The 117,920-nt window shown below is 43.2% G+C and overlaps 1 protein-coding gene and 1 pseudogene across 2 annotated transcripts; one reads left to right on the forward strand and one right to left on the reverse strand.

Annotated features, from left to right (window-relative positions):
* Positions 1-34,428: 34,428 nt before the first annotated feature.
* Positions 34,429-39,302, forward strand: LOC136315031 (transcription initiation factor TFIID subunit 9-like; annotated as a pseudogene).
* Positions 39,303-39,407: 105 nt separating this feature from the next.
* On the reverse strand, positions 39,408-104,439 carry MALT1 (MALT1 paracaspase). Of its 2 annotated transcripts, XM_066246515.1 has the most exons (17): positions 104,013-104,439; positions 96,353-96,519; positions 88,860-88,981; positions 80,405-80,564; positions 78,543-78,721; positions 77,888-77,984; positions 77,207-77,239; positions 74,086-74,112; positions 73,398-73,430; positions 61,520-61,723; positions 59,846-60,023; positions 58,336-58,410; positions 57,873-58,000; positions 55,242-55,391; positions 52,966-53,123; positions 51,677-51,802; positions 39,408-42,619 (listed from the first exon to the last, which is right to left on the reverse strand). In XM_066246515.1, the coding sequence occupies exons 1-17, from the start codon at positions 104,285-104,287 to the stop codon at positions 42,179-42,181; spliced, it is 2,553 nt and encodes an 850-aa protein (XP_066102612.1). In that variant the 5' UTR covers positions 104,288-104,439; the 3' UTR covers positions 39,408-42,178. The 2 variants fall into 2 exon arrangements, with proteins under 2 accessions (XP_066102612.1, XP_066102613.1); XM_066246516.1 differs by lacking the exon at positions 77,207-77,239.
* Positions 104,440-117,920: the final 13,481 nt, after the last annotated feature.

Here is a 117,920-nt window from a genome sequence, read left to right on the forward strand (position 1 = left end):
TGTCCCTGACCACAGGAGGTGGGCAGATGATGAGGCCAACCCAATCAGATTATTTTTCCTGGGAATTTGAGAAAAATCACCAGATGGCAAGATCTCCAGTAAAGCTCATTATAAGCCTCTGCTACAGTGGTCCCAGATCTGTCCTGCTTTCAGTTCTGGCATCACTCAAATAACGTCTCCCTTTTTTGCCTTAAATTCGCGAGTTAATTTCTGTTGCTTTTTATTTTTTATTTTTTAAAAGTTTTCTGGCCTGACCTGTGGTGGTGCAGTGGATAAAGCGTCGACCTGGAATTCTGAGGTCGCTGGTTCAGGGCCCTGGTTTCCCTGGTCAGGGCACATATGGGAGTTGATGCTTCCTGCTCCTCCCCCCTTTCTCTCTCTCTCTCTCTCTCTCTCTCTCTCTCTCTCTCTCTCTTTCCTCTCTAAAATGAATAAATGAAATCTAAAATAAAATAAAAAAGTTTTCTGAAGTGAGAAGTGGGGAGGCAGAGAGACAGACTCCTACATGCATCCGACCGGGATCCACCTGGCAAGCCCACTAGGGGGTGATGATCTGCCCATCTGGGGTGTTGCTCTGTTGCAATGGGAGACATTCTAGCGCCTGAGGTGGAGGCTATGGAGCCATCCTCAGTGCCCAGGCCAACTTTGCTCCAATGGAGCCTTGGCTGCAGGAGGGGAAGAGAGAGATAGAGAGAAAGGAGAGGGGGGAGGGGGGAGAAGCAGATGGGTGCTTCTCCTGTGTGCCCTGACCAGGAATCGAACCTGGGATTTCCACACACCGGGCTGATACTCTACCACTGAGCCAACTGGCCAGGGCCTGCTTCTTCTTCTTCTTTTTTTTAATCAAAGAACCTTGACTGACAAATTAGTCAAAGACTGATGCCTGAATTTCTTTGATGCAGACTCTTCGATGGTATAAAAAATGTGGAAACTTCTAGAAAGGCATCTATTCTTTGCTCCAAGGAGCGCAAGCCTTCATACAAGGGTGTGTTTCTAATTCCGTGCTTGATTTACTGCAGCTTCTGGTCTACCCTCACGGTAAAGATTTACTGGGGTTGAAAAGTTATTCCCATCAGAGTGGGAATAATTGTGTTTGCATCTTTCAGAGTTGCTGTTGTGCTTTCTTAAATGAGAGGATTCCTCCGGAGTCAGAAATTCTCCAACTGCGCTGAAAACCTCTCGCGTCTGGGTCGTGGCTCTCTCTGTGAGCTGTTTCTTCTAAAGAGCCGCTTCTGGAAGCTTTTCCACACAGCACTTTAAAATGTGGTGCTGGTGTCTTTTTTTCTGAACCACATCAAAGAGCACATATTGTTTCCTTTCTGAGAACAAAACTCTCTAATGACAAGAAAGAACAAGAAACTGAACGGCCAGCCAGCCCAATCAGGAAAGACACCCATAACCCTGACTGTGACAAAGGACCCGCTTCTGCAAATCTAGCACTTTTTGAAATTTAAGCCCAGATCCAGTAATTAGGTCCTAGCATATACATCTCCAAAATGCAATCACACTTTTCCACTTTAAAAACTTTTTGTGGACTCTGATGAATAATACACCCTCACAGGGCAGTTCGGTCATACGTAGCAAAATCACAACCAGTTAGCAAATTGCAAATGTTCTTTTTTTTTATTTTATTTTTTTATTATTATTATTTTATTTATTCATTTTAGAGAGGAGAGAGAGAGGGACAGAGAGAGAGAGAGAGAGAGAGAGAGAGAGAGAGAGAAGGGGGGAGGAGCTGGAAGCATCAACTCCCATATGTGCCTTGACCAGGCAAGCCCAGGGTTTTGAACCGGCGACCTCAGCATTTCCAGGTCGACGCTTTATCCACTGCGCCACCACAGGTCAGGCTGCAAATGTTCTTTTTTTTTTTTTTTTTCTTTTTTTTTTTTTTTTTTCATTTTTCTGAAGCTGGAAACAGGGAGAGACAGTCAGACAGACTCCCGCATGCGCCCGACCGGGATCCACCCGGCCCGCCCACCAGGGGCGGTGCTCTGCCCCCCAGGGGGCGATGCTCTGCCCATCCTGGGCGTCGCCATATTGCGACCAGAGCCACTCTAGCGCCTGAGGCAGAGGCCACAGAGCCATGCCCAGCGCCCGGGCCATCTCTGCTCCAATGGAGCCTTGGCTGCGGGAGGGGAAGAGAGAGACAGAGAGGAAAGCGCGGCGGAGGGGTGGAGAAGCAAATGGGCGCTTCTCCTGTGTGCCCTGGCCGGGAATCGAACCCGGGTCCTCCGCACGCTAGGCCGACGCTCTACCGCTGAGCCAACCGGCCAGGGCCTGCAAATGTTCTTGTTCTTTGTTTCAGCAATGTCACTGTAGGACTTGATCCTACATTTGTACACATATATAATTTGCATTTTATATATGTATATGCGCATATATGCAAAATGACATATGTAAAATGTTATTTGTTGCCGCACTCTTTGTAAAAGCAGAGTATTAGAAGTGACCTAAATGCCCTTCAGATTCCATTTGGCCAGCGGAACACTATGCAGGTATTCTGTTCTTTTTTTTAAAAGTCTATTCTCATATAATGATATGGAAGGATCTTGCAGATATGTTAGGGGGAAAAAGCAGTCTGCAGACACATATGTCCATAGCGTTCTTTATTCAGGATGTATGTTAAAAATCTCCTGGGAAATTAAAAAACACTGGTGCCTGGTTCTCTCCCTTGAAGATTCTGATTGAAGTTTTCTGGAAAGCGGCCCTGGTGATTGCAGTGTGCAGCCAGGGCGGAGGAAAGCTGATAAAGGGGATGCTTCCATTTGCTTAAAAAAGAAAAAAGAAATAGGGTTTAGCTTTTGTAAGTATGATGATCTCTAGAAGGCTACTCAAGAAGTGTTGAGGGTTACCCTGAGGATGAGAACTGGGTATAACTCTATTTGCGTGCCTTTCAACTGTTTGAGTTTTGGGAGGAAATCACCTCTTTAAAAATACAGTGTGTTTGTAAAGTCATGGTGCACTTTTGACCGGTCATAGGAAAGCAACAAAAGATGATAGAAATGTGAAATTTGCACCAAATAAAAGGAAAACCCTCCCAGTTTCTGCAGGGTGATGTGGCAGCATGTGCGCATGCACAGATAATGACGTAACAAACACCGTGTATACAGCGGAGCAGCGCACGGCCATGCCAGTCGAGATGTGGACAGTACAGAAGAAAGTTCAGTGTGTTCTGTGGCTTGCTAAATTCGAATCGTGACCAAAGTGCAATGTGAATATCGGCACATTTAGAGATCTAAGTTTATTTTTATTTTATTTATTCATTTTAGAAAGGAGAGAGAGAGAGAGAGAGAGAGAGAGGGAGAGACGGAGAGAGAGTGGCAACTAAGGTGCCACAATGAAGAACTGATGCTTCTCATCTCCCTTTCGGTCTATCCCTCTCTCTGTCACAAAAACAAAACAAAACAAAAAACATATAAATGACATGAAACTTTAGAAATCTTCTGCCTAAGTGCTAGTTTAGAAAGAACAGGTTTGAAAACTAGTGAGCAAAATGGTCTCTCCTTTATCTTCTGTCCTCAAAGGCTAATGCTAGTTTAAGAGAAAGATGCATAAGGAAAGTAAGCATGAAGAAGAAGAGAAACATCTGTTTCCAGGCTGGCCCATCCTTCTGTTTAGCCTGGAAATGGAGCTGTGTCATTCTGGCTGTGGGGGGAAGTAAGCATATCAACTGCTAAAAGTAAAATATTCTACCCACACACGCAGTACATCACTAAAATATATATCAAGCACTTAATATGTGGTAGACATGGTGTGCCTGCTCCCAGGGAGCTCAGTCAAGCTGGGGGGGAAGAAATTTTAACCAATAACAATAATAATCCAAAGATATGAAGGCTACCATACAGATGGGCACAGAATACTATGGTTTTAAAGAGAGAGAGAGAGAGAGAGAGAGAGAGAGAGAGAGAGAAATGGAGGGAGGGAGAGAAAGAAAGAGTGAAATGTCTATTTATTTTTCAACTTATTTACATTCATTGGTTAATTCTTGTTTGTGCCCTGGCTGCAGATGAAACTGACAACCTGGGTGTGATGCTCTAAGCAACTGAGCTACCCTACCAGGGCTCAATAATTCATTTCAACTTAACAAACAGTTACTGTCTCCCTGTTCAAGGCACTGTGCTAGGCACTGGAATCAAAACTAATTAAGACATCGTTTCATAGCAGGAAAGAGAGTCAGACAATTAACCAGAATTCAGTGTGCTGAACACGACCTTCTGTTCTCAGTGCCCATTCTTTCAAGCCCACTTCTAAGCAAGCAGCCAGCTCCTAATGCAAAGCTTGTCCAAGGTGTGAACAACCATGTCGGATGTCCTAAGGAGGGAGGGAGTGATTTAGGGAAGGGAGAGACTTTGAGTAGAGGTGAGTATGGGGTCCACCAAGGTGATATTTGAATTTGGACTCGAGAAATGTGCAATCATAAAAACATACTACAAAGAAATATTTGTGAGGATTTGAAGATATGCTGGTCATGAAAATGCCTGTGACTCTCACATAAAGATTTGGGGGAAAGGGGTTGGAGATGAAGTAAACTGGGAAAATAGCTGGGGGTCAGATTATGAAGTTAATTTGGGCTTATTCCATCGCAATATGGAGTCATCAATGCTTTGCAGGCATGGGGCTGATACGACAGATACATTTTTCAAAGAAAAGTCTAGCCTGACCTGTGGTGGCGCAATGGATAAAGCGTCGACCTGGAAATGCGGAGGTTGCCGGTTCGAAACCCTGGGCTTGCCTGGTCAAGGCACATATGGGAGTTGGTGCTTCCAGCTCCTCCCCCCCCTTCTCTCTCTCTGTCTCTCCTCTCTCTCTCTCTCTATCTCTCCCTCTCCTCTCTAAAAAAAAAAAAGTCTACTGTCTGCAGCTATGAGGTGCAAGAAAGCAAGATTCAAATCTGGAGAAGCAATTGAGCTATCGCAACAGTTTTGAAAAGCAGGTAAGGGCCTGACCAGAGTTGTGGAAATGAGAAGACCATAACTGGACACAGCAGAACTGTGAGAGGGAAGCGTTCACTTCAGCATGTGGAGTTGTGCTGACCACACAGACAATGGAGCCAGGGAACACTAGACAAGGAGCAAGCTTGAGGGGAAATGTAATTATTTTGTTTTTGATTGTGTTGAGTCTCAAATGTTCATGAAAGCCCCCAAAAGAGAGGACAACAAGAAACTACATATTTGATACACAGCCTGTGTGGAAGACCACCTCACCCCCCAGGCATCTTGGTAATTCTTACACTGCACCTGATTTGAACATATTTGCTTCTCTGCTTTCTCTGCTCACAGTAGTTTTTTTTTCCCTTTCTTTTCCAAGTGAGAGGAGAGGAGATAGAGAGATAGACTCCTGCTTGCATCCTGACCAGAATCTACCCAGCAATCCCGTCTAGGGCCGATGCTCTTCCCATCTGGGGCCATTCTCACAACTGAGCTATTTTTATGCCTGAGGCGGAGGGTCCACCGGAGCCATCCTTAGTGCCCAGGGCCAATGTGCTTAAACTAATCAAGCCATGGCTGGGGGAAGAGACGAGAGAGAAAGAGAGAAATAGAGAGAAGGGGGAGGGGGAGGGGTGGAGAAGCAGATGGCCACTTCTCTTGTGTGCCCTGGCCACAAATCAAACCCAGGGTATCCACATGCCAGGCCAATGCTCTACCACTGAGCCAACCAGCCAAAGCTAGATTTCAAAAATAAAGCAGCCATTTGAACACACATGCTGACCCATTGGATGCAGGAAAGTAGGGGAAAACTGGAAAACAGACCAAAGCAGCAGAGTACCAAGCAGTATGAGAATGTTTGGTAACTTACTGAACCAATATGTGCCAGGAACCTCAGAGCTCTGGAGGCATTGCTTTCTCACTGACGACGCTGACCCTCAGGAGATGTTCAGGTGGGTATGCTCTACTTAAGAAGGCAGGGGCATGCTTCATAGATTTTAGAACATTTCCATTAAAAACAAGTAGTGTCAAGGTTTGGCACTTAAAGAGATAAAGCAAATATATCTATTTTAATTAATTATTTTATTGTGATAAAATACATATAACATAAAATTTATCATTTTTCCCATTTTAAGGGTACAATTCACTGGTATTAAGACATTTACAATGTGGTATGAGCATCACCACTATTTACAGAATTTTTCTTCATCCCAAACGAAAAGCACAGTACCTATTAAACAACAATTTTCATTTTGTTTTGTTTTTTATTTTTCAAAGTTAGAAGCCAGGAGGCAGTCAGACAGACCCCCACATGCGCCTACAGGGATCCACCCAGCAAGCCCACCAGGGGGCGATGCTCGGCCCCTCTGGGGCGTTGCCCCATTGCAATCAGAGCCATTCTAGTGCCTGAGGCAGAGGCCATGGAGCTGTCCTCAGCGCCTGAGCCAACTTTGCTCAACAAGAGCCTTGGCTATGGGAGGAGAAGAGATAGATCGAGAAAAAGGAGAGGGGGTAGGGTGGAGAAGCAGATGGGTGCTTCTCCTGTGTGCCCTGGCCAGGAATTGAACCCAGGACTTCCATACGCTGGGCCAATGCTCTACCACTGAGCCAAATGGCCAGGCTAAACAACAATTTTCTATTCTCCTCTCTTCTTAGCTCCTATCAACCACCAACCACTATCTGTTACTATGAATTAGACTACTCTAGGCAGTTCATATAAATGGAGTCATACAATATAGCCTTTTTGTGACTGGCTATTTTACTTAGCATAATGCCTTCAAGGTTCATCCATATTGTGGAATGTGTGAGATATATTAGAATTTCCTTCCTGAATAATCAATATATATACTTATATATCACCTTCATCCATCAGTGGACACTGGGCTGCTTTTACCTTTTGGCTATTGTGAATAATGTTATGAGCATGATTGTACAGATATCTCTAAGTATCTGCTTTCATTGGGGAGGGCAGAAGTGGAATTGCTAGATATATAATAATTCTATTTTTACTTTTTTGAGGAATTGCCAACTGTTTAAAATGAATCATTTAATCTTTATCTTTTTTCGTGTGTGTGACAGAGACAGAGAGAGTCAGAGAGAGAGACAGACAGAAAGGGAGAGAGATGAGAAACATCAATTCTTTGTTGCGGTTTCTTAGTTGTTCATTGTTGCTTTCTCATATGTGCTTTGACCGTGGGCCTTCAGCAGACCGAGTAACCCCTTGCTCGAGCCAGCGACCTTGTATCCAAGCTGGTGAACTTTGCTCAAACCAGATGAGCCCATGCTCAAGCTGGCGACCTCGGGGTCTCAAACCTGGGTCCTCCGCATCCCAGTCCGACACTCTATCCACTGTGCCACTGCCTGGTCAGGCTATCTTTTTCTTTATTCAAATGGCCCCCATCCTTCATGGTTCTAATCAAGTTCTATCTGTTCCAGGAAGTCCGTAATGGTGTATTCTGTACTATACAATCTGGCCCCTGAGTACATAGTGCCCTGTGTTATCTAGTCTTGCTCCCCCTGTGTTAGTTGTATATCCCAGATAAGATTGTAAATTCCCCAGGTGGAGGCCATGTCATGCTCAGCACTGTCCTTTTTACTGCATGTAGCCCGGAGAAGAGATTATGGCAGGTGCTTAGGAATGACCATTGATTGACTCTTTGAAGTACCTTTAGAAGGAAGTGCAATGCCCTCTTCTTTTTAAAAGATTTTATTTATTCATTTTAGAGAGGAGAGAGAGAGAGAGAAAAAGAGAAGAGGGGAGGAGCAGGAAGCATCAACTCCCATATGTTAACTTAACTAGGCAAGGCCAGGGTCTCAAACCGGCGACCTCAGCATTGCAGGCCGCTGCTTTGTCTGCTGCTCCACCACAGGTGAGGCTGCCCTAAACCTTTGTGTTTGGTATTGTAGGGGATTGTATGGGCAGCAAAGCTATTTTGGAATAGAACCCAGGAGAAGCTTGCACATGAGGTGGGAGATGTACATTGTACGGGTTGAGACAAAAGGATTGGGATTGGGTTGACATTGGCAGTGAGTAGTACTGAAAGAAAACTGAGTGTTATAGTTTTGGTCTTATTGCCTCCTACTGTGGCTTTGTGGCCTTGGACAAATTATTTAACTACTTGGAGCCTTAGTTGCCCATCAGCAAAATGAGGTCGACATACTATCACTTCCCAAGGTCTTGATGAAGCTGAGTTGGATAATGTCAGGAGATGTTGGTCACCTACTCTTCTCCGTCACGGATTCTCCTGTGTGTTGGTCTCTGGATTTAAGTGGTAGACACAGGTTTTAGTATTCTTTCTCTTTCTTTCTTACTTCCTGGGAAGTGTGTCTGCGAGCAGTGTTGGTGTTTCAAAATGTAGATTTTGTTATTATTTAGGGATGATGAGGCCAAAAGATGAGGAGAGGCCTGCCATCAAAGAGACAGTTTGTTACTCAAAGTTCCCGGAGGCGGGAGGCGCACCATGCCGTGCAGGGCCACACGGCAGCATTGGGCTGGTCAGGAGGCAGGAAGGTCCAGGGGAAAGGTGGAACGAGAGCCTTTATTGTGGTTTTTCCATATCTATGAATCAAAAGTATGTTTAAAAAATATCCCAGGAAGTTCCCATAATCAAAACTTGAACTTACCACACGTTGAGTACTATATACTAAATCCATATGAACACAGTGATATATAGGCATACCCTATACGAAATATATAGCCTATATGAAAACATAGGTTATGTGCATATACTATATCATTTTACCTGAGATTTGAGCATTGGCAGATTTTGGTATTTCCCAGGGTTGTGGAACCAATCCTCTGTGGAAACCGAGGGACAATGACATAACACAGTACAGTTGATGAGTAGGGGAACACAGACTGGCTCTCAAATACAAAGGTCGTGATACCTATGCTCCCAGGACCATTGGCCCAAACCTGCCCCTATGGCTAAGGAACCACACAGTTTACCACCTAAGAATAATAATCATTAGAAAAACAGCCTCTCTTTCCTCCAATTCCCCAAGGATTCTGGCTTTCTTAGCTCCTATCAGCTGTCTTCTCAATGCTTTCTATACAGAAAAGCCTCAAACTCCTAAAGATAAACATCTCCAAGAGGTTAAGGAAATGACCTCAGTGGGAAGAAAGTGAAATCTTTGCTGGAAAATTTCAGGGCAGGATGGCTCTCTTTCAAAGAGGAAACTTAAAATAAATAAATAACAGGAATACTAATAACCATCGTAATAAAACATGTTCAAATAAGGATTGTGACTTAGCTGTAAAACTGCACTGAAGTCTAAATCCTGAAAAAAGACTTTGAAATAATAAACCAAGGTCCAAATTAGGAACGCCTGCAAATGTAGTAATTTCTACCTAAGAGGCTTTGTGTCCAAACATGTCATTTGAGAGCCCAGCAGACAAAGGACAATGCCCTTGGAAACAAGGCCCCATTCAGCCCACAGCCCAGGGCATTGGGTTTCCTTGCTGGGCTCAATAACATTTTCAGCCACATTAGGCACCAGCTTCAAACCTGGTGGGAAGCAAATTTAAGTGTCTCTTTTAGGGAAAAACAATGAGAATGCTGTATTTCACAGAAGAAAGGAATCCTATCACTCTTGGGTTGGCAGACCTGGAGTCTTACTGATTAAATTTGACAGTAGCTTGTCCTCCTAGATGTTGAATTTTATAGACCCCTCTGGGCTGGCAAAGCTTATCCCAAGGGGGAAATGTCCCAGATCCTCAACTAAGTGCAAGTTCTTGCATAGTATAGGAGAAAATGTTTATTTATACTTATCTTTGCATTCCTAGAAATAAGTGAATAAATGAATGAATGATCCTATCACCAGAAAGGCACCCCATGGTACTGATACTAGAGCATAATACATTTTTAGGATGGCATGGATAACTCAAATCCCCCGATTCATTCATTCAATCACTCACTCAATCATTCAACTAACAGACATGTACTGATTGCCACCGTGGTCTAGGCACCTGAGATACAGGGTTGGAGAGACCTGTGGTGAGAAATAGAAATCGTGGCTTCTAGGGTTGGGAGTGGGAGACTCAGGAACTGCAGAAGAGAGGAGAGATGAAGCCCTTGCAAGGGATGAAGTAACAGTGGGTTAAAGGATATCAGATCAGGGAGCAGGAATACCTGGGGTGGGGGGCAACTAAGAAACTAAAGGTTGAGAAATGAATGGAAAAAGTTTTTGAGAAATGAATGGAAAAATAAGGACCCCAATCCAGTGCAAGTCTAAGCTAGAGGATGAAGCTGAGGGAGAAGTGGACATGTTTTAAAGCTGAAAGACCATGGACCATCTCTGTTCCAATGTAGCAAAGTTGCAGAGTGTGGCTGATGGGCTTGTTGAGTAGGTTAAGTCCTGGACTTGCTAGAAGTGACCAGCTGTGTGTGTTGGAGATATTTAGCCCCTTCTATTATGTACGTGAGGTGCCCATGTGGGATCATTATGGTGCTCACTTAGGTTGTCAGCATTTGCCATGCCCAGGACAGTGGACAGAAACTACAATTAGAGATCCTTTGATCTTCAACAGTTCTTGCTTTTGCATCTAGTCTGAGACCCTTGTGCTAAGAAGGGTCATAAAATGCCCCCCACAACCTGCAACTTTCTGTCCTAATCTCAGGGTCTGTGACTATATCACACCATGCCCTAATTGTATTACATTACGTGGCAAAAAGGGATTTTGTAAATGTCATTAGGTCACTAACAGTTTACTTTGAGACATGATCTGAATGGGCTTAATCGAATCACACGAGTCCATTAGAAACAGAGAATTTTATCCAGCGGATAGCAAAGGGAAAGCCAGAGAGACTTCCAGGAAGCATAATAAAGATTTAATGTACCCTTGATTGGAGATAGAAGGGGTCATGTCCACACACCAAAGAGCAACCTCTAGGAGCTGAGAGTGACTACCAGCTGACGGCCAGCAAGGTCATGGGCACTTGAGTCTTACTGCTGAGTGGGCTGAGCCCAGCCCAGTCCAGCCGACATCTCCCTTTCAACCCTGGGATGTCCAGCTCAGAGAACCCAGCTGAACCCAACCTTTGGAACAGTAAGTTAATAAGTGGGTGCTACTTTAAGTGGTGAAGTTTGTGGCATTTTTATGCAGCAATGGAAACTAATGCAACCTTCTGGATCGGGCTGGATAACATAGAAACATAGTTGCTGCCTTCAAAATCCTTTAATTTGTGGGGACAACAAAGTGCAGGCTGGTGCAGAGAAATGCAGGATTAATTGCCACGTGACCAGGGCATGGGAAATCTCCGAAAAATGGCCATTGAAATGTTCTGAGAAGGCAGGGAGCTATTGGCAGTGGTGATGAGACTTGATGTCAGGAATGAGGTGGGGGTTCTAAGTATAACACAAACCCCCAAATCTAGGGGATCCTGGGGCCCCAAAGATGCTCTATGAAGGAATGAGTATGCACACGACAGCGATTCTCTCCTTTTTGGACATCAAAATCAACGGGGAAAAGAAATCTAGAAGTGAGAATTTAGTCAAGGAGAGGACTCTTGGGCTAAAATGCCCCTTGTTGCTAAAAATTAACGGTTGCCCCCTATGGCGTTTATGGCAGATGCGTTTGATGACTTTCTGCTGTAAAAAATGCTGCCGCCGCCCAATTATTCCAAATTCTGTTTCTTTTCAACAATACTTAATAAAAAGACAGCACATTAAAATAAAAGGAATGTTCAGGACCCCAGGGGAGATTAAGCTGTCAGCCAGCTGAGGCAGGCCCTCTGTTGGGAACAGATTAATTCCTTCTCTTTTTATCTCTGCCAACTCTTCCCCAAGACCCCCCTGGATGAGGATGTCCACGCAGAAAACACACCTACTGCAGACTTGTCTCTTCTCTGAGGGTGAGAGATGGTGAGGGGGGGTGGGGGAGGGGGGGCAGGAGCAGATGGGGAGAGGAAGGGAACTAGTGCTTACTGCAATATGGCCTGAGAGGTCCCCAGACCTCTGTCCAAGGGGGTCATTCGTCTCCTGCCAGTTAGCATCTCCAAAGACCCTGATAAATGGAAGAGAGAAACATCCATGGGCTTTTGCCGTGTAATGTTGCCATAGTAATAGTTTGCTTTGCCAGGACAGAGTATATCTCCTTCCAATTCAATGAACATTTGCCCTCTTGCTTCCCAACCTAAACTATCGCAGCAAAGGACCTCAGACCATGAAGAAATAACCCAGTGCAAAATATTGAAGACTACACAAATCAGTTTCTCAGCTTCCATTCACTTGGTCTCTATCTTGAGTATCATTGCGGTCTGAATGTTTGTGTCCCCCCCCCAAATTCATATGTTCAAATCCTAATCCCCAAAATGATAGTAATAGGAGGAGCAACCTTTGGGAGGTGGTTAGATCATGAAGGTGGAGCCCTATGAATGGGATTAGTGCCCTTCTACAGGAGCTCTGAAGAGCTCCCGTGTCCCTTCTACCATGAGAGGACAGAGAGGAAAGATGGCTGTCTATGAGCAAGCAGGCCCTCACCAGACACTGGCTCTGCCGGTGGCTGGATCTTGGACTTCCCAGCCTCCAGAACTGTGAGAAATAAATGTCTAATGTTTAGAAGCTACTCAGTATGTGGTGTTTTGTTTCAGTAGCTTGAACACACTGATACAAACACCATGGAAGCTATTTTGGGGTTTGGATATAGGTGGAAGGCTGTGGGGGACCTGGTGTTGATTCGACCATCAATCATCAGTCATGACTACCTCCTTGAAGGGACCCTTGCTTTCCTTTTAAGGTGTCCTGTGGGTCCTTCTGGGTAGGACGTATTCTCAGCCCTTGCTGCAGTGACTCTCCATTGTTGCCCATGGGAAGTTTCCACGTGATTGCCTGTCATGAATTGTGCCTGACCACCCCTCTGGTTTTGTATTTTAAATTCTTCCCGAAATACTGACTGCTGCAGCCACTCAGGGCTGCTTTCTGCCTCCTGGAGACCTGGTACTCTCTCTTCCCCTGTTACAGCACTGTGCTCTGTCTAGAACAGGGGCAGTCAACCTTTTTATACCTACTGCCCACTTCTGTATTTCTGTTAGTAGTAAAATTTTCTAACCACCCACCGGTTCCACAGTAATGGTGATTTATAAAGTAGGGAAGTAACTTTACTTTATAAAATTTATAAAGCAGAGTTACAGCAAGTTAAAGCATATAATAATAATTACTTGCCAAGAACTTTATGTCGAATTTTTGCTAAGTTTGGCAGAATAAATCTTTATAAAACAACTTACTATGGTTAAATCTATCTTTTTATTTATACTTTGGTTGCTCCGCTAGTGCCCACCATGAAAGCTGGAATGCCCACTAGTGGGCGGTAGGGACCAGGTTGACTACCACTGGTCTAGAAGCTTCTGGGAACCTCCTCCTCTCTCTTTTAGGCCAACCCCTACTTGTTCTTCATGTCTCCACAGGACCTCTATCTCCGCTAAGCTTTCCATGATTCTCGCAAACACTCAGCCACTGGTTTCTCTGTGTTCCCGGCCACCTTTGATTGGCACGCTGTGTTGTAATCGTCTGTTTGCTAGTAAGGATCTTCCTTTGACTCAACTACTTGAAGCAGAGATCCTGATGTTTCACTTAGTTTCTTTTCTTATTTGTGCCACTAACGCTATTATTCTTCCATAATAAATATTTGTTGATTACAGGACGAGAGAGATACTGACTGTTGCCCCGGTGATGTTGGTAATGTGCCCTGAACCATACTTGGTTCATCTACTACAGGTGTTCATTCAACGCTGGGCCTTCTTTTTGTGGAAAAGGCAGAGCCCTTTAGAGTGGAGCCACCTGCAATGCTCACATTCCTGAGGTGGCGGGGGGAGGGTCTATTTGTGAGAGAAGCCAAACAAGACTGAAAAGTACAGCAGGTCCTCAAAAATAACTAACAGGCTTTGTCCAGTGTTCTTTCTTTATAACGTCGATGAGACACTGTAGGAGCTTAGCTGTTGTTTGGATCAGTTGGCCTATGGTAAGATTGCTTTTGTTACATGTCACTTAAAATCGCAGAACCTATCTGTGGCGCTAAGCAATGATTCAATGCACTTGTGAGACATTCAGCTGTTAAGAATTTTGGCTTGAGGGTCTATTAGAGAAGAAAAAATTAAGTGGACACCCATTTCCCATTGGCCTTGGCATTCATCCTCAATCATTTTGAGTCCAAGTGCTGTCTGCTCTCAGCAAGGCAAGCAGTTATGTCCTAGCAGTTCCCCTCTCAGCCCCTGCACGTGGGCCATCACATATCCAGGAATATTAGGCCCATTTGCTTACTAGGTCATGGCTCTTATGCTCATGAATGACAAAGGATGTGACGGGTGTCCCTTTTCCTTTTAACTCAGCAGGAGAAAGAACAGGAGATTTGGAGACAGAAGACTCCCAAAGTCCCAGCCTGGACTCTGCCCCTCTCTGCTAGAGTGACCTTCAGCTCTTGTCCCTCATCGCCCCTCGATGATGTCATCCTCAAAATGAGGGCCTGTCAATGACAGCAAGTCCTGGCCTCACGGGGCTGTAGCGACTACCAAATGAGATCCCTTAGATGCTGTTAAAAGATAATATTTAAAAAGTAGCAAAATTAGCACTTTTATACAACTATGAAATAAACACATGTCCAGGATTTTATTTAACTCATTAATTAACGAAGGAACCAGTAGAGCGTCCAAAACTGGTTCTAAGGAGAACGTGAAGAGCGAACACGTACAGTCAGTCCACGACGCCGAGTGAACGCACTCGGAAATGCGCCACTGGTGTCCACACGGGAGGCGCTTGTGGGGGATGGGCTGTACCTCAACCAGACAACGTTCATGCATCTCTCCAGACGAGAATCACTGCATTCCTATTAGTTTTCTAAACTTACAAAGTTGTAAAAATGGCTCTTAGAGCTGGTGACACAGTGTGCAGATAGAAGTTTCCTCTCCTCAGTGCCCTAACGATGCGCAGTGAGCACTGTGCGAAGGATGTCAGGCTTTACACCTTAACATTTATTTATTTGTTATTGATTGATTTTAGCAAGAGGGAAGAGGAAGAGAGAGAGAGAGAGAGAGAGAGAGAGAGAGAGAGGAACATCGATCTATTCCTCTATGGGCCCTGATTGGGGGTCAAACCAGCAACCTCTGCGCTTTGGGACAAGGCCCTGACCAACTGAGCTATCCAGCCAGGGTTTAAAACTCATTTTAATTTTCATGTTTTCTTGTTAATCTTCAAGGCTATTTTTTATTATATTTATTTATTTATTTTAAACTGGGTTAAATTCTGATTTTCAAAAAGGTGAAATCATGATACCCGGGTGAAGATAACACGAACACAAGTGTCGCAGGTTTTCTTTAGCACGTTGGTTAATGCAGAATCAGTAAGATACGGCACTGGTTGAAATGAGAACCGCATCCCCCGGCATTGCCATGAACAGGAACCTGTGAATTCCTATGGGCAGGGCACATTCGTGTGTTCAATTTCCTACTTCATTTCCATCCCCACAGAGTTGTTCAGTAGCTTAGTCAATCAAAAACAATTCAAGAGGCACACCCCTAGAGGCTCAGATAACTCCAGAAGGTCTGTCCACTAGAGAACCCCCAGCATTCTACGCAAGGACACCAGAATTCTCTTTTGTCCATTTCCAAGTCGGACAGTTTCTCCTGACACCCAATAGCTGGGTGTTTCTGCCCACAGGCCATTGTATTATATCCTGTCCTCTTTCTCCTTGGCAATCACGCCACACCTCGATCCGCTCCACCCTCTTCTCTGCTGGTCCAGATCCCCACCTATTTCCACCAACGGAAGTGGAGAAAGCTGCCCCTTCCTCTTCAAGGACCCTTCTCTTCCAGATCATTCTCCTTTAATTAACTTCCTTCTCTTATTTCTTCAATGATTCCCCTCTGCCTCCACAGCTGCACAGCTTAGAAACATCTTCAATCCCTCTTAACTTAAAAACAAACAAACAAACAGGCAAACAAAAAACATGAAATCGCTCACCTCTCCTTGTGCAATAATGCTGAGTAACATAAAAACCTTGGCATTTTGATGGCTTATGGCAGGGAGCAACAGACCTTTTCCTTAAAGGGCCAGATAGAGAATATTTTAGGCTTTGTGGGCTACATGTGGTTCTGTTTTTATGCACTTTGTTTCTTCTTTACAGCTCCTAAAAATATAAAAGCAGTTCTTAACTTGTGCGCAGTCCAAAAAGAGGCAGTAGGCGGATTTGGTTTAGAGAAACAGCATTTATTTGTTTTTCACTTCTGTCTCTGAGGCAGAGTATAATATTCACCCCTCCCCACGGATATTGGGTGTGGCCATGGGATTGCTTAGTTGATGGAATATTAGCAAATGTGGCATGAGACGAATTTACCTTGGGTACCTGCTGGCTCAACAAAAATGAAAGACAAGAAGGAGCAAACTGGACCCAGAGCCAGCGTGGTAACATGGTCCAGATCAGCCGGACCTCAGCCGACCTGTGACGCATCGCAGTGTGGATGATTGACCACTTAAGTGGAAATTGCCTGCGTAGTAGGGGAATTTGGTAATTGTAGTTACTTCTGTTTTCTGGCGAAAGTCTTACTGGTGTTCCTGAAAGTGTGACAGGGGCCACCTGCAAAGTCTGATCTGTATCACCTGGGGTACTTGTAAATATCAGTTTCCTGGGGCCTTGACTGGAGGTGTCGGGAAGGAACAGACTTTTCTCTGCCTTCAAGGTTCTTCTGGTTGGCTTAATGATGAAATAGACACAAGACAGGTTAGCAAGAGAAAATAACCAAATTTAATATGACATAGGTATGGAAATGCCACATACACAAGAGGTTCAGAGACAGAAAGGGAACATGGGTGTCTAAGACATCCTGAGCCAGGGATGAGGCCAGGTGCCTTGGGGCTTCAGAGGGTCATTGCAGGATAATAATAAGAGCAGGCACTTGGTCAATAGAAGTTTGTCCTGCCCAAAAATAGGTCAAAAGAGGTTATCTCTGAAAATCTGTTATTGTGGGCAAGGCCCCATTTTCAAGGTCATCTAGGTACTTAAGTTAGGAGCAGAAGTTTCTCTTAAGCCTTAGACTATAGTTGCCTTTGGCTCAAGACAATCCTTATATCACAGAGACACATCGTGGGGTGATGAGCTCTGAACCCCCACAGAGGGACTAATTTGGAATATCTGGGGGAAGACAATACTGGGCATGATCACTAAACCCCCTGGGGAGTTTGAGAACCACTGTCTCAGACTTCTCACGGGTCTTCATTTTGGGTTGGTGATCGCAGCTTTGTGGGGCACGTACCGTGCACTAGAGGCTTTGCGCAGGAACATGGTCTTACTTTTGAACCTTGTAACAACAGCCACTCAGGTAGGAATGGCTATCCTCATTTTACAGTTGAGGAAACCGAGGCTTGGAGAGGTTAAATAGCTAACCTAGGATCACAAGTCTATCAAGGAGCAGGGCAGACTTACCCTGTGATTCTTCCACTAGACTTGTTGCCTGCTGGCCTAGTTAATTTGGTTTTCAGCTTCGGTTTTCCTTAACATATCATTATGCAAATCAACCTGTGTAGTCAGTCCTTCTAGCCAAAAAAAGGGGGAAAAAAGTGTGAAGCAAAAGAGAAGAACAGAGCAAGGGGAAGGGAGAAGAGGACAGTACCGGTACTGGGAAACTCTGCCTCTGGGCTGTCAGTCAAGGCAAGGGGTGGGGCCAGGATGGACAGGTTCCTGCAGTCAAGGGGGTAGGGAAGGGAGAAGGGTCAGCCAGGGTAGCAGGCCCTGGGATGAGGGTTTGTGTGGCCACTGAAATGTCTCACAATGGAGTGGAAGAAAACCAATATCCGCAGGTGGATTCTATTCCCTTCAAATTGCCCGGGGAGGGGTTTGACATGCTGGTTTTTAGCACCCCCCATGCTGACCCAGTAGGTCTCAGCTGCACCAGGGTGCTTCCTTTTCAGCAAGCTTTCTAGTCTGATGTTGGTGTTTTTAAATCACGTTCTGAAAAACACTGAACTGAAAAACTGATTCACAAATGTCAAGATGATCTCTTTGGAAAAAAGAATTGCATGAGGAATATGTGTAGTTAAAGTAAATTCTAAAATGCAGAAGAGTGAAAGGAAAAACAATCACTGGAAACCCTAGCAGTCAGGGATGCTATGACTACCCTTTTGATGATACTCTTCCACATTTGTCCTGTGTGTTGTGTGCATCCTGTATATAGATGGGGACATGTACCATATATTACTCTGTAACTTGCTTTTTGCATTTAACAATATGTCTTAACACACCCTTCCATGTCAATAAATATAAGTTTACATCATATTTATGGCAGATTTCAGGTATCAGTGGATATACTACTTGCTTTGGGCAATGGTCTGGGACCTTTTACCTCTTCTTCAACCTGCTCTGTCTTGCAGACACCCACTCTCCCCTTGGGTAAGGCCAGAACTTGGGGCTCCTTTCAGAACCCCGATGTCTTGCATTCAGCTTCACGCTACAGAATCCTCACTGGGTAGGGGCGTGAGGAGCTCTCGGCTGGTTCTGGCAGGGAGCATCCTCCCCGATCATCTGAAAGCAGGCAAGGGAACTTCCAGCCACTGACGCCAGTACTGAAGGTTTCTGGCTGCCAAGGCCACTGAATCTGCAAGTTGCAGCTTTTCATTACACTGAGTGTCCACCCTGAGTTGTTCTCCCCCCCCCCCCCCCCCGTGGGGACTGGGCTCCCAGCTGTCTCAAGGATTGAAACCACAAGACAAGTGACATCGCAGCAGCAGCCTGTGAACAGCATGGCCTCCCTCAGGCTCTCCCAGCCCTGCAGGCTCCAGGCCTCTAGACAACTGCAAAGTTCAAATCTTGGCTACTTGGAAGTGCATTTGGGAACAATCAGGGGCCTCTGACCTCTGACCTGTGACCCCCAAGGCCTCCCTCTCTGCCCCAGAACCTGGGCTTGAGTCCTTGGAGCCAAAGAGGGGGAAACAAAAATGTTGTTGTAAGGCCTGTTTCTGAGAAGAAATAAATTTAAAATACAATCACAAGTAAACTTTCCAAAAAGAAGTAATTGGGATAATTGGTTTCAGTCTGAGAAATAAACAAACAACAAAGCGAGCCCTTTAACCTCCCATTTGGGGCTGTAGAGGGGGCCTGCGTTTGTATTTTCCTGATGCTTTTTATGACCCGCAGGCTGGCCTCTCTCTGTGTCAGGACCCGGGCGGCACAAAGCGTCGGTAATAACAGAGCAGTTTCGGAAATGAGGGTCTAGAATGGAATTTCCTCAGCACGCCCTTCTCGCTGCCCCCATCCCCACCCCCAGGGAAGGCCCCGGGCCCAGCGCTGGCCTGGCAGGAGCTTCAGAACAAAGGGGCCGTTTTTCCTGAGCTTTCCCCGGAGCCCAGCCAGTCTCCCTGGTACAAAAAACTCAATAAAAGCGACTCTCCTGTTCCCTGGCCCACTTGAAGGCTGTCAGAGAAAGTAAATCAAAGGCTGCCTATTTCTGGCGTTTACTGTGCACACATGTCCATGTGTGTCTGAGTGTGTCTGTGCGTGTCTGCGTGTGTCTGTGTGTGTCTGTGGGGGGAAGGAGCAGGAATGAGGAGGGTAGCAGGCCTGGCCCTCAGAGCACTCCTGTCCCTCAGCAATGTCAAAGCTCATCCCCGCACAGTGGTGGCATTGACTTAATTCAAGATAGCTATCCAGTCATTTTGCAAATGAGGATGACAGGCCTTCAGAGCTCGGAAGATGTGAACTGTTCAGTGTCTCCTTCCCTTGACAAGATAGGAGACCGCCACCCCCCTATGGTGGTCACTTGTCTCAGAAGATGGCTGCCGTGGACTCTTCCCTCCTCCTTTGCATGCTCCCCTCCCTCAGTGGAGAGGCCGAATGTGCTTCTTTCTTTTCTCGAGCCCAGCTAGCATCCAAGAAGACAGGCAGGCCCTGGCTGGTTGGCTCAGTGGTAGAGCGTCAGCCTGGCGTGCAGAAGTCCTGGGTTCGATTACCGGCCAGGGCACACAGGAGAAGCACCCATCTGCTTCTCCATCCCTCCCCGTCCCCTTCCTCTCTGTCTCTCTCTTCTCCTCCCGCAGCCGAGGCTCCATTGGAGCAAAGATGGCCTGGGCGCTGGGGATGGCTCCTCGGTCTCTGCCCCAGGCGCTAGAGTGGCTCTGGTAGCGGCAGAGCGACGCCCCGGAGGGGCAAAGCATCGCCCCCTGGTGGGCAGAGCATCGCCCCTGGTGGGCGTGCCGGGTGGATCCTGGTCGGGCGCATGCGGGAGTCTGTCTGACTGTCTCTCCCCGTTTCCGGCTTCAGAAAAATACAGAAGAAAAAAAAAGACAGGCAGTTTCTCTTTCTTCTCCCTTTTGTCCCAGCGGGCGAGCTGCAAGGAAGTCCAAGAAGCCACATGCAAAGTCCAAACGGAAGACAACCGAGGCCCCAGGACCGCCGCCGCAGCTGAGCACCAGCCGCCAGCGCCGCCAGCTGCTTGCGGAGGCCTCTCTGTTATAGAGCCTGGGATCATTGGTCCGCGGCAGCGGCTGCTTGGAGCAGATAAGAGCTGCTGGTCCCGCGCTTAGCTGTTGCGTTCCTGCAGCTTTTTTGTTGTTGTTGTTGCATTTTTCTGAAGTGAAAAGCGGGTGACAGCGAGACAGACTCCCACATGCACCGGACAGGGATCCGCCCGACAAGGATCCACCCGGCATGCCCACCAGGAGATGATGCTCTGTCTCTGCCATTGCAACCGGAGCCATTCTAGCACCTGAGGCAGAGGCCATGGAGCCATCCTCAGCACCCAGGCCAACTTTGCTCCAATGGAGCCTTGGCTGTGGGAGGGGAAGAGAGAGATAGAGAGAGGAGAGAGAGGGAGAGAGAGAGAAAAAGAGAGAGAGAGAGAGGAGAAGGGGAAGGGTGGAGAAACAGATGGGAGCTTCTCTTGTGTGCCCTGGCTGGGAATCAAACCTGGGATAACTACACGCTGGGCTGAAACCCTACCACTGAGCCAACTGGCCAGGGCCTCATGCAGCTTCTTTCTTCTTGCACAGTCCTATAAAGAAGATACAATTAGTACTATGCCCACTGTGTAGACAAGGGGAAGAGATGGAAGAGGTTAACCAAATCATGCAGGACCACACAGCTAGGGAGTGGAGAGGTCATGAGACCACAGGGTATGTCCTGGCATTGGTGTAGATCCCAATTTGGCAGGAATCAGGGACATTAATTAGGAAGTTGTGTAATATTAAAATAGGAAGACAGATGGGTTGGGATCGAAATAAGGAGGGACCTGCATGCCAAGATATGAAGTTGGCACTTCATTTAATAATGGCCATTTAATGGCTGGATAGCTTGGTTGGTTAGAGCGTCATCCCGATGTGCAAAGGTTGTAGGTTCAATCCCCAGTGAAATACCATGGGGTCATTGAAAACTGACCCCATGGGAGTCAGTTCTGTCTCTCTCTCTCTCTCTCTCCCTTCTTCTCTCTCTAAAGTAAGAACTAAATACATTAAAAAAATAATAGTGACCATTGAAAAGTTTTGCATAGAAGTGACAAGATAAAAATAACAGATGGTTGATTGTAGGATAGTTTGAAGGGGCAAGAGGCTGTAAGCAGATGGTCCAGCCAAGAGATCGAGTTGTTCTGGAGGAGGTGACAGGGGGTGGCTGCCGAAGGTGCCTGTGATGGGAACAGAGAGAGACGTGTCCGGACCTTTAAAAACCCCATTGTAGCCAGTGGTTCCAAAACATTCTAATCTGGGTGTCCTAAAGAAGAATGCTTTAGGGTTACCCCTGAAGAGATTGGTGAGGCAGAAAGACAGTTCCCTTGGGGAGAGAAGTATATTTTTTACACTCGTATAGTGACTTGTGGAAATGGAACAGAATTGAGGAAGATGATTTTAGTTTTAGATATGCTGAAACTGAAGAGCTGACAAAGAACGAAGATGTGGAAATCATGGCCCTGACCTTGAGCCATTCATCATCCCGCATTCTCTCTCTCTCTCTCTCTCTCACACACACACACACACACTTATATATACAATGACATGTACATACACATGTGTACCCATGAGACATACTCAACCATACATATATGCTAGTGAGCAAGTAAAAGTAGTACATAGTAAATCACAATAAAATAATAAATCATAACAAAATAACAAGGAGAATTAACTGACAAAGCATCTGGTTCTGAGAACAAATGCTACATGGCCCCAGAGCACCCAAAGGAGAACCAGAGGAAGGACCCTCAGTAAGACACACTTGAGGACAAATGTCCCAAGGCGTGGAGAGACTGTGGGAAAAAAACAAAGATTATCATAGCCAGTACACATTCTTTGTGAAAATTCAGTTTTCAATGACCCCATGGTAGTTCATCTCATAAATAGCCACAATTTATTCAACAGCCCCTGTAAGCTTTGTACGTTTATGAGGTTGACAGTCTTGGCTATACTAAAGAACACTCAAAGGAAAGCCTCTGTACATAAATTCTTCTGCATGCATGTGATTGTTCTTTGAAGATAGATTCCTAGAAATGGAATTAGTGGGCCGAAGGGTGATGATTTAAAAATATTCCTGATACTCGTGGCCAAAGAGCCTATTAAAAAAACTGCCAATTCATGCTTCGTCCAGCAGTAAAGGGGCCCATCCCACTTGTTACAACGGGTGAAAAGTGGACAAAAAGCTGCATATGCTGTAGAACTTCTTTGTAAATTATGTGAAAATAGATGAGAACATAACCCAATATGTTAACATAGTGCCCTAACTATGGGTGTTGAGGGTTATGGGTGATTTCATTGTCTTCTTTATACTTTTGTATATTTTATACATTTCCTAAATAGTATGTGTATTACTTTTCAAATAAAAAAAAAGATTTATTGATTTTAGAGAGAGGAGACAGAGAGAGAGAGAAGGCGGGAGGGGGGAGGAGCAGGAAGCATCAACTCAAGAGTTGTTTCTTGTGTACACCTTGACTGGGCCAGCCTGGGGTTTCGAACCAGTGACCTCAGCGTTCCACGTCGAAGCTTTATCCACTGCGCCACCACAGGCCAGGCTATGTGTACTACTTAAAAAAAATTCTTTTGAGCAGGAAAATATGGCAGGAGAAGTGCTTTGCTCAAGTCAAACTGTTGTCCCAGGTCTGTGATGGACACTCATCCCGGACTCGCCCCACACCCTGCTGGGCCTCAGCTCGCTTACCTGGGAACTGCAGCTGCTTCTCAGTGCCCGAGCTCACTACAATTACCAGGGACTTTAAAACATATCCGCCCCCTCCCCCCAGCCACCACCACCACCACTACCACCACCGAGTTCCACTCTGCACTAAATTGAATTCGCATTGGGAGGCATGGGCGGAGCCTGGAAACGAGTATTTTAAAAAGTGACCCGTGTGCCCTAAGGTGCAGTTTGGATGAGCCCCCTGAACCGACGAAGGACCTAAGGGAGGCTGTGAGGCCAGTAGTCAGGACCACCATCTCAGCCGCCTGGCCTGTGCAGGTTCGCATTGGATTCAGACAGTTGGTAAGAAATCAACGGAACCAAGAACTGGTGGGCCATTTTCCTTTAATCCTAGCTTGCATCCGGGGGGCGAGAAAATACACACAGCAGGAAAACACTTCCCTTTCCATTCAAGGCTCCCAAAGCCACTGGTCATTCGAGTTTCCTAGAATCAAAGGCTTCCACCTCACCAGTCTTACTCACTTCTGTTCCCCATCTCCTTCTCCTCCAGGAACTGGCTTCTCCTTCCCCCATTCCGCCATTTTGGCTGCCTCCTCCCCTCCACGTGGCCTCTCTCTCTCCTGCTGCCCCATGGGCCCTCCTCTCTACAAGAACGTGGCCACTCTCCCTAAAATGGCCTCCTAGCTCCTCCTTTTAAACCCTTTTGGTGTGAAAACCCTCCCTCAACACACATTAGTATAACCAAGCCCCTTCCCAAGCAAGAAGGGCATTTAGCTATGTCACGGGACAGCATCACCACGTGAGAGCAGTGTTCATCTTTAACAGAGTGAGCAAAATATAATTTATCTGCCCGCCAGAGGCACTGAATGCCACGCTGCAGACTTGATCCCAGGGTGGAGGGGAGCTGCGGTGCTCTGGGGCGGGAGGGAGAAGGAGGAACACCTATCCGTGTAGGTGTGCGGCCCCCTAGCCGCAGGTAGAAGGTGATCTGATTCACGTCCCCCAACGTCTACGGTGAGTCAGAGCCAAACAGGATCCTGCCTCTCACTGGGGCAGCCACTTCCTCCTCGATTCCACGCTGGGACAGCAGGATGGTGACCCCCGCAGCAGTGGCTGGCTCTGGCCCGCCCTTCCCGTGTTGGGGCAGCAAAACCGGTGGTCCCCTTTCTGGGAGTCTGTGGTTGAGGAGAGGGGCGTGGATGTGGCGCAGGAGAGAGAGGGCGGCGGAGGCCTGCCTCTGGGCCAGCGGGAAGCTGCCACCTCACCCTGGCGGGCTCCCAGCCTCCACAGAAGCCTGGAGATTAGGGCGATTTAATCCTTTGCTCCTCTCCTCTGGCTGTTTCTGTGGGAGGGGGGTTGGGCCGCGGCTGGTTCCCTCAGCAACGGGCCTGGCCAGGCTCCGCCGGAGGAAGGCCCCAGCGGGGAGCAGCAGTGGGGGAGGGAGGGGCCTCCTCTCCAGGGCCTGCCCTCCTCAGAGGCGGTGGGCACCGGGCACCCCAGAGCCCCGGGTTCCAGAGGGAGGAGGAGCTTTGAAGGTCCTCAGCCCCTCCCCGAAAGGAGGACCAGGCCAGAGAGGGGCCTGTGGACACAAGGGAGCTCATTGTTCACGGGCTTCAAGGGGAGGAGGTGTTAGAAAGAGGACGGTGACTGTCCCTTTGACGGCGAGCAGGAGATCAGCCCCGGACACTCCTGCTTGGCTGCCCGGCCTGGCTCTCTGCCCAGGTCCTCACGCTTGGCACTTTCTGACCGGCCTGCCAAAACAACGAGGGGCTCTTGTTAGCATTTCTGTTTCCCGGGATTCTCAAAGTCTTCTCCCTCCGAAGTCCCCTCCTCTGCAGGACTGTCATCCGCGACCGCTCTGTCTTATGTCCCTATTTGGCCTTGGTGTGTGCTCCTGCTTCATTCAGGCCTTGTACTTCATCTGTCCCCAGAGCCTTTCTTCTTCCCACTTAGCTTTCCCCTCTCCTCTCTCTCTCTCTCTCTCTCTCTCTCTCTCTCTCTCTCTCTCTCTCTCTCTCTCCTCTCTCTCTCTCTCTCTCTCACACACACACACACACACACACACATACACAGCAAAAACACAGGGAAGTTTCTGATCCTCTTTTCTACCAGGATAATGGGAGTTCAGATGGCCTTGCAGGGGCCCGTAAAAGTACCCAGGTTAAAGATATCAGCGAATTTTGTGAAGGAGACACAGGAACTAGAAAGGTTCCATCACCAGTCACTCTTAGATCTCCTGGTCCTACTCAGGGTGGTGAACACACAACACAAGATACAGATGATGTATATATTATAAAATGGTATACCAGACATCTGTGTAATTTTATCACTCCAATAAAAATTAAAAAAAAAAAATCCCTTGGCCTGACCCATGGTGGCGCAGTGGATAAAGCATTGACTGGAACGCTGAGGTCGCCGGTTCAAAGCCCTGCACTTGTCTGGTCAAGGCACATAAGGGAGTTGATGCTTCCTGCTTCTCCCCCCTTTCTCTCTCTCTCACTCTCACTCTCTCTCCTTTCTAAAATGAATAATAATAAAAAAATAGAACCCTTGGTATTTAAAGTTGTGAGAGCTTCCAGATCTAAATTTTATAGTGACCACTTTTCCCAACCCTACCCCCCCCCCAAATAAAATAAATATCTTCTGGAGGGATAACTTGCTGTTTTCAGTAATTTTCATAATGCCATTTTTGTAGGCATCATTGATCCAGCCTGGTAAACGTCATGGCACTGAGTGTCACACTGAAGAGACTCGTCACCCATTTCAGGTGGTGCCTCATTCTTGTGGCCTGCATCACCAAACAGGGAGGAACATTCACAGGGTCCTGTAGAACAGAGCATGGACACCCATGTGTCACCACTCCTCAGACCTGCTCCCTTCCCCCCGCATAAATAATAACTCTCCAGTTCACTCGTTGCAGGGAGGAATGGGACCCTGGAGCTGTCCTCAGACCATCCAGATGCCCACGAAGCACCAGCTTCCCTAGGCTTCACTTTCGAATTCTGAAAAGTAGCGTTGTGTGGATTAAGATGATTCATCCGTGTTCAGTGTTTAGCACACGCCAGGTGCACAGTAATAAAAATAATACTTTGACCTAGTTGTCTTGGGAATGTGCCTGTGTAATTACCATGGCTTACAATAAATTAGTGCACAAGGATTATTAACCTTGATTTACAGATATAGACATGGGAGCTCAGGCAGTTTCCATAGTTTGCCCAGGGTCACTTAGCCAGTTGGATGGCACCATCCGGATTTGAACTCAAGCGCTCAACAACACACACGCCCTTTCCAAAGCATGGACTGCCTCTGCTGCCTCCTGACAGTATTATAATTGCTTTGCCTAACCTGGGTCCCTGGAGGTTTGTACTATGGAGACAAGTCCATTATGTGAGTGCATTTCAAAACTGCTGGAGGCGTCCTTCAGTGGATGGCTTTTAATGCCTATTAAGCAGGTGGGGAAAGAAGAAGATCAATAAATAGTGATGCTGTTGTTCTTGTGTAGGTCTTGCCGTCTGACCATACGGCTCAGGTTCCGGACGAGGCTGGAGTTGAAAGGCCTTTGAAGACAACTTCACACAAAGACGGAGGAGGTGGGTCTGCGTGCTAGTGTGATTTTAGGGGGAGGGGTTCCTTCCTGTGTGTATCCTCCAGATCCAGAAGGTCTAATATAAAATATGCCTGAAGAGCCTGAAACCAGGCGGTGGCACAGTGGATAGAACATTGGACTGGGACGCGGGGACCCAGGTTCAAAACCCCAAGGTTGCCAGCTTGAGCGTGGGCTCATCGGGTTTGAGCAAGGCTCGTCAGCTTGAGCCCAAGGTTGCTGGCTCGATCAAGGGGTTACTTGGTCTGCTGGAGCCCCATGGTCAAGGCACATATGAGAAAGCAATCAATGAACTAAGGTGCCGCAACGAAGAACTGATGCTTCTCATCTCTCTCCCTTCCTGTCTGTCCCCATCTGTCCCTCTCTCTGTCTCTATCACTAAAATAAAATAAAATGTGCCTGAAGAGCCAACATTAACCCTTTAAGCAGTGAGTTTTTTTCATGCTTGTTGACCCCAGGAGTGAATTTTTCAAAAAATGAAATTAGTTCCATTCTATTAACTTAAAATCATGTTTGTTTGATAATCAATTTACAGAAACAAGAAGAATGTACATTTGCCTTTTTTTAATGTTGCCTTACACATTTTTAAAACAAATCAGTTGTACTCTGGGTGGGCAGGAGGTACAAGGACATACATGAACATTCGTACTACTCAAAGGGTTAAAGAATCATTCTCTGAAGTCTTTACTCATCTAGAACTGTCTTTTCAAACGAATGTGCTTACCAGAATGATGGGGCCATTTTCCTGGAAAGCAATTAAAGCATTGTCTAAAGCAGTGGTCCCCAACCCCCGGGGCCGCGGACCAGTATTGGTCTGTGGGCCATTTGGTACTGGTCTGCAGAGAAAGAATAAATAACTTACATTATTTCAATTTTATTTATATTTAAGTCTGAACGATGTTTTATTTTTAAAAAATGACCAGATTCCCTCTGTTCCATCCATCTGACTCACTCTTGACGCTTGTCTCGGTCACGTGATACATTTATCCGTCCCACTCTAAAGGCCGGTCCGTGAAAATATTTTCTGACATTAAACCGGTCCGTGGCCCAAAAAAGGTTGGGGACCACTGGTCTAAAGTTTAGGGCTGGAGAGGAATTGGTGGTGGTGGTTGTGGGGACTGCTAGAAAACACAGTGAGGGAGAGAATGAGGTAACAAAGGAAAGAGGACCTCATGTCTTCCCAAGGCATCTTGGGAAATAGCTTTGATTTGGTATTTGTTTTATGATCTCTGCTGGGTTTCCTGCTCCTCTCGGTTAATTTTTGACAAAGAATGGAAAACAAGGACGATGGAGAAGGGGGGTAGTGGGTAGATAAGAGGAAAATTGTATTTACCTCCAACCCGTGTGCACATCTATGCCTCATCACACACACACCCCCAACACATACACTGCACCACAATGCGCACACCCCACACGTCACCACACACTTCCCCCCACCCTCCATACCCCCAAAGCACTTTTAGAGTAACAATGCCACCTTGTGGCTACTTTGTGCAAAGACAACCCCTCAATCTTAAAATGAACACAAGTTGTACTATTCTGCACTTACTCAGTCCCTCTTCTCCCTCCGGTTCTTTTCCGAGAAATTGAGCAAAACCATAAATGTACTTTCTGAGAAGAGCCCGACGGCATTCCCGGTGGCACTTGGGAGAGAAACTACTCAGAACACAGCTTCCAGACAAGTCCCTGCTGTCTTCCTACCTACCCTGGACCGTGTTTATTTGGGAAAGAACCAGTAAGCGGAGGACAATGAAGAAACATCTTGGTTTTAGGAACAGATTCCAGCCCCTGTGCCTTTTTTTCCTTTTTTTTCCCCTGCAAATTCCCAGAATAGCAGAGAACCGCTTAGCATCGTTAATCATCGGGTTCTGCTCCTCTGACCCAAGCTTGGTCTCCCCAGTGACAGCCCATCTCACTTTGCTGCCATGCAAAGAAATGCCATCCATTCCCATCATGGAGTCCCCAGGCCTGTACAAGGAGCTCTTTCCATTGTTGGTGACGTTGGGGTCAAAGAAAACACATGCATGGGGCTTTTTGTGCCTCCCGGGAATCCACGGAGCCCAGGCCACAGGTGATCATTATCTCCCTAAATCAACGAGATCCGGTCTGTAACTGACATAACTCTACATGCCTGATGCATCATACGTGTTTTGTGATAGCAGCTGGGTAACTTAACATGTATGGAACGACATGTATGTAAACATCTAGAAGCTATGATTGGGGGGTGACACATTTTTAGGTGCTTTTGGGATTTAAAAAACACTCATTACAAGACATCAGTTTCCAGCTGTGAGATTTTTTTTTTAATTTATGGATAAGTTCAAGGAGTTCTTTCCAAACGCTAACTCGTGAAGCATCACAAAATCACCGGGAAATGACTGGCTGGCCATTAATCTGAGTAATGTGGCATTAGAGCCAGGACAAGGAACAAGCAGTTCTTTGAAGCGCCCCCTCTCCGAGTCTGCAGTAAAACTCCCCCGTAAACAACCTGGCTTTGCACCGTACATTCTAGGTCAGGGAGACTGCTTATTTGCCCCAAGACGGAGAAGGAATAAAGTTCTGAGAAATAGTTCTGGATTAGTCAGTGAGCAGGACAACAGGGGAAAGAGTTGGGAGGCTCGCATCACCCCCTCTCCTCCTCCCCAGCGTTTGAGGAAGGCTGGATTCAGGTTGGACCTAAGCCTCAAGAGAGTCTTCAGAGAAAGGAGGCAGATAGGAGAGCTGAAAGGAACACCAGGTGGGCTGGCGGGAGATCTACTTCCTGCCTTTCCAGCTTGATTGGCTGCCCATGTTTCTTGGCCCCTCCCTCCATCTCCAAGGAGCTTCCCTGCAAGCTCAGAGAACCAGATTTGGGGAAAAGAGTTCTCAGTAGCTATAGCTGGTTCTGAACACCTTCAAGCAATACAAAACCCCCGAATCAGCACCACTCCAAAGGAGGGTGCCTCACCTCCCTCAGAAAGGTAAGACAAGCAGATGGCACCCAGAACCTCCCAGATGGTCCTAGTCCCAAATCTGTCCTGTTGTCAGATCTGGTAGTGGGTTTCCAGGACTGGACCTGGCCCGTCACTGTCTCTGTGTCACAGCATGAACTGTTGCCCACACAGCCCCCGAGCACACCAGATTTCTCACTGTCCAACCGGTATTGTGGCTTTGAGGTCCTCAGTGGAAGAGTCCACAGAAACCGTGGTCCCTTGGGTCAGCACTGAGGTTACAATGACCATCACACCTGCCGACACCAGCTCAGCCGTGGGCATGCACAAAAAGAAGGCGCTGCAGGACTTAAGAAAAATCACACGCAAGACACAACATACAGAAAAGATGGGTATGGGGATTCCCAGCCTCTGGGACTGAGATCCCAGATCTCTGCAGCCTCATTGTATTTATTCGAGTCTTTGCTCATCAAGCAAATTAGCAGAGCCTGGGTGAAATTAGTCTACAGTGGATTCAGGTGCAGAGAAAGATGACCAACCAATGCCCCCCAGGCATGTAAGAAAATGGCTGTAGGGATCAGCTGCTTCCTATAAACAATCTTAGTAGGGCTTGCCCGCGTTCTGCCCCCACAGGACTTGGTGTTCCCAATTCCACACCCAAGACTTGTCTCAAGGCTGTAATTTAATCTCTCAGCCATTTTCCTACAACACTCTCAACATCCTGTCACTCACTGTCCCTGGAACCCTGATTCCCCGCTCTCTTTTCCCTTTGAAGGGTGACTGGCTCCGTCTAGGCAATGTTTGGGACAGCCCCAAGTTTAGGACAAGCATGCTTTCCCTCTACAAAGCTTGTATTTTGCAACTTTAGACTCTTTCAATCCTTTGATTGTACGGGGAGAAAACGGTAGCCAGGGGTGTATCAGACAAGTCTGTTAGGCTGCCCGTAACATACGAGATGTGACTAATGCTAGGCTAAACTGTCTGGGGAGTCTCCCTCTCTGCACTGTTGACATCTGGGGCCAGATAATGCTTTGTGGTGGGGCCGTCCTGTGCATTGCAGGATGTTTTACGACACCCCTGGCTTCTAACTCCCACATCAGCAATTCTCAACGCGGGGCAATACTCCTCGGAAGACGTTTGGCCATGTCTGGAGACGTTTTTGGACGTCACAATTTAGGGTGATGCTACTGGCATGGAGTAGGCGGAGGCCAGGGGTACCTGGTGCTAAAATACCCCTCAGTTCCCAGGACAGCTTCCCACTACCAAGAATGACCCGCTCCCTGGCCTGACCTGTGGTGGTGCAGTGGATAAAACCTCGGCCTGGAAATGCTGAGGTCGCCGGTTCGAAACCCTGGTCAAGGCACATATGGGAGTTGATGCTTCCAGCTCCTCCCCCTTCTCTCTTCTCTGTCTCTCTCCTCTCTAAAAATTAAAAAAAAAAGAAAAAAAAAAAAAAAAAGAATGACCCGCTCCCCAATTTCAATAGCGGGGAGGTTGAGAAACCGTGGTTGAAAGAAATCCAACTGGACGTTGAAGTTGATCCAACAGGATGGGAGGAGAGTGACATCCCCCAAGTACAGAATTCATATGCTATTGTCTCTGCAAACCCTGGCTCCATGCCGATAAAGCCAGAAATAGTTTTAACTGATAAGTCATAGATGAGCCAGCTCATTGGGGGTACTTCCTGGCAAGGGACCCAGAGGGGGCATGGGGCTGGAGAGCGGGCACACGCATGGTTCTAAGGATGGCCAGGAAGCACGGGAGGCAGATAACACATGCGGAAACCACCGACTGGGCAAAGGATCTGCAAATACCCACAGCCACGCAATGCGGTTGCATCTGGCAACGTGAACGCTGGTGTCAAGGCCGGAAACAAACAAAACAGACGCTGAAAAGGGGTGCGGACTTGGCCCACCCACCCGGGGCAGTGGGCGGGGTGTCTCCACACGCGGCATCACTTGCTGTTTGAGATTCTATGTTCTTTTTATTTTTTAGTGCTCAACATCTGTGAAACACTCCTATCTGAAAGGACAAAGTATCATCCACTCATACATTTGAGTAAAAGCAGGCCTCAATTATGAAAAACAAAGAACAAAGAGAGGGAATAAAAGAGAGTGTCTGCGTTTAAGCACGAATCCGCTGCCAGCGGGCGGCCGCTGGGCACTAACGGCTGCACATTTTGTTTGGTAAGTACAGTTAGCTGGTGAGAAACAAGCAGATGTGGGCTGTCACCAATTAGAGGAGCTCGGGGCCCCTCCCCCCATTCTCTGCCCACAACAATGGGTGGGTACTGGTTGGGGGGGAAGGTCAGATATATCAAAAGCTAAAGACTGGAGAGGTTCATCAAATCACTCAGTGCTCAGCTGCATGGTACACCGGGAATAATGTTGTTTTCAAACTTTTTTCACCATCCACTATGTTTTTAAAAAATAATTATTGATTGATTTTAGAGAGACAGAAAGGAAGGGAGAGAAAAAGAGAGGGAGTGAAAGGGGAGGGATCGTTTGTTGTTCCACTTAGCTGTCCATTTGTTGGCTGTTTTCCACATGTACCCTGACTAGGGATCGAACCCACAACCTTGGCGTATGGGGACGACGCTCTTACCAACTGAGCTACCTGGCTGGGGCCTCACTGTCCACTATCTTGCTTTTTTTTTTTTCAAATTGCATTTTAAAGAACTAAGTGTAGCCCTGGCAGGGTAGCTCAGTTGGTTAGAGTTGATGCTTCCTGCTCCTCCTCCTCTTCTCTCTCTCCTCTCTAAAAATGAATAAAATCTAAAATAAAAAAAACATTCTGGATTTTCTTAGCTCCTTGGGTGACATCCCCCCCCCAAAGCATGCAGTAGAGGTGGGATGGTTGGTGAGCACATGTGATGTGAGTACCCCTGTGGTTGCGCCGACACCCCTCGTGAAAGTTGTCCTGTGGAAATCAATTTACCCATCACAATGGGCAGATCAGGGGCAATTCTAGCCCATCAGGACCGGTGACTGTGACAGTGTCCCAGACGGGAAGCTAACCTTTCTACCACTCCTGACCCCACCCCCACCGCCACCCCCAGTACAGGAACGCCTGGTTTCTCTCATCACTGCACACGCCAGCGCAGGGCCGGCCAAGGTGAGGTCATGAAAGCCACAGCGCTGGAGCCAGTCTGCCGGGTCCAATACAGGCTTCACCGACAGCTTCCTCTGTGGCCTCAGGCCAGCCGACCAGCTTAGCTTCCTCCTGTGACAGGCACAAGAACAGCGCTTCCCTCTCAAAGGCCCGATGAGCAAAGCGGTTAGTATGACGCCAGGCTCACCACAGGTGTACCCACTGTTAGTATTGGGGTTCAGGGTCTTGCTTGCATGTAGCTTCTGTCTGGCCAGTGCATGGGGAAGGTGTGGGGGCAGATAGGGTTGAAATGTGTAGGATATAACGTCTCCCACCGCTCCCCTGCCCCTAGCTCCCAGGGCAGAGTTGTTCCGGATATTCACAGGTGCCCAGTGGCTTAAAGAACCTCTCAAACCCACCACGTTCTTTTCAGGGAAATTATTCTCGGGGCCTCTGCCTTTTCTTGGAGGTTCACTTGAGGCATCGCCCTCTGCCGCAGGTGCTGTACAGGAGAAATGACGATAAAAATGTAGTGTGGGAACAATGTGAATACACTTAACATTATTGAACTGTACACTTCAAATGGAAAAGATGGTACAGTCTTATGTATATTTTACCACAATTAAAAAAAATCATAAAAAATAAAAGTAGAGTGGGCAGGACCTAAGACCTTCAACCATGATTGACACTCAATTTTTAATTTTATTTTTTTAAATTTTTTTATTTTATTTATTCATTTTTAGAGAAGAGAGAGAGACAGAGAGAGAGAAGGGGGGAGGAGCTGGAAGCATCAACTCCCATATGTGCCTTGACCAGGCAAGCCCAGGGTTTCGAACCGGAGACCTCAGCATTTCCAGGTTGATGCTTTATCCACTGCGCCACCACAGGTCAGGCGACACTCAATTTTAAGAGGAGTAAATCCTGGGTCACATCTCCTTCCCCTTCTTAATTAATTTTTATTTAGGGTCCCATCTTCTGGGAAGCCTTCTGCATTCCTTCTGTATTTCTGGCTGGATGTGGAAGTTTCAAAGTTGAGCTGGAACTGTAGGTTCTTTTGCTCCTGTGCTCTAACCCCTCCCAAGAGGGACCCCAGGTGGGCAGGAGGCAGGAGCCTCCCTCAGATGGTTCAGTGACACGTGGCCAAGCCCATGCCCAGGACTGTGGGTGCTTCTCATGGTGTCTCTACGCTGTCTGGACCAGGGTCGCGGGGAAGAGAGGACAGGAGGCGAGACAGGAGCAGCCACCTCAGGGACTGGCTCACAGCTTGGCTGCGCCTGACTGCCAACCAAAGGCCCCGGCCGCCTTTCCTTACGCGTTCCTCAGGTCCCCTGGCCCTCCTGCGGCTCCCCGTGCCTCCCTTGTCATGGCAGTAAATCACAGGCTGGATGAGTGGGCCCTGAGTGTGTGTAAGCTCCAGGTTGTAAAAACACAAAATTGCTCCGTGGTGCATTCTACCCACACAGACTTGGCAATGTGCAAATTGGCTCCCCAGACCTGAGAGCCAAAGACAAACTCTAGCCTGTGCTGCCCTCTGCTGGTAGTCTCAGCTCATAGCCCCCCCAGGCCTCAGCCAGAGGGAAAATCCAAGGTCCGCCAGGCCTGGCAGGAAGGAGCAGGAGCAGGAGCAGGAGCAGGAGCAGGAGCAGGCCTAGGAGGCCTGCAGGAGAGTCAGCAGTCCTGAAAGGGGTACCTTGAATCTCCGCAGGTCCCCACACAGGTGCTCTGCTGGCCCCTCCCTGCTGGGGCCCGAGCATTTCTCACTGGTTTGCCCCCTCCTCTGGGATGGTGCAGGCTGGCACTGTTAACAGCAAGCCATTTTCAGATGACCTGGACTGTGCTCTCTCCCCTTTTGGGCAAGGTGAGCTTGAACTGTCCCCGAGGTGGGCTCTGGCCCCTAGCCTTCCTGGGGGTGTGGCCTTCCCCTGCTTGTTCCTCCGGGGTGCACCCTGTCATCGGCCTGCCTTTCCGCCATTGCCACACGCCCCAAATTCCTTTCTAACATGGAGTTCTAGGTGTCCTGGCCACTTTCAGTCCCCATCTCTGCAAGGGTCTCTCTCAAGAGCTCCCTGTCTCCTGGCCACTCCCAGCTGACCCGACTCCCGGAACATGAACGCGATGTATCGTGCCCGTCTGACCTCCATCAAAGCCTGCCAATTGCCAAGAGGGCGATTACAAAACTTAGCATGCAATGCAGAGCCCGGCATGGTCTGGCTCTTAACCACTGTATTCAGCTGGTGCCTTCCCTCGTTCCTACCGTGCTCACTAAACTGCCTTTGGTGTGAGTTGGCTGTCTACACAGCTGGGCTTCTGCGGAGGGCAAGGGCGGGCCAGCTGACCCAGCGTGCTGCCCACCTGGCCTTTCCTGACAAACATGCTTTGCTTGCCCGCTGGTGGCCATGCCACCACGTGCCTTGAAACCATATCCCTCCCAGGGCCACAACCAGGACAGGTGACACCAAAGTGTAAAATCTGGGTTTAAGAAACTTAATACCAGCCTGACCTGTGGTGGCGCAGTGGATAAAGCATTGAGCTGGAATGCTGAGGTCGCCAGTTCAAAACCCTGGGCTTGCCTGGTCAAGGCACATATGGGAGTTGATGCTTCCTGCTCCTCCCTCCCCCTTCTCTCTCTCTCTTTCTCACTCTCCTCTAAAAATTAATAAAAGTAAAAAAAAAAAAAAAAGAAACAATACCTAGAATACCTAGTTAACAATAACGCATTCAAACAGGGGGTATCGAATGGCGCCTGGCCTTGTTATCAGTGCCTACCAGCAAGCCACATCCTGAGTGACACAGTCAATTTGAGGGCAAGGTTTTGGGCCATTGACCAACACTGCTGGTCAGTACTCGCTCAGATGGCCTTTGTCATTGGCAGCTCAGGGTTGTAGGCTGCTCAGTCACCCAGCTGGTATGCAGAATGGCTGTGTGAGTGAGGGCAGACCCTCCAAGCAACGGTGGCATCTGGTGAGTGGAGACCTGTGGTTTCTGGCTGGGAAACATTTTACGCGCAAACCAAAGCCAACCTGGGAGGGGTGTCTACAAACAGACAAAAGCACAGTCATTCCAGGTGAAATAGAGGTGAGGAGCCCTACTTTCAGCCTTTCAGAGAGAAGCTGCTCTGAATAGTTTAAAAACCACCAACTCCAGCCTGACCAAGCGGTGGTGCAATGGATAGAGCATTGAACTGGGATGCGGAGGACCCAGGTTCGAGACTCTAAGGTTGCCAGCTTGAGTGCAGGGTCATCTGGTTTGAGCAAAGCTCACCAGCTTGGACTCAAGGTCGCTGGCTCAAGCAAGGGTTACTCAGTCTGCTGAAGGCCTGAGGTCAAGACACATATGAGAAAGCAATCAATGAACAACTAAGGTCTCACAACGAGAAAACTGATGATTGATGCTTCTCATCTCTCCCTGTTCCTGTCTATCTGTTCCTATCTATCCCTCTCTCTGACTCTGTAAAAAATAAATAAATAAAATAAAATAAAAAAAACACACCAGACTCCGGTAGGTCAACTGTTAGAACAGGAAATTGGGAAGGGAGACAAAGCCAGTTACCCAAACTGGGTATAGAGTAGGGGACAGTGAGGTCAGATGACAGCATCAGCACCTGAGTCTGCCAGCAGGGGGAGACAGAGACACATGGAAGATAGTGTATAATAAAAATGACCACAGTCCTTAGGGAAGATGTAAATCTTTGCCATACAGTAATGAATCCACTCTATCCAAAGATGAAAGTGGTAAAACTAAAACTTATAAAAATATTTTAAAAAGGCCCTGGCTGGTTGGCTCAGTGGTAGAGCGTTGGCCTGGCATGCAGGAGTCCTGGGTTCAATTCCCAGCCAGGGCACACAGGAGAAGTGCCCATCTGCTTCTCCACCCCTCCCCCTCTCCTTCCTCTCTGTCTCTCTCTTCCCCTCCCGCAGCCGAGGCTCCACTGGAGCAAGGATGGCCCGGGAGCTGAGGATGGCTCTGTGGCCTCTGCCTCAGGCGCTAGAATGGCTCTGGATGTAACAGAGTGACACCCCAGAGGGGCAGAGCATCACCCCCTGGTGGGCATGCTAAGTGGATCCCTGTCGGGCGCATGCGGGAGTCTGTCTGACTGCCTCCCCATTTCCAGCTTTGGAAAAATGCAAAAAAAAAAAAAAAATTAAAAATATTTAGACAGCTTTCCCTGTCAGAGCTCTTGAGCATAATACAATATTACTAATTTCAGGCTACTTTGAAAATTCTTGGAATACAACCTGTGTCTTTCATAGAGGTGGTAAATTACTTTCTCTTTTAAAAATAATGTTTAAATATTTTAAAATATTTTTCATATACTTAGAATGAAATATTAAGCCACACTGTTCACATTCATATGCCATCACCACTGTTGGCTCTTTTTCTGCTTGGTGGAAAAACACCAAGATCAAGTTATTCAATTCAAGATGCCATTCCTTCTGTTTTCAGTGGAAGATAGTTGTTTGCAAACTTCAAATATTTTTATCTCTTAGACATGATTTTTTTTCTTTTTCTAAATGAGAGGAGGGAAAATAGGCAGACTTCCATATGTGCCCCAACTAGGATCCACTTGGCAAAACCCCTCTAGGGCTGATGCTTGAATCAATTGAGCTATTTTTAGTGACTAAGCCTGATGCTCTCAGACCAGTCGAACTATCCTCAGTGCCTGGGGCCAATGTTCAAACAAATTGGCCACTGGTAGGAGGGGAAGAAAGAGAAAAGGGGGAAAGGGAGGGGAAGAGAAGCAGATGGTAGCTTCTCTTGTGTGCCCTGACTGGGAATCGAACCATACACCCGGGATGTCCATACACCAGGCTGATGCTCTATCCACTGAGCTACCAGCCAGGTCCTTAGACACGATATTTAAAACCCCACAACATATGAGCATTTAATGTCATCACTTTTGCATCTACTCAGCATTTATTACTCAACAATGACTGTGTATCTCTTCATTATTGGATACGAAGCAGCAGCATGGTGGAAAACATAACGGGGTTCTGTTCTGGGTTTGAGCCTTCCTGCCACTTGCCATTTGGGCTACCAGGGTCAGTTGACACCTTGGATTAGCCTAACAATTAGTTTATTCATCTCTGAACTGCAAGACAGAGTTAAATGAGACCCTGTGTATAAAACATTAGTTTTTAGCTTATAGAAAGTGACACGCCCTACCTCAAAGGCCTATTTGCCTCCCTTCTTTTGCACAAACATTTATGCCTTAAGCTTCCATAATATTGGTGAACCACTCATTTTACTAAAATAGTAGACACAGCTGTCTTTCACCAAGTAAGTTTGGGTGGAATAGTGACCAGGACTCAGACTCCTCTTTAGGGAAGCCAAGTTTTGTGTCTGTTGCTGGAATATTTTTAATGTTGTGAAATTGGAAACTAAAATAATGTACATTTAAACAAATATCCTCATGTTCTGGGCATATTTTCTTTACTAATTTTATATATTATTCTGAGAACTCTGTCACATAATTCAAGAGAAAATATATAAAAATATATGTTAGTTAGACCTGGATAAGATTCACTAAGTCAAACAAGGTCAACATGGAAAAACGCACAAAAGTAATGTGTAATTTCTAGGTATTTGGCATCTGTTGACAATTAAAAGCAATGATAGTATATAAATACCAGGGGAACATTCAAATAACAGGAAACCACAAAATTAACAGGCCTTTTGTTAAAAAAAAAAAACCCTTAAAAGTAAAAAAAAAAAAAAAATCAGATGTCATAGTGATATATATATATATTTTCACAGAGAAAGAGACAGAGGGAGGGACAGATAGAGAGAGACAGACAGGGAGAGAGATGAGAAGCATCAGTTCTTCAGTGGGGTTCCTGAAACGCACTAATGTGGGTGATTTAGCTCGAGAAGTTTGATATTGTGGAGTCTGGCAGGATGGCTTCTCCCCAGAACATACTGAAAGATGCAGAGATGATGGCACGAATCCTGAAGGCTATGAGGATTACAGAATTAGCCAAGATTTAGAAATCAGATACTGGACTTAGCCTTCTGATATGTGAGCACAATTCTAGATAATGCAGAAATTCAGTCAAGCATTGCGGGGAAAGCTATGGACGCCGATGACATGTGACGACAGTCCAGCATCGTGCTGACCAGTCTTCTACCTCTCCTCCCCCATTGGGTGTTTATTAAATGTTGCAAGGCAAAGAAATCAAATGCCCTTGCCATTGACCAAGCCACATCCAAGCCCTAGACTGCCACCTGATCGATACTTCTGAACTGTTCCAAAATATAGACTTAAGTCTTTATAAAGAAAAATATCTACTTCTGTGGAAATGGCAACAGCTCCACAGTCAGTGTCAATTCAGCTGCAGGGAGACCAAAGACTCCCACATGTGGCACACCAACCCCACAAACTATGTCAGTTTCAACTGAAGTAGGGACTCAATGTCCCTCACAAGGCAAAGGTTTACAGTCCAGATGCTCACTTCGCAGACCCCAGCTGTACAAACATCAATTTCTGCAACATCAGCAGTTCAGAATGTTCTGAATGATCATTAACTAGGTCTAAAAACATTCTTATTGTCATTAATATGGTGTCAACATAAAAGACTGCCAATGCACCATCACATGCATTGAGAAGAAAATGGGCAGATGATGACTATGATCATCTGTAATCTAGCCCTGATATATGTAACACACACACACACACATATATATATGTATATATGTGTGTGTGTGTGTGTGTGTGTGTGTGTGTGTGTGTATATATATATATATATATATATATATATATATATATATATAAAACACGTATTCAAAGGTCTTGAATCCTTTGTACCGAGAATGAAATGTTCATGCTGGAAGTTTTCAAGTTGTGATTTAGAAAACCTTAATAGTATTTAATGAATAAATATAATTACCAGAGTTTGTAACTGAGATGCATTTCCTTTAACAGAATTCATTATAGTTTTTCATTAGCCTTTAAGTGTAAAAAGTAAAGCTGTCATTCATCCAACCCCCCTCCCCCAAAAAACAAAAAAACCCTCCCTGATTTTTGTATCTATCTTGTAATCTGCTGAACTCATTTGATTTTATATGAATTACCTAGGACTTTCTGTGTAATGAGATGTCACCTGTAAATACATCTAGTTTTACTTCTTTCTTTCTCTTGCCCAATTGCCACGGTTGGAAGCTCGGGTACGATGTGGAATAGAAGTGGTGAGAAAGAACACCCTAGTTTTCTTCCTGATCTTAGGAGGAAAGCATTCAGCCTCCAGTCTGCTGCCGTGAACTGTGATGTTAGGTGTGGGCTTTTCATAGAAGCCCTTTCCCATGTTGAGGATGTGACTATTCTTATCATGAAAGGGTGCTGAGTTTTCTCAAGTGCTTTTTTTGTATCGATCAAGACAATTGTGTGGTAATTTTATCCTTTATGAACATGATCCACAGTAGTCAGGATTCCCAATTTGTGACTTTACTACTGTATCTGTTATCCCCAAATCAATCCGTGCAGCACGTGTACGATCACACGTAGACCTGTGAGGATCTGGAGTCCCGGATGTGCATGCTCTCAGCTGAGTTTGAACACGGGCAGTAACGTCTTCTGGTTCCCGCTCTCCTGCAGAGACCAGCAGAGGATGGAGAAGGTAGGGGCAGGCAGTAGAGCGCAAGAAGCTCGGGCCCTGGGGCCAGCTGAGCAGGTCTGAATTCCAACTTGGCTCCTGCTCGTGGGGCAGCCTTAGGCATGCCACTTAAAACCTCTGAACATCACTCTTTTGTACAATAAAGAAATATACGAGGAAAAATTGTTTTTAGGACTTAAGATCATGATCTATTTGACATGCACGTGTGTAAATAGACACACACTTCCCCCAGGAGCTATGGCTCTGTGTCCACTAAATCAGTATTGTTGGTGACTTTATAGGCTGTAACTACTGTGAATGAGATTTGCATATGACATTGATTTTTTGAATGTTAAACTAACGTTGCATTCCTGAGACAAATCTCATTTGGTCATGGTGTATAATCTTTTTTATATATTGCTGGATTCAGTTTGTTTTTATTTCATAACGGATATTGGTATGTAGTTTTCTTGTGATGTCTCTGTCTAGTTTTATATCAGGGTAACACTGGCCTCAAAAGATGAGTTGGGAAGTGTTCTCTTGTCTTCTGCTTTTGGGGAGAGTTTGTAAAGATTGGTGTTAATCTGTAAATGTCTGGTGGAATACAGCAGTGAAGCAACCTGGGCCTGGGATTTTAAAATTACTAACTCAATTTTTTCTTCCTTACCGACAGCTGCCTCTTTACCTTGCTCTTGGGCAGAACCAAAGGTGATAAGATACCTCCTAAGGGGAGTAAAATTCAATAAGAAAACACACGCACCTGACCTGTGGTGGCTTAGTGGACAAAGTGTCGACCTGGAATGCCAAGGTCACCGGTTCAAGGCACATACAAGAAGCAACCAATGAACAACTAAAGTGAAGCAACCATGAGTCGATGCTTCTTGCTCCCCACCCCCTCCTTTCTCTGAAAAAAGAAAATACATGTTGAGGAAGACACGTCCAATGCTTGTAAGATTCAGACGGGCAGCTACCAAGGTGATCCAGCAGCCAGCCCGTCCTGCTGCCCAGCTTCAACACAGACAGACATTTTGTCACCTCTCATGTGCTTTCATGACCTCAGACCAGAAAATTTCAGCTTGTTTTACATAAAAATCATACAAAACTCTTAACTGACATTTGTAGCAAAGTCCTATAATCACAAACGAAAGTTTGTACATTTCTAGGTTGTGTATAGATGTATAAATTTACATATCTATCTTTAAATCTATCTACACAAACAACACCCATCTCGGAGCCTGTGAGGAAGGCCGCGTATCAGAATCAAAGCGGGCCAGGAACCAGGAGGCCCAGGGCCGACTCTGCCTTACACAATGTGCCTCCAGCTGTTTCTCCTGCTGATAAAACCAGGTTAAGCCTGATGAGCACCAAGGTTCTTTTTCTGGTTCTAAAAATACAAGGACTGGCCTGACCTGTGATGGCGCAGTAGATAAATGTCAACCTGGAACGCTGAGGTTGCCGGTTCAAAACCTCGGGCTTGCCTGGTCAAGGCACATATGGGAGTTGAAGCTTCCTGCTCCTCCCCTTAACCTCTTTTCTCTCTTTCCTTGTCCTCTCTAAAATGAATAAATAAATTAAAAAAATACGATGACTTATTCTACAATAATGCCATTCCCACTGTTCTTAATCCAGAGTGGTCAAAATGAAAATATTTTCAGTATTTACAAATAAACAGATACATCCATACCTTGCTCTTACAGAAAAAATCAGCCAATTCAAAAACCTCAAAAGAGCAAAGAGGATGAGGAAGGCTGTGGTTAAATAATTCCAGTATTTCACAGTCCCTAGCTTGCCGTGAAACAGCTGCTATTAATTCTCTCTCTCTCTACACACACACACACACACACACACACACACACACGTGTGCCTTTTCACAGCACCTCACTTCACATAAGGACCGTTGCACAGGAGGCATCTAGTAATTACGATGACTTTCAAACACAAGATGGTCACTTTTCAGAAATCCTGAGCCTGTCAGAAAAGCTGAATGGCATTTCGTCAGTTGTCTCCACTGGCACGTTGCTTCTGCCCAACTGACACGAGTAACGGTGCGTATGAGGACTGGAAATGAATGCACCTGCCATCCGGCTGCACCGACAACTATCGGGTGGCATGACGCTCCCCGAACTACCGAGGTGTGAGTGGTAAACACCAAGGAAGGAGTCTTGAGAAGAAGGATAATGCCCGGCTCCTGCTGAGGTGGAGGGTGAGCCCTGGGAAGGGCCATTGCACATGACACAGGTTTGAAGGCAAGTCTTTCTTCCCAACCCTCGATGGATGTCCAGTTTAGCAATGAGAGGTTTCCCCACATTCACTTCCTGCTTTTCCTCGATGGTGTCTTCCAGTCCTGAGTATTGATACGATAAACATACTGTGAAGATTAGATGTTCCTGAAAAGGAAGAAGTAAGGGTCTGTTATTTTTATCACCGTGAAAAGTATATCAATCTTAAAATATCATTCACATGGCCCTGGCCAGTTGGCTCAGTGGTAGAGTGTCAGCCCAGTGTGTGGAAGTCTTGGGTTCAGTTCCCGCTCAGGGCACACAGCAGAAACAATTATCTGCTTCTCCACACTCCCCTCTTCTCCTCCCACAGCCATGGCTCAAATGCTTTGAGCAAACTTGACCTCCAGAGCTGAGGATAGCTCCATGGCCTCGCGATAAGCACTAAAATAGCTTGGTTGCTGAGCAATGGAGCAGCAGCTCAGACAGGCAGAGCATTGCTTGGTAGGGAACTTGCTGGGTGGATCCCAGTTGGGGTGCATGCAGGAGCCTGTCCCTGCCTCTCTGCCTCTCACTTAAATAAAAAACAAAACAGAAGATGGCGATGGAGTAGGCTGATGTACCAACTTCCACCTCCCAGAACCAAAGTGGATTACAACTTAATTTTAAGAACCATCATCTGGAAAAACCAACTTTAGACTAAATTAAGAGGACTCTTCAACCAAGGAACACTGAAGAAGGCACACTAAGACTGGTAGGAAAAGCGGAAACGTGGAGAGGGCTGCCCAGCTCCCTGGAGCAGAGCAAATGGCAGCCGGGAGAGACACGCGTGTCGGGAAGTGAGTTTAGCAGAGAGGGGAGGGTCCTGAATCCCAGGAACAAAGCCCCAGCCTGCAGCCCCAGAGCCCAGAAGAGGCGTAAGGACAGTATTTAGCTGGAAACAAGTCAAGATACTGTTTGTGAGAAAGAGACTGGTTTCTCAGACCCAGGATTCTTCTTAAAGGGACGGCACAGAACACCTCTCTCACAACCACTCACCCAGGGCTCCAGGGGACGGGGAGAGAGGAGAGGACCAGAGCAGCGAAAAGAGAGTGTAATCTAGGAGGCACAGGGAGAAACACTTTGAGAGACAGCCACTCTAAACCCTGGGACGAGTCACTCCCCAAATCTGAAGTGAATATTTCCTCTAGAAACAGCAATACCAGCAAAGGAAGCAGGACACCAGCCAAACAAGCTTTCCCATGGCACTCAGAGTAGAGTCGCTTAGAAGGAGGGAGATTTCAGGACTACAGTAGTGAGTCTTAGGGTCTGAGCTGCAGCACCCCCACTCACACGGCTGAAGGCTTGCCCAAGGGCGGGTGGCAGTGGGACGCAGAAGCGCGGTTCTGTCAGCAGGGGCGGAGGCCTGCTGGCCACAACTGAGGCCCAGGTGTGAGCTCAGTCTTACCAGGCTGAGGAGGAGGGGACACGTGAAAGTGGTCAAACCCAGCTGCGGGCCGCCTGCAATCCAGCCTGTGGGGGAAGGGCAGGAGCCCTGGAAGGAGTGGAGACCCGCCCTTGAGCAAGGGCGCAGGAGCGCAGCCTCGACCCGCCCGCAGAACCAAGGCTTGCGGCCTGAGGCAGGAGGAGCCAGCTCGAAAGTCCAGAACAGGTGGAGTCCCGAGACTGAGCGTGGGCATGCAGCCCCGCACCACTGGTGGAGCCAAGGCTTGCAGCCATCCCGTGAGCAGGCTCCTCCTGCAGGGGTGGGGCGAAAGCCTGAAATCAGGCAGACACCCGCAGTGGAGCAAAGGTGCTCACTGTTGCCTTCAGGGCTGAAGCTTGAGGCCGGGTGTGGTGCATAACTCCACCCGCGGGGGTTGGGCGAAGGCCGAGGCCACCCAGACTTGTACACCTGAGCATGTGATCACAGCCACTTCCGTGGAGAGGTGGAAACCACAGCAACAGCCCCAGTGGGCTGACACTGGCAACACCCATACCCGAACGCCCTAGGCAGCAGCAGCAGAGGGGTGGCGGGCCTGCAGACAGACCACACCTAGGGAACACAGAGGCCACACCCAGTGGACTCCAGTGGCTAAAACCTTCTTTTACACAGATAAAATGAGAAGGCAGAGAAATGCAACACAAATGAATCAAGAGAAATCCCGAGAAAAGGACCTGAATGAGTCAGATATAACCAAATTACCTGATGTAGAGTTTAAAATAATAATTGTTAGGATGCTCAAAGATCTTAGAACAATAGATGGTCATTATGAACACCTAAATAAAGAGATAGCAAATATAAAAAAGGACATTGAAATAATAAAAAAGAATCAGTCAGAAATGACAAATACAATATCAGAAATGGAGAACACAATGGAAGGAATTAAAAGCAGGATGGATGAAGCTGAGAACTGAATCAGTGAGTTAGAGGACAAGATAAATGAAGGCACGGAAGCAGAGCAGAAAAAAGAAAAGAGACTCAAAAAGTCTGAGGAAACTCTAAGAGAGCTCTGTGACAACATGAAAAGAAATAACATCCGCCTGACCTGTGGTGGCGCAGTGGATAAAGCGTCAACCTGGAAATGCTGAGGTCGCTGGTTCGAAACCCTGGGCTTGCCTGGTCAAGGCACATATGGGAGTTGATGCTTCCAGCTCCTCCCCCTTCTCTCTTTCTGTCTCTCCTCTCTCTCTCTCTCCCTCTGTCTCTCCCTCTCTAAAAATGAATAAATTTAAAAAAAAAAAAAAAAAAAAAAAAAAAAAAAGAAATAACATCCGCATCATAGGGTTTCCTGAAGAAGAAGAAAAAAAACAAGGGATAGAGACTTTTTCAAACATATCATAGCTGAAAACTTCCCTAAATTAAGGGAGGAAAACGTCTCACAAGTTCAAGAAGCACAGAAAACTCCATTAAAGAGAAACCCAAAGAAATCTACACCAAGACACATCATAATTAAAATACCAAAGCTAAGTGATAAAGAGAAAATATTAAAAGCTGCTAGAGAAAAAAAGGCTATCACCCACAAAGGAGCCCCCATAAGGATGACTTCCGACTTCTCAACAGAAACACTTGAGGCCATAAGGGAATGGCAAGAAATATTCAAAGTACTGCAGAACAAGAGCCTACAACCAAAACTATCATCCAGCAATTTAAAATTGAAGGAGAAATGGCCCTGGCTGGTTGGCTCAGTGATAGAGCGTCGGCCTGGCATGCAGGGGACCCGGGTTCGATTCCCGGCCAGGGCACATAGGAGAAGCACCCATTTGCTTCTCCACCCCCCCTCCTTCCTCTCTGTCTCTCTCTTCCCCTCCTGCAGCCAAGGCTCCATTGGAGCAAAGATGGCCCGGGTGCTGGGGATGGCTCCTTGGCCTCTGCCCCAGGTGCTAGAGTGGCTCTGGTCGCGGCAGAGCGACGCCCCAGAGGAGCAGAGCATCGCCCCCTGGTGGGCAGAGCATCGCCCCTGGTGGGCGTGCCAGGTGGGTCCCGGTCGGGCGCATGCGGGAGTCTGTCTGACTGTCTCTCCCCGTTTCCAGCTTCAGAAAAATACAAAAAAATAAATAAATAAAGTTGCAAGAAATGCTAAGGGGCTTGTTGTAAACAGATCAAAGAGAAATACATTTTTAAAGAATAAAATGACAATAAACAATTACATATCAATAATCTTAAATGTAAACGGATTAAATGATCTGATCAAAAGACATAGGGTAGCTGCGTGGACAAGAAAACAGGACCCATACATATGCTGTATACAAGAGACATACCTTAAAACAAAAGATGCACATAGACTGAAGATAAAAGGATGGAAAAAATATTTCACGCAAATGGAAATAAAAAAAAAGCTGGGGTAGCAATACTTATATCAGACAAAATGGACTTTAAAACAAAGGCTATAGTAAGAGATAAAGAAGGTCACTACATAATGATAAAGGGAGCAATCCAACAGGAAGATATAACTGTTATAAATATCTACGCACCTAATATAGGAGCACCTAAATACATAAAGCAGACTCTGATGGATTTAGAGGGCGAGATCAACAGCAATACTATAATAGTAGGGGATTTCAATACCCCACTAACATCACTAGATAGATCCTCAAGAAAGAAAATTAACAAAGAAACAGCAGACTTAAAGGACATATTAGATCAACATGATTTAATAGATATCTTCAGAACCTTTCACCCTAAAGCAGCAGAATATATATTCTTTTCAAGTGCTCATGGTACATTCTCTAGGACAGACCACACGTTAGGGCACAAAAGCAGTCTCAACAAATTTAAGAAGATTGAAATCATATCAAGCACTTTCTCTGATAGCAATAGAATGAAACTAGAAATCAATCACAACAGAAAAACTGAAAAATACTCAAACACTTGGAAACTAAATAGCATGTTATTAAATAATGAATGGGTTAACAATGAGATCAAAGAAGAAATAAAAAAATTCCTAGAAGCGAACAATAATGAGCATACATCAACTCAAAATTTATGGGACACAGCAAAAGCAGTCTTGAAAGGGAAGTTCATAGCATTACAGGCATACCTTAAGAAGCTAGGAAAAGCTCAAATAAACAACTTGACCCTTCATCTAAAAGAACTAGAAAAAGAAAAGCAAGTAAAGCCCAGAGCTAGTAGAAGGAAGGAAATAATAAAGATCAGAGTGGAAATAAATGACATAGAGGCTAAAGAAACAATACAGAGGATCAATTAAACCAGGAGCTGGTTCTTTGAAAAGGTAAACAAGATCAATGAACCTTTAACCAGACTCACCAAGAAAAAAAGAGAGAGGACTCAAATAAAATCAGAAATGAGAGTGGAGAAATAACAACTGACACAACAGAAATACAAAATATTGTAAAATACTATGAAGAACTGTATGCCAAAAAACTAGACAACCTAGATGAAATGGACAAATTCCTTGAAACATATAATCTTCCAAAAATTAATCTGGAAGAATCAGATAACCTAAACAGACCGATTACAACAAATGAGATTGAAACAGTTATCAAAAAACTCCCAAAAAAGAAAAGTCCTGGGCCTGATGGCTTCACAAGTAAATTCTATCAAATATTCAAAGAAGAACTAACTCCTATCCTTCTCAAGCTATTTCAAAAAATTCAAGAGGAAGGAAGACTTCCAAGCTCCTTTTATGAGGCGAGCATAATTCTGATTCCAAAACCAGGCAAAGACAACACAAAGAAAGAAAATTATAGGCCAATACCCCTGATGAATTTAGATGCTAAAATCCTTAACAAGATATTAGCAAACCGGATCCAGCAATATATGAAAAAAATCATACACCATGATCAAATGGAATTTATTCTGGGGAGGCAAGGCTGGTACAATATTTGCAAATCAATCAATGAGATTCATCACATAAACAAAAGGAAAAAGAAAAACCACATGATAATTTCAATAGATGCAGAAAAAGCATTTGATAAAATCCAGCACCCATTCATGATCAAAACTCTCAGCAAAGTGGGAATACAGGGAACATACCTCAACATGATAAATGCCATCTATGACAAACTCACAGCCAACATCATACTTAATGGACTAAAATTAAAAGCAATCCCCTTAAGATCAGGAACAAGGCAGGGATGCCCACTTTTACCACTCTTATTCAACATAGTTCTGGAAGTCTTAGCCACAGCAATCAGACAAGGAAAAGAAATAAAAGGCATCCAAATTGGAAAAGAAGAAGTAAAACTATCATTATTTGCAGATGATATGATATTGTATATAGAAAATTCTAAAGTCTCAGTCAAAAAACTACTGGACCTGATAAATGAATTCAGCAAGGTGGCAGGATATAAAATTAATACTCAGAAATCAGAGGCATTTTTTAAATTTATTTTTTCAGAGGCATTTTTATGCACTAACAATGAAATGTCAGAAAGAGAAATTAAGGAAGCAATCCCCTTCATCACTGCAACCATAAAAATAAAGTATCTAAAAATAAATTTAACCAGGGAGATTAAAGACTTGTACTCGGAAAATTATAAAACATTGATAAAAGAAATCAGGGAAGATACAAATAAGTGGAAGCATATACTGTGCTCATGGTTAGGAAGAATAAACATCATTAAAATGTCTATATTACCCAAAGCAATTTTTTTTTTGTATTTTTCTGAAGTTGGAAATGGGGAGGCAGTCCGACAGACTCCCTCATGCACCCGACCGGGATCCACCTGGCATGCCCACCAGGGGACGATGCTCTGACCATCTAGGGCGTTGACTCTGTCGCAACCAGAGCCATTCTAGTGCCTGAGGCAGAGGCCACAGAGCCATCCTCAGCGCCCGGGCCAACTTTGCTCCAAAGGAGCCTTGGCTGTGGGAGGGGAAAAGAGAGACAGAGAGGAAGGAGAGGGGGAGGGGTGGAAAAGCAGATGGGCGCCTCTCCTGTGTGCCCTGGCTGGGAATCGAACCTGGGACTCCTGCATGCCAGGCCGACGCTCTACTACTGAGCCAACCAGCCAGGGCCTACCCAAAGCAATTTATAAATTCAATGCAATACTGATTAAAATACCAATGACTTACTTCAAAGATATAGAACACATATTCTAAAAATTTATATGGAACCAAAAGAGAACACGAATAGCCTCAGCAATCTTGAAAAGGAAGAATAAAGTGGGAGGTATCACACTTCCAGATATCAAGTTATACTACAGGGCCATTGTACTCAAAACAGCCTGGTACTGGCATAAGAACAGGCATATAGATCAATGGAACAGAACAGAGAACCCAGAAATAAACCCACATCTTTATGGACAACTGATATTTGACAAAGGAGGTAAGAGCATACAATGGAGTAAAGACAGCCTCTTCAACAAATGGTGTTGGGAAAATTGGACAGCTACCTGCAAAAAAATGAAACTAGACCACCAACTTACACCATTCACAAAAATAAACTCAAAATGGATAAAAGACTTAAATGTAAGCTGTAAAACCATAAGCATTTTAGAGGAAAACATAGATAGGCACTAAGCTCTCTGACATCTCTTGCAGCAATATATCTGCTGATTTATCTCCATGGGCAAGTGAAATAAAAGACAGGATAAACAAATGGGACTATATCAAACTAAAAACGTTTTGTGCAGCTAAAGACATTAAGAATAGAATAAAAAGACAAACTACACAATGGGAGAACATATTTGACAATACGTCTGATAAGGGGTTAATAACCAAAATTTATAAAGAACTTGTAAAACTCAATACCAGGAAGACAAACAATCCAATCAAAAAATGGGCAAAAGAAATGAATAGACACTTCTCCAAAGAGGACATACAGATGGCCAATAGGCATATGAAAAAATGCTCATCACCACTAATCATTAGAGAAATGCAAATTAAAACCACAATGAGATATCACCTCACACCAGTCAGAATGGTGCTCATCAACAAAACAACACAGAATAAGTGCTGGCGAGGATGTGGAGAAAAGGGAACCCTCCCGCACTGCTGGTGGGAATGCAGACTGGTGCAGCCACTGTGGAAAATGGTATGGAGATTCCTCAAAAAATTAAAAATCAAACTGCCTTTTGACCCAGCTATCCCACTTTTAGGAATATACCCCAAGACTACCATAGCACTGTTTGAAAAGAAGAAATGCACCCCCATGTTTATGGTAGCATTGTTCAAAATAGCGAATATCTGAAAACAGCCCAAGTGTCTGTCAGTGGACAAGTGGATTAAAAAGCTTTGGTATATATATACTATGGAATACTACTCAACCATAAGAAATGATGACATCGGATCATTTACAACAACATGGATGGACGTTGATAACATTATACTGAGTGAAATAAGTAAATCAGAAAAAACTAAGAACTATTTGATTCCATACATAGGTGGGACAAAAAAATGAGACTCAGAGACATGGACAAGAGTGTGGTGGTTACAGGGTGTGGGGGGAGGACAGGGACGGGGCTGGGGGAAGGGAGGGGCACAAAGAAAACCAGTTAGAAGGTGACGGAAGACAATTGGACTTTGGGTGATGGGAATGCAGCATATCAAATGTCAAAATAATGTGGAGATGTTTTCTCTGAACATATGTACCCTGAATTATCAATGTCACCCCATTAAAATTAATTTTTAAAAAAAGGAAAAAAAATCGGACAGAAAAATTACCCTACAGAAAAAAACCTCCCAAAAACTATATATATATATAATATGTATATTATATATATATAATATATATAAAACTATATATATAATATTCACACAATTATAGAAGAACCAAACAATTATTATATATATATAATTCACACAAGTATAGAAGAACCAAACAATGAAAATCCACCAGCATTCCTCTTCTTCATGTTCCAAATCCTCAAGGCATTCTTCACATTGCCCTTCCACTAACAAAGGCTCTCTCACATTCCTTTTCCCTCAATCGATACTCTGAATTAGTATAATTCTAGTTTTTTCTACCGAAAGTAGTCAGAAACAGAGACCTCATATCATATCCTTGATGAGGAGTAAAGGTACTTCCCAAGGAGCGCAGCTTCGGAAACCTTCCCTCTCGACTATGGGAGACGGGGAATGACTCTTTGATGAACCAAGTATCTGACTTCATACCCAAGTCAAAAGACTGGCTGTTTAAAAAATATTGTGCAATAATAATCCAGTCAAAGGGGATATAGCTGAATCAGACATTAGGCCGCTTTCCAAAGATAAAAGGGAATGTATTAGCTATGAACAGGGTGACAATAGGTTTATGTCTATTGTCCTTCTGCAACTGTCAATAGTGCCCCTTCCACTCCCCAAGTTCTGGCTAATACATTTTATGGTTATGCAGCTATAAATAAATTAAAAACATAGGTTTGCAAGGGTATGCTTTTATGAGAAGAAGGCTCAACCATATAGAGCTAGTTTCTGACTAACAAGATAACAAGAAATGAAAAGAATTATCAAAATAAATCCCAATTCTAATTTGCTATTTGTTTTGTAGAAAGTCACAGAGCTAAGAAACGAAACTTTCAAAGCACACTAGGCTTTCCGTCTCTAGCATTTTGGCCAGAGGGTGATCACACACACTCTCTCACAAAGACCCTCCGGCCGTCCTCCCGTCCTCGGGTACAGGACAGAATGGGAAAACGGTCGCTAAGACTCACGGTAGCTCAAGGATCTACTTCCATTTCATACCCAACGCAGCAGCGCATCCTAATACAGGCTTCACATGCCCAAATACATTATTATTGCTTTCATCAAGTGTTCCATTAGTTACGAACAGGAAAAGCAGTAACCTTTAATTTTTGCAGTGAACTGAGTCTGGTATAGAGGCAGTGCTTGGGAAGGTCCTTTGATACTAAGTAGCTGCCCGTCTCTTCAGGCGTCCCTTTATTTGCATCTTTTGGATCAATATCTAGGTCCTGTGAAAATCAATGAACAGTATTTATGAAAACAATGGCAGTCACAACATTCTCTATGATGATAAAACATCTTAACCGGTCATGCTTGCTCATGAATATTGGCCTAAGCAGGTAGGTGATCATTTATCTAGGACTAAAGAAATAATAAAAACAATCATCTAGCAATAATAGGAATTTTAGATTCTGTGCTGGTACATTTACAAAGGATACTTTCAAACGATCCCTAGAAACACCTCTTAGCTTACTCAAAATTCCTTTTCTGTTCAAGCCGTTCAAGTCACATCGTGACTCCTGGATTCTCCCCTTCCTCATTCATGACTTTGGGAAGGTGAAGAAGGATTTATATGATTTGTATATTTAAGAAGAATAAATGGACATGCCCAAGGAAGCCCCTTCCTTTTCCTTCTTTTAGAGCCAATCACTGGCCAAGAGCAGATCTGCTCTGCTCTTTCAGAGAGAAGCCCTTAGGCTCTGCCCTGTCTGTGTCCAGGGAGCTCCGTCCTGGTCCAGTGGGGCCATGCCTGGTGGGCCGACCTGCCTAGCTCTGGGCTCAGGGCTGCACCACTGGCTCTCACACTGTCATGTCCTCTGGGAAGCCTTTATCAGTAGCAAAGATGATGTTTCAGATTTGTTTGTCTTACTCCTTGCTTGCTTCTATTATTATACCTACATAGGAAAGAGGAGTACTGTTTATTGACTTCTTTTGGCCAACACAAAATAAATATCATATCTAAATGTTTGGAAAGAACACAACTAGATTTCTATTCTTCCAATATACTACCCTATCTTGACTTACACTGTTGTAGTAACTTATATTGGAACAGTTTTTAAATGGAAATTATTCTTGACACATGACGAGTATATTTTATTCCTTCACATTTGGTATCTTATTTATGGTATGGGAAGTTAAAGTACTTTTTAATAAAGGCTTCCTTCCTTGGCGAACTTGAGACATGTCTAAATTTGACAAATTTAAGGTATATGTTGGCAGTTAGTTTTCAAATAATATGACCACTGTTAATAAAATACAAATATTTATATGTTATACATATGTATACATATTTCTTTCATATTTACCATTAACTTTAAGTTTTCCAAAATTTAGTCTTTAATAAGTGATGACATGTCATTAGATTTTAAATTAAAAACCAGGAGAGACTTACAAGCGGAAAATCAGTAACATAGGCATCGCACATTATTATATCGGGTGGTTTGTGGACTATGCTTGTGTAGATTATCATGACGTTGGAAAACTCAGCTGCAAATCCTAACTGAATCTGAACACCACATTGAAATTTAAGGCACATACTTTCTGGAAGTTCTGGAAAAGAAAAATTAAGAATAACTTGAAATAAATAATTATTTAAAGAGTGCTTGGTAAGTTTTCTGATGGTAAACAGCAAACAAATATTTTTTATAGGGCCAAATACAGCTAGAACACTGTCTTTTGCTTAAACAGTTATATAACTAACATTGTTTAAAGACACACCCACATCCCTCAAAAATAAAAACAAAAGCCCAATATTTTGTTGGTCTAACAAAAATCTTTAATTTACTGTTTTCTTACAGTTCTTGTCTTTTACCATATATAATTTTTATAGTGGCAATCAAAAGTATACATATAATTACAAATATATTTTTCCTGTTGCTGCCATTTTCATGGAAATAGTTTTTAATAAAGCATAATGTCACTCAATGGTTTGTTACCTTTAACAATTCTGCTACTGCTGAATATAATATTTCAGGGTTTTACTTTTTTATCATAGTCAATATTTCTTATATATACTTAATGCTTTAAGATTGTTAGATATAGGTATTTGATGATTCCTCACAATTGAGAGTTTCCATTCACATCGATATTACTATACTATTTTCTCCATAACATTTCTACAAGGTAATATTAATTTTCAAAAAGTTGGCCTATTTGAAAATTTAAAAGGAAAAAAAAAAAAAAAAAGGCCTGATCTGTGGTGGCACAGTGGATAAAGCGTCGACTTGGAATTGCTGAGGTCGCCGGTTCAAAACCCTGGGCTTGCCTGGTCAAGGCACATATGGGAGTTGATGCTTCTAGCTCCTCCCCCCTGTCTCTCTCTCTCTCTCTCTCTGTCTCTCTCTCTCCTCTCCAAAATAAATAAATAAATAAAATAAAATAAAAGTTGGCCTATTTGATGGGGTTAAAAAAAAAGAACTATGCCATCATAGATTTAATTTTCTTTTCTATAATGACTTTATTAGTTTTCTATTTTCTGTATTTGTTTCTTAATTATTAATATGTATATTCTCTGTGCAGTTGAATTTGCATCCTTAAGTATTAATTAAGGGGGGTCTTAATGTTTTTGTTTCACTATTTTGCATGAACTCTTTATTATAAAAAATTATCAATTTATCAAATTTGTTACAAATACTTTCTGACTTTTCAGTTTTATTTTATAAAACGGTTTGGCTTACTCTTGATCCCTGTAATTTTTGTTATAGCTGATTAGAGACTCTTTAAAAAAATTGTTTTTTAATTGACTTCAGCGAGAGAGAAAGGGGGAGCTGGAGAGAGACAGGAACATCAAGCTGTTCCTGCATGTGCCCCGATACAGGAGCGAGCCGGCAACCTCTGCGCTTCAGGAAGATGCTTTAACCAACCCAGCTACTCAGCCAGGGCTGTTGATCAGAGGTTTTCTAAAGGAAAAGAATCCATTTCAATTACTTATACACTTACTATATAATAATATACAATTATTTTCAATTATCCATAATGAGGGAGCCAACAGCATTGGTATTTGGGACTCAGAATCCAAAATTTTACCTGTAGTCAATAATTTAAACACACTTTTTCACAAAATCATGTAGAATTACCAAAGGTAAGTAAGTTACAAATAGAAATCCCACCTCACCTCTTCTCTTCGTTATCAACCCACGGATTCAAGTGTCAAAGACAAAAAAGCCAGTAATGTCTATAGGCAGACAGTATTTGCTGACCACCATGCTTGTCTCTTTACATGTGTGATCTTATTCATTATTGACAACCCTATTCAGTGAGTAGTATTTCTCCCCCCCCATTTTATAGATAACACGTTTATCAAGTGGTCAAGACAGGATCAGAATCCAGGCCTGTGCAATTTTTGAAACAGAACACTTCGAGAGCCCACAGGACAATTTAATATAAGAGACTGCATATTAGATACACTGAAAATTCTTTGTTCAAATGATCATATTTTAATTTTACCAATGGTGAAAATAATGAGTTAAATAACAGTATTTCCAACACCAAATAAATCAGTGTAACACCTGTAATTGAAACATTTGTTTAGTCTTGTGTTTGCCCACTGAGCTAAAATATTTTCACTGCAGAACGGGAGGAAAACTGTACCCTCAGGAGGAAAAACACTTCCCGATTTAATATAAGCAAATAATAGAAAGAGCTCCCAACCAAGAGAGGCGACCGTACCGTGTGCCTTGGCCCACTGCAGGTTCCGCACCAGAGACTCTGCTGAGTGGGCGGTCCTCTGGATCGGGTCAGTAAGTGCTCTCTTCTCAGACAAACTACTTCGGATCTCTAGTGCCTGTTTGCCTTTTGTAAGATGACATTTACCCATATCTAAAAGGTAAGAAGTAAATATTATTTAAAGACCATAACCCTTTCATTACATTTTAAAAAGGGCGAGAACTCTCCTACAAGCCAGGCTATAGTCTCACTATTGCTTATTCACTCATCAAATATTTACTAAGCACCTGACCGTGCTGGTCATGGCTCACAGTGCCCGGTGCATGGCAGGGAGCGAACGGTAAACATATCGCACCAGCTCACTTCTAAAGGCAACCTCTCCGACCTTCTCCTCTGTTGTTCTAATAATGGACCCTTAATAGTCTAATCCTGGACATTCACAGAGAGTGAAAAGTATATTTCTTCACAGAAAGGGTAGGCATGACAACCTTATTTCTACTGTTGAGAGATAGATTCGGTTAGTAATCATATGATCACATTTTTGAGAGAGTTAATATATCCTGTATTTACCACAGATTTTTTTTTTAAATTTTTTCTTTTAGCGAGAGAGAGACAGACAGAGAGATGAGAAGCATCAATTCTTCATTGCGGCACTTTAATTGTTCATTGATTGCTTTCTCATATGTGCCTTGACTGGGGGCTCCAGCCAAGCCAGTAACCCCTTGCTCAAGCCAGCAACCTTGGGCTCAAGCTGGTGAACCCACTCTCAAACCAGATGAGCCCGCACTCAAGCCAGCGACCTCGGGGTTTCAAACCTGGTCCTTTGTGTCCCAGTCAAGCACTCTATCCACTGTGCCACCACCTGGTCAGGCTTTAAAATTTTTTTTTTAATTAAAAAAGTTGTTTCCATTGATATGAGAGAGAGAGGAAAAGGGAGGTAGAAAGAAGGAGACAGAGCAAGAGAGCTAGAGAAGCATCAACTCGTTCTACTTAATGGTTCCATTTAGTTGTGCACACAATGGTTGCTCCTCATATGTGCCCTGACCAGGGACTGAACCCACGACCGTGGTGCGCGGGTAAAACGCTCTATTTCCTGAGCAACCTGGGCCCAGATTTCTTTATTTTTTTTAAAAAAGGAAATTATGTGCTAAAACCACCAGCACAGTTAAAGCAGCACACTGCTCTACCCTGACCATTACCCGATATACTGTGTACAGTCCCATGCACAGTCTAATTTCTACTCATATATAGGCACTGGGAAATTATGAGTGCCCAAGTTTTAGGTTTTGAACTTGACACAAATGTTATGCTATATGCATGCTTGGTATATATATATATATCCTATATATATAGATGAACTGGTGCTTTTTATTAAGTTTTTTAACATAGTTGAATATTTAAAATATAAAATTAGAATAAAACATTTTAGTCTCTGGAGCACCTTTACAGATCATAGCTTGGAAATAACTGATATACTCCAAAGGCATTCATTAGTTTTTTAAGCAGAAGAAACTTTTCTTCAAATAAGAGCTCAAACAGAAGCCTAATATGTAAAACAGGTAAAAGCAGAAGTTCTCTGGTTGAAGGAGGCCCACAGCCCCAGCTGTCCACGTTAAATGGGAAAGTGGTTAAGTCATGTGATCCAGCTAAAAGATCTATACTGAAAAAAACTTGAAAATAAACAAATGTGACTGACAGCTGTTGGTGAAACATTCAGATACTCTATACACAAACTGCCGTCTTTGGAACATTCATGAAACTCCAGTAACTCATCTGCAAAAGAGCTGCCTTCTGTTTGACATGGCTGATACAATGGCATTTCAGAAAGGACATGTCAATCCGCAGCTGTAATACTATTAATGCAGTAGTACCTGCCACAGCTGTGTACCAGGCCGGCAGAGATGGAAGGGAGTGGAAGACACGTGTATCTAGTATCGTGTCCTTATAGAAAAAATTTAAAACCAATAAGTTTATCAAGAAAAAAAAACCCAGCCTGACCAGGTGGTGGCACAGTGGATAGAGCGTTGGACTGGGATGCAGAGGATCCAGGTTTGAAACCCCGAGGTTGCTGGCTTGAGCCCAAGGTCGCTGGTTTGAGCAAGGGGTCACTTACTCTGCTGTAGCCGCCTGGTCATGGCACATATGAGAAAGCAATCAATGAACAACTGAGGTGCCGCAATGAAGAACTGATGCTTCTCATCTCTCTCCCTTTCTGTCTGTCTGTCCCTATCTGCCCCTCTCTCTGTCTCTCTCTTTGTCACAAAACCCCCCACAAAACAAAAACCCAGTGTTTTACACCACAGCCTCAAAAGTTCTGTCAAGTTTCATCTGTCCGATCCTGAGAGAGAAGGCTAGGTGAATAATGTTTTTGCACACAAGGAGACTGGACACGAGGCACAGGAACGTGGGAAGGAGCTCGGAGCACCAAACTTGACTGATTCCTCATCAAGTCTGGGGTCAGCCCTGCAGTTCCCGCAACGCTGCACAGGAATTACATGGGAGTGTTGCTGGACATTATATTAATAGTTATTCTATAAAGCAAATATTAATTCCAAACCTGCACGATGGTAGTAGGAATAAAATAGTTACCACACAGAGAACCCTGCATAGCTTTCTCTTTATTTTTTATTTTACCTTCTGCAACTTCGTCCAATAACACAGTAATTTTCTTGTCTTCTAATAACCTATCTTTTAAAAACTTCATGAAGATTCCATTTGCTAATCCAGAATGCTGGATTTCAAAAGCTTCTGCTCCTTGACACCTTCAAAACAGTGAAAAGAAACAAACTCAAAAAGGCAAACACTTGCCCCGTGGGGCTTTCCTAAACACTGACGAGCCTCTGTTGCTTCCCCGCCTCTTGCAGGACATCCTAATTAAAGAGCTAATCTTTACGTAGGAACTATACACATTGGTGCTCGTTAAAAAGATGAAAAGATGTGAAATGCCAAAGTCAATGATTTAAAATTTGCTATCAAGAATATCAAAGAGGCAAATTAACAGCTACTTATCTATAGATATTCTAGGCCTCTAGCCTACAATAAAAAGAAATGAATGCAGCATAAAGGAATCTTGAACATAAACATAAAAGTTTCTTACGTGGCGTATCCAAACACAATGTTGGCAGTGACTTTCAGTGCATCCAAGATCGGAATGGTGTCATCGTAATCGTTTCTATTGAAAAGGGAGGAGGGGAGAAAGACAGATACAAATACAAACAGCATTTTTAAAAAAGAGCACAAGTAGGCCCTGGCCAGTTGGTTCAGTGGTAGAATGTCGGCCTGGCGTGCAGGAGTCCTGGGTTTGATTCCTGGCCAGGGCCCACAGGAGAAGCGCCCATCTGCTTCTCCACCCCTCCCCCTCTTCTTCTTCTCTGTCTCTCTCTTCCCCTCCCACAGCCAAGACTCCATTGGAGCAAAGGCCCGGGCGCTGAGGATGGCTCTGTGGCCTCTGCCTCAGGCGCTAGAATGGCTCTGGTTGCGGCAAAGCGATGCCCCAGATGGGCAGAGCATCGCCCCCTGGAGGGCATGCTGGATGGATCCCAGTCAGGCACATGCGGGAGTCTGACTGCCTCCCCATTTCCAACTTCAGAAAAATACATACACACACACACAAAAAGCACACAAGTAATAATGTCACAAAAATATGATCTAATACTATTCTATGATACAATTTAAAATTAGAGAGTCAAAAATTCCTTTAACAAATCACCTACATATTTACCAAAAATAATCTAGGCACCTATGACTGTTGAGCAGTTGACAGTCACACCTCGTCTTTTGTTAATGTTGAAAGTGGAGTGACATTTGAATTCCGGTGCTGGGTTCTGGTTGGTAAATGCTGAGCAAGCAAAAAGTTGTGCATCTGAGATGACTCATCAGCGGTTGCATTCCTTAGTAACACAGGGATGGACAACGGGATCTGGTTCCACTAAATCTCCTGTATCTGCAGGTCGGGACTGACTGGAGCAGGGGTCCCCAAACTATGGCCTGTGGGCTGCATGCAGCCCCCTGAGGCCATTTGTCCGGCCCCCACTGCACTTCCGGAAGGGGCACCTCTTTCATTGGTGGTCAGTGAGAGCATAGTTCCCATTGAAATACTGGTCAGTTTGTTGATTTAAATTTACTTGTTACCGTTTTTTTTTTTTTTTTTTTTTTTTTTTACTTTAAAATAAGATATGTGCAGTGTGCATAGGGATTTGTTCATAGTTTTTTTTATAGTCCGGCCCTCCAATGGTCTGAGGGACAGTGAACTGGCCCCCTGTGTAAAAAGTTTGGGGACCCCTGGACTAGAGGGACCCGAGGCCTGACTCTGGGTGCTGGTATTGTGAATTCCTGGAGAAATAACTGCAGCGGTTGTTGGGGAAGCTGTACCTATTGCAGTATGAGTAAATACCTAGGCCTTTTAGTTCACTTCTGTTCCACAGCAAACCGGGAAGAGTTAAACTAATTAAAAATACACAGAGAAAACAAGGATTCGTCCAGTTTTCTTCCTAATCAGCTTCACTCTGTCCAGTTCACAAACTTAAGGGGTTCCTGACATTGGAAGGTTTGCCTCAGCTGGAATTCGCCAGGCTGACCTTTGTCTCCGACACGCTGAGGCGGGTTACCTTTTCCGGCACATATCCAGCAAGAACACGTTGAGCCCAGTCTCTTTTTCCTGCATCAGTTTCAGGATATTCTGCACACAGAGACAGTTTTCAGACCTGTATGGATTTGGAGCATCGACAGGAACCATAAAGCTGTTCCCAAAGTTTTCATAACCATGGCCCGCATAATATAATAACCCTAAAAAAGGAAAAGGGGGACAAGAGTTCATCTAAACAGTACTCTGAACACATATGTAGCACTCTTAAAAAAATGACTTTTATTTTCTTCAAAGTTAATGCAAACTTATGTATGGGGTCCCCAGTTATAAACACAATGGATGTCGACTAAATGTGCGCAGAAAGTTATTTTGGTGCCATCTTCATTTCAGGACCGTATTTTAAACCAACGTCAAGACGCATCCTGAAGTGTATTTTACTTCATAGATGTAACACATTTCAGCTAGTGCTTGACTTACGACCACGACTGGTTCCAACAGACAGGTCATAACACGATTTGGTTGTAAGTTGAGTAGGCTATATGTACAGTACTGTGAAATGATGTTATAAAAATCTTTAAGTCATATTTTATCATAATTTTCTTTCATTATTATTATGTCATAATTTTCTTTGTTCATTTTATGCCATTTGTATCATCTCTACACCATTTTGTTTCTTATTTTTACATTCGTCAGGTTTAAGTAAAACTCTGCATTACCAGTACAACTGGTTTAATATTTGCAAAGACAATTTCCTCTTGGTAGACATCTTGGGAGGGGTTTGACGAAAAATATCCAAGACACAAAACACAAATTGCTGTACCGAGTCTGGGATAACAGTTGAAATGGTGCACGTGGAGATGATAGTACTGTCGGAAGCTGGTCCACACTGTCAGACGCCCAGCTGGGCAACTCTTGCACTGCCAGACATGGAGCAGTTGTGGCTAGCGATTGTGGTAGTAAAGTCGAATGGCCGTAAGTTGCATAGGTCGTAAGTAGATCAATACTTGTATAATCAATGGTGCAATATTGTGATTCAACACATGATGTACGTAAGACGAACAAGACTGAGGCCTGCCTTGCTGACTCCCTGTCTCCTCCATGAGATCAGGGGCCCCTCAGAGCAGGGCAGCCTACATTTATCCGTGTATTCCTGGCGCACAGCAGGAGCTCGGTAAGGATTTACAAGATAGGTGAACAAATGAACACAATTTAGATGAAAAGGAACTCCAATATCAAGTGTAAGAAACAGCATAGGCGTTTCAGAACAGTCAGTGAGGGTTACGATACTATAAACATAGCTTTCTCTCAGCAGAGAAGGGAAATCTGACCTCATGGATTACTTCTTATGAGATATAACTATCACTCGTTTTTCATCTCGAGTCTCTTAAATTAATAATCTAAAATTTGGGTCAGTGTCAGTAATCAACAGATGAGCCATTATTTCTTTACTGTGAAACAATGCTATGAAAACTGCACCAAACAATATAAGAGACATGAAAATAAAGCTAATTAACTAATTAAGCTGATTAGTTATTCATAACAACTATAGCATGAAGACCAATCAATTGTTTTTAAAAATAAAACTCAATCCAACAATGTGCTTACTGCACCTTTCTCTGATTTTTCACTCTTAACCTAATTTGTTCAATGAAATAATAGTGGGTGACGATTAGAACGAAGATGGTAAATATCTTACCATAGACGCCTTTATCTAAAAGTAGCAGAAACTCATCGACAGCGTTCCGCATCTCATACTCAGTCAGGTCCAGCAGGGAGACGACTTTGAAGTCGAGCTGTCTTAGCAGGTTGGTCAGCTCATACACGTCCACCAGAGGGGCCTTCAGCTTGGGGTGCGCCCAGTAGTTCATGTTTCCCAGCAGGAGGGCCACCTTGTCTTTTGCTGTTAGAAAGCGGAGGGAAGGATTTAGAGGATATAAAAATAAAAATAAAATCTATACAAATGGTATCATTATAATAAAAAGTATGCTTTATAAATAAGATTTCACTATTACTTTTTTTTTTAATAAATTTTTATTAATGGTAATGGGATGACATTAATAAATCAGGGTACATATATTCAAAGAAAATATGTCTAGGTTATTTTGTCATCAAATTATGTTGCAAACCCCTCGCCCAAAGTCAGATTGTCCTCCGTCACCCTCTATCTAGTTCTCTGTGCCCCTCCCCCTCCCCCTAACTCTCTCCCTCCCTCCCTCCCATGTCCTCCCTCCCCCCCCACCCTTGGTAACCACCACACTCTTGTCCATGTCTCTTAGTCTCATTTTTATGTTCCACCAATGTATGGAATCATGTAGTTCTTGTTTTTTTCTGATTTGCTTATTTCACTCCTTATAATGTTATCAAGATCCCACCATTTTGCTGTAAATGATCTGATGTCATCATTTCTTATGGCTGAATAGTATTCCATAGTGTATATGTGCCACATCTTCTTTATCCAGTCTTCTATTGAAGGGCTTTTTGGTTGTTTCCATGTCTTGGCCACTGTGAACAGTGCTGCAATGAACATGGGGCTACATGTGTCTTCACGTATCAATGTTTCTGAGGTTTTGGGGTATATACCCAGTAGAGGGATTGCTGGGTCATAAGGTAGTTCTATCTGCAGTTTTTTGAGGAACCACCATACTTTCCTCCATAATGGTTGTACTACTTTACAGTCCCACCAACAGTGAATGAGGGTTCCTTTTTCTCCACAGCCTCTCCAACATTTGCTATTACCCGTCTTGTTGATAATAGCTAATCTAACAGGAGTGAGGTGGTATCTCATTGTAGTTTTGATTTGCATTTCTCTAATAACTAATGAAGCTGAGCATCTTTTCATATATCTGTTGGCCATTTGTATCTCTTCCTGGGAGAAGTGTCTGTTCATGTCCTCTTCCCATTTTTTTATTGGATTGTTTGTTTGTTTGTTGTTGAGTTTTATGAGTTCTTTGTAAATTTTGGATATTAGGCCCTTATCTGAGCTGTCGTTTGAAAATATCAGTTCCCATATAGTTGGCTGTCTGTTTATTTTGTTATCAGTTTCTCTTGCTGAGCAAAAACTTTTAATTCTGATGTAGTCCCATTCATTTATCTTTGCCTTCACTTCTCTTGCCATTGGAGTCAAGTTCATAAAATGTTCTTTAAAACCCAGGTCCATGATTTTAGTACCTATGTCTTCTTCTATGTACTTTATTGTTTCAGGTCTTATATTTAGGTCTTTGATCCATTTTGAATTAATTTTAGTACACGGGGACAGGCTGTAGTCGAGTTTCATTCTTTTGCATGTGGCTTTCCAGTTTTCCCAACACCATTTGTTGAAGAGGCTTTCTTTTCTCCATTGTGTGTTGTTGGTCCCTTTATCAAAGATTATTTGACCATATATATGTGGTTTTATTTCTGGGCTTTCTATTCTGTTCCATTGGTCTGAGTGTCTATTTTTTTGCCAATACCATGCTGTTTTGATTATCGTGGCCCTATAATATAGTTTAAAGTCAGGTATTGTAATGCCCCCAGCTTCATTCTTTTTCCTTAGGATTGTTTTGGCTATTCGGGGTTTTTTATAGTTCCATATAAATCTGATGATTTTTTGTTCCATTTCTTTAAAAAATCTCATAGGGATTTTGATGGGAATTGCATTAAATTTGTATATTGCTTTGGGTAATATGGCCATTTTGATTATATTTATTCTTCCTATCCAAGAACAAGGAATATTTTTCCATCTCATTGTATCTTTTTCGATTTCCCTTAATAATGCTTTGTAATTTTCATTATATAGGTCCTTTACGTTCTTTGTTATGTTTATTCCTAGGTATTTTATTTTTTTTGTTGCAATCGTGAAGGGGATTATTTTTTTGAGTTCGTTTTCTAATATTTCATTGTTGGCATATAGAAAGGCTATGGACTTTTGTATGTTAATTTTGTATCCTGCGACCTTACTGTATTGGTTTATTGTTTCTAATAATCTTTTTGTGGAGTCCTTCGGGTTTTCGATGTATAGGATCATATCATCAGCAAAAAGTGATAGCTTTACTTCTTCTTTTCCGATATGGATGCCTTTTATTTCTTTGTCTTGTCTGATTGCTCTGGCCAGAACTTCTAGCACCACGTTGAATAAGAGTGGAGAGAGTGGACAACCCTGTCTTGTTCCTGATTTAAGGTAGAAAGTCCTCAGTTTTATGCCGTTTAATAGGATGTTGGCTGATGGTTTATCATATATGGCCTTTATCATGTTGAGATATTTTCCTTCTATACCCATTTTGTTGAGAGTCTTAAACATAAAATTGTGTTGTATTTTATCAAAAGCCTTTTCTGCATCTATTGATAAGATCATGTGGTTTTTGTTCTTTGTTTTGTTGATATGGTGTATTACGTTAACCGTTTTGCGTATGTTGAACCATCCTTGAGATTCTGGGATGAATCCCACTTGATCATGATGTATTATTTTTTTAATATGTTGTTGTATTCGGTTTGCCAGTATTTTGTTTAGTATTTTAGCATCTGTATTCATTAGAGATATTGGTCTGTAGTTTTCTTTTTTTGTGCCATCCTTGCCAGGTTTTGGTATGAGGGTTATGTTGGCCTCATAAAATGTGTTTGGAAGTATTGCTTCTTCTTCAATTTTTTGGAAGACTTTGAGTAGAATAGGAACCAAGTCTTCTTTGAATGTTTGATAGAATTCACTAGTATAACCGTCTGGGCCTGGACTTTTATTTTTGGGGAGATTTTTAATAGTTTTTTCTATTTCCTCCCTGCTGATTGGTCTGTTTAGGCTTTCTGCTTCTTCATGACTCAGTCTAGGAAGGTTGTATTGTTCTAGGAATTTATCCATTTCTTCTAGATTGTTGTATTTGGTGGCATATAATTTTTCATAGTATTCTACAATAATTCTTTGTATTTCTATGATGTCTGTGGTGATCTCTCCTCTTTCATTTTGGATTTTATTTATTTGAGTCCTGTGTCTTTTTTCCTTGGTGAGTCTTGCCAAGGGTTTGTCAATTTTGTTGATCTTTTCAAAGAACCAGCTCCTTGTTTTATTGATTTTTTCTATAGTTTTTCTGTTCTCTATTTCATTTATTTCTGCTCTGATTTTTATTATCTCCTTTCTTCGGCTGGTTTTGGATTGTCTTTGTTCTTCTTTTTCTAGTTCCTTAAGGTGTGAAGTTAAGTGGTTTACTTCGGCTCTCTCTTGTTTGTTCATATAGGCCTGAAGTGATAGGAACTTTCCTCTTATTACTGCTTTTGCTGCATCCCAGAGATTCTGCTATGTCGTATTTTCATTTTCATTTGTCTGTATATATCTTTTGATCTCTGCGCTTATTTCTTCTTTGACCCATTCATTTTTTAGAAGTATGTTGTTTAGTTTCCACATTTTTGTGGGTTTTTCCCCCTCTTTTTTGCAGTTGAATTCTAGTTTCAAGGCTTTATGATCAGAAAATATGCTTGGTACAATTTCAATTTTTCTAAATTTGCTGATATTGTCTTTGTGGCCCAACATATGGTCAATTCTTGAGAATGTTCCATGTACACTAGAGAAAAATGTATACTCTGTCGCTTTGGGATGAAGTGTCCTGTAGATGTCTACCATATCCAGGTGTTCTAGTATTTCGTTTAAGGCCACTATATCTTTATTGATTCTCTGTTTGGATGACCGATCTAGAGCCGTCAGCGGTGTATTGAGGTCTCCAAGTATGATTGTATTTTTGTTAGTTTTTGTTTTAAGGTCAATAAGTAGCTGTCTTATATATTTTGGTGCTCCTTGGTTTGGTGCATATATATTAAGGATTGTTATGTCTTCTTGATTCAACTTCCCCTTAATCATTATGAAATGACCATTTTTGTCTCTGAGTACTTTTTCTGTCTTGTAGTCAGCATTATTAGATATGAGTATTGCTACACCTGCTTTTTTTTTGGGTGTTGTTTGCTTGGAGTATTGTTTTCCAGCCTTTCACTTTGAATTTGTTTTTATCCTTGTTGCTTAGATGTGTTTCTTGTAGGCAGCATATAGTTGGATTTTCTTTTTTAATCCATTCTGCTACTCTGTGTCTTTTTATTGGTAAGTTTAATCCATTTACATTTAGTGTAATTATTGACACTTGTGGGTTCCCTACTGCCATTTTATAAATTGCTTTCTGTTAGTTTTGTATCTAGTTTGATTCTTCTCTTTTGTTTTTCTATCATTTGTTTTTGTTTGTTTGTGTTCCATACTTCTTTCCTCTGTTGCTACCTTTTTTAAGTCAAGTGTTTTTGTGGTGGTTTTTTTAAGGGTGGTTACCATTAAGTAATGAAAAGGGTACCTACCATATTCATTGTAGTACCCTATCTTATAAGTATTTCTGCACTTCATCATCCTTTGCTACTGTTAATCTCCATCCTCTCCCCCCTTTTTTTCCTTTGTTGTCACAGTTTAAGTTTGGTTTTATTGTGTTCTTGGTGGAGCTGTTACTTGTGGTGTTGTTTTCTTTTGTTCTTTGAATCTGGTTGGAAAACCCCCCTTAGTATTTCCTGGAGTGGGGGCTTTCTGTTGATAAATTCTCTCATCTTTTCTGTATTTGTGAATGTTTTTATATCTCCTTCATACTTGAAGGATAGCTTTGATGGATATAGTATTCTTGGCTGAAAGTTCCTCTCTTTCAGGGCTTTAAATATTGGGGTCCACTCTCTTCTAGCTTGTAGAGTTTCTGCTGAGAAATCTGATGATAATCTAATAGGCCTTCCTTTATATGTTGTACTCTTCTTTTCCCTGGCTGCCTTGAGAATTTTTTCTTTGTCATTGGTTTGTGTCATCTTTATTATGATGTGCCTTGGAGTGGGTTTGTTGGGGTTAAGAAAACTTGGTGTTCTGTTTGCTTCTTGAATTTGAGGCTTTAGTTCCTTCCACAGGCTTGGGAAGTTCTCGTCTATTATTTGTTTGAGTATATTCTCCATTCCATTTTCTTTCTCTTCTCCCTCTGATATACCTATTATTTTTATGTTATTCTTTCTGATGGAGTCAGACAATTCCTGTAGGGCTTTCTCATTTTTTATTATTTTTGAGTCTCTTTCTTCTTCTCTCTGTTGTGCCTCAAGTTGTTTGTCTTCTATTTCACTAATCCTATCTTCAATCTGGGCTGTTCTGTTAGCTAAGCTTGTTACCTCGTTTTTCAGCTCGTGAATTGAGTTTTTCATTTCTGTTTGATTTGTTTTTATAGTTTCAATTTCCTTGGTAATATATTCTTTGTGTTCATTGAGTTGTTTTCTGATCTCCCTATATTGCCTTTCTGTGTTTTCTTGTATATCTCTGAGTATTTTTAAGATTTCTATTTTAAATTCTCTGTCATTTAGCTCCAAGGCTTCCAATATGTTAAGTCTTTTCTCCATAGATTTTTCCACATCTATTTGTGTTACCTCTCTTTCTTTTGTATCCATAATATTCGATTTCCTCTTTCTTATCGGCATCTGAGGGTGGTCTTATTGATAGCACGCAGGCGCACTCCCTCGCGGCTTGAATGAGCGTCGCTGCTGCGGTAGCTTCCTCCACACCCTCGTCTCTCAGATTCAAGTGATAACAGTCCTTTTGCTTTCAGTTTGTGTGGAACTCCGGAATGCTCCGAGGATAAATTTTTCTGTTTCTAGTTGATAAATTTGTTGTGATTTAGGGGAGAGCTGTCGGACGCGCTTCTCACGGCGCCATTTCCGTGACGTCCTCACTATTACTTAATTTCCTCTTAGAACAATCACTTTATGCAGCAGACCAATACACTGAGGATCACAGAGGCTAACAAATCTAACAGCTGAAATTAAACTTATTGATACTGTTGAGAACCAGGCAAAGGATATTTATTAGCTGTCTGTGAAGCATGATGGTAACCAATATTAAAGCACACTTTTATCAAATTACAACAGAATTAAAGAATATTATTGTATTCAACTGAATGTGTAGAGAAAATTTAAACAGGAAATGTTAGAAATTGGGTTCCCATCAAATTAGGTTTTGTTTTGCTAACAATGGAAGAGGCTAACAAGGGAAAAGCAAGTAAAAAAGGGAAAATGCCAACGAGGACAGAACAGCAGCCACTTAACAAGCATCGTATCTGTATCTTTTCAGTTGATATACTGTCCTCTCTTAGCTTTTTTGGAAAAAAAATTCCATTTGGGTGAGATGTGGCTACTTGAGAGATATGTGAAGACTTCCGTATAAATATCTTAACAATTTATACGGAATTTTCTGACCTTAGTGCACTGAGACTTTGCTCAAAGCTGTATTCTCATACAAAGAATATTTTTGTTTTTAAGGGACAAAAAGATCCACACCAGTGCCTTAAAAAGTGCCAGTTCGCTTTAATCGGGTGTATAGCTTGTCCAAAAATGCCTGTGGGCCTGACCAGGCGGTGGCGCAGTGGAAAGAGTGTCAGACTGGGATGCGGGGGACCCAAGTTCAAGACCCTGAGGTCACCAGCTTGAGCGCAGCTCATCTGGTTTGAACAAAGCTCACCAGCTTGAGCCCAAGGTCGCTGGCTTGAGCAAGGGGTTACTCGGTCTGCTGAAGGCTCATGGTCCAGGCACATATGAGAAAATAATCAACGAACAACTAATGTTTTGCAACGCAAAACTGAAGATTGATGCTTCTCATCTCTCTCCATTCCTGTCTGTCTGTCCCTATCTATCCCTCTCTCTGACTCTCTCTGTAAAAAACCAAAAAACAAAACAACAAAAATGCCTGTGGAAGGCTGGACATAGCTTAGTGCTTAAGATGTCTTCAGAATTGTACCTCTGCTAATCTGGGGTGGGGTTGAAAGACTTGAGACCATGCCGTGCCTACAGGAACCTGTTGTGATGCTTTTCCTGAGCATAGTGTGGCATGAATCTGCGAAGGAGACACCAGGGAGCAGTGGAGATGGCGTGACAAGGGTGTCACCAGCAGCATCCCCAACTGGCTGAAGAGCCACTCTGGGCAGGACTGCAGGCCACCTCCTCTGACACCAGCCAGGACTAGGTGCCTGACCTCTGCCACAGAGCTGCTCAGTAGTTTATTTAGAAGTGATTACGAATACCATCTTACAAAATGGTAATAGGCACAAATAATCACACTGCTGACTTGGTGTCTGTAATATTTAACAAAATTTCAGATGTTTCAAATCATTAAGTTGATTCAATTTCACCAAAATTCTCTGGTGAAATGCCTTCTCTTCCCCCAGAACACCCGAGTCTAGTGTTAAACAAGGCCTGGATAAGGACTGGTGCCAAGGAAGGGGATGCCCTCCAGGCGGCTGAAGCCCTGCCTTGTGAAAAGCTTTGCTGCCTGCATGGTGTGGTATCTTTATTCTATATTTATACGTTTAGAGATTTTTTGCAAATTGCTCACTTTATGAATATGCACATTTTAGAAAAAAATAAAGTGATACTTAAGCTACATTTCTAATTCAATAAGTCACCCCAAGTCCTATACAAATGACAATCTCTTCTTTTATCCAAAAGAAAGGGCTGATTATCAAGACTATTTAATATACAAGGATTCAGACATATAGTTTCTATTAAAGTACCTTTTATTCTAAAACTCAGTGAAGGGGTTGCGAATACTCAGGGTGGGTTTCAATAGGAGGCAGCATAAAACTTAAAGTCATTATATTTCTTCCTTTTTTAAAGTTCCTTCTTAAGTAAACTAGAGCATCATTACACTGCAAGACTATATTAGCTGGCTAATCCACAGTAAGCAAATTTTCAGTGTGTTTTTTTGAGAGAATTCAGACTCAACCTCCATTCAGTGCAGGACTCAGGTCAGTCTGCTTCTAAGTGACACGAGAGGGTGTTGTCATGAGGCCCTGGTCGGGTAGCTCAGTTGGTTAAAGCATCGTCCCTCCCTGGTCAAGAAACATACAAGAATCGACCAATGACTGCATAAATAAGTGGAACAACAAATCAATGTTTCTCTCTCTCTTAAAAATATCAATTAAAAAAAGGTGCTGTCTTTTGCTTATACCCTTATAGCACAAATCATGGGGTTTTCAAAGTTATTCAGGTAATCAAGTGTTTGTAAATCATGGTGTTTTGGTGGAATATTATAATTTAATTCTAAAATGTATCCTAAATTAAGCTTTATTGGCAGAAAACAATGAGAAGGTATGTAATAGAAAAAACCCACTGGGGTCCTTGGGGAAAAAACAAGTTGTCAAACTACACAAGATAGGCTGCTTCTGCTAACATCAATTCTTTATTCATGGTTTTATTATCTGATTGGAAAGAATACTTGGCATAGTTCATAGAATGCAAGAAGAATTCAACAACCTGAGACCTATGTGTGTTAAAAATGTATGTATTAATAATTGACCATACAATGAGATACCACCTCACACCTGTTCGATTAGCTGTTATTAGCAAGTCAGGTAATAGCAAATGTTGGAGAGGCTGTGGAGAAAAAGGAACCCTCATCCACTGTTGGTGGGAATGTAAAGTAGTACAACCATTATGGAAGAAAGTATGGTGGTTCCTCAAAAAACTGAAAATAGAACTACCTTATGACCCAGCAATTCCTCTACTGGGTATATATCCCCAAAACTCAGAAACATTGATACGTAAAGACACATGCAGCCCCATGTTTATTGCAGCATTGTTCACAGTGGCCAGGACATGGAAACAACCAAAAAGCCCATCAATAGATGACTGGATAAAGAAGATGTGGCACATATACACTATGGAATACTACTCAGCCATAAGAAATGATGACATCGGAACATTTACAGCAAAATGGTGGGATCTTGATAACATGATACGAAGCGAAATAAGTAAATCAGAAAAAAACAGGAACTGTATTATTCCATATGTAGGTGGGACATAATAGTGAAACTAAGAGACATTGATAAGAGTGTGGTGGTTACGGGGGGGAGGGGGGAATGGGGGAGGGAAAGGGGGAGGGGGAGGGGCACAGAGAGAACAAGATAGAGGGTGACGGAGGACAATCTGACTTTGGGTGGTGGGTATGCAACATAATTGAACGACAAGATAACCTGGACTTGTTATCTTTGACTATATGTATCCTGATTTATTGATATCACCCCATTAAAAAAATAAAATTATTAAAAAAAAGAAATAATTGACCATAAATCTTCAAAATATTTTCCCTAATGCTAATTTTTAATAGTTTCTAAAATGTCTTAGAGCATTTTTTGAAATAGATGGTAATAAAAATGATGAACAAGTAAACCTTACCTTGTCCAACCTACTAGTGAAACAGTTCCTGAGTGACAGGCGAACGGGGAAGATTGAGAACTGAGAAGCAGACAGCAGTGGTCGAAATAAGAGGCGACACAGACTCATTCCAGGAAAGTAGTTGTAGGAGGAAAAGGAAGAGCCAGGTTTTAGAGATTCGAGAGAGGACGAAACAGTGAAATTTGAAGTAGAGATGATAAGAGTGAGGAATGAAAAAAAACTTCAAAAAGCAACTATCTAAGCAATTTACAATGGTTTTTAGGTGATAATATAAATGGAAAAAACTTTCTGCAGAAAAACATTTACTGTAAGAACCACCCACAATTTCTTGAATATAAACCATTTATTGGAAAAAAGAAACCAATGCAAGTTGATTAAACAATACAATAAAACCACTTCAGAGAAGTATTTAACATCATGATCCTAGACATTTTCCAAAGCTCAGTGCAATGTATTCTTTAAAAATTGGTACAGTGTCATATCAGTTCTATGTCTGATCTAACGATGTGTTACTTCTCTAAAATGAATTAATATTCATAAGCAGCTGGAAAAGGGTCTGGCCCATATTTAGTGCGATACAAGTATTTGTTAAATAAAATCTGACCATCTATCAAATATTGAGTATTAGCATCGTATCAGATTGGCTGAATATACAGTCCTTGTTGGTCTCATGCCTAGAATCTTTTAATCTCTGTGTCCTACAAAATAAAGTCCAAATCCTTAGTTGGGCAAGCAAAGCCATTCATAGTTGTCCATGCCCACCTTTCTTACCACAGCTGTGGTAAAAGATGGCCCCCAATGAACCACGGTGTCCCTGCTCTCATATAGTGTAGTCACCCTCAACCCGGCCCCAGCCTCTAGCCCTGAATCTGGTCTGCCCCGTGATTCTCTTTGACCAACATAATGGGGTGTGACACTCTGCCAACTCTGAGTCTGAACCTGAAGAAGTCTGATGGCATCCAGACGGCGTATCTAGCCACCATGTAAAGAAATTTAGCTCCATGGTGAGACACATGGGGAAAGAAGGGAGGGGAGGGGAGAGGAAAGAGGGAGGGAGGGAAGCAGAAGGAAAGTTCACAACAGGAACGTGAGAGAGCATACAACTCTAATGGAGCAGCCACTAATTAGCCACAACTGACAGCTACCACTTTTCAGAAGAACCTAGAAATCTAAATTTTTACATGATATCAGACCAGTGACAACTGATTATAATTGTTAAAAAACACTGTATGCCTCTTCTCCACCAAAAAAAAAAAAAAAAAAAAAAAAAAAAAGGTTAGCTAATTTTGTGCCCTTTCTTTGTGGCCTGTAGCAATCTCATGTTGGCTGTCTCGTGGTTTTAACTTCCACCATCTATCATAAAACTATCTCTACTCCTGGCATCTCCATAGGGCTCCAGATACACACACACAACCACCTGCTATATACTTTTCACCTACATGGGACACAAATACCTCAAACTGGTTAGGTTCCAAACTGACAGCCAATCTGTGCTCTGAAGCTTGCTTTTGATTCTGTATTCCCCAACTCAGTGGGCATGTCACTACCCCCTAGAGGTCCCAGCAGGAATGCTAGCAGGCAGGGTGACTCCTCTCTATTTTTTATACCCTATAAGCAAAAACAGCTTACTGATTTCACCACCTAAAGATCTTCTGAATTTGTTCTTGTCTTCTGCATCCTTATCGATAATCCTAATTTAGATTCCCATTTCTTCTCGAGACGACTCTCACAGTCTCTTCATTTTTCTCCTAATTGAAACTTCTCTATCTAGTTTACATTCTACACTGACACGAGCCTGGCCTTCCAGAGAGACACAGCTCATTCAGCTTTCCAGCAGAACGTTTGTTCCAATGGCTGAAATGAGGACCGGGGCTCCGAGGATGTGGTCTCAGCCTTCTCTCACCTCCTTCTCTTGAGGCCCCAGATCCCGGGCTGTTACCTGCCATTCCCCAAATTCAACACACTGACTCACTTCCCTACCACATTGTGCTTAGGATTTCAGGCTTCCTGTCTGGAAGGCCCTTCTCCTATTCATACTTCAAAATGTAGAGCTGCTATTGAATGCTCTCTGGGGCTTTTCCAATCTAACCCCCCCCAAGAGAGAGGATTACTCCCTCCATGTAACATACATGCTTATTTGTCTGCACATTGCCAAAACGAAGAATTCACTCCACAGACGCAGACCTGGTCCCAGAAACTGAATTCATGATCTTTGTAAGCCTTCTGTTCTATAATTTCTTTTAAAAATATCCAAGATAAACCATTCCCAAAGTCATTCAAGTATTTATAAAAGCTGTCAAATTAAAAGGTCTCAAATCCCTTTATGATCACCATAAAAGATATATATATATATAAAATTATATTTTGATCACACATTTTAAAGTTCTACTCACCCAAAGGTTGGTCATTCATTTGCTCTTTATTATCTATAAGAAAATGAAAATGCAAAGAAATAAGGTGTTATCCATGATTCAGGTATCTTCAGGATTAGAGATATATGAAAACAATGGCTGAAGAATGATGAATACTCCTGCCAACAGTTTCTTAATGGTTATTGACCAACTACTTATCTATATTATGTAAGGTATTTCCACTAACACACATTCTACTTCAGATAAAAGACCCCTCACTCAACTGGTTCAGATATATTCTATGAATGAGCAACTCTGAACAAGGTCCCAGGGGTTTGGCAAATTCAGAATTGTTACCCTGCTATTCTTTTAAAGACTGTTTCTTCTCTTTCAAATTAAAAATCATTCACTTACTTCCCCCATTAACTGCCTTTTTATGATGCAGAGTCATTCACAATGATAAAAAAAGGCAACTCATATTTTGTGTTGCCTCAGTATATTTTTCTACCCTTCTATATAGTCTTATAATGTTGAGTATTTTAAATATTTTCACTTGCATGAAATTGTACTTCAGGTAAGTACTAATTTCAACCCTAAATTGCAATATTATTTTAATAAATAAAAAAGTTACCAGTACTACTATAGCAAAAGAATATCTGCAGTACCTTTAAATTATTATATTCAATAACTTAAAAATCTAAGACTAATATTTTACATTTATATTACTCACCAGGATGCCCAAGATAATGTAATTCATCTGAAATGAAATAAAATAAAATAGATTAGCTTTCAATTATTAAACTGCCAATTTAGCACAAATAGTAAGACTAATCAGTGAAGGCTTTGAGCTATTAAATCATGTTAAAATGTTTCATCAGTTTAAACCTTTTCAAATACGTTAAATGAGAAGCCATGCAAGACTGAGTAGGAAAGAATGCTGTTGTGGGTACCATTCAGGGCTTCTAAGCTATTATTACTTTCAATACATAACAAAGCTAAGAGACTCATTCATAATTTGTTCAAAGTTTTAGGTATTCCGGCCAGTTAATGAGAGAAATGCAGTTAAGAGATAGGTGTGTGTATGGTCTCAATCATAAACTTCTTGAAACTAATAAACAATCTCCAATGATCTTTAATTTTGGAACAGTTTAAGATTTATAGAACTCATGTGAAGATGGTGCAGAGTTCATGTAAATACCCAAACCCAGTTGCCCTACCTTTAACATCTTATGTTAGGAAGGTATATTTGTCACAACTACTGATGTTCTTTTTCGTTCTAAGACCCCATTCAGGACAACACATTACAACTGCTTACGTCACCTTGGGCTCTTCTTTGTTGTGACAGGTTCTCAGACTTCCCTTGCTTTAGATGACCTTGACAGTTTTGAGAATTACTAGTGAGGCATTGTGTAGAATGTCTCTCAAGTGGGATTTGTTGATGTCCTTCTCACGGTTAGACTGGTGTAATGATTTTTTTTTGAGGCATAGTGGTTTCAGAATTGTTAACCTGCACTCTCTGGTTAAAGGACATCATCTAAGCAAATATCACGACATTATAGCCATCTATTTTTCTTTAAAAATTTTATGATAAAAATTAATATTAATAAGTTACTAATGTTATGCTAGTCAAAAGATGTTAAGAGAACATATTCTTATATGTGATATAGGTGTGCTCTAGCATGAGCTAGAGCACAGGGCTATGTACAATTGCTTTTGCCTTTTACCTTACAGATTTCTCCTATTTCTGATTACTTAGGTTAGCACCTTTTTCTTCCTTCTCCTTCTTAGTGAGTCTGCTTTATATATTTGTAGTAAGTTTAGATTCTTTTGTCATATTCTGCATTCATTTGTAGTAAGTTTAGATTCTTTTGTCATAGTCAGCATTCCAGCCTGGGATCTACCCTCCTTTGACCTCCTACTCAATGAGTTTTTTAAAAACCTGCAGATGTGCATTCACCAGTACAGCAGTCATACAGAACAGTTTCCCTGCCCTAACATATCCTCTGACATCACCGGTTTAGTCCCTACCCCTTGTCCTGATCAAATACCTAACATGAAATATGTAACATCATGTTCCAGGGGTAAAAAAAGATATATTAGGACACTGTTCACGATTATGTGTCAACCCACCAATTATAAAAGGTCTCAACTTTGCAGATTTTTAAGAAAAAAATTGAATCTAATTGATTTTTCTATCTGAAATTTTAGGAGTAATTTCATAGTCAGATTTTCATCTCTAAGTGTTCTAAACAGATTTATTTGAAAATTACTATTAAATAGCGTGTTTGTTATACAAACATTATAGGGAGAATCTTGCAGATAAGGAAGCATCAAAGCAAGGTGATAATTTACAGGCATCACTCAGAAGCAAATAGAACAGCAGTGCTAGTGTTTATTCTTAGAGGTCTCCAGTGTTAGGAAGTTTTAAAAATCATGCAATTAGGCAAATAAGGACTATGAGAAGAAACAGGAGGTGGTCAGGACTTCTCCCGCAGCTTCCTGCACAGAGGGCCCAAAGACCACGGGACTCAAGTCCCCTTGCGCTAGAGGACTCCCGTCTACAATTACGTATTGGGATGAAAACAGAAATTAGAGTATTTCAAAGGGATACCATAGTGATAAAAAGGACAAGAAAACAAGGAAACATAAGATTTAACATTATTTTCTTACTTTATCCAAATAGAGCCTAAGGTTATATTATAGTTTAAAGAGGCAGAAATTGAAAAAATACTTTGCAATCCCTAAACTTAATTTTGCAAAACAATGTGATAGCATACTAAGGGAACTTAAGTTTTAAAACTGACTCATTACAATTTATATATAATGCTTTGGTTAAATAAACCAAATCAGAAACTTATGTTGAAACACGTTTTCAATTCTCTTTGTATATTATGGTAAAGTTGACACAATAGATTAATCTACAGCCTTATAGCTTCAAAAATGGATAGTGTCAATTTTATATTCAAGTTGAATATTTAATATTTGATAAAATACGTGTTAAACAATAAATCTGTCCTGAAATTTTTACAGAAACTATATTCGCATTTGAGGGTCATACTATCAGGGCTGAAAGACAGATAAAATAATCTGAACAAGTTTCCATGACAATCTAGCAATCTATCTTTCTTTCTTTTCTTCCCTCCCTCCCTCTTCCCTTCCCTTCCTCTTTCTCTCTCTTCCTTTCTTTTAAACAGATTTCATAAAGTAAAAATTAGCATTAAGAATTAATTATGCCTGACCAGGCAGTGGCGTAGTGGACAGAGCATTGGGACTAGGATGCGGAGGACCCAGGTTCGAGACCCCAAGGTTGCCAGCTTGAGTGCGGGCTCATCTGGTTTGAGCAAAGCTCACCAGCTTGGACCCAAGGTCGCTGGCTTGAGCAAGGGGTTACTCGGTCTGCTGTAGCCCCACGGTCAAGGCACATATGAGAAAGCAATCAATGAACAACTAAGGTGTCACAACAAAAAACTAATGATTGATGCTTCTCATTCTTGTCTGTCTGTCCCTATCTATCCCTCTCTCTGACTTTCTCTGTTTCTGAAAAAAAAGGAAAAATAAAGAATTAATTATAAGTGTTCACTATTCATAAGATGTTATGCAGAAACTTTATTCTTATATACAGTAAAAAACCAATTGAAAACTAGTTATTTTAATCCTGTGTTGGTATAACAGTGTTTGTGGCAATTAACAAACCCTCAAAGACTGAGATTCAATGTCCTTCGAGTGAAATTATTTCTTACAGCGAGTATTTTTTCCATCACTGCACTCAGTAGGCTAGAGCACTCCATCCACCAATCCCAAGCAGAACCAGCATGCAGGATATTTGGTACCAAACCAAAGGATTACACTACCTTCAGTGCACTCCACTGCCTCATTTGTCCTTCCTTGTTCCAGAGAAAACAAATGTGAGTATATTGTAATTCATGATCTTAGGAAGGGCAGCCATCAATCAACCAGAGAGATAAATATCACAGAACTATGCTGGCAAACCAACATATGCATCACCATCGCCTACTATTAAGAACATAATTTGAATTCATTAAGTTTACAAAAAACAAACTCCCAAATTATGCACTTCATAACGGGAATTGTTGATTAATCATCATTCTTTCCTTCATATATCTGTGATGTTTGATTTTTAAAAATGTTTTCTAAAAAGTAAAGATAAAAAAATAAAATGTTTTCTTAAAAATGTTTTTCCATGAAATCAAGTTCTTTATAATTAAATTTTGATACATTTTTGCAAGAAGTGTTTAAAATAAACTTTATATAAAATTTTCAAAAATAACCAAAAAGATCTAAATTAAAAAAAGCAATTTTTCTGGTTCTTTCTGGTCATGATATAGGAACCTAGATTATGAATTTAGCATGTATTCTCTCAAATTTCTATATAGACAATGTAACTCCTGATAATTAACACACCATTAAATAGAAGGGAGTAGTAAGTAGCAGAATTTCCCTTGCTTAAATATGTTACTTTCTATGGCTTCCATCACACTCCATTTGTCAGAACACTGGGGAACAGTGCTTACCTACGATGACTTCTGCCTTCTTGCTGTCTTGACTGTATCGATCATTATATACACGACACCAATAGGTTCCTTGATGTTCCAAATCCACATAAGGCACCTATATCAGTATCAGAACACACACAGATTTCCTAGTCAATTTTAACTTAAATCAACTTGGAGAAAAAGTTATTTTGTATTTAAAAAATCCTACAAAACAAAATTTCATAAGGCTTTAAACCAGCAGTTCTCAACCTGTGGGTCGTGACTCCGGCGAAGGACCATATGGCTTTAGGCGACCCCTGTGTTTTGGTCCTTCGACCCCTGTCGGGGTCGCGACCCACAGGTTGAGAACCGCTGCTTTAAACAGTCCTAAATTGTTATTTCCATTCATTAGGCTCAGTATTAGTTTAAGCAAATGATACAATGAATCCAATAATAGGTGCAATATTGAGTTAGACATTTCAGTATAAGACCTTAGATATGGGCTGGTGTTGTTTTCTAGCACTTTTGCAAATATACAAATCAATGAATATTAAATAACAAGGACTTGAAACAATAATATTGAAAACACTCCCTAACAAATATGAATTTTAATGTCCACCTTAATTTTCAATCATACTATTTATTTTACATATTAGCACACACAAAGGGAACACCCCGAACACCAGCTTCCTACCATGTATGTCTTTTTTGTCTCGTGCGCTAACGGTGACTCATCCCTGAACCACTGGTAGAGGGGAAGCGGGCTGCCAACCGCCACGCACTGTAAGACCAGCGTGCTGCCCAGCAGCAGCTTCTGGGACCTCGGCTCAACGCAGATCTGCAACTTGGGTTCAGAGATGCCATCCAAACTTCCTTAAATTAAGAGAAAAATATCACAAACATAAATAGAATCTCTCAGTTCAAAATAAATCCCCCTTCCCGTAATTTAAAAAAGTGTGCTTTTAAGTCCATCCTTCCTTTCTTACAATCTTTAATGGCACCTCCCAAACTATGTTTAATAAAACTGTAGTGTTTCTAGAAATATTAAGAAATGTTCTGTGGATAAAAGAAGACTGTAGACAAATAAGTCTAGAGAACACTGGGTTAAACAAAGTTAAACAGGTGTTTTTTTATTTTATTATTATTTTTTTATTCATTTTAGAGAGGAGAGAGAAAGGGGGGGGGAGAGAGAGAGAGAGAGAGAGAAGGTGGGGAGAAGCTGGAAGCATCAACTCCCATATGTGCCTTGACCAGGCAAGCCCAGGGTTTCGAACCGGTGACCTCAGAAACAGGTGTTTTTTAATAGCAGGACTTCTCAGAGCTTTCACAGTATTAGTATGTTTGTGTATGTCAGAGGGGAAAATAGTTCAAGGGGTTTCCAAATGCGTGTGGCCGCAGAATCTTTCTGGTGGGGGCAAACTACTTATTAAAATATCGAGGGATATCTACGTTCCACACAGAAAGCTCTACATTCTCCTCTTTAAGCTGACTATTGAATTAGGAGTTCTGTTATTAGCACTGAGTACATATGGATGGGTCATCACTGGCATTGCTTCCCAAGGCAGACATCAGAAAGCGTCACTCACTGAACACTCGTTGTTACTCTGAGAGCCCCCAGGACAGGGGCTGGTCAGCGTTTATGCCGGACCAGGCCTTCCATCGTGAAATGCCTCACAAGTCTCAGGGGGTCAACAATACAATTCCATTTAGAAACATTAAATTTCATCACATGTACAGAAATATTCTAGGAAGTTATAAATACCTCTCATTAATCACGACTAGCTGTAGAGATGCTTCATTCATTTAGGTGTAGGAAAAGCTGAATTGAGAGGGAAGAATAAAAGATAGGCCAGTAACAAAAAGCCCATTTCCTTCTTACTCTTTTTGTCTGGCAAATATGATAAAGAATATAATCTTGACTTGGGCATGTGAATAAATATAATAGCATCTGATGGCTACTGTTTAGAATAGATGGGTATTTTTCCTTGATCAATACTAAAAAGACGGATGACAGGGAGCAGAAACATAGCTTGATGAGATGCTTTACTGCAGCAAATGATACACTTCCATGTCGACCTTACTCTAGAGTTTTATTCTGCAATACAATTTTTTAGGAGTAATACAGTAATTTGGGAGAAAAATGTACATTGTAGAAAGAAAGAAACCGAAAAGTGAGCAAGATTGTAGGTATTAGATATTTTTTTCTCTTCCAAAACCAGAGATAGCAACATTCAAATCCATGAAAGAAGGCAGGCCAGAAGGGGTTAGCAGCAGGCACAGACTGAGAAAGGCTCTGGGTCATCCAAAGGCGTGTGTGTGTGTGTGTGTGTGTGTGTGTGTGTGTGTGTGTGTGTAGAGAACAGAATTAAAGCACATGGGATAAAATCTTAACTGGTGACCTTATACTGGGTGTAGTGCATATGTGAGCTTTGAGGAGTAAGTAATACAGTAGTTTCGGAGAAAACTTTTGGATATTTAGAAATTATGTAAAAGTAAACATTGAAAATAAGTTAAAATAAGGTAACTCTCTTCCTAACATTCAACTTAATTACTTACCCTGGAAGCTTTCTGCTAATTCCATGACATCACAAACATCCAGCTGTGACCACTGGCTGAACTCAAAGGTGCAATTATTATTAACGCGGCAGACATAAAAGCCTGCATCTTTTACATGCACTGCGCTAAAGATGAGTTCTGATGCATTTCCGTTTGGAATCTGTGAAATAATCAGTAAGAGAGAATCAGTGAATGACTCATCAAACTATGCCTCATAAAATGTGCTGTACAAAGTGTATGATTTCTTTGGAGTTTTGAAAAGTTATCTTTTTTCCAAGTTCAAAAATATCTGTTACTCATAAGTTGTAACTGCTTCCTTCCTTCCTGCAGAAATAGGAAACGGTGTCTTCTGAACAAAGGCTACGTGGGCTTAGGATCTGTAGGGATCTACTCAGAACCCCAGAAGACATCTGAGATTCACAGATGCATAAAGAAGTCTTCTCAGAACTTCCCTTATCTCACTAAAAGCAGAAACTTCTGGGAAATGAGGCGACCATAAAGTCCTTCTTCAGGGCAGCTTTTGCTCCCAGGAAGGAGACCGAGAATAAACCTACATACAGATCCCTACGCCAGGGGAGTTTTAGGGCCACGAAGATGGAAAGACCACCTGACCACCCGCATCTATGTGAATAACCAGTATCACAAACTTTCTTGTCCCCACTTATTCTTCCAGAAACCCCTTTGCATTTCCTAAAGAAGCTGGCTGTTCTTCTCAGAGAGGTCTTTTCCCTAAATTAGGGATATAAGCTTCTTCCTCTAACTAGTCAAGGAGCTACTTCTGTGCTAAGTTTCTACATGAATAAACTTTTTCTCTTGTTAATCTGGGTTTTGACAGTTAATTCACAGGTCCTCAGGGACTGAACATAAGAAGGTGGAAAAGAAGATGTTTCCTTTCTGGCAGCCCCAACCTCTCTTGCTCCTTGTAATTTGCTCTCTGCTTTAGTGTCTATTTTTCTTTTACTGTATCATTCTCAAAAACATACTCTAGTGCCTTACACCTTAAATAAACCAATATACTCAAATATACCTCCCTTGACCCACACACCCTCTCAGGAGCACTGGGGATGGTGACCATCCTCTTTGTGAACTACGTTCCCTTCCAGGCTTCATACCACACTCCGCTGGTTTCCTCCCCTCCCCTGCGGATTCTCCTCCGGTCTCCTTGCTGGTCCCTCCTCCACCGCAGAGACTTCCAGTGTTGCCTCCCCTGATATCCAAACTGACTAGCTGACTCATCAGAATGTCTAACAGGCATTTCAAACTTAACATGTCTAAAACTAAAGTCTTGTTTTTCTCCCTAAATCTATTCCTCTCCTAATCTTCAACACCTCAGTACAGATGTCCCAAGATGCTTAAGTAAGAAGCCTTGGGGTCATCCTTGAACTCTCTTCCGTTCCCCTCATGCTCTGTTTCCAATCTACGAGGTTTGGCTAACTCTGGCCCTAAACTAAGCTGACTATGTACTTCCCTCCATCCCCAGGCCATGCACTAGCCCACACCGCCACTGTTTCTGGTTGGGCACACGCGTTCAACAACTAGTCTTCTTGCTTCCTTCAAGCAGCAGGTCTGTGTTTTAAAAACATAAATCCTGCCTGACCAGGTGGAGGTGCAATGGATAGAGCGGCGGACTGGGATGCAGAGGACCCAGGTTTGTAACCTCGAGGTTGCCGGCTTGAGCGTGGGCTCATAGACATGACCCCATGCTTGCTGGCTTGAGCCCAAGGTCGCTGGCTTGAGCAAGGGGTCACTGGCTCAGCTGGAGCCCCTCATTAAGACACATATGAGAACGCAATCACTGAACAACTAAGGTGCTGTAATTATGTGTTGATGCTTTCATCTCTTTCCCTTCTTGTCTGTCTGTCCTTCTCTCTCTCATAAAAAAAATTCTATCATGTTATTTCTCCTGCTTAACACGTCAGTGGCTTCTCACTTTATATCACCCTGTTTATTTTCCTCGTAGTGCTTTAGAGATTATCTTCTTTGTGGCCTGTCTCCCCCTGGGGGAGGCAGGGCACCCCCACCAGCCTCAGAACTCAGCCTGTTCCTCCGGCACTTGCTAAGTGAGCATCTCCATCTCCTACACGGGACCGAACACATCAGAGCCATCTGACAAAGTGTGACCTGTTAGCACTCTCCCGTCTACTGAAGCTCGTCACGTCTAAGACGCATGCCTGCCCCCTACGCCTCTGCCTTTCTCAAATCCGGACAACTGACAAATGACATACTCAATAGAGTAAGTTTTACCTGTTATTTCTTCCTCAAAAGGCATGTGTTAAAACGAAGCAACTTAGCAATGGAGACAATATGGTAAAAATAACTTTAGTTACCATCTCTTGAGAGCCTCGGCAACAGAACACCCTAGTGCTCAGATTCTCACCCCCCCACCCCCAATGACAGGCACTCATGTCGCTAATAATGACCACCAGGGTTGCAACACAGGCCTGTTTAGCTCCGAAGCCTACACGCAACCTTTTCACTACAGTCCACAGCTACTCTGCCTTCCTTGTGTGTGAGGGATGGAAAGAAAAGAACTGTAAAAAAAAAACACATGTGTTTCTTCTACGGCATAGGGTGACCCCATTAAAGGAAAGACCCTAACTTAGAATGACTCTTTAATTTAGTTTGAAGTTTGGAAATGTAGATGTACAGTTGAGTTTGGAAGACAGCTTAGTGATCTAACAGGTGGAACAGAATATGGAGTTTCAAGATCTGATCTAGGAGGCGAGGGGTGCGGGGAGATGGAGGGATGAGGGAGGGAAGTCCACCACATGGGACACAACACAGGCCAGGCAGTGAGAACTCCCCAGGGGCAACATGGCTCAAAAAATTTTTTTAGATAGGAAGACAAGATGGCAGTGGAGTAGGCGGACGTACCAACATCCACCTCCCAGAACCAAAGTGGATTACAGAATAATTTTAAGAACTATCATCTGGAAAAACCAACTTTGGACTAAACTAAGAGGACTCTTCAACCAAGGAACACTGAAGAAGCCGCACCAAGACTGGTAGGAAAAGCGGAAACATGGAGAGGGCTGCCCAGCTCCCTGGAGCGAACGGCAGCCGGAGAGACTCGCAAGGCAGGAAGTGAGTTTAGCAGAGAGGGGAAGGTCCTGAGTCCCGGGAACGAAGCCCCAGCCTGCAGCCCCAGAGCCCAGAAGAGGCGTAAGGACAGTATTTAGCTGGGAACAAGTCAGGATACTGTTTGTGAGAAAGAGTCTGATTTCTCAGACCCAGGATTCTTCTTAAAGGGACCGTGCAGAAAACCTCTCTCACAACCACTCACCCGGGGCTCTGGGGGATGGGGAGAGAGGATAATACGAGAGTAGCAGGAAAAGAGTGTAATCTAGGAGGCACAGGGAGAAACATTTTGGGAGACAGCCACCCTAACCCCTGGGACGAATAACTCCCCAAATCTGAAGTGAATATTTTCTCTGGAAACAGCAATACCAGCAAAGGGAAGCAGGACACCAGCCAAACAAGCTCTCCCATGGCACTCAGAGCAGAGTCGCTCTAGAAGGAGGGAGCTTTTGGGACTACAGTAGTGAGTGTTAGGGTCTGAACTGCAGCACCCCCACCCACATGGCTGAGGGCTCGCCGGAGGGCGGGCGGTAGCGGGAGACAGAAGTGTGGTTCTGTTGGCAGGGGTGGAAGCTGGCTGGCCACCACTGGGCTCAGGTGTAAGCTCAGTCCTGCCCAGCTGGGGAGGAGGAGGCATGAAAAAGCGGTTAAGCCCAGCTGCCGGCAGCCTGTAATCCAGCCTGCGGAGAAGGGCAGGAACCCCGGAAAGGGTGGAGACCAGCCCCTGAGCAAGGGTGCAGGAGCACAGCCTTGCCCCGCTCGTGCAACCCAGGTTTGTGGTCTGACTTGGGAGCTGGCTCCTCCCGTGGGGGTGGAGCGAAAAGCCCAGAACAGGTAGAGTTCCGCTACTGAGCTGAGCGTGGGCATGCAGTCCTGCCCCGCCAGTAGAGCCAAGGCTAGCAGCCATTCCACGAACAGGCTCCTCCTGCAAGGGCGGGGCGAAAGCCCGGAAACAGGCGGAGACCCGCAGCTGAGCAAAGGTGCTCACCACTGCCCTCAGGGCCGAGCATAACACCACCCACGAGGTTGGGGCAAAGGCCAAGGCCACCAAGGCTTGTGTACCCGAGCACGTGATCACAGCCACTCCCGTGAAGAGATAATGAGGAGGCAGAGAAATGCAACACAAATGAACCAAGAGAAATCCCCAGAAAAGTTCCTAAATGAATCAGATATAACCAAATTACCAGATGCAGAGTTTAAAATAACAATTGTTAGGATGCTCAAAGATATTAGAACAACAGATGGTCATTACGAACACCTAAATAAAGAGATAGAAAATATTAAAAAGGATATTGAAATAATAAAAAAGAATCAGTCAGAAATGACAAATACAGTATCTGAAATAAAGAACACAATGGAAGGAATAAAAACGATGGATGAAGCGGAGAATCGAATCAGCGAGTTAGAGGACACGATAAATAAAGGCACGGAAGCAGAGCAGAAAAAAAAAAGAAACTCAAAAAGTCTGAGGAAACTCTGAGAGCTCTGTGACAACATGAAGAGAAATAACATCTGCATCATAGGGGTTCCTGAAGAAGAAGAGAAAGAACAAGGGATAGAGACTTTGTTCAAACATATCATAGCTGAAAACTTCCCTCAATTAAGGCAGGAAAACATCTCACATGTTCAGGAAGCACAGAGAACTCCATTAAGGAGAAACCCAAAGAAATCAACACCAAGACACATCATAATTAAAATACCAAAGCTAAGTGATAAAGAGAAAATATTAAAAGCTGCTAGAGAAAAAAGGACTATCACCTACAAAGGAGCCCGCATAAGGATGACTTCTGACTTCTCAACAGAAACACTTGAGGCCAAAAGGGAATGGCAAGAAATATTCAAAGTAATGCAGAACAAGAGCCTACAACCAAGACTACTTTATCCAGCAAGGCTATCATTTAAAATTGAAGGAGAAATAAAAAGTTTTATAGACAAAAAAAACCTCAAGGAATTCACTGCAACCAAACCAAGGCTGCAAGAAATGCTAAGGGACCTGTTGTAAACAGATCAAAGGAGAAAAAGAATATAGCAAAAGAGGAATACAGTTTTAAAGAATAAAATGGCAATAAACAATTACATATCAATAATAACCTTAAATGTAAATGGATTAAATGATCCGATCAAATGACATAGGGTAGCTGCATGGATAAGAAAACAGGACTCATACATATGCTGTCTACAAGAGACATACCTTAAATCAAAAGATGCACACAAACTGAAGATAAAAGGATGGAAAAAAATATTTCACGCAAATGGAAATGAAAAAAAAGCTGGAGTAGCAATACTTATATCAGACAAATGGACTTTAAAACAAAGACCATAGTTAGAGATAAAGAAGGTCACTACATAATGATAAAGGGAGCAATCCAAAAGGAAGAAATAACTGTTATAAATATCTACGCACCTAATATAGGAGCACCTAAATACATAAAGCAGACTCTGATGGATTTAGAGGGCGAGATCAACAGCAATACTATAATAGTAGGGGATTTCAATACCCCACTAACATCACTAGATAGATCCTCAAGAAAGAAAATTAACAAAGAAACAGCAGACTTAAAGGACATATTAGATCAACATGATTTAATAGATATCTTCAGAATCTTTCACCCTAAAGCAGCAGAATATATATTCTTTTCAAGTGCTCATGGTACATTCTCTAGGACAGACCACATGTTAGGGCACAAAAGCAGTCTCAACAAATTTAAGAAGATTGAAATCATATCAAGCACTTTCTCTGATAGCAATAGAATGAAACTAGAAATCAATCACAACAGAAAAACTGAAAAATACTCAAACACTTGGAAACTAAATAGCATGTTATTAAATAATGAATGGGTTAACAATGAGATCAAAGAAGAAATTTAAAAATTCCTAGAAGCGAACAATAATGAGCATACATCAACTCAAAATTTATGGGACACAGTAAAAGCAATCCTGAGGGAAGTTTATAGCATTACAGGCATACCTCAAGAAGCTAGAAAAAGTTCAAATAAACAACTTGACCCTTCATCTAAAAGAACTAGATAAAGAACAGCAAGTAAAGCCCAGAGCTAGTAGAAGGAAGGAAATAATAAAGATCAGAGCAGAAATAAATGACATAGAGGCTAAAGAAACAATATAGAGGATCAATGAAACCAGGAGCTGGTTCTTTGAAAAGGTAAACAAGATCGATGAACCTTTAACCAGACTCATCAAGAAAAAAAGAGAGAGGACTCAAATAAATAAAATTAGAAACGAGAGTGGAGAAATAACAACTGACACAACAGAAATACAAAATATTGTAAAATACTATGAAGAACTGTATGCCAAAAAACTAGACAACCTAGATGAAATGGACAAATTCCTTGAAACATATAATCTTCCAAAAATCAATCTGGAAGAATCAGAAAACCTAAACAGACCAATTACAACAAATGAGATTGAAACAGCTATCAAAAATCTCCCAAAAAAGAAAAGTCCTGGGCCTGATGGCTTCACAAGTGAATTCTACCAAATATTCAAAGAACTAACTCCTATCCTTCTCAAGCTATTTCAAAAAATTCAAGAGGAAGGAAGACTTCCAAGCTCCTTTTATGAGGCGAGCATAATTTTGATTCCAAAACCAGGCAAAGACAACACAAAAAAAGAAAATTATAGGCCAATATCCCTGATGAATTTAGATGCAAAAATCCTCAACAAAATATTAGCAAACTGGATCCAGCAATATATGAAAAAAATCATACACCATGATCAAGTGGTATTTATTCTGGGGAGGCAAGGCTGGTACAATATTTGCAAATCAATCAATGTGATTCATCACATAAACAAAAGGAAGGAGAAAAACCACATGATAATTTCAATAGATGCAGAAAAAGCATTTGATAAAATCCAGCACCCATTCATGATCAAAACTCTCAGCAAAGCCTGACCAGGTGGTGGCGCAGTGGATAGAGCGTCGGACTGGGATGCAGAAGGACCCAGGTTCGAGACCCCGAGGTCGCCAGCTTGAGCGCGGGCTCATCTGGCTTGAGCAAAGAGCTCACCAGCTTGGACCCAAGGTCGCTGGCTCCAGCGGGGGGTTACTCGGTCTGCTGAAGGCCCGCGGTCAAGGCACATGTGAGAAAGCAATCAATGAACAACTAAGAAGTCGCAACGCACAACGAGAAACTGATGATTGATGCTTCTCATCTCTCTCCGTTCCTGTCTGTCTGTCCCTGTCTATCTCTGCCTCTGTAAAAAAAAAAAAAAAAAAAAAAAAACCTCTCAGCAAAGTGGGAATACAGGGAACATACCTCAACCCATCTATGACAAACCCACAGCCAATATCATACTCAATGGGCAAAAATTAAAAGCAATCTCCTTAAGATCAGGAACAAGGCAGGGGTGCCCCCTTTCACCACTCTTATTCAACATAGTTCTGGAAGTCCTAGCCACAGCAATCAGACAAGGAAAAGAAATAAAAGGCATCCAAATTGGAAAAGAAGAAGTAAAACTATCATTATTTGCAGATGATATGATATTGTATATAGAAAATTCTAAAAGTCTCAGTCAAAAAACTACTGGACCTGATAAATGAATTCAGCAAGGTGGCAGGATATAAAATCAATACTCAGAAATCAGAGTTATTTTTACACACTAACAATGAACTGTCAGAAAGGGAAATTAAGGAATCAATCCCCTTTACCATTGCAACCAAAAAAATAAAGTACCTAGGAATAAATTTAACCAGAAAAAAAAAGAAAAACTTTTTTTTTAATGTTTATTTTACTGATTTTAGAGAGAGAAAGGAAGAGAGCAGGAGAGAGACAGGAACATCAACCTGTTCCTGTATGTGCCTTGACTGAGGATCGAACCAGTAACCTCTGTGCTTTGGGACGATGTTCCAACCTACTGAACTATCCAGCCATGGCTCGAAGAAGTTTTAAGAAAAGAGAATTCCAATATGTGATTTTTAAATTGTTTCTTGGGAGGTGCAGGAATACAATACTTCCACAAGAAGAAAAAAATGGCCCGCCTACCCAGCCACCTGAGTTCTACTTCAGAATCTCACAACAGCTCAAATCTTTAGAGTACATGAAACACTTAAAATAATAATGCATTAGCCTTCCATGTCACCTGCAAAATCTGTAAAGATTTTTTATAGATAGCTTAAAATATACTGATGATGTTTCCTCTTTGTTAACACTGTTGCTCCAAGTAATCCCTACTTTCCACAATTTTAGAGGAGATCATTGGTTTTCTTATTTCTTATAATTTTTTTGTGAAATAATTATTATTGAATACAGCAATGTCTATCAGATCGAAATTCTTAAAAACATACTGAGGCTACTAACAATAATTCATTTTCTATCATTTATCTTATGACAAAGGAATTAAAAGCCATTAAAAAAATTACCTCTTTGTTCATTTTGAACCATTGATATTGTACAAAAGGATGTCCAGTTGCCCGGCAACAGAGTTTCACAAACTGGCCAGCCAAGACTGCCTTTGATTCTGGGTTTACAGTGATCTTTATGCCTTAAAAAGAAAAAAAAAAAAAGTTAAGTAAATAAAGTCACAGGAAAGGGGCTTTCCTTGTTTATATTTCTGAAACCAAAAAAAGAAGTATTTTGGAAATAACCTTCATATTCATCCTTGTTATAAATCACCCAATTCGCATTTCCTCCACACCAGGTTATGAGCTTGTGAAGTTCCAGGCTTTGTAAAACCGGGAGGAAAGAAACAAGACTTTCATCTGTTGTACTTCCCATAACCATGGGGAGTGTTGTTTGTCATACTTGTTCAATTCTTAGAAATATTTTTTCCACATTCTAACATGTCTGAAATCAGGATGCACTTATAAAAGCTGTCTGCCAGGTGGGGCTCACAAGGTGGTTTTCAGTGCCAACTCTTTGAATATCTGCTCATAAATGCTCACATGGCTGGCAAGTCAATGGAGTTAGTATGCTGTTAGTAACACAGTGTTGAGTTGAAATGCCACTAAAAATGTTTGCAAAGACATCTGAATCTCAATGCTGTGACCTAGTATTAAAATGAAAAATTATTCCGTAAGCAGAAAGGCACACAACCATAAGTATTCAACGTTTAGGTGTGACAAGAAGAAAATTAAGTAGCAATAGAAGAGAACAGGTGTGAATCTGAAAAATACAGGAATCCTGGCAATTTGATTTCAAATGTGAATGTCTTATAACTATCTCGAACCTAACATGCCCCAAATGCCTCCTGAACAAAGGCCACCGTCCACGAGACCCTGCGGCCGACCCTCTCTCAGGGAAGTGCACGGGTTTCCAGCCTAGCCCCATGTGTCCGGTTACTGAGGACAACCCTGAGCAGCTGTCCCAGAATCCCTCCTGCTCACTCCCGTGCTCTCCACCTGGGATTTACCTTCAAGTCCCGTCTGTTAAGCTCTTCTATGTCTCATCACGATCTTCAGCCACGCCACCACCAGCTCTGGACTGATCTATCCCTGCAGCCTGCTTACCTGTTTCCTCGCTTCCAACTGGCAGCCCAACCACTCCTGTGATCCCCACCCTCCACTGACCTCCTGTTACTCAGAAAGACCGGAACTCCTTCCCGAGGCCGGCGAGGGCCTCCGTGCCCTGACTGCTCTGTCCTCGTCCCCTGCCATTCTCCTCCTTGCTTGCCAGGCTCCAGACACCCCGGTGCTCTTTCCTTCAGAGGGCAAGCTACCTGCTGCCTGTCCCCTCCCTCGCCCTCCGCGGCAGGCAGTCCCTCCAGCCCCTCTGTTCCAGGGCAGAGCCTCCAGCTCCTTCAGGAAGCTTCTCTAAGTGAGCTGCTCCCCCACCCTGTTCTCCGTCACATTCGCCTGCTTTGTGGTCTTCATCGCATTTATTACCTGAAACCGGTTTCTGACTGTCTGCCTCCTCGACTAGAACAGAAGCTTTGCGAAAGCAGCGACCTTGTCTTTCTTTCTTAGTCACCAGTCTTCCTGACACCGAGAACCGTGCCTGGCATAGGGTAGTACAGTTGGTGGTCAGTGCACATTTGTTGAATGAATGCATAATAATAATTGCTGTAGCAGCAATTTCCTGACTGCCCCACATTGCCAGGCATTTTGATCTCTCACCTTCAAAATTACCATGAGTTAGATATTAATTAGATCTATGTTACAGTGAAGAAAATGACGGTAAGTTGCAGGCCACCCACATTCTCTTGGGTAAATTATTTAACTTCTCTGAGACAAAATTGTTTTTCACTGTAAAGACGGCAGAACCAGGAACACAGTTTTCTTGGGCTTTACAACCCTCATACCTTTGTCATCCCAAACTCCTATTTCTCTAATTTTTGAGGCTAAATACAAAAACTGAATATACTTAGTGTGATCACTTCATATACATGCCATTTTCCAGTGACTCTGAACGGGTCTCCCATGCTAATCCCACCTTCCGCCACAGTGAGCTTCTCTCACTGACAGGGCCGTGCCCAGCAGCAAGCAGTCTCGCGTCACGACAGTGCTTACATGCTTACACATGGCACATAATCTCTGCTACTGTACAAAGAGAAAAGGGATGAGAACGATGGAAATTAAAAGGCTTTCTCCCGCCTGACCAGGTGGTAACACAGCGGATAGAGCGTAGGACTGGGATGCAGAGGATCCAGGTTCAAAACCCTGAGGTCACCAAATTGAGCACAGGCTCATCTGGTTTGAACAAAGCTCACCAGCTTGAGCCCACGGTCACTGGCTCGAGCAAGGGGATACTCGGTCTGCTGTAGCCCCACCGCCCACTCCCGGCAAGGCACATATAAGAAAGCAATCAATGAACAACTAAGGTGCCGCAACGAAGAATTGATGCTTTTCATCTCTCTCCCTTCCTGTCTGTCTGTCCCTATCTGTCCCTCTCTCTCTGTCTCTGACACACACACACACACACACACACACACACACACACACACACAGGCTTTCTCCCGAGAGTGCCTTGCAAAGGAACAAAGGACTTGGAAAGGACCCACATGGCCAGAATGTTCTAAAAGGGACCCTTCCTTTGTGTGGGAGACAAGACTCAATGATTTTTTAATGTTCACTCAAACTCAAAGTTTATATGTCTGTCCTGTACCAACGATTTTCAAAAAGCTAGCAAATACAGGTATTTATTACTTACTGCTTCAAAGTCTGAGAACTGAAAGGAAAAATGTGATTTGGAAACCGCCCCTGGCAAGTAGTAAAGAAGAGAAGTCACAATACCTCCCATGCTGTAACCACACATATTTCCTCCCGCCCACACAGCACCGTGCGACAGGGACTTGGTCAGCCCGTAACCACCACACGGTGCCCACCAGTCAGCAGTGCCGAGCAGAGGTAAAGAGAGAAGACAGCACCGCGCTATGGGGAGGGTGCCCCAGGGCACACAAATGGAAGTCTCATTTTCAAAGTCGAATGCAGTGCTTCCTGACAAACCAGCCTGTTTTCAGATAACATCTGCGAAGAAGTCAAAGAGGTAACTGGATTTCCTGTAGGCCCCGAAGACTGTGCTCGGGTATGACAGAACACGGGGATTGTGCCTTCAACACTCACCGAAACAGACGGATGGGAGGGATTCCTGCCCTGACAAAGGATTCATCAGAATCTGCCTTTAAGTTTCTCTCTCACCATGCACTTAAATACCGATGCAATTTACCAACAGCTCTTCCAGGAACAGATCGGCGGGATCCACGACCGGGCATCTATACTGCTCACAAAAATTAGGGGATATTTCAAAAATGAATATGACGCGGTAAAATATCCCCTAATTTTTGAAAGCAGTGTATTTTCAGAGGCCATGAACAACAACAACAAAAAATCTTCCCATCAGTTTCCATCTAAAACTTTTCCTCAAAGGTATTCCAAAAATTTCTAAGATATCATTGAAGACCACTCCAATGTTCCAGAATAAATAAATACCACTTGTCTTCCTCTAACAATCTCCCTTTGGCACACAACCAAAGTGTGTCCAGGTATGTCCCTGTTACAAGCCGACTTACGTTTGCATCTCCTGTGGCTGAACCCGGCTCCTCGTCACATTCCTGTTCCACATGGCCCACGATCCTGACACCCTGGTGAAGACACTGTCTTCCAGACCCCAGTCACCGCTCCCTTCCCAACTCTCTCTTTCTTCTGATCTTTACTATTGATAGTACCCATTCCACTTTTGCCTCTATTCACTTCTTGATATTTTCCTCCTTTTGAAAATTTCTGTCACTCATGAAACAAGAATAAAGTCCCTTATAAATAAAATCTAAGAGGCAACTGAGTTTCCCAAATAATCCAGAGATTTCCCAGCATTATGGAGATGACCATGAGTTCAGGTCAGTATTAGCGGAGCTGGGTTCTAACCTATCTTTGTAACTGTGACTCTAGACAAACATTAACTTAGAAAAATCTCATGTTCCACAGAAATGCTTGCTCACATTTAAAATTTAAATGTTCATGAAAGTACTCTTCTGTGCCTTTACAGAACCGTGAAGATAAAATGTGAAGTAAAGGCATTTTGGGCTCTGGTCAGTTTGCTCAGTGGATAGAGCGTTGGCCCAGTGTATGGGCATCCTAGGTTCAATTTCCAGTTAGGGAACACAAGAGAAGTGATCATCTGCCTTGCTTCCCCCTTGCTCTTCCCCTTCTCTCCCTCTTCCCTCCCGAAGCCACTGGCGCGACTGGTTTGAGCACTGGTCCCAGGCACTGAGGATGGCTCAGTTGGTCCAAGCACATCAGCTCATGCACTAAAAATAGCTCACATGATTCGAGCATTGGCCCCAGACAGGGGTTGCCAAATGGATTCCAGTTGGGGCGCATGCGTGAGTCTGTCTCACTATCTCCCTTCCTCTCACTTAAAATATAAATTTTTTTTTTTAAAAAAGTCATTTTGGATACTAAAGAATAATATTCAACAATCTTTGCTCTTGTATTAGAGACAAAAATGTAATAAAAAATAAAATTAATATAAGAACCATAACAATGGGTGTGCTCACTGGGGAAGTAAAAAGAAAAGTGAAGTGCAATGAAAGAAAAAGAGGTGGGGTAAATGGAGAGACGCCACTGAAGAGTCCCACATGACATCTGCTACGGGCAGAGAGTGAAGCACCTTGTACATAAAGGATGAGATAAAAGGGCAGTATCACAAAACTGGAGTTGGAAAGAACCTTAGATTTAACCTAATGAAACCTACATGTGAAATGTTAATTTTCTCTAAATGCCCCTCATTGTCTAGCCTCTCCTAAACCACTTCCAGGTCAGGGTATTACTTCCTTGGCGGCCATTTTGTGATCTATATAACTCTAACTGATCAAGCCTATAATACGCACTCAAAATGCTTTCACTTAAAAACAAAACAAACAAAAACATCTTACATCTTATTTTTTTTTTAGAGAGAAAGAGAAAGAGAGAGAGAGAGAGAGAGAGGCAGGGACAGAGAGACAGGAAGAGAGAGATGAGAAGCATCAATTCTTTATTGCAACACCTTAGTTCTTCACTGATTGCTTTATCATATGTGCCTTGACAGGGGGTTGGGGGGAGGCAACAGCCAGCTGAGCCAGTCACCCCTTGCTCAAGTTAGCGACCTTTGGGCTCAAGCCAGCGAACATGGAGGTCATGTCTATGATTTCATGCTCAAGCCAGTGAGCCCGTGCTCAAGCCGGAGACCTCGGGATTTCGATCCTGTGTCCTCTGTGTCCCAGGTTGATGCTCTATATCCATTGTGCCACCGCCTGGTCAGGCGAAACAGAAACTTCTTGAACAGCACATCTAAGTTTATCTACATTTGCCAAAGATACAGATGCCAATATCGATTACTTTGGGATCAGGATTTTCGATCCTTTAATGGAAAAAAAAGGGAGGGGTCTAAAAAACCATGATGGACTTTTGGCTCAAATCATTTCAGCACATTCATTTACCCCCCCCCCCCTTTAATTCCCACTGAAATGACCAAACAACGAGTGCTGGAAAATGGGAATGGGAATGGACACCATCCAAGCAGAAAACTTGAGCCATTTCTCTAACAAAGTGCAGGAAGACCAGACTGAGGGCAAGCTGGCCCGCCCCCGAGCTGCAGAAAAGCCCAAGTAGGGAGAAAACAGAAGCAAACCATGGTGCTCCTGCAGAAACACCTCAGGTGTCAGCACCCACAGAGAGCAAGACCCCTGGGAGAGCTCCCCTCTGCTCAGGCCTCCTGCCAGGGAGGGACCACTGACGTTAGCTCCTCATCAAGGGAGGAGATGGGGGAGCACTGCCCCAGCTCCGTGGGGACTCCTGAAACCGACACGTCATAGGAACTCGGCCAGGCGACACTGCTACGTAGACGGGTCTGCACTAGCAACTAGTTATTCCTACCCCACAGTTTTGCAATGAGAAACACACATCAAGCATCCAATACAGTGCACAACACAGAGGAGGCATTTACAGGAGCCCTGTTTTGTCATCTACATTAGGCCTTGTAAAGCAGAAGACACTCTGAAAGTCCAAGTTTCCGGACCTACAATCCAGAGTCCTTCCCATTTATAGACTTTTCTGCTACCTTCCTGCACCTGTTACCCCTCTTCTCCTCCCAGCGGGCCCACTTTTGTTTGGTCACCCATGCACAGGTTCTGTTTGGTGTGGTTTCTGGAAAGTTGACTCAACCCAACTCTCCTCCTGGCTCTAAGCCAGGCAACTCAGCATGTTCCATCTCCCTGGCCACTGCGACAGGTGCAGGGACAGCGTGTGACCAAAGTTAGTTAACGAGGGTGCATCTTATGATTTTTGCTGGGACAAAGATGAATGCAGGCACAGCTAATAGAGATCTTGTGCCCATGCGGAAAGTCAGACTTAGAGGGCAGCCAGTGACAAGCAAGGGACAGCAAAGACGAAGAGAAACCAGCGCCTAGGCAACAGGGTGGCGCCCCGCCTCCTCTCAGGGCTTTCACTTAGAAGAACCAACATACTCCCTCTCCTATGCCAGTCTGAGTGGGGGATTCCTGGTACGTGTTACCGATAGCACTACCATGTGCCCCTGGCCCCCCAACTCCAGAACTGACAAAGTGAAAACTAAGATCTGAATTACATTAACTTAAAAATATAATTACAGACAACTTTGTTTTGTAATAAAAATTGCATACATCAAAACCATGTGAAATAGAGAGCATCCAGTCCTGAGTCCACAGCCCTCCAGATCGCGACTGACTTCCCTGCGCCCAGGGACCTGTGAAGGCAGAGCGGACACTCAGGAAAGGAGGGCTGCGGTGCTGCTGCCGACAGAGGGCTGAGAGGACCGGACCCCCTGCCCACACCACCTGGACGGCCGGGACACTTTCCTATTCCTTACATCTCACTTTGGAAGTGAGACACTTCACTCAATATTGATATATCCACAAAAAAAAATCATACGGTTGAGTCCATCAACATTTAAAAGCATCATGTTGGCAAAAAAAAAAACCACACCACAAAATCCACACTAAATATTTGTCATACTTGCTTTAGCTCATTCATATACACACATACATATAAAGAAATATGTGTATGTTTAGTTGTTTGGCTATACTATTTCAACAGAAATCACAGAAATTTTACCCCTAAATATTTTAGCATGCAACTCCTTGGAATAAAGACATTACTCTATGGAAGTATGACACCATTATCACATAATTCCCCAATATCTAACATGCAGGTTATATTCAAATTGTTCTACTTGCCCAAAATGTCTTAAATAGCAGATTTTTCAAAACCACAATCCAATCAGTGTTTATGCATTATATTTATTTGCTTTTTATATGTTCTTTACTATGTGTCAAATTTGGGGAAAATGTGGCTCCATAATTTACCTTTCCAAAAATATTGAACACAATTCACCTGGTTGGCTACGACAGCTTGTTCCCAGTTTGTGTCCAGGAACTCGTGGGGCAGATGGCTGGGGGAAAACCCACCTGGGGGGCTGAGGAGCTGCAGCACCTCGGTGTGCTCCAGAGTCTGCAGGAAGTCGCTCAGCTCCGTGACGGTGCAGCCCTTCTCCCCCAGCAGCCTCAGCAGACACAGGCTCGGGCTTCCTTCGGGCTCTAAGACCTGCAGGGAGCACTGCTCCAAGTCCAGACAACTGAAAACAACAGACGGAGTTCAAGTCAAAAATGTCCTTTGATACAATATATGCCCGCTCTGTGTTTGGCACCATAGGTGTTGCAGGAAATAAATCTCCATGTGTGGAGTGGTGAAAACCGATGACATCAAGAATGCCCCTGTTCTTTCTTCCTCCTTCCGCCACCACAGGGGATTCCTCTCTATTGTCATGGCCAACTCAGCTCCCATGACTACAGGGGAATGAGAGAAATCTAGAGACTTGATATGAGAGAAATCTGTCCTTGGGACTAGGGAACAGGAAGACCACGTATTTCTCTACTCTTTCTTGTGTGTGTGTGTGTGTGTATATATATATATATACACACACACACACACACACACAAACACATATATATATATGCATATATATAAAATAGAAGATGACCCAAAGAAGCATACATCTTTGACACATATTGAAAAGTGAGAAAAAATTTAAAATATAAAAACCATTCTTAGCTCATAAACTGTAGAAAACCAGGTAGTGGCCTGAATTTGTCCCATGGGCCACTGTTTTCAGACCCCTGATCTATATGTTTTATTCGACATGATTTTGCCTAAAAACCATGAGCTTTTCTTTCATAAGATGCCTTAACGAGATTACAGTACTCCTTGAAAACAGAAACCCCATCATATATATATTAAATATATATATTTAATCCCTCAATACCTAAATTTGTCTTGTCCATATTAATTATTAAAAGCTGAATGATTACTGAGTGAATTCCAATCATAATGAAAAACCTAGACGCCTGTTGGAAGGTCAAACAGCTGTGGCAGAGTTAAGGTTAGCAAGCTTTCATGTGACTTAAAATTATTTCAATCCACATTCATTTTTATCAGTTTTATTAAAAGGCTGCCACAGCATTTATATAATGGTCACCCAAGAGGTATATAATTCTGTGATAAAGTTGGTTATCTCATAAAAAATGTATTCAACCAAAATAATTTCAATAGTAATATCATCTAGCTCAAAGGAGTGTTAAAATTAAATTAGGTAATCCATGTAAAAAGAATTTAGCACAATGCTTGGCAAATAATAAGCACTCAATAAAAACTATACAATAAAAACTTAGGAATATCAAAAGAATATTAAGGTTAATTTCTTAATTGTGTTTATTTCTGAAACTATTTTAGCTTTACCTTAAAAAGGGTTTTGAATAGCTACTATTTTGTTACCCTGATTTTGTCCTCCAAGGCTTCCTATCACTGTATTAACTAGGTATTCTTTACTAAGCATCCTAGTTAAATTTACATATTTGATATTCTTGTTAAATGTGGATCTTCATAATATAGATCCATTCCAAAATTCTGCACATTAGCCCAGAGGCAGCACAATCTGAAGCCATGGTAAACTGATAAAAATATGGACAAGAGTGTTTTTTACCTAAAGATTGTCTTTCCTATATTTTAAAGTGTTAAAGTGCTCTTTCTTTTATGAAATGATGGTGACTACAGTGGTAGGAAAAACAAAAACTGAAGATGCCTGTTGGTCCTTTATTTTGTAAAAATTTCTTTGACTAGTCCTCGTAATGGTCAGGCCAAGGAATCAGTATTAAAGACAATGTAAGGATTGCCAATTTTTCAAAAAATAAGAATATGAGATTTATAAAAACAAAGGTGCTAAATATAATTTTTATCATTCAGAAAGGTTATCAGGATTTGATACAAGAAATTAAACCATTGTGTCAAATGCAACCAAGTGATACTTTAATTAATGCTTATACTGATACAGAGAAACTAAAAAACAAATTGCCTTTTTTCTCCCAAAATAAAGATCAAATTGAAGCAGACAATGATTTCTCTTCCAAAACAAGAGGCAGAGCGGTAAAACAAATTTCTCTATCTCCTTTCCTTTTACTAATTTTCCTCACGAGCGCTGGCTTTCAGCTAAGATGATGCTTACACACACCCAATTTTTCTTTCTTTCCCTTTTTAGTTACATTCCTGTAAGAGTGTGCTTTGAAGTGGTTTCTACCAGCCCTAAGTTGGAATTTCTGATTTAATTTAAAAGACTTTGAACAAAATGGACTTTGCTTTTTAAAAATATATCTACATTTATCTTTTAAAAACATATAATCAAATAAAGCATACGAGTCACTCTTTAGGGTACAGACCGTGGCACTGCTTTTAGGTTCATGTGCTTCTCTTGGTACAGTTAGTCTCTGGAGTCTTTATTCCTTAAGTCAACAACTATTTACTAATCACCTAAAATAAGCCAGCCTTTTTTCCTATTGAGGATATAGCAGCAAACAAAATTCTCTACCCTCCCGTATTTGTCTACCAGAAAAGTTGTGTGTGTGTGTGTGTGTCTCTCTCTCTGTCTCACACACACACAATTTCTCTCTCTCTCTTATCTACTCCATGGTCTTAGGTGCTATGGAGAAAAAACACACAAAGCAAAGCAGAGGGACAGACAATGCTGGAGCAGAGGGCAGATGGCAGGGATAATTTTAAATAATGTGATCAGAGAAGAACTCTCTGTGAGGGTGACTTGTAAACACACATTTGAAGGGGTGAAGGAGCAAGTCACCTGGTTCATCTGTGAGAGCAACCCTAGACGGGGTAGACAGCAGCACAAAGACCCTATCGTGTTCACGGAGAAGTAAGAAAGCAGGTTTAAATTGAGCAGAGAAAGGAGACAGGGTAGAATATCAGGTCCAAGAGTTTAGTGGTAGCTAAATGGTGTTTTAACTTTAAGTTGTGATAAAGGAAGGATAAGACCTGATTTAATGCTGTAAAAGAATCATTCTTCCTGATCTATCGGGAATGGACTGGGGGTGGGGGCAAAGCGGGAGAAGTGAGGCAACCACAGGAATGACCTGGATGAGAGACAACGGTGTCTCCCCTACTGTCGTAGCCACAGAGGTTGGACCCTGGGTCTACACTGCAGGGGATAAACAGCAGACAGTATGTGCTGAGAAAATGGATGTGCTGTGTCAAAGTGGAGTCAGGAAAGACTCAGAAGTCTAGGGCACCAGGAACTGAAGAGACGTAGTTGCCATTTACTGAGATGCAAAAAAACTGCAAGAGAAAGAGGCTTATGTTATGTTGTGGACATGTCGTGTTTAAAGCATCTACTAGTCATTCAAGAAGAGATGGCAAATAGGCTTCTACACGTATGACTGGGGAGTGCAAAGCAAAGATAGGGACTTAAGATATGAATTGAGAGTAATCAACCTAAACATATGCAAAGTCATGAGATTAAAGGCTAATAGCCAAAAGGGGACTGGGTGACTTGTGGACAGAGGTAGAAAGCCAGATCCCTGATCCCTGAGGCAATCCTGGCAGAGAGACACTGAGGAGATAGGGACAGGAGGAAGGCTGTTGTTCAGCCTTTCACACCTTCTCGTTCCTATCACAGAGCCCCCGAGGCAGGACTGGCTGCACTGAGGGCTGCACCTTCTTCACAGCAGGTGTGCAGGGACTGACCGTCTTCCTTGGTCCATTTCCACAGCCCCGTTGCTAAGCCCCCTTCTTCAAGGATTTCAGGCAGCCCTTAGAGCCTCCAGAAACCTCTGTCATCTGTGGGCCTCCCATGTTCTATGCCACCACAATTTATGTCGCTTGGGCAAGACACTTGGAACCTATGCCTATCTACACGGACAGCAAAAAGTGTTCAACAGTAGCTCAGCCTGGAATGGAATTAGGGCTGAGTTTGTATTTAGGGCCTTCCCATAGGTGCATGGTTGTGGGAAATTATTATATGCAAGGATTTCTTCTGAGTCATCAATAACCATCTGAAAACATTTATGATGATTCCTAATACCTGATGGACAATTCAGAATAGACTCTTGAGGTTTATTTACTCTCACTCAGTTTGAGGAAGAATATACAAAATCAGAAAGAAAGAAAAAGTGAAAAGAAACAGAAAAGGCAACTTGAGATTTTAGGGAAGTGAACGCAGTGACTCGGATGAAAGCACTTCACACTTTCCTGGGAACTGTTACCCATTTGGAGTCTCACACTAGATGGTGTTCCTAGGTTTGACTCTGGAGAACACATTTAGGACCCTCTACTGCAGCGGTTCTCAACCTGTGGGTCGCGACCCCGGCGGGGGTCGAATGACCAAAACACAGGGGTCGCCTAAAGCCATCGGAAATACATATTTTATTTAAAAATGTATTGTAGAATAAATATGTATTTTCCGATGGCTTTAGGCGACCCCTGTGTTTTGGTCCTTCGACCCCCGCCAGGGTCGCGACCCACAGGTTGAGAACCGCTGCTCTACTGTTATAGGTGCTCTCCTGCCACTAGTGTGAATTGACTTTAACTTTTTTTCTTCTTAAAGAGAGTAAGCATCACCAGCTTACCTTGCCCCCTCAGTTGTCAGTCTCTAGCCCCAGAATTCCCAATGCTAACCTTTTGTTAGATCAGTTTATTTCTGACTTCAATAGTTTCCCAATTCTCCAACCTTCAAGCTGCCCGATTCTCCTCACCACAACTAACCTACTCTGAACTATCCTTCAGCATCCTGGAAGTCTGATGAAACTCCATCTGTCTCTTATCAGACTTTCCACCCTTAATTTCCAGATTCCACAAATGCATGCCCTTTGCTGCCTCTCACCCCTTTGCTAGTCAACTGTGTTTTGTTTTGTTTTGTTTTGACAGAGACATTGAGAGTCAGAGAGAGGGACAAATAGGGACAGACAGACAGGAAGGGAGAGAGATGAGAAACATCAATTCTTCATTGCGGCACCTTAGTTGTTCATTGACTGCTTTCTCATATGTGCCTTAATTGGGGGGCTACAGCAGAGTGAGTGACCCCTTGCTCAAGCCAGTGACCTTGGGCTTCAAGCTAGCGACCTTTGGGCTCAAGCCAGCGACCATGGGATCATGTCTATGATCCCATGCTCAAGCCAGCAACCCCACGCTCAAGTTGGTAAGCCCACACTCAAGCTGGATGAGCCTGTGCTCAAGCCAGCAGGTTTCAAACCTGAGTCCTCCACGTCCCAGTCTGACGCTCTATCCACTGCGTCACAGCCTGGTCAGGCCCAACTGTCTTTTCCTCTATACTACCTTCACCAGACATGGGACCTCAAAGTTTTCTGTTACTTTTCCTAAAGAAAGCTAACATCATTCTGTAGCCTTTAACAAAACCTGATTGACGGCGTGGGGACGAAAACCGAACAGCTGACGTCAGATGTCCACTACTTTTAGATTCCCTCAGCCACGCTCCTTCAGGGAGCCTTCTCCTCTCTCTCCTTCATCACAGAATAGGAGCCCTTTTCAAGAAAAGCCAGAGCTTCCCCCCACCCCCAACCAGAGTACTAGATAGTATCACAAATGAACCAATCACAGACCTGGTGATCTGACCCCCCAAAGAAGACAACTTTCTCCCTTAGTGTTAAGTCTAGAAACTCAGAAATCTATGGACCATTTTGAATTTTCTTTGCATAGCCAAAAACACAATGCATTTTCCCAGAACAGAAAAAAAAATATGCCAGCTGTCTGTTCAACTTTGCCAGCTTAGCACTTCTCGGTTCCATTTCTTACTGTTACTCTTCTATATGGCTGAATGATCCCAAATCTTCACTACTCTGGTTTAACCTCAAATGTCTGAAACTCAAAGCTGTTGTGAGTGTTAAAGTAGAAAATGCATGCAAACCCTTAGTACATTTGGTGTCTACTAAGTGCTTAATAAATGATAAAAATTTGTTGTTATCCTCACCCAACATAGCATTTAGTATGTTATCTGTGAATGTTCTAGAATGACAGTCCATTACTAAGCTCTGATGAATAGGACCTAATTAGTTGTCATCTTTTCATTTTCTGGAACTTTTAGCAAATAATAGGCACTTAGTAACTGTAATTTTGAATAAATCATCTCCTCTCTCAGTTCAAAAAGTATTTCTAGAATGTCCAAGATAGGTTCTCTGCATGATCTAGTGCAGGGGTCCCCAAACTTTTTACACAGGGGGCCAGTTCACTGTCCCTCAGACCGTTGGAGGGCCAGACTATAAAAAAAAACTATGAACAAATCCCTATGTACACTGCACGTATCTTATTTTAAAGTAAAAAACCAAAACGGGAACAAATACAATATTTAAAATAAAGAACAAGTAAATTTAAGTCAACAAACTGACCAGTATTTCAATGGGAACTACGGGCCTGCTTTTGGCTAATGAGATGGTCAATGTGCTCCTCTCACTGACCACCAATGAAAGAGGTGCCCCTTCCGGAAGTGCAGCGGGGGCTGGATAAATGGCCTCAGGGGGCCGCATGCCGGGGCTGTAGTTTGGGGACCCCTGATCTATAGGATCTTAAGTAATGATTCCTGTTCTCAAGTAGTTTCTAAAGCAGCACACAAATAATTACAAGACAAAGTTTAGTCATATGAGAAGTTAAAAAAAAAACTGCTAAGAGGCTCAAAGGCAGAAGAAAATCATAACAATGGCTTAGAGCAGTGGTTCTGAGTGTGGTCTGGGAACCCTCTGTGCAGGTCCTGAGACCTTTCCACAGGATCCACAAGGTCAAAATGATTTTTCAAAATAACACTAAGATGTTATTTATCTTTTTCATTTACTGTCTCGAGGAGTGTTCATTGGAGCACATGCTGCCACATGACCTGCGATAGTGCAACAGGCTGAATGCAGAAGCTCATAAAAGCACCCACTCTGCAGTCGAGGCAAGACATGAAGAGATCTGCAAAATGTGAAACCATGCCACTTTACTCATTTTTTTGTTTTGGAAAAGTTTCTTTTTCTACAGAAACTTGTTATTTCTGTTAACAAGGAATGGGTTTGTTTTTTTAAAATAAGTTAATACTTTAGAGATGTCTTAGTTTTGCTTTCTAACATGGCAAATATCAATACATATTGTATGTATGTAATATATAGAACTCACATGAAAAACTCTGGGGTCCTTAATAAAATTCTTAAGAGTTTAAAAGGAGTCTTGAGACCAAAAGTTCAAGAACCGCTAGGACAGCAGTTCCAAGCCTGGTAATAAGAAGATAGTTTCACTTATAGTTTAATGTTCCTGGTGAAGTCAAAAAGCGAGCTGCTTTGATGGAGGAAGAAGGTGAGTTCAGTTTCAGTCTTTCCCACCACCCTTCTCTCCCTACATAACAACCTTCATGATGAACTCCTGCACCCCAAACCCTTCCCTCTCATTTCTTTACTGCACTTTCTTCTTCTTAGGTCTCCCAGGTCTGTGTTCACCTGCCATTAGTTTGCATTTAGAGACCTTTGGAATTACTGCCCTATCAGAATGGTCTCCGGAGAGCCTCCCTTCTTTCAACATCCCCCCATTTCTCTCTTTCAGCGCAGGGAACAATCTCCCGGGGTCCAATCTCCAATCCCTCGCATTCCCAGCACTTTTCTGGGTTAAAACTCTCGGGAAGGTTACCGAATTCTCCCCACGTCCTTCCCTGGGCGCTCCATCCACGCCGGCCGACCCCGCACAGTCCCGCGCGGCCACGTCGCTCCCCAGCACCAGCCGGTGCCCCCAGCCCGGCGCCCCCTGCAGCCTCACCTGAGCCGCAGGCGCCCCCGGCTCCCTGCCACCTCCGCCAGCCTCCTCCAGCCGCGGCCCTCGGGAGCTCGGTCCAAGCTCCCGCTGAGCCTCCGCAGCAGCGGCTCCGGAAGACGGTTGAGGGTCGCGCTGCCCGGAGCTAGGAGCGGCTGCCCCGACGGCGCAACCAGAGGCAGCTGCGAGGCCGGGGGCGACAGGGCCTGCTGCGGGTCCCCACACAGCGGCATGTCCCGTGCCGGCGACGCCGCGACCGCCGCCGCTCCTGCCGGCCGCATCGCGGGCGTCGGCCCCACAGCACCTTCCGCTCGCCCCGGCGCCGCGGAGGCAGGGGCGGAAGGACGAATCGGGCTGCGCGGCTCCGCACCCACAGGAGGAAGCTCCGCTCCCCGCCCCGCGGAGACAGATTTGCTGGGGGGAGCCGGGTGGACCGGCCGCGCCAGCCCTGCCGAGGGGGCGGGGCGTAGGCGGGGGCGGGGCCGCCCCTGCGCGTGCGCGCTATCGCGCGCCTCCTTCGCCCTGCCCTGCAGAGGCGCGCGCTTCAAACCCAGGGAGGTGGAGTTCTGGCGGAGCAGGAAGGGTCTGGTGGCTGCCGCTGGAGGAGGAAGCGGTGGAGGAACTACGCCCGGGCGGCTCCGCTGCGACGAGGCAGCCTGCGGCGTCGGGGCTTCCCGAGACCGTGGGAGGAGGATTGCTTCACGTCAAGGGAGGGAGTGTTCGGCTCTCCATCGCCGGCCCCCGGCCGCGTCCTGCAGGGGCTGCGCTCCGCTGACTCAGTGACTTGCGTGTGCCCGGCGACGCCACCAGCACCCGCATTGGGCAACCTCAGCGGAGGCTTCCTTCTTTTAGGGATTGATGTGTGTGGCATTGTTAAGAGAAGTGGTGCTGGACGTCTGGATACTTAATGGAAATTGCCATTAAATCTGTGCCTAGACAAAAGAAAAAAAATTCACACGAAGAAAAACAGCTGTAGTGTATTTAAAAGATCTTGGAAATTACTGTTTTTTTGTGTGTTTTTTTCTTTTTGTTTTGTTTGTTTGTTTTACCAGGAATCGCCTGGTTTCCTTCCAAGCCAGACTGCCACCCATAATTTTCATAAATCAAAGCAGGCAACATTATAGATTGCGCTATTCTGGAACCGTCCAGCATAGGTAAAATAAACAAACGCTGACCGCACCTAAGCTCGCTCTCCCAATGACGGCAGCATTCACGGTCGTCACGGAAAACTTAAGGGTCGTTTTGGACAAAAGCAGCAACTTACAAAGTGTGATCAGGTAGCTCCCAGACACAAGGCTTCCTGGCCCAATTTCTGGTGCATTAGCTTTTTCATCACAGGACAGCAGGACTTTCTGTAGCAATAATTTGTACACCCAAATTCTCACTACCTGTTGGCAAGGTAGTTGCTTTATATACAGTCTCCAAATTTTAGCACAAGTAATTGCTACACTTTCTCATCACTGTAAATTCAAAGTTCAGAATGCAGTATAATGGCTAAGTGCACGACCTTTGGATCCAGAAAGATCTGCTTGCTTCTAGTTTTAAGACCTTGAATAAGTTACTGTAATTCTCTTCCTCCTCTGTTAAAATGGGACTGAAAATATAATATATAGAGAGTTGTTACCAGAATTAAAAGAGTTGGTGTATGTAAAGACATAAATCTGCTTGGCACAGAGTAGATACAAGTTTGCCTTGGTCTGGGAGAAGTAATGCAGTGTGTATTAGTACTCTCAAAATTGACATGTTAATTTTGGGAACAACATAATGAATGGTAATTCAGCTTCCTATTCTATATACCAGCCCTTATGTATGTATAAAGACAGGAGAAAAACAGACTGGATATCTGGCTTTTTTATGTCCCTTAAAAGTTCATGCACGTCTATAGACTTGGGAGTTCTTCCTCATTATTTATTTGAAAGTGACATAGATCTTTATGAATCCAGACAATTGGCAGGAAGCTTGTGGTTTCATTCTATGGAAATCCATTGATGTCATCTTCAAAACACTCACAAATCTGGAAACTGACATACAGATTTATTTTTCCTTTATGCAATTTGTCTCTAGATAGTACACTAAATAAAAAAAGCTAAAACAATGTATTAGTGCTGGGGTCCCCAAACTTTTTACACAGGGGGCCAGTTCACTGTCCCTCAGACCATTGGAGGGCCGGACTATAAAGAAAAAACTATGAACAAATCCCTATGCACACTGCACATATCTTATTTTAAAGTAAAAAAACAAAACGGGAACAAATATAACATTTAAAATAAAGAACAAGTAAATTTAAATCAACAAACTGACCAGTATTTCAATGGGAACTATGCTCCTCTCACTGACCACCAATGAAAGAGGTGCCCCTTCCAGAAGTGCGGTGGGGGCCGGATAAATGGCCTCAGGGGGCCGCATGTGGCCCGCAGGTCGTAGTTTGGGGACCCCTGTATTAGCACATATCTGGATAGGTTTTCAATGACTCAGCTCAGAAGAAAGCCTGCAGGTCTTAGGATCTGTACACAGAGGGAAAGGAAACAGGAGTCTTGTGAATTAAATGGCATTTCCTTGTCTATCACCCTATTCCATGTCCCACACACTTCATGACTTCTGACTCAGCCTTTGTGTGGAGGCCACTAAGCCCATTGTCAGCCACTAAAATGTCCACATTCTGTACAGCCCCTTTTTTGTTGGCATTCCTCAAAGGATCAAGGCAATTTTCCCATTTGGATTCCAACTTTTAATTTCATACTCTTCCTTCACAATAAATCATGCATGGCAAGGAATACATTTACCTGTCTAAATTTATTCTTTTATTCATTCATTCAGTCAGTCATTAAAAAAGATTTATTGGATGCCTACCTTGTGCCAGGCTATGTGCCAAATATTGTTAAATGATGGTTTTAATTTTGTTTTATTTTTATTAGGCTTTATTTTTTTTAAGAGTTTTAGGTTAACAGCAGAATTTGGGGGAAGGTACAGCGATTTCCCCTACACCCTCTGCACTCACATACACACAGTCATCAGCATCCCCCTCTAGAGAGATATGGCGTATTTGTTACAGCTGATGAACCTACACTGATCCGTCTTAATGCCCTAAGTTCATATTTACATCAGGGATCACTTGTGGTGGTGCACGTCCTATGAATTTAGACTAATGATTTTCAACCTTTTTCATCTCAAGGAGAATTTTAATTATTAAAATTCTCCAGCGCACCAAAAGCACACATTATTTACCGATCTAACAAAAAAATAGCTATAATTTTGATTCATATTGAACTGCTGTTGTTATGTTGGCTGTTGTAATTAACAAAAAATATTTTTTACAATATAAGGGAAAAGAGGTCAATGTCCCTGACTAAATAATCAGGTATTGCATGCTTTAAAAATTCTTGCAGCACACTGGTTGAAAATTGCTGGTTTAGGCCCTGGCCGGTTGGCTCAGTGGTCGAGCGTTGGCCTGGTGTGCGGGGGACCCGGGTTCGATTCCTGGCCAGGGCACATAGGAGAAGCGCCCATTTGCTTCTCCACCCCTCCCTCCTTCCTCTCTGTCTCTTTCTTCCCCTCCCGCAGCCAAGGCTCCATTGGAGCAAAGATGGCCCGGGCGCTGGGGATGGCTCCTTGGCCTCTGCCCCAGGCGCTAGAGTGGCTCTGGTCGCGGCAGAGCGACACCCCCGAGGGGCAGAGCATTGCTCCCTGGTGGGCAGAGGGTCGCCCCTGGTGGGCGTGCCGGGTGGATCCTGGTCGGGCGCATGCGGGAGTCTGTCTGACTGTCTCTCCCCATTTCCAGCTTCAGAAAAATACAAAAAAAAAAAAAGAAAGAAAGAAAATTGCTGGTTTAGATGAAAGGATGGTGACATGTATCATTATGGTATCATGCAGAGTATCTTTACTGCCCTAAAAATCCTCTCTCCCCTGTCTGTTCATCCCTCCTCTCTCCCAACCCTTTGCAAACCCCAGTCTTTTTATTGTCTCCATATTTTTGCCTTTTTTTAGAACGTCTTATCTTTGGAATTGTACAGCCTTTTCTGATTCGCTTCTTTCACTAATATGTATTTAAGGTTCCTCCGGCTCTTTTCATGGCTTGACAGTGCATTTATTTTTAGCACTGAATAATATTTTATTGTCTGGATGTATCACAGTTTATCCATTCACCCACTGAAGGACATCTTGGTTGCTTCCAAGTTTTGCCAATTATGAATAAAGCTACTGTAAAACATTTGTGTGTGCAGGATTTTGTATGGACATAAGTTTGAACTCCTTTGAATAAATACTAAGGAGCAAAATTGCTGGATTGTATGGTAAGAATATGTTTAGCTTTGTAAGAAAGTGTCAAACTGTCTTTCAAAGTGGCTGAACCATTTTGTATTCCCACCAGAAATGAAGGAAAATTCCTGTTGCTTCACAACCTGGCCACCATTTGATGATGTTGGTGTTCCAGATTTTAGATAGGATGGTTTTGTTTTTGTTTTTTTTTTAAAGAAAGTTAAAATCATGACTCACAACAAATGTACTATGAACATGTGTCAAAGATTTTATTTAACACATTAGTGAACAAGGGAACCAGAAAGGTGTTACAACCACTTCAAAGGAGAATCTAAAACAAGATAAATATGTAAGCCCAAGAGGATGCTGAAATGATTAGCTTGATAGATGTAAAACTGGCATCTTCTGCAATGAGAGATGGCTAGCAGTTGAACTTCTACTGAAAGAATTTACTTATAACTAAGTGTTATTTATATTAGTATCTGTTTTTCACACCTTCTGTATCTCAGGGTTGCAAAACTGGCCAAGTCACAGACAATGAAAGGCATGGGTTAACCCAGATAGACGAGCTAGTTAAGATACCCGACTACATTTCAGTCTTTGTCAGATTTCCTTACAGTGCTTAGAGTACAAAGTTGACTAAATCCACTTTTTGCTTCTGACAAGGGGAAGGAGTGGCGAGTAATCCATTGGCAGTAAGAAGAAAGTGTGAAAATACTGAGGAGAAAGTACTGGTGGAACAGCAGGAGAAAATATTCTTCACAAAGGAGCTCCCAGGGGACTTTCAGCAGACAGTTTAGCCTTCTGGGATGGAAGACTTTCATATGCTTAACATACTCTCTTTCCTATTCAAGGTGATATAGTTGAGCACTAGTGTTACAATAGAATAATACGAGGTGTATCGTGATGGATATGGCATTGGGATAGAAAGATTCTTGAACCAGGTCTAATTTATTATCTACAAAGCAAATCATTCAGAAACTCTGATACTGACATGATCAGTGCTAACAAATCACAGGGGACACATGTCAATGGAAGGGAGGCACTAGAGTTGAGGTGATATTTCTCATTGCCATGAGACACTTTGTTGGGATTTTCAAAAGGGCACTAATGACACTAATCCACCCAATCGTCTTTTGACTTTGTGACAATAACAACTGCATTGGGCTACGATGCAATTGATGAAGAAATTCACTCAATAATATTTGGCAGCTACCAATCAGTAGTCCTCTTTTAGAATGTCACAGGATGCTGGCCACGCCAGTGTTCCTTATCTTTGGCTATGCATAAAAATCACATGAGGGTATGACAGTTCCTTAAAAAGTTAAACATAGAATGACTGTATAATCCAGCAATCCGCCTTGGGTATATACCCAAAAGAACTGGAAGCAGGGAGTCAAACAAATCCTTGTACACCAATATTCATTAACAGCATTATTCATAATAGCTCAAAGTGGAAACAGCCTAAATATCCACTAACAGTTGAACGAATAAGCAAAAGGTGGTATATACACACAATGGAACATTACTCAGTTTTGAAAAGAAAGGAAAGAACACATACTAACATGTGGATAAACCCAGAAATCACCGAAAAATGCCAATCACAAAAGGACAAGCACTGTATGGTTCTACTTACATGCATTAGCTAAAAGAGTCAAATTCATGGAGACAGAGAGTAGAATTGAGGTTGTTACCAGGGGCTGTTAGAAAAGAGGAGTAGGGGGTTAGTGTTTCATGAATATGAAGTTTCTGGTTGGAGTGATGAAAAAGTTCTGAAAATGAATCATGGCAATGGTTGCACAACATTGTGAATGTACCTAAATGCCACTGAATTATATACTTAAAAATGGCTAAAATGGTAAATTTTATGTTATCTATAGTTTGCCACATACAAACATCACTCAAGGAACCTTATAAACATACTAATACCTGGGCCACAATCCCTAGCAGTCTGATGTTAACTGGCCTGGGGTAGGCCACAAGCAACAGCAGGTTTTAAAGTCCTTCAGATGATTCTACTGTGCAGCCAGGCTTACAGAGGGCAGGGCTGCTCAGCCTTGTCTGCACATGGGAAAATTTAGGAAGTTTTAAAATACACTGATATCTGGGTCTCACACCCAGGTTCTTATTTAATTGGCTTGGGGCTACTGCCTGGTTACTGGGAAATTTTTTTTCTTTTCAATTCCCCGTCTGATTCTAGTATGTAGTCAAGGTGAGAACCATTACTCTAGGCCAGTGGTCGGCAAACTCATTAGTCAACAGAGCCAAATATCAACAGTACAACGATTGAAATTTCTTTTTGGGAGCCAAATTTTTTAAACTTAAACTATATAGGTAGGTACATTGTTATTAAACTACGCACCTGCACGTGGTATTTTGTAGAAGAGCCACACTTAAGGGGCCAAAGAGCCGCATGGGGCTCACGAGCCACTGTTTGCCAACCACGGCTCTAGGGAAGTGAGTTTTTCGACCTCTTATTCCCCTCATAACCTTTTGTCCCTTAGTAATTACCTTATGTGTGGTCCTGAAAAAAAAGAAAAGGTTGAAAATCGCTGCTCTACGGAGAGCCTAGGATCTCTGCCTTGCGTCCCACCTTTGGAGAACAAGAACTCCTCGATGTCAATGATGAAATCAAGGGCATAGCGGGAAGGGAACGTCTGATGACACTCAAAGGGCCAAATTCTCTAGGGCCACTTGATTCTCTTCAGAGTCATAAGGCTAAAAGTGGGTGAAGCAAAGAAGACCAGTAGAGGGCCCAGGAGAAAGGGCTGAAGATCCATCTCTCAGGCTCACTCTTTAGGGAGAGAGGTTCTTTATTCTTCTAGGCCAGGGGTCCCCAAACTTTTTACACAGGGGGCCAGTTCACTGTCCCTCAGACCATTGGAGGGCCAGACTATAAAAAAAACTATGAACAAATCCCTATGCACACTGCACAGATCTTATTTTAAAGTAAAAAAAACAAAACGGGAACAAATACAATATTTAAAATAAAGAACAAGTAAATTTAAATCAACAAACTGACCAGTATTTCAATGGGAACTATGCTCCTTTCACTGACCACCAATGAAAGTGCGGCGGGGGCCAGATAAATGGCCTCAGGGGGCCGCATGTGGCCCGCGGGCTGTAGTTTGGGGACCCCTGTTCTAGGCATTCAGCTCCTAGCAGCTTCTACTGTGGGCGCTGCTTCCCACCCAATCTGTCATCCCCACTGGATTCCTCTCTCTTCCCAGGAGGGCTCAGAGCTGACCTGCTCAGGCAGGATTCTGAAGAGCCAGAGCTATTCAGAGCATCCAGTCAAAGAACCACAGAGCTGGTGCCTGAAGATGAGCCGGTTTACCTGTACAAGATCAGCGAGATCTAGGGCACACACCACCCTTTGACTGCTCCCGACATACCTCCAGCCAACCTCTTGTCCCTTTTATCTTCCTTGGTATTTGTATTTCTGTTCTTTTGCATAAGTGCTGACTCAGTCTGCTTATCCCATCCTGCTGCATCCTGCCATCTTGTTTGGCATTCCAGCCCTAGGTATTTGGGACCAAGGCCAACTAGACCAGAGGTGGGGTGGGGATTTAGACATGCAACTGAAAGGCATTGTGGGAGCAGGTGGCACTTGAGAGACAGGAAACATGGAGAGAGCAGAGGAGGCCACCTCTGCTCTAGGCCTTGAGTGAAAGTTGTGGACCCTATTAGTCTGTGTCCTTTCTTCAAGGTAGGATTCTATCATAGGATTTTGGCTAATGACTTACCCAGTGGTAAAGAGAGTGCATTTGTCTGCAATATCCTCTGCATAACATGCCCCTCTTCCACAGACACACCCCTGGGAACCAAGCAGACATTGACAGGGGACTCAGGATTCCAGGTCCTGGCTATCCCTTCAGACAAAGCTGACAGGGGACAAAATATAAAACAAGACCCATGTTTTCTAGGATCCTATGATCTTGTAGAGGAGATGAATTATATAAATGGGAAAAAGTGACAAAGCAAAATGTTGGACCTTAGAATTTATATAATATTGGTGTATGTAGTTCTGTAGTTTTCTAGTGACTTTTATCAAAGGGCCTACAGATGGGCTAGGAGCAAAGAGAAATAACCTTCTAGGGTCAGGAATGGTGGACTCAGAGAGTGGAAGGAATCCAACCAGTGAAGGCATGGTTATTTTCTGGGTAATAAGGGTATAATTTAATATTTTAAAAAATGTGACAACTATGACTATTCCCAGTAAACGATGACATTAACCTTTACAAGTGAGCACATCCAGGTGCAAAGATAGTCAAATATAATAGCTCTGATTCTACTCCATGCTTCCAAGGATGATGTGTTCTTGATTTCCTGGGGTTTCTGATGGAGAGGCCCCAGGAGATGCTTCTGCTAGGTATTGGGAGCCAAAAATTGATTCATTCCTTGGGCTGTCCATTTAGAGTTTGGGAATTCCTTGGTGTAGTACCCTGAGGTCACATTTGGTGGTTTCGAATTCTCCTTCCATCCTGAGGTTTGACTGGAAGGGCATTATGTCCCAAAAGGTAGAGAACATATGATCAGGACAGCCGCGAGGATGTCTGCTGCTCCAGGGTTGTGGAGTAATTTGAGTTAAACAAATTAACATGTAAATAAGATTTATTTGTGTGAGCAGAGGTGTAATATTTAAATGACCAATAACTCAAAATTGTAGCACAGTAATTATATGCTAAAATTAGATGTTGAGAACAAGCATAGTTATTTCAGGAGGATGGGCCCAGTATTCTGTAAAAATGCAAGCAAGATTTATTTGTTGAGGGGAAAGGAAAAAGGAAAAAGTAAGGTGCATGTGTAGTTGACCCAACGGTTTAAATTACACGTAAAGCCTTTGAACACCTTAGTTATATGCTAATTATTAATTAAAGTTGTTTGTAAAGGAACCTCCATGAAAACTTTCCTTTGAAACATTTTTGTAGGCTGCTAGTGGAAATTATGAGCAAAAGAACATTTATTTATTTATTTATTTATTTATTTTAGATTTTATTTATTCATTTCTAGAAAGAGAGGCGAGAGAGAGAGAGAGAAGGAGGGAGGAGCAGGAAGCATCAACTCCCCTATGTGCCTTGACCAGGCAAGCCCAGGGATTCGAACTGGCAACCTCAGTGTTCCAGGTTGATGCTTTATCCACTGTGCCATCACAGGTCAGGCTTTTTTAAAATTTATTTTTTATTTATTTATATTTTTTTAGAGAACATTTATTTAAAATATTATACAATTTTAAGTTTTTAAATAATTGACCCTAATGAGTTTTGTTTCATGAGGTTTTGCTGTATATCAGGGGTCCCCAAACTTTTTACACAGGGGGCCAGTTCACTGTCCCTCAGACCATTGGAGGGGCCGGACTATAAAAAAAACTATGAACAAATCCCTATGCACACTGCACATATCTTATTTTAAATTAAAAAAACAAAATGGGAACAAATACAATATTTAAAATAAAGAACAAGTAAATTTAAATCAACAAACTGACCAGTATTTCAATGGGAACTATGCTCCTGTCACTGACCACCAATGAGAGAGGTGCTCCTTCCGGAAGTGCGGCGGGGGCCAGATAAATGGCCTCAGGGGGCCGCATGTGGCCCGCAGGCCGTAGTTTGGGGACCCCTGCTGTATATGGATCAGAGTTCTGGCCTGGCCTGTGGTGGGGCAGTGGATAAAGGGTTTACCTGGAACACTGAGATCGCTGGTTTGAGACCCTGCCTGGGCTTGCCCGGTCAAGGCACATATGGGAGTTGATGCTTCCTACTTTTCCCCACCTTCTCTTTCTTGCCTCTCTCTGTAAAAAAGAATAAATAAAATCTAAAGAAAAAAGAAAAAAAAAAAAAAAAGATCAGAGTTCTGATGCTATTGGAAACTTTTATGTTGTCTTTATAAGGTGAGTAATCAATAATTATTTGATAATAATAACAAGGTTGCCTGATCAGGTGGTGGCGCAGTGGATAGAGCGTCGGACTGGGATGCGGAAGGACCCAGGTTCGAGACCCCGAGGTGGCCAGCTTGAGCGCGGGCTCATCTGGCTTGAGCAAAGAGCTCACCAGCTTGGACCCAAGGTCGCTGGCTCCAGCAGGGGGTTACTCGGTCTGCTGAAGGCCCGCGGTCAAGGCACATGTGAGAAAGCAATCAATGAACAACTAAGAAGTCGCAACGCGCAACGAGAAACTGATGATTGATGCTTCTCATCTCTCTCCGTTCCTGTCTGTCTGTCCCTGTCTATCTCTGCCTTGGAAAAATAATAATAAATAATAACAAGGTTGGTGCGACACAAGTGCTCATGGAGTCAGCTCTTTAACACCATCTCCTGGCACGGCAGCCCAAAAGAGTTGCTGAGCTGACTTAGCCCAACACCTCCAGCTGCGTGAGAGCCCTGTGGCCTAGAGAGGGTTTCTTTCTCTTCCGGAACCTTTACTATAGCAGCTTTCAAAATGTGGACCTTGGACCAACAGCATCAGGGGGTTTCTTTGAAATGCAGATTCTCAGGCCCACCCTCAAGCTTCTGAATCAGAAGCTCTGGGGATGAGCCCAACAATAGGGGCTTAACAAGCCCCTCTGGTGGTTCTGATCCATGCTGATGTTAGAGAACTGTTCCTCCACACTTCAGCTTTCAAATATTTTGAGGCAGTAACTTTTAGATCACTCAAAGCCACATAGATAATTACTTCCGGTTTTATGTCTAAATTTATCTCCCTAAAACTTTGAAGGGCGTGACACACAGACTGCACAGTATAGAGTCGCTTTTCTTACCTCCTTTATGGGTAACAGTGTGGGCCAGGTCTCAGCAGAAGGGAAACCAGCCCAAGGGGGCGATGAAGACAGAGGTGGCAAGGGCTTATCTTCAGCTGCTCCCCACAACCATTATTTGATCATTTATTTGATAATCTAGGACCCCCACTAAAGAGGCCATGGCATAGTTTTGTTAGAAGTGTGGGTTTTTAAGACATCACCCTGAATCAAGGAGCACAGAGTGGGGAAAGAACCTTAGCCGCTCTGCGGTAGAGACTGTGGGAACCTCAGCACTGGCCCACGTTGTTCCAGAAACTGTCTGACTACAGCAACATGGAATAGAGAGCGGTCTAGCCCTCTGGGAGCTGAGCGCTGACAAGCCCCAGAACGGCTGCAGAGGACCGGCTGTGATTCCAGGTGGGGTGCTACTGCTCCCCATCCGCTCCTGCCAACCCAGTGTTAGCAGAGAAATCCGGGGATGCAGGACATCCGAGAGATAAGGATGCAGGAGCCGTGGGCAGGCCCGACTGTGTTTCTGAGCCTCCCCCCCCCCCCCAATGCTGTTTGGAAGGACGGGGCAGAGGACGGGAACAGTTTTGTCTGCCTAGAGTAGCACTGTCTTCTCAGAAATCCTCCTTCTTGATGTGTGGTTCAGTGGGAACCCCCCAGCTTCTTACCAGTCTGCTACTGGAACCCAGTGATCAGCTGGAGGTAGGCATGTTCCCCACGCTTGGCCAGTGCTGGAGGTTTCTTGCCTTCAGCCAGGTGAAGAGGGTCTCAGGTTACCTCAGGTGGCAAAGCCAAGAGGTAGGAGCCTGAGCCCTTGGGTGGCTACATCTCCACCTGCTGTGCAGAAGAAGCCGGTCTGTAGCAGGAAAAAGTGACTGGTTCACGGAGAGAAGCAGAAATGAAAGATGGAGAAAGGGCTGGGGGTGTTCCAGTTTCTGGCTGTGGTCAGTCCCAAGGCTGACATCTACCTTTCCTGCAGTTCAATTGGCTGAGCCCACAAATTGCCCTTTTTGCTCTAGGGAAGGGGGAAAAACACTTTTCCTCTTCCCTTTTACGTTCAGCACCTGGGGCCTGTGAATTATGCTAATGAAAGGGAGATTAACAGAAGACGTTTATTTCCTATGCATGTGGGAACCATCAAAGGTGGCTTCTTAAAAGTTTAGAGCTGAAGGATTATATATTAATTTATGGGGAGGACAAAGAGGTTTCTTTAAGATGGCAAATGGGAGGGTAACTGGAGGTGGAAGGAGACTTGACTCTGGGTGGTGAACACACAGTACAATAAACAGATGATATAGTATATAATTTTATTAACCAATGTCACCCAATAAATTCAATTAAAAAGATGATAGCAAATGTTTTTTGTTTGTTTGTTTGTTTTTTAAAAAAGAACAGATGGGAGATAAGAATGTTTGTGATAATGTTTGTCTATGGTATACGGTTATACGAGTGGTCTTCAATCTTCTTCAGGGAAGAAGGGGTTTGGGGTAGATTTTACTCGTGTTCTCCCTTTTGGGAGTAGATCCACCTTGAAGAGGAATTTATGGCAGCTGTATTTCCCAGAAGTTACTGCTATTGATCAGATTAGGGAAGCTCCCAGAAGACTCCCCCTCCCCCCCATAGGATGAATCTTAAATGTCTTCAGCTTAAAATAATCATCTTGCCAAAGTGACATATTTTGGGATGGCGTATTCTGACCCCTTCATTGCTTAAGCCAGTTTGTCCCTCTAGGTGCTGGTCCAGCTTCACAACATCTTTCTGTGCATGCTTTAACTAGCAAAACACCCAGTAGGGTTTAAAAAAAAATTATTTTATTTTCCAAGTGGATAAACAATCAATTTATACTATTTTTTTAGACTTTATTTTTAAAAAGCAGTTTTGGGTGTACAACAAAATAGGGAGGAATCTACGTATCTCTTGTCCTCACACATACGTGTACAGCTTCCCCCATTAAAACGTCACTCACCAGAATGATACACTAGTTACAGTCGATGAACTGTCACGCCATAATCACCAAGAGTCCATAATTAACCTTAACATTCAGTCTTGGGTCTGATTGGTGGTGGCACAGGTGATAGAGCATCTATCTGGGATGCAGAGGACCAGGTTCGAAACCCCGAGGTTGCTGGCTTGAGCGCGGGCTCACCAGCTTGAGTGCAGGGTTGCCGGCCTAAGTGTGGGATCATCAAGATGACCCCATGGTTGCTGTCTTGAGCCCAAAGTTCTCTAGCTTGAAGCCCAAAGTCACCGGCTTGAGCAAGGGTCACTGACTCAGCTTGAGTACCCTCCCGCACCCCCACCCTGTCAAGGCACAGATGAGAAGTAATCAATGAACTAATTAAAGTGAAGCAACTATGAGTTGATGCTTCTCAACTCTCTCCCTTCCTGTCTGTCTCTCTCCATCACTAAAAAAGAAAAAAAAAATCACTCTTGGTGTTGGACACTTAATGGGTTTAGAACAAATCTTAATGGCACACATCCATCATTATAATATACATTTTATTTATTTATCTATTTATTTTACAGGGACAGAGAGAGAGTCAGAGAGAGAGATAGATAGGGACAGACAGACAGGAATGGAGAGAGATGAGAAGCATCAATCATCCGTTTTTCGTTGGGACTCCTTAGTTGTTCATTGATTGCTTTCTCATATGTGCCTTGACCACGGCCTTCAACAGACTGAGAAACCCCTTGCTCGAGCCAGCGACCTGGAGTCCAAGCTGGTGAGCTTTTTTTTGCTCAAGCCAGATGAGCCCATGCTCAAGCTGGTGACCTCGGGGTCTCAAACCTGGGTTCTTCCGCATCCCAGTCCAACGCTCTATCCACTGTGCCACCGACTTGTCAGGTCATCATTATAATATAATACACAGTATTTTCACTGTCTGGCAACTGCTGATATTTTTATTGTCTCCATGG

This window comes from Saccopteryx bilineata, chromosome 11, assembly GCF_036850765.1.
Source record: "Saccopteryx bilineata isolate mSacBil1 chromosome 11, mSacBil1_pri_phased_curated, whole genome shotgun sequence".
Lineage (NCBI taxonomy): Eukaryota > Metazoa > Chordata > Mammalia > Chiroptera > Emballonuridae > Saccopteryx > Saccopteryx bilineata.

Bases quoted from the DNA above. Each gene is read 5' to 3' on its own strand.
- MALT1 (XM_066246515.1), bottom strand. From the start codon at position 104,287: ATGCGGCCGGCAGGAGCGGCGGCGGTCGCGGCGTCGCCGGCACGGGAC. The intron at 80,565-88,859 runs GTAATTTTTTTA...ATTATTTCACAG, and splicing joins GGTTCAAAATGAACAAAGAG to ATTCCAAACGGAAATGCATC. The intron at 60,024-61,519 runs GTAAGATATTTA...TTCCTTTTTTAG, and splicing joins TTTAGATAAAGGCGTCTATG to GGTTATTATATTATGCGGGC.